Source organism: Phodopus roborovskii, unplaced genomic scaffold (assembly GCF_943737965.1).
Source record: "Phodopus roborovskii unplaced genomic scaffold, PHOROB, whole genome shotgun sequence".
Lineage (NCBI taxonomy): Eukaryota > Metazoa > Chordata > Mammalia > Rodentia > Cricetidae > Phodopus > Phodopus roborovskii.
The window spans coordinates 27,244,067-27,379,756 of record NW_026126434.1 but is presented as its reverse complement, the minus strand read 5'-3'; the positions used below and the strand labels follow the sequence as shown (position 1 = coordinate 27,379,756).

The 135,690-nt window shown below is 46.6% G+C and overlaps 5 protein-coding genes across 11 annotated transcripts; 2 read left to right on the top strand and 3 right to left on the bottom strand.

Annotated features, from left to right (window-relative positions):
- The first annotated feature begins 7,090 nt into the window (after positions 1-7,090).
- On the top strand, positions 7,091-9,441 carry Clpsl2 (colipase like 2). Its single transcript, XM_051187132.1, has 3 exons — positions 7,091-7,180; positions 7,927-8,049; positions 9,346-9,441. Exons 1-3 carry the CDS (start codon positions 7,091-7,093, stop codon positions 9,439-9,441), a joined length of 309 nt encoding a protein of 102 aa, XP_051043089.1.
- Positions 9,442-17,520: 8,079 nt separating this feature from the next.
- On the bottom strand, positions 17,521-23,600 carry LOC127224222 (colipase). 2 transcript variants are annotated; one of them, XM_051187131.1, is made up of 3 exons: positions 23,462-23,600; positions 18,151-18,273; positions 17,521-17,747 (listed from the first exon to the last, which is right to left on the bottom strand). In XM_051187131.1, exons 1-3 carry the CDS (start codon positions 23,483-23,485, stop codon positions 17,616-17,618), a joined length of 279 nt encoding a protein of 92 aa, XP_051043088.1. In that variant the 5' UTR covers positions 23,486-23,600; the 3' UTR covers positions 17,521-17,615. The 2 variants fall into 2 exon arrangements, with proteins under 2 accessions (XP_051043088.1, XP_051043087.1); XM_051187130.1 differs by lacking the exon at positions 23,462-23,600 and adding an exon at positions 19,390-19,538.
- A 4,084-nt stretch (positions 23,601-27,684) lies between these two features.
- Positions 27,685-34,448, top strand: Lhfpl5 (LHFPL tetraspan subfamily member 5). 2 transcript variants are annotated; one of them, XM_051187128.1, is made up of 3 exons: positions 27,685-28,215; positions 31,613-31,849; positions 34,405-34,448. In XM_051187128.1, exons 1-3 carry the CDS (start codon positions 27,804-27,806, stop codon positions 34,413-34,415), a joined length of 660 nt encoding a protein of 219 aa, XP_051043085.1. In that variant the 5' UTR covers positions 27,685-27,803; the 3' UTR covers positions 34,416-34,448. The 2 variants fall into 2 exon arrangements, with proteins under 2 accessions (XP_051043085.1, XP_051043084.1); XM_051187127.1 differs by lacking the exon at positions 34,405-34,448 and having other exon boundaries at positions 31,613-31,917.
- A 7,686-nt stretch (positions 34,449-42,134) lies between these two features.
- On the bottom strand, positions 42,135-78,065 carry Srpk1 (SRSF protein kinase 1). 3 transcript variants are annotated; one of them, XM_051187114.1, is made up of 17 exons: positions 77,908-78,065; positions 77,484-77,544; positions 75,323-75,468; positions 69,354-69,472; positions 67,907-68,015; positions 67,241-67,328; positions 66,383-66,470; positions 59,762-59,868; positions 59,022-59,187; positions 57,186-57,211; positions 56,556-56,769; positions 55,782-56,192; positions 55,058-55,158; positions 49,905-50,012; positions 48,746-48,815; positions 45,803-45,895; positions 42,135-44,385 (listed from the first exon to the last, which is right to left on the bottom strand). In XM_051187114.1, exons 6-17 carry the CDS (start codon positions 67,307-67,309, stop codon positions 44,201-44,203), a joined length of 1,638 nt encoding a protein of 545 aa, XP_051043071.1. In that variant the 5' UTR covers positions 67,310-67,328; positions 67,907-68,015; positions 69,354-69,472; positions 75,323-75,468; positions 77,484-77,544; positions 77,908-78,065; the 3' UTR covers positions 42,135-44,200. The 3 variants fall into 3 exon arrangements, with proteins under 3 accessions (XP_051043071.1, XP_051043070.1, XP_051043068.1); XM_051187113.1 differs by lacking the exon at positions 75,323-75,468 and having other exon boundaries at positions 77,908-78,045; XM_051187111.1 differs by lacking the exons at positions 75,323-75,468; positions 77,484-77,544; positions 77,908-78,065 and adding an exon at positions 77,192-77,430.
- Positions 78,066-90,008: 11,943 nt separating this feature from the next.
- On the bottom strand, positions 90,009-134,171 carry Slc26a8 (solute carrier family 26 member 8). Of its 3 annotated transcripts, XM_051187108.1 has the most exons (19): positions 133,978-134,171; positions 125,134-125,273; positions 123,373-123,489; positions 122,233-122,414; positions 119,988-120,152; positions 118,321-118,470; positions 116,160-116,242; positions 111,108-111,255; positions 110,064-110,177; positions 105,303-105,380; positions 102,285-102,380; positions 101,425-101,531; positions 101,275-101,344; positions 100,405-100,497; positions 100,176-100,307; positions 96,940-97,320; positions 93,811-93,865; positions 93,527-93,711; positions 90,009-90,917 (listed from the first exon to the last, which is right to left on the bottom strand). In XM_051187108.1, the coding sequence occupies exons 1-19, from the start codon at positions 134,157-134,159 to the stop codon at positions 90,390-90,392; spliced, it is 3,006 nt and encodes a 1,001-aa protein (XP_051043065.1). In that variant the 5' UTR covers positions 134,160-134,171; the 3' UTR covers positions 90,009-90,389. The 3 variants fall into 3 exon arrangements, with proteins under 3 accessions (XP_051043065.1, XP_051043066.1, XP_051043067.1); XM_051187109.1 differs by lacking the exons at positions 118,321-118,470; positions 119,988-120,152; XM_051187110.1 differs by lacking the exons at positions 105,303-105,380; positions 110,064-110,177; positions 111,108-111,255; positions 116,160-116,242.
- Between the last annotated feature and the right edge of the window lie 1,519 nt (positions 134,172-135,690).

Here is a 135,690-nt window from a genome sequence, read left to right as displayed (position 1 = left end):
GCTATCCTCTGACCTCATGTGTGCCAAGGCAGGAAAGTGCCACTCCATATACTGCAAAATGTAATAAATGTAACTTTTAAAGGAAAAGTATTGCATCTTAATTCTTCCAGAATAAGTTTCCTCCTAGAGGATTTCAGTTTTTAGCATCTTTGAGAAGAAACATTGACAGTCAAGGTAGATGGTGGCTGGCTGCATCATCCTCTGACTCACATGGGGTACAGTACACAGGCTGGGATGTCATTGGTCTTCTACATTTTGAGTGTCACAAAACACACAGAGTGAAGTGTCCACTCAGCTCTGATTGATGGCTAAAAGATTGAGGGCCAGAAGAACCCAGATTGACTTTAGTTTAATCCCTAGAACCAATGTTAAAAACCATACAGGATCAGTTGGGCATTGGTGGCACACATCTTTAGTCCCAGCACTGGGAAGGCAGAGGCAGGCAGATCTCTGTGAGTTCCAGGTCAGCCTGGTCTACAGAGTTAGTTCCAGGATAGCTTCCAAAGCTACAGAGGAACCCTGTCTCCAAAAACCAAAAACCAAAACAAAGCAGAAAACTCCTGCAGTAGTCCAGGAGTGACCAGGAAGCTCCATGACTGGACAAGGCCCTGCCAACGTGGACACAAAGCCAAAAAAGACCCTTGGAACAGATACATTAGCAGACAGAAAAGTGCAAATGAGAAGGAAGACCAGAGCAAGGGGCAAACGGGCTGGTGCTGACCATGAACTATAGATCTGATTGCAGAAAACCAGACAAAACCAGAAATCAGGCCTCTGCAGCAGAGAAACAGGAAGCCAAGTGTCAGGGGCCCCACCCCTCTCCTTGCACAGAGAAATATTTTATCAACTAATCTATATTTTTTTGTTTTTTGGTGTTTAGAGACAGTTTCTCCATGTAGCCCTGACTGGCCTGGAATTTTCTTTGTAGACCAGGCTGGTCTCGAACTCAGAGAGATCTGCCTGTTTCTGCTTCCTGAGTGCTGGGATCAAAGATGTGAGCCACCACCACCCAGCCTGTCAACTATTTTATAAATGTGAATTTTTTAGTTGCTCTAGAAACATTTGTAAAATGGAGGATGAGGAATATCACCACATCCTGTTTTTAAAGTGTAAATTATTTTTTAAGAAGTGAAACCATAGCTAGATAGTTGTGGCGCACGCTTTTAATCCCAGCACTCTGGAAGCAGAGGCAAGAGGATCTCTATGAGTTGGAGGCCAGCCTGGTCTACACACCGAGTTCCAGGAAAGCCAGGGCAACACAGAGAAACCCTGTCTTAAACAAAAACAAACAAACAAACAAAAACAAAAAACAAAACAAAATTAATTCATTTGGTGGTTACTTAGTACAACCAGGAGACAGCAGGACACTGAATCTGCGAGGCTGTGACCATCTCAGGTCAGGGCAACATTCCATAGAGGCAGCTAGATTTTATTTTAATTTATTTGCATTGGTATTTGCCTGCATTTATGTCTGTGTGAGGGTGTCAGATCTTAGAGTTGCAGACAGTTGTTAGGTGCCATGTGGATGCTGGCAATTGAACCTGGGTCCTCTGGAAGAGCAGCCAGTGCTCTTAACCACTGAGCCATCTCTCCAGGCTCAAGGTGGCCAGTTTCATATCCAACAATACAAAGCACACTAAACTGCAAATTGGAGTATCAGTTGTATATTTGTGCCTGCTATAGAGACAGCGTGAGTGCTGGGAACTGAACTCTCTTATATTTTTGGTTGTGAGTGTAGCCTTTAACAGCTGAGCCATCTCTCCAACCCATGTCTGGAATATTTTAAATTACATCAGCTCTCCTGTTTCTAGAACTGTTTCCTATAAAATCACTTAAAGCCACTCCTCAGTCCTTGTCCTGTCAGGACTGTGATGACTCTTGTCATAGTAGCCCATTTGACCTAAAAACTGTGATAATGTACTTTGGAGAATGGAAACTTGAGTATGTACTGTATGTGAGTCCGTGGAAGGGGAGATTCTGAGAGATTGACTGTTATGTGAGATCTTAAAGGAACTTTGCCTGGTCTGAGGCTGAAACATCACTGAGTAACTGTTCAAAAGGGACAGCACGTCGGGACTCCAGAGTTCTGGTACAAGTGTTAAGAATGGAAATGTCTATGTGCTTTTCCACGACCAATAAAATCTCACTTGTGGAAAAACAAACAAACAAACAAACAAAAAACTCAAAGCAACAACAACAAAAACAGGGCTGAAGAGACGGCTCAGTGGTTAAGAGCACTGGCTGCTCTTTCAGAGGACCTGAGTTCAATTCCCAGCACCCACATGGTGGTTCACAATCTGGCTCCAGCTCTGGAAGCTAACAGCCTCTTCTGACCTCTGAAGGGCACAAGGCACACACAGGGTACAGGGACATTCGTGCAGGCAAAGATACAGAGAAAACAAACAAAACCCAGACATGGTGGTGTGTTTGTAATCATAGAACTGGCCAGACACAGCGGGGGGCCTTGGGAACTCACTAGCCAGCCAGGCATGTATATAAATCCCAGGCAAGGAAGAATCACTGTCACAAAATACTTTCAACTTTTTAAAAAGTGGATGGCACCTGAAGGACACCACAGATATGGACACACAAATGGAACAGTAATGTCAAGATGAAAGAGAAAGCCACATGGCAGCCTGCAGGTGCTGGGGATGCTAACAGGACAATGAGGGGACCCCAAAGCAGCTGCACTGGCAAGTTTTCACCCAGCATAAAGGGTGGCTTCTTCAGAGCCACAGAGATGTCACCCCACTCACTTCTGTTCCCAAGGTACTCTAACCTCCCCCACCCCAGGCCACACAATATTAAGACAGAATTATATGCAAATGGCCAAGAGGTGCAGAAGGTGGCTGAGCTCTCAGATGAGGGTCCAGTGACGCTCCCTACTCCTCTGAGGGATGGTGATGCACTGTCATCAGTCTCATAAGCAGGTACACCTGATCTCATGAAGATGGCCCTCTCGTGCTCAGGGACCCCCCCCCCCCAGTAGCTGTGATCTTACACTGAATTGGCTTAGGAAGAGCAGGGGCGTGTGTAGAATTTTATGGAAGTGGGTCTTGTCTTCGCCTTCCCTGCAGCCAGCTTTGCCTCTGTCACTGGTTCTCGGGTGCTGCCCACTGAGGGGTGGGGGAGCATACCAACTTTGGGGACTCTGGGTGAATTCGGCCATCCACAGCTGTTTTGAGGCCTCAGCTCCATCTCAGTGGGAGGAGGTCACGTCTTCAGGAATTCTATGACCAAAACCAATCTGGGGAGGAAAGGGTCTGCCTGGCTGACAAGTTCAGGTTGCAGTCCATCATTTAGGGAATCAAGGCAGGGACTGAAGCAGAAACCATGGAATGTTGGTTGGTTGATTTTTTTCTAGCTCTTTGGCTCATGGTCAGCTAGCCTTTTTATACAGCCCAGTCTCACCTGCTTAGGACTGGCACCTCCTAGGCCAATCAGCAATCAGGAAAATGATCCACGGAAATGGCCACAGGCCAATCTGATGGAGGCAAGTCTTCATCTGAAGTGCCTTCTTCCCAGGTTGGCCAGCACACTCCCACTCCTCCACCTTCCTCAGTAAGACAGGGCCTCTCAATCAAACCCAGAGCACTCAGATGGGGCTAGTTTTACTAGCAAGTTTACCGAGGGATCTGCATCTGCCCCCAGAGGCTACATTTAAAGAGGAACACCACATCACATCCCCTTGGCATTTACCCATGGATTCTGGGGAACTGAACTCTGGTGTGCTTTAACCGCTGAGCCACAGTCCACATCTGCTCTAAAGACAGCCAGGTAGTAGTGCATGCATGCCTTTAATCCCAGCACTCGGGAGGCAGAGGCAGGTAGATCTCTGAATTAAAGGACAGCCTGGTCTACAGAGCGAGTTCCAGGACAACCAGGGCTATGCAGAGAAACCCTGTCTCAAAAAAAGCAAAGCAACAAAATAAGAGAATACCAGGAAAGTCATATAGTTGACTGATAGAGACAGAAAAATGTCGATGGCAAGGTGGGCAGACAAACTGGGGATTCTGTAGTGGTAGAGCAGTGGGTGTTCCACAAGGGGGCAGTGCGAACAAGCTGGTAGATCCTGACCAGCAGTTTTTTGTTGTTTGATTTTTCCAGACAGGGTTTCTTTGTGTAGCTCTTATAGACCAGGCTGGCCTCAAACTCACAGAGATCTGCCCCTGCCCCTGCCCCTGCCCCTGCCCCTGCCCCTGCCCCTGCCCCTGCCCCTGCCCCTGCCCCTGCCCCTGCCTCCTGAGTGCTGGGATTAATGGCGTGCACCATTAACGCCTGGCTTTGATCAAGAGTTTTTATTTAATTTTTTTTCATTTTAAAATATTTATTTATTTTTGCGGATGGGGGGGAGTCAGTTCTCTCCTTCTACAATGTGGGTTCTGAAGCTCTAACTTAAGTTAGTTACCCACTGTGCCACTTCTCTAACCCCTGTGACTAAGAGTTTTTAAAGACCAAAAAGACTTAAAATTTAAAAAATAGTCTCAGAGCTGGGTGTAATGACTCACCCCTGTAGTGGCAACATTCAAGAGGTTGAGGCAGGAGGGTTGCCACAAGTTTGAGGCTAACCTGGCCTACATAATGAGTTCCAGACTGGGCTACAAAGTAGAATCCTATCACAGAAGGAAAGCAAAGCAAAATCTCAGTGTCTCCTGTAGTGAGCCGGGCCTGGGGGCACTTGCCTGTGATGTTAGCACTGGGAAGGAGAGGCAAGATGATCAGGAGTTCAAGGGTAACTCATCAAGGCAGGGTCTCTCAATCATATGATAGTCACACGATACCCTGTCTCAAAAAGCTGGAAAGAGGGCTGTGGGGAAGGCTCAGTGGGCAAAGGTGCTTGCAGCCAAGGCTGACAACGTGAGTTCGATCACTGGAACCTAAATGGCAGAAGGGGAGAATGGCTCCAAACTGTCCTTTCTAACCCCCATGTTTGCACTGTGGCAACTGTGTCTTCCACCCCACTTTAAAAAAAAAAAAATCAGGCTTGACAGTAAGCAACTTTATCCACTAATCATTCTCACAACCTGCAGTTCGAATCCAGCCGGGGACATATGAGACTTTTAGAATAAAGGGTGACAACAAATGAGGTTTAATGGTGTGTCTTGAGTTCATTTCCCTTACCTTTTGGTAAGGGAGGAGCCTTCACTAGCAAAGGGCCTGGAGATCAGTATCAAGACTTGGTCAACAGGGTCAGTGAACCCATGTGTCTAGCCTGCATATGAACAGTGTAGGTGGGACACTAGCTCCCTGCATCCCCAAGGCTGTGTAAATGTCTCATCTGAGTCTGCTCTGGCCTCCTAAAGAATGCCAGCCATAGACCATCTTTCTAAGAACAGTCCCCTTTCACTAGGGGTCAGGTTATGTGGCAATATCCCTGGCTACTAGGTAGGACTGTCCACTTCTGCCCTCCAGGCTGACATACCAGGCTGAGCAGCTGCATCAGCTTGTATAGTTCCCTCCAGGCTGCTTCCTCTGAGCGCTGATGAGGGCCAGCAGGTCCTGGAGGAGACAGGAGAGCACTGTGTGTCCCAGTCCTGCCCTGTCACAGGGATGTGTATCAGAGTGGAGGAGATGTCTGGAAGTTGGCACCAGCTGTCCTTCAAGCCTGCCGGGCCTCTGTCGCAGGATGCCTGATATCCTCATAGATGGGCACAACCAGCCTTGCCCTGTACTCCATCCGGGTCACAGGCTAGAGTCTAATACTTGCCCTAATACTAGCCCCACAGGCAACAGTTTTTCCCAGAGAAGCTACCTCAGCCGGCTCTAGGTCCTACTCAGCCTCCCCTGCATACTCTGTTCTTGGCCCCACACCCACACCCACGCACACACAACACACATGGCCTTTCTCACCAGCTTTGTACATTCATCTTTCATACCTTTGCTCCATTTATCCCCCTCTGGAAGCTCCAGTTCTATCTGCCAAGCCCCAGGTCCCCATTAAAGCCAAGCAAAGTGTTCCCCTCCCACACATCCTGCAGGCACGCTTGGCTGCCCTAGGCATTCTGGGTAGGAGCTTGCTACTGCCTCCTTTCCTTCCAAGGGTTCTGGTTCTGTTCTTCTGTGAGCTTAGCAGCTCTACCTCCTCCTTCACACTCAATACTCGTGGGATGGGGTCCCTTGTAGTCCAGGCTAGCTTCAAACTGACTGGCTTTGAACTCCAGGCTCTGGAATGCTGGGATTACGGGTTTGTGCCACCCCTCTCTGTTTATGTGGTACTAGGGATCAAACCAGGCTTTGTGGATGCTAGGTGAGCCATCCCCATTCCCTGGGGTTTTGTTTTTTAGGAACATGTAGCCCAGGCTGACTCCAAACTTACTATGTAGCCAAGGATGACCTTGAACTTCTGATCTGCTGGCCTCCACCTCCCAAGCGCTGGGACCACAGCAGTGGACCAACCAATACATTCAGTTTCCAAGTTTATTTAAAAAAATAAAAAGCTGGGGCATGGTGGTTCATGCCTTTAGTCCCAGCCCTCAGGAGGAAGAGGCAGGCAGATCTCTTTGAGTTCAAAGCCAGCCTGGTCTACAGAGTGAGTTCCAGGACAGCCAGGGCTACACAAAGAAACCTGTCTCAAAAAAAGAATCATACACAAAATAAAACAAAAAGATGTATTTTATGTGTATGAATGTTTCCCCTGCACATATGTCTGTGCATCATGTGTGTACCTGGTGTCATCGGAGGTCAAAGAAGGTTGTATAAATCCAGAACTGGAGTTACAGATGGTTGTGAGTCATTGTGTAGGTGTTCAGAACCAAACCAGGTCCTTTGCAAGATCAGTCAGAGCTCTTAACCACTGAGCCACCTCCCCTCCCCCCATAATATTTTAAAATAAGCTTTTATTTACAGTTGGCAATCTACGTTTGGAAGTAGCTCATAGAAGGCCCCCAAAGTCCTGAAGCATAAGTGACCTAATGGTCCAAAGCCTTTCTGTCCATCTCCTCCAGAGCCCACCATAGCCTGGGAGGAAGTGATCTTTACCCCACACCCTTTGAACAGGACAGTCTGTGACCATCCAGCCCACGCTGGCTGGCTACCACCCCCACAGGGATTTATTCCCAGCACCATTCAGGAACCTCCAGCCACCCAGGCCATGGCCTTCATCCAGGCCTTAGCCACCATGCTGGTACTGCTCATCGGGGTCCTGCCCCACAGCCTCAATGAGAACTTGGATCATAAAAGGGTGAGTAGTGTCCCCGACTTCCTCTGTGATGAAAGGGTGACAGCTGCCCTTCAGTGGGAATCCAGGCCCTGGCTGGAGGGGTGGGGGCAGATGCACTCACAACCCTGGACTGGAGACCAGTACCCCTGGCCCAGGCCTGTCTGTCCTCACAGCACTGGGCTTGCCACCCCACCCCCACCATCCCAAACCCTCCTGACCTCCTGAGAGATTCTGGTCCTCTTCCCTCCTCCGAGGCCTAGGGATCCTTCTAGATGCAGAGTCTGTCTTCTCTTCCTCTTTCTCCTGTACATACTTTTAATTCTAAAAGTTTCCTTCCTCCCTCCCTTCCTTCCTTCCATCTCCCTCCCTCCCTCTTCCCCCACCCTCCCTTTGTGTACACTGTGTACCTGACATCAGAGGAGTCCATTTTATCTTCCCATCTCTACTCAGTCTGGGGATTGAACCCATCTTGCCCAGCAAGCACCTTTGCTGGCAGAGCCATCTCGCCACCGCCCTCCATTCCCACTAGCTATTCGAATTGTGGTCTGGGACTATTTCCTAGTGTCAACATTTGGGAGCCATGGAGGTGAGAGGGCAGAGGGAACCTGCTCAGTCAAGTCCTGCTTGGGGAAGGGGATGCATGGGCGGTGGTCTGAGGTGACAGTCTCATGGCTTTTGTTCCTAGACCCCTGGGTTCTTGGGCACTGCCAGGACCTCCTTCATCCCAACATAGACAGGAGCTGCTGACCAAGGGGCTGTCTCCACAGGCCAGCGGGGAAAAGTGTGTCCACCACAGCCAGTGCTTGAGTGACTGTTGCCTCATAGACCTGGAAAGGAGGGGGGCCTTCTGCACCCCCAAGTCTCGGATAGGCATGGAGTGCTTGCCCCAGGTGAGATGCCAGCGGGCAGGGAAGGGGAGGGGAGGTGGTAGAAAAAGGTCAAACACATGCCCTACTACCAACTACCACTCCTTCCAAAACAGCGCTGTTGTGGAACCCTCGAATCCCAGGCTGCCTCCCTCAGCTGTGAAACCACACAGCCTGCTTAGTGGCTGCACACAGCAGGTGTTGGTTGAATGAGAATCTTTTTCTTAACATTTCTGATGTAAGGGAGATGGGAGAAGACACCTACTCTGTCTTGGTGTCCCTCTCCCTGTCACCATGATGGTTACTAGGGAGGGCTGCAGGGCTGCCTGGGACCTCAGCTCTCTGGTGGGACCCACATTACACCCTGGTTTCCTCAACTCCTGCCTTGGATCTCTCTGACCATTAAGGGGGACCGATGTGTCTACCTCATGCAGTGGCTGGGGACATTCACAGGGCTCACTCAAGCAGGCTGTGGTCAACTGGAAGACACAAAGGCACAGAATGTCTTGTTCCTACACATTGGCCCTGGGCCCAAACTCTACTAGGGGGAATGGACCGAGCTTCAGTATCCTTGCCTGGTCCACTACCAGTGTCTAAAGGAACCAGCCAGGGCCCCATGTGGTCTGGAGAGTCTCTTTATTAGAGGCCACTTGGTACATCATATCTCACTCACCACAGTATGGAGATGGACAAGGTCCTATTTGGCTTTCGGTTGCTGTGATAAACACCACGACCAAAAACAATGCAGGGAAGGAAGGGTTTGTTACGGCTTATACTTCTAGGTCACACTCCATCATCACCAAAGGATGTCAGGCTGGAGCTGGAGAAATGCTATTCAGGCTCACCTGCCTAGGGATGGTGCTGCCTGCAGTGGCCTGGGCCCTCCCACATCAAGGCCAATCTGAGGGAGGCAATTCATTAATTGAGGTCACCTCTTTCCAGGTGACTGTTAGGGTATGTTAACAGGAAAACCCAGCCAGGGGGTGGGGGTAGGGCGCTGTAGAGCTCTTGTTTCTGGCAGGAGACAAATTTCCATTCCCAGCACTCACATAGTAGTTCACAAACATCTGTAACTCCAGCTCCAGGTGACCTAACAAGCACGCAGGCATGAACATACATTCAGGCATGTAAACACATGAAGTAAAATAAAATCTAAAAAGAGAAACCAGGACGGCTGCTGCTGTCCCCTCCGGACAGAGGAGACCAGGTAGCACAGGCTGTGCTCAGCCATGTGACAAGGAACCTCAGGCTGGTCATCTCACACCACTCCTTACCCCAGGAAATGTGATCCCCTCGTTTTATGTCCTTCTTTGCCCACAGACCAAGGGGACCCTGAACATCCTGTGTCCCTGCCGAATTGGCTTGAGCTGCCATTCTAAGGACCCCATGTGCCCCCGCCGATGCCAAATGATTTAGAGGAGGGAACATTGGCCATTGTTGCTGCACACTCCCCCAGGTGTCCGTCTCCCCAGGGGTCCCCACCACACCCACCCCACTCCCTAGCACCCTTGTCCCCATTAAAGTTACTGCCTGGCTCTGGTCTCTTGTCTGCCCTTTGTGGGGAAGCCAACCAGGGAGACCTGAGAAGCAAAGATCTGCTCCCCACTTTGTTTTTTACCTCAGTGGGGATGGAGTAATGGAGTTTCACAGGAGGGGGCAGGACTGAGACGAGGCTGGGTGCGTGGTGGGGAGGGACAGAGGGGGGAGATATTTTGTGGGGGGAACAGAAGGGTTAAGATCCCTTGGAGTGTGCCTGTTCCAATGTGTGGGGATGTGTAGACGCAAGACTGTGGGCCAACAAGATGGTTCAGCAGGGTGAGGGCACTTGCTGCCAAGTCTGATGACCCAAGTTCCGTCTCCAGGTCTCACATGACAGGAGAGAATGGAATCATACAAGTTGTCCTCTGCCATCCACACGTGCAGAACACAAAATAATTCTTTTTCTTTTTAAAAGCATTTATATATATATATGCATATATATATATGCACTATATATATATATATATATTATGTGCATTGGTGTTTTACCTGCACATATATCTGTATGAGGGAGTTGGTTACTCTGGGATTGGAGTTACAGACACTTGTGAGCTGCCATGTGGGTGCTGGGAATTAAACCTGGGTCCTCTGGAAGAGCAGTCAGTGTTCTTAACTACAGAGCCATATCTCCAGCCCAAATTAATGATCTCCAGCCCAAATTAATGTAAGAATGTGAGGCTAGAGAGATGGTTCAATAGTTAACAGTGCTGCTGCTCATCGAAAGGCCCAGAGTTCAGTTCCTAACACCCACATTAGGTGATTCCCAAGTGCCAGGAACTCCAACCCTGGTGAATCAGCTGCCCTCTTCTGGTCTCTGCAGGTACTGCACGCGTATGGTGCATATACATAGTAGGTGTGCACACACAGTTTTTGTTTTATTTTGTTTTTTATTTTTGAGACAGGGTTTCTTTGTGTAGCTTTGGAGCCTGTCTTGGAACTAGCTCTTGTAGACCAGGCTGGTCTCAAACTCACAGAAATCCACCTGCTTCTGCCTCCCAAGTGCTGGAATTAAAAGATATGTGCCACCACTTCCCAGTAACTTTTTTTTTTTTTTTTTTTTTTTTTTTGCAAGAATATGACCAGTGGAGTGTGCCTTGAGACACTGAGGCTCAGCTCAACATGCTGTGCAGGTCTCACCCTAAGGTGTCACCACAGACTTTTCTGCTTCAAGACAACCTGAAAAGTGAGTTCAAGGACAGCCTCCAAAGCTACAAGAAACCCTGTCTTGAAAAACAAAAAAAGCAAACACTAAAAAACAAACAAACAAAATTGAAAAACCCACCTGAACTGGCTTAAGTGATGTGGGGAATTTGTTTATGGTTACTATGAAATTCAGAGCCACAGCAGGTCCCAGTGCACGCCCCAGCCAGTCCTGGGTTCCAAGCCACGTTCCTTCCCGGTCGCCTAGCAATGACAGGAGTTCCAGGTGTCACCCAATAACATGGACTTTAAGGAGTAGCATGTTCCCAGGCTGTTGGCGTTGTAGGCAGATGTGAGCCACCTGATATGGGTGCTGGGAATTGAACTGAGGTTCTCTGCAAGAACTGTGTGAACTCTTAACTGATGAGTCATCTCTCCTTATGTTTATGAATGTTTTAGCTGCATGTGTGGCAGAGGGGAACACCTGATGTGGCCTCCACACATGCACACACATAATTCTTCCTGTCTATTGCTTTTTTTTTTTTTTTTTTTTTTTTTTTTTTTTTTTGGCTTTTTGAGACAGGGTTTCTCTGTATTGCTTTGGAGCCTGTCCTGGAACTAGCTCTGTAGACCAGGCTGGCCTCAAACTCACAGAGATCCACCTGCCTTTGCCTCCTGAGTACTGGGATTAAAGGTGTGTACCACCACCACCCAGCTTCCATTGCATTCATTATTCTTTGAGGCAAGTGGCCAGAACTAAAATGTTGGGAGCTAAGAGTCAGGTCTCCAGCTAATATCCCTGCCTCATTAGGACAATGAAGCTGGCATGATGGTCCACACTGTAATTTAGCACCACAGAGACAAAGGCAAAGTTAAGAGGCCAGCCAGGACTACATAGTGAGAGCCTAGCTCAAAACCAGGAAGCACAAAATACTAACGGTAATAATTAGCCAGGGCCAGCAAGATGGCTGGGTAAGGGCCTTTGTGATGCAAGCCAGGGGACCCTGGCTCAGTCCCTAGATCCTACAACATGAAAGGGGAAAACTAACCCCCAAGCTGTTCTCTGAAGGCACCTTGTGTGCTCTGGAGCCCACCCTGATAAATATATAAATATAATAAAAAATAATTACTAAGATGAAATATTGTCCCTTCTACTGGACTTGACCATGGGAAAAAAGTGGGGATCACCTAGAACATGCCACATCTTTAGCCAAATAGCCAATTTAAGTTAAATAAGCCAAAGTTTTATGCTTTTTTTTTTTTTTTTTTTTTTTTTTTGGGTACAGGTCTCACTATGTCATCTTAGCTATTAGCTATGTAGACCAAGCTGGTCTTGAACTCACAGAAATCCCCCTGCTTCTGCCTCCGAGTGCTGGGATTTAAGGTGTGTGCCACCACCACCCAGAGAGCCACAACTTTCTTAAGATGACATCATTATTCCTTTAGCTTTTCTTCAATTATCCCCCGTCTGAGACCACAGAGAGAATGTCATGGGTTCACCAAAGCCCACTTCCTTGGGCTGTTTCTGCTTGGCAGAAGGAAGGGAAGTGATGTATAATTTTGGACAAAGCAGGAAAGAAAACAGTAATTATGATACAAAAGAAGAAACCCAGACCCATGTTTGGCCAACAGCTTTCAAACCTACCCCTTCCCACTGGCCCCACATGTGGGAGGGAAAGAGACCACACAGGCTTCCCTAGATGCTGACTGGGAATTCATGAAGCCACACGTATTGCAGGTGGTTCTGGGGAGGCTCACCCTCACTACTGGGTGTCCTGTAACTGTCTCCTGTCTCCCACCGAATACTCCATTCTGAAACCTATTAATATTTCACAGCTTCTGAACAGCGCTATTAAGTAACGGGGTGGGGCTGTCTTCACCCTCTTTGGGTATCTAGAAAGTAATCCATTCTCCAGTTCTCTCACCTTGCTGTGCCCCTGGGAACTATGAGAGACCTGGATTTTTCAAGTCACTACCCAAATGGCCTTGCATTCAGCAGACACTGTGGGAGCAAAAACAAAACAAAACAAAAACAACCCTTCCTTTTCTGTCATCTCAACACTCCCTGCTGAACTTCTGATCCTCCTGCCTCAGCCTTCCCAGAGCTGGGGATCACAGCCAGTGGGGCTGAGCCGGTTTACATCAGATCCTCCTGAGGCCAGGGGCTTTCTCTGGCAGTGCAATGAGTGCTTGCTGGTCAGGACACGAGGAGCTTTCTACACTAGGACGGGATGGGAAGGAACTCAACAGCATCTATTAAAGCCGGATAAGATCCTGAGATAAACCAAACTTCCGTTCCATCAAGCTCCCCCTGGGAACTTTGACTTTACAGTGGTGCTTACTTTCACACAGCAGGAGTGAGGGGCTACTGACAACGTGGGTGACCCCAAGATAGCTGCTTTGGAAGTCTGCCCCCAGCACCTACATTAGCGTCCCCGTGGTTGAGAAGATGGGGCCCTTCCCCTAATCTACTCCAGCTGTTCTCTGAGACCCCCTCCCCCCAGGCCACCAGCAATTAGTGCAGATTTCATACTTTGGCTAGGAGGGCTGGCTGGGTAATCAGGTGATAGTCACACAGCCTGCCCCATACCTCCTTCCTTTCAATCCAGCGGCGGCTGCTGGCCTGGGAGGATAATCTCGTACAACACCATCGCTTGCTTCTTCTGGCCTGTCTCTTTGGTTAGCCCAGGAGTCAGTGTCTGCTGCTCATTATTTCTCCTCCCGAACTTTGGTCACATGGTCATGACGTGGTAGAGGCCAAGCCTTTAGTTGCACCCTCGAAGAGCCCACCACTTGTGGACCATCGCACAGCACAATAGTGTAATTTTGACTATATCTCCCCAGCTGGAGGGTGCGACCCTCTCCTGGCTGCCCCTGCCCTGAGGCCGTACTGTCTGGGAGGGCAGGCAGCCTCTGGGGCTGACAGGAGAAAGCTGGGAGTGTCACAACAGAGAGTCGGATCCAGGATCCAGGGCGACTAGGAGAAACAAGGGCTCTGTTTGGGTTCGGGCCATGGCTGTCACAGCGTCTGGGGGACACAGCCCCTGACTTGAGCTCACAGCGCTCAACACTTTATTGAGCACACACTAGATATGAATTACTTTTCTCGGTGTTCCAGGACAGGACTGGGGATGAGACCGTGGACCTCAGCGCAAGAATGCCGTGTAAATATAATCCACAGCTCAAGTTGGTCAAGGCCACCCGTGGACCCAGGGAGCAGGGTTCCAGGTCAGGGAGGTGTTGGCTGCAAAGTGAAGGCAGAGGCACAAGAGGAAACCACAGAGGAGAGGGAGCCGGGGCCACGGAAGTCAGAGGATGCGAGTGAAGGGACCCCTGCCCGCTTGGACTGGGATCTGAGGGGAGACAGATTCAAAAGCGAACAAAAGACAGGTGATAATATCAGAGAGGTGTGTTCCAAAGAGCTCAGAGGGGCGTCCTCCATGGCTGGTATCCTCCCTAGCTGAAGTCCTCTATATCTGGGCTCCTCCATGGCTGAGGCCCTGCTTAGCTGGGGTTCAGAAGGCTTCTGCCTGAGGCAGCAGGTGGACCAGAGCAAGGCGCTCTGAGTACAGGGCTCCAGGCCCATGGCAGTTCTGAGGTAGGTGAGGCAGGAAGGAAGTGGGAAGGCAAGAAGAGGTGTAGCCCATGAAACCCTCACTCCACAGTCCTTGCAGCCCTTACATCTGCCAGAGGGCCAGAGAGATGGCTCAGCAGCTAAAGGTGCTTGTCACACAAGACTGATGACCTGGGTTCGATCCCCAGATCCTACAGAGGAAGGTGAGAACTGATTCCATGAAGTCTGTCTTCCGGCCACACACAAAAAATAGTAAAATACATTTATTTAAAATATCCTTTAGTAGGCATAAGAATTCATAACACCTGATATTCACGTGGGGTCAGTGTTATATGTACCATAGTGTGCAGACCAGGAATCACAGGTTTGGCTCACACCATGCCCCAAGTGGCCACCACCACCGGGCTCACTCGCAGTTCCCCAGTGAACTCCAAAGTTGACACCCCACTACTGTTCATCCCTGACAAATATGGGATTCCATATGGCGAAACTTCTCAGTGCATGTTTTCAAACCCCACCTTTAAAGCCAGGTGTGCTGTGCACTCACGTAGCTCCAGGACTCAGGAGGCAGAGGCAGGAGGATTGATGTAAGTTCAAGGTCCGCTTGGGCTACCTAGTGAGACCTTGTCTCAATGATAATGATGGTGGTGGTGGTGGTGATGTTGGTGATGAAGAGGAGGAGGAGAGACCCCCATCTTCTTCGCTCAGCATTGAGTCTGTGACAGGCTCTCCTTACAGAGACAGCTGTTGTCTGTCACCCTCTCTGCCACATTCCTCCAAGGGTGTCATCTAGAGCCACATAGGTCATTCACATTTGCAGTAGCTGAAATTGAACACATGAGGAAATGCACCTGACTGGTTTCAGTAGTCTCTCTGGAGTTACCTGTGGCTTGTGTCCTGTAGTAAGTTTCTATCACAGATCAGGCCGTTCCTGGGACCAGAATGTTATATTGGACAGAGTGACAGGGGCATTGTCTCATAAAGTCTCCTTAAAATTTTTTATCTGTTTGTTTTATTTTTGAGACAGGGTCTCACTGTGTAGCCCTGTCTGTCCTGGAACTCACTCTGTAGACCAGGCTGTCCTGGAGCTCACAGAGATCTGCCTGACTCTGCCTCCTGAGTGCTGGGGTCAAAGGTGTGCCATACCCTTATTTATGGGGTGGAAGAGGGCATATATATGTGTGGAGGCCAGAGGGCAACCTGCAGAAGTTCTCTCCTTCCATAGGTGGGTCCTGGGGACCACACTCGGGTCATTGGGCTTCGAGGCAAGCCCCTGCTGAGCCATTTTGCCAGCCCAGACATCTTTGTGTGGATTTCAGAGCAGGTGACTGCTGGGTTCCAGGCTTAGTGGGAGAAAGGATGGCTAAAAGAATAGCCACAGCGACCAGTCACTTCACTACACTATGGAGCCCCACTCCCTGCCCACTTCTCAAAACCAAAGGCTCTCTGCTCACATCCTAAACAGCCCAAAACACCGTGGGTGCTGTGGTCGGACTAGACACAGGCAAAAGCATGACTGACTGGCTCTTTGGAGGTTAAGTGTAGCGCCTGCCTCTGCACTTGACCTGCCTCCACAGAAAGGCACTGAGAGCTCTTCATGTTGGGGTTTTGCCTTCCTTTCTTGATAGTGGAACCCCAGCGTTAACTGAGCAGCCCCAAGCCCAGCTCTGAGACAGGGATCACAAATTGTCAGTCAGGTCTTTCAGCCTCCCTTGACCTAGACTTGGTCAGATCCAACAAACAGTGGTTCTCAACCTTCCTAATGCTGAGACCCTTTAACACAGTTCCTCATTTTGTGGTGACCTCCAACCATAAAACTATTTTCATTGCTACTTCATAATTGTAATTTTGCTACTGTTATGAATCACAGTGTAAATATCTGATATGCAGGAAATCTGTTATGGACCCTGTGAAAGTGCTATTTGACCCCCAAAGGTTCCACAACCCACAGGCTGAGAGTTGCTGGCCTAGAGGCTCTTAGCAGAGACAAGGGGAAGGCAGGGAGGAGGGCTGCTCTCCCCAGCCCCCTACTCCCCTGCCTCAGAATATGGTGAAAGGGTATAATGCTAGGAGTGGCTGCTAACCCACCAGACACATGCCAGCCCTTCCTGTCTCCCAACTTGTGGGGTGGTGAGGTGTAGATGCCCCATTTTGTGAAGCCATGACGACTTGGGACTTTGCAACTGAATGTGGTCTGAAGGCAGAAATCATGGGTTCTAGAGGCTTTGCTGACCCTAGAACTACAGACTGTGGGACTTTGGAGTGTCTGAGTTTTGATACCCCAACTTGTGAGTGAATCTCCCTACCTCCAGCATCCCAACCAGGGTCAGTAGCGTTTCCTTGGGCCTTACTGTGTGCTAATTAACTGGTGGGGTTTTAAAATTACATTTATTTATTGGTGTGTGTGTGCCCATGTGAGTTGTGTGTATGTGTGCATGTGACTGTGTGTGTATGTGTGCATGTGACTGTGGGTGTATGTGCACGTGTGTGTGCGCGCGAGTGCGTGGCCTCATGTAGAACATCACATGAGTGGAAGTAGGACAGCCTGCGTGTGTGTGTGTGTGTGTGTGTGTGTGTGTGTGTGTGTGTGTGATGTGAGTGTGTGCATGTGTGTGCATGCGGTCCTGCAGACTTTTTCCTTCTACCATGTGCATCCCCAGGAACAATCTCAAGCTGGCTTGGTGACAAGTGTCTTTACTCACTGGGCCATCTCACTGGTTCTAACTAATTAATACTTGATGGCTCCTGAGAGAATGCGGTTCTATATTAAGGGAAAATTTAATTCCTTATGCTTCCCACTCATTTTTCTTAGTGTGAATGTTGAGAAAGGACAGGGTGGGCTTGCTTCATGTCGGGCACACTGCTTCAGCTCTCTGTATTCACTATCTTTCAAGTAGAGAATGTAAGTTCTCCCTGGGGGTCACTGAGGGGAGTTCCAGAAAGGGGTGTGACCCATTAGCACATGAGAGGTGTCAGCTAGTTGTCACAACCGAAAGAAGGGCCCTGAAAGGAGGGAGAGCCAGACCCCCCCCATGACTCCCCGCTGGAGGTGTCTCTGGCTCAGGAGAGGAGGGAAGCCTGAGTGGGCCTGCTTCTTAGCACTGGGTCCAGCCCTGCCTGTGCACCAGGCTATCCCTGACCCCAGCCTCCACCACATCCTTCTGCCCTGTGGGCCCCTGGCCCTGGTAGACAAAGGTTTCATGAGACTTCTGCTGGCACATCAAGGACAGGCAGAGGCTGGCAAGGTTGCAGGTGCACTTTAATAGCCTACAGCTGGCTCAGATAGCGCAGATGGAGGAGGGGAGAGGTGGCCCCCGGCCCAGCTTATCGCATAGGTTCACTGCTTGGAGCGCCCGACATCAAGGCAGATGCCATAGTTGGTGTTGGTGATGGCGCCAAGGATGGTCTTGTCCCCCTCACAGGTCAGGCCCCGCTCACAGGGACACCTGTAGTAAATTCCATAGATGGTCTGCAGACATAGGGAAGAACAAGAGAGTCACCAATAGTGGGGACATCTTGGTTGTCTTTTGTTTCCTACCTGGCTGTGAACTGGCTGCCCTGTACTTCACAGTATGCTCCTGGAAGCCTCACCAAGGGGCCGGGGTTAGGTCTCCACCAATACTATCTTGATAGCTCAGAGGAGTCTCTACTTACCCACCTGTGGAATGGGAAAACACACACACACACACACACACACACACACACACACACACACACACCACCATCACCAACCCAGGGGCCAGTTGTGATAGTCAAGGGGAATGATGGGATGGGCTAAACCTTTGACCATGTAGACCTCCCTCCTCACTCCTTCAGCATCCCATGTCCAGGTGGACCCCCCCCCCCCATTCCACAAGCTTCCAGGCACACACCTTCGGGGAGCACTCGCTGTTCTCCATGGCCTTGTGTGTGCAACGGGCGATGCCCAGGATGGTGTCATGTTGGCAGCATTTGCTCTTACACTGCATACTGTTCATGCAGATCTCGCCGTCATCCTGCAGGGACAACCTGTCAGCCCGAACCCTTCACCCATGCCCCTTCTCTAGAGCTCACCACAGCTACCACAGGCACCTCCCTCAGTGAGGCCTGTGTGAAGGGTCTCACCCCTGGGTCTGAGGGCCACTGAGGGAGGAGGTGGCAGAGCTGTCCTGGGCTAGGAGTTCAGGCATATAGGTCGTATTATTACTGGCTGCTCCCTGGTGACCCTGGCCAGCAACTGGTACCCTCCAAAGCAGAGTCTCCTACATTTACTTCCTTTCTTCCTATGAGACAGGCTCTCACAGCCCAGACAGTCCTGGAATTATAGAGCCCAGGCTGGCCTCAACCTGTGCCCCTCTGCCTCAGCCTCCCCAGTGGTGGGATTACAGGGTTCACCATGCCTGGCTTCCCCCACTACTTTGTGGGGCCATGAATATGGAAGTCATCTCTACACTGCACACTTATTGGGTATGGCGGTGCACACCTTTAATCCCAGCCCTGACTGGAAAGGCAGAGGTAGGTGGCTCTCTGTGAGTTCAAGGCTAGCCTGGCCTACAAAGTGAGTTTCAGGAAAACCCACGGCTCCCTAGTGAGATCCTGTCTCAAACAAATAAAAGACACTACTCTTGTCCAACAGACATCCACATAGATTCCTGGGCTAGCTCACCTCCCAGCCTTCCCCTGGGGCTGCTGGCCATGCAGTGCTTGCTCCACTGAAGTGAGGTGGAAAGGCATCATGGGCTCCAGCTTCCCTTGCCTTTGAGCTATGAAACCTTGGGTGAGTGGTCCACTTGGCTCTCTGCCTTCCCTGGAGGGCTAACTGCACTGACATTCCTCAGGCATTTAGAAGGGTGTCTGGCACATGGAAAGGTGTCATTGGAGGGTAGAGACCAGGATCATTGTAATGACCTTTCTTAAAAAGCTGCCAACTTTTAAGCCATAGGACCTTCCCAGACAGGGTTACTGACTTAGGGCTCTGGCTTTGTAGAGAGCAACCTCCCAGCCAGGTGGAGTTCAGAGATGTCTCGTCACCTCTCCTGGAATGGCCTGGGAAAAGGCTAATACCAGCAGTCAGGAGCCAATGCTTACAAAATCTACAGGGCAAGACTGACAGCTCCACAGAGACACCTTACCAGGTTAACAAAAAGTCCCCGGGGTCCAGGAGCTGCATAGGCCACTGCAGCAAGGGCCACAAGCAGAAGGACAAGGGCCTTCTCCATGGTGTCTGGTACAGCTGGTGTGGGTGGCAGCTGGCAGTTCAGATGGCAGAAGGCAAGAGCCATCTGAGGTGGTGGGCCTTTAAAGGGGCCCTATCTACATGTGACCTGCCTTCTGCACACTGCAGGACTGGCCACCAACAGAGGCACAGACGTGGCCTGTGTGCTGGGGGAGGGTCCTGATAAGATGTCTGGCAGAACTCATAAAGGCCATCTGTGTATGTGTGTGTGTCCATTTACACACAGGAATGTAAGTCACGTTATCACATTATAGTTAAGACAGCAGACTTTGGGCTGAGTAGCACTCATAAGGCCCTGTATTTGATACCCAGCAGCACAAATAAAGAAAAAAAAAAAAAGTAAGGGGAGGACCCTGGACAAGTAACTGCGTAAGTTACCAGCTGGGTGAGTTAGGTACACTAACCATCCTGGTCCCTGGCTCAGTCTTCCAGTCTGTCAGCCAGGGGTAATTGCAAGAGCCGGGAGGGTGGACTGAACCTTCATTGTGGGTTGCTCTATCTTAATATGAAATTACTGAAGTGTATTTATATTATATATGGCCGAATGCATGGTGCTCTGCACCACATTATTATCTAGGAGCTCTGGAGATCTGAGCTGGTGACTTGAGCTCCTCAGCAAGGCAAGGCTAGGGTGAGGCACAAGAGGAACTTAAAGTATTTGTGTCACCTGCTGCGGGTCCGACCAAACTCAGGTGTGAGGTTTAGGTAACGAGTCTGAGACCCTAACCTTTAAGCTTTCCTTCTTTCCATGCTCATGGGGGATTCCAGAGTCACTGGCTAAGGTGTGCATATTCTCTGACGGGCAACCCCCACCCGTCCCAGGAAGCTGCCTCATGAGGCAGTTACAACTCTGCAGGACTGTCTCCAGTGACTCAGTACCTGCAAGGGCAGTGTGGGAGCTGCCCCCCTGACTGGACATGATGGGGTTCACCCATCCTCCATCCCAGCTCCCAGAAGGATCTTGAGTCCAGAGGAGCCGGAGGCATATAGCAAGATCCTATATTTAGAACAAAAACAAAACCCTGAAACTAATCAGCACCCTGAGTGAAGGTTTTCAGTCACCCTGCTCCCTACCCAAGGTCACGTACAAGTGGGAGTACTTCCTACTCCTGGCTGGGAATGAGGAGGGTTGAGCCTGGCGGTGCGGGCTGGGAAGCGTCCAGCTGCCTGAGTGTGCTCAGGTGTGCAAACAAAGACACTTCCCTGAAGGTCTGCTTGGTGCCACCAGCACCCCAACCCCAAGAGGTGAGAAACTGCCGCTGGGGGCCCCAGGGTGGGGTGCTTCTGGCCAAAGCTTTGATCTTGACCAACTTGGCTTCAAATATCAGCACTCGAATGCCATGACCTCAGGCAAGGACACAAGGAGTCTTCTAGAATGTTAAAATCATTCTTAAAAAAAAAAAAAAGTCAGTCCTGTGTGCTACTGTTTTCCCTTACTGCCAGCACTCAGGAGGCAGAGGCAGGCATGGACCTGTGAATTGGAGCAACCTAGTCTACACAGTGAGTTCCAGGACAGTTAGGGTTGTATAGAGAAACCCTGTCTCAAAAACCAACAAACTGCCGGGTAGTGGTGGTACACGCCTTTAATCCCAGTACTCAGGAGGCAGAGGCAGGTGGATCTATGTGAGTTCAAGGCCAGCCTGGTCTACAGAGCTAGTTCCAGAACAGTCTCCAAAGATACACAGAGAAACCCTGTCTCAAAAAAACCAAAAACAAACAAATAAACAAACAAAAACCCCAATATATATACATATAAAAAGTATGTATGGATATACATATGTTTTATTACATTTAAATTTTTATTTATATATGTATGTATGTGGGCACAAATGCCAAGGATCACACATGGAGGTCAGAGAACAATTTTTGGGAGTTGGTTCTCTCCTTCCACTGTGCGGATCCCAGGGAGCATGCTCAGATCATCAGGCTTGGTAGCACAGAGCCATCTCACAAAGCATAATTGTTCTGAAAGATTTATTTGTGTGTGTGTGTGCCTGTGTGTGGTATGTGTATGTGTGGTGTGTGTATGTGGTGTGTGTGTGTGTATGATGTGTGTGGTGTGGGTGTGTGAGTGTGGGGTGTGTGTGGTGTGTGGTTGTGTTGTGTGTGGTGTGTGTGTGGTGTGTGTGGTGTGGTGTGTGTATGTGTGGGGTGTGTAGGGTGTGTGCGTGTGGTTGTGTGTTGTGTGTGTGGTGTGTGTGTGTGCTGTGTGGTGTGTGTGTATGGTGTGTGAGGTGTGTGGTGTGTGTGTATGTGTGTGTGTGTGGGGTGTGTGTGTGAGTGCTGTGTGGTGTATGTGGTGTGTATGGGTGTGTGTGTGTGGTGTATATGGTGTGTGTGTGGTGTGTGAGGTGTGTGGTGTGATGTGTGTGTGTGGTTGTGTTGTGTGTGTTGTGTGCGTGTGTGGTGTATGGTGTGTGTGGTGTGTTATGTGTGTATGGTGTGTGTGGTGTGTGTGTGTGTGTATGGTGTGTGTGGTGTGTGTGTGTGTGGTGTGGTGTGTGTGTGGGGGGGTGTGTGGTGAGTGTGTGTGGTGTATGGTGTGTGTGTGTGCGTGCTGTGTGATGTATGTGGTGTGTGTGTGGTGGTGTGTGTGTGTGTGTGGTGTGCTTTCATGAATCTATGTGCACTGTATGCTTTCACAAGTTCACAAAGGCCAGAAGAGAGCTGGAATCCATTGGAACTAGAGTTATAGTTGGTTTTGAGCCACCTTGTAGGGTTGTTTTTATTATTTATTTTATGTGCATTGGTGTTTTGCCATCAGTGTTGGGCTCCCTGGAACTGGAGTTACAGATAGTTATGAGCTTCCATGTGGGTATTGGGAATCGAACCCTGGTCCTCTGGAAGAGCAGTCAATGTTCTTAACAGCTGAACCATCTCTCTAGCCCTGCCCTATGGTTTTTTACTCGGAGTCCATCTTAACTCTTTTAATTTTGTCTTGACAGGGTCTCACTGGGTAGCCCTGGGCTGGCCTGGAATTTGATATGTGACCAGATTGGCTTCAAATTCAGAGATCCGCCTACCTCTGCCTCCTGAGCACTGGGATTAAAGGAATGTGCCACCATGCCCAGGTTCCACCCTAAAACTTACTCTGAATTATTGATAACATCTGGAAAAATATACTTGGCTCTGTGTTTAGGGTGGTGTCTTATAGCTGGATGTGGTGATACATGCTTTTAATCCTAGCCCTTGGGAGGCAGAGGCAAGAGAATCTCTGAGTTTGAGGCCAGCCTGGTCTACAGGAAAAATTTTAGGATATCCAGGGCTACACAGAAGAAAACTGTCTGGGGGGGGGGGGAATTGAGTCTTATAACATAGTGACATACATCAAAAACAAAATCAAGATTCTTCCTGATTCTATCTTACACCTGGGATGGTGGGCTGAGGTAGAGTCCTATCTGAGGGGCCTGAGGCGCAGTGACCTTTGAACCCTCCATGGGTGTCCACCCCTTTGCCCCTCACCCACAGCACCAGCCTCTGGAAGCTATGCTTTAGAGCCACCAAGGCCACCTAGATGAGAGTGGACATCTGACCTATAGCCACCTTCGAGCTCAGCTGCCCCATGTGTGGTGGCTAACCCTGCTTAACCATCTGACACACCTAGGAAGAACTGTCTCCATCACACTGGCCTCTGGCCATTTCTGTGGGCGTTTTCTTAATTGTTAATTGATATAGAAGAGCCTAGCCTACTGTGAATGGTACCATCCTAGGCAAGTAGGCATGGGCTATATGAGAAAGACAGCTGAGGGGCTGGAGAGAGATGGCTCAGCGGTTAGGAGCACTAGTGGTTGGTGCAGACAGACCCAGGTTCAAACCCTCCCTAAGTCCTGTTACAGAGGCTCTGAGGACCTCTTATGACCTCCAAGGCACACATGTGGTACACATACATAAATGCAGGCAAAACATTCATACATATGAAGTAAATAAGTCTAAAAAAATTAAAGAAAGAAAAATATCTGAACTCAAGCCTGGGAGCAACCAGCAAGCAGCATTTCTCCGTGGTTTTTGTTTCAAGCTCTTGCCTGGAGTTCCTACCTTGGTTTCCCTTGATGACGGAAAATGAAATGATTCTTGGTTCACCACGTCACCTTTGGTTATGGTGCTTACTGAAGCAAGAGGAAGAAAACTAAGACAACATAGAAGTAGAAAAATCCAGGAAGACAATGAACAAATGGCAAGAGCCATGCATTGGGAAGGAGGGTTGGTTCAGTCTTCAAGAGGCTCCAGCAGCTGCGTCCTGGTCCCCATAATGATACGAAGATATCAGCTACACATGCACACACACACTCAGGCACACAAGCATACACACACTCAGGCACACATGCTCACACACACTCAGGCACACATGCGCACACACACTCGCAGGCACACATGCACACACACACACACACTCAGGCACACACACACTTTTTTCTAAAAGAGACACTCTTAAGGAACCAGTATGCAAGCTGGTTGTGGTGGTGTATGTCTGGCAGCACTCTGGAGGCCAACGTAAGAGGTCTGTGAGTTCTTGGCCAGCCTGGTCTACTCAGCAAGACTGTTTAAAAACAGTTTAAAAAACTGTTTAAAAAAGCTGGGTGTGAACCTCATACCTGAAATATCAGTGCTCTGGAGGCTGAGACAGGAGAATTGCTGTAAATTCAAGGCCCATCTGAGTTAGTATGAAATCCTGCCTCAATAAAAGAGTGGGGCCGAGGAGAAGACTCAGTGGGTAAAGCGCTTGCTGCACCCATGTGAGGATTGAAGTTTCAACCCATAGGACAACACAAAAGCCAGTTGCCTGTCATCTGTGTGCCAGCTGCAATCGGCAAGCTCCAAATTCAGCAAGAGACTGCACAATACATAAAGCAGAGAGTGACCATACTGAGGTCAGCTTTAGGCCTCTACATGCACACACATCTTCCCCCACACTTACACATGCATCTACACACACACACACACACACACACACACACGAATCTTCAGACACACATACACATTCACCTCCACACACACATGGATCTTCACACAGACACATGCTTACACATGCACCCACACACATTCCAATACACATACACAGACATGCCAGAAATAATCAGATACAGATCAGGGTCTCTCATATGTGAGGGCTAAGCTGCTATCTAATGTGTTCTGTGCGCCTGGTAGCTGACATTTATACAGTTCCTAACCCATTCAACCTTTAACAGGTATTTGTTTGATATATATTCTTTTGATTAAAGACGTGTTTTTTTTTTTTTTTAAAAATGAGATGAGGAAGTGGCTTTGAAGCTGTTGGTCTCTTTAGCTTTTCTCTCAGCCTGCAGGGTCCATCCCTTTTTGAAGTCTCCTGTCAAGGTGTATCAGAAGTGGGGTGCAGCTTCTGTGGCCTTACCGCAGCAGCAGCGGGGGGTGGGGGTGGGGGAGGGGGAGGCGGTGACGATGACGATGATGATGATATTATGTGTATAGATATTTTACCTGTACACCATGTGGGTGGGTGCCCTTGGAGACCAGAAAAGGGTGTGTCAGGTCCCAGGGGACTGGAATTAACAGACAGTGTAAGCCACCATGTAGGTGCTGGGAATCGAACCTGGGCCCTCTGGAAGAGCATCCAGTACTCTTAACTAAATCAGGTCTTTACAATCTGCTGTGCTGTTGCCACCTGCCGTCTGGTCCTTCATCACTTTGGCTGGTCAGTTAACAGACCAATGATCCCATCCAGCCCGGATTTACAATCCTTCCCTTGCCAGAGCCCCCTGCACAGACAACTTCCTACGCAGGACCCACAGTCAGGGTCCTGGGTGCATGTCTGGAAGCTAGCTCCGGGTGTTTCCAGTCCAGGCTGTCAGTGAGATTATGTCTGCTGCCTACTGCTTGGTCACGATCATCTGATTATTCTGTATATCAGAGGCTAAATTGCTAGTGATCGAAGTTGAAGACACGCAAGAGAATAACAACTGTTCACTTTATACGCGTCACAGCAAAGAAAACTCAGGCCGGCGCAGAGCGCCCCCTGGTGGCTTTGTGCTCCCATGCGTTCATAGCTCTGCCCATCAGGGGTCCGCATCTGGCTCAGACCCAGAGCCCCGTGTGGTGGTCTTGCTCCTGCTTGCTCGGGTCTACTGAAGGCTTGCGTTCATTCTCCTTAACTTCTACTCTGGACACCGCGGAGATGAGGCCGATCTAGAATTTCCCGAGTTCTAAGCACGACTCACCCTATGTCCCATTGCAAGACGCTGGAACTCAGGTCTCTGCTTCCATCACGTGGGTCCCCGAGATGGAAATCAGTTCCGGGCTTGGTGGCAGGCTCCCGTACCGCTGAGCAGTCTTTCTGGCCCAAGGGTGTTTTTGTATTGTTTTGGGTTTTTTTTTTTGTTGTTGTTGTTGTTTGGTTGGTTGGTTGGTTGGTTTGTTTTATTGAAACAGGGTTTCTCTGTGTAGCCCTGGCTGCTCTGGAACTCACTCTGTAGACCAGGGTGCCTGGCTTCGAACTCAAAGATTCACTTGCCTCTGCCTCCTAAGTGTTGGGACTAAAGGCGTGTGCCACCACCGCCCAGCTGCCTGCTGGTTTTTGAATCCCGGCTGGCCTCAGGCTCACAGAGATCCTCTCTTCTCAGTCTCTCAGGAACTGGGATGGCAGGTGTGCACTCAGCTCCCAGATGGCCTCTCCCCTTAATTTTAATGAGGCCTCCTAGGTGGCCTTGAACACAACATGGGATAATCCTCCTGTCTTAAACACACATGAGTGAGGTGTGAGTGGCCATGCCCCACTCCAAGTCCGTTTTCCTTGTCGTTGTTTGAATGTTTTTCAAGACAGGGTTTCTCTGTGTAACAGTCCTGGCTGTCCTAGCTCTGTAGATCAGGCTGGCCTCAAACTCATAGTGGTCCATCTGCCTCTGCCTCCAGACTATCAACACCCCTTGGAGACAGTCCATTATGCCATTAAAGCCCAGCTTTAAAGTCCAGTTTTAAAGTATGTATATGATTTATGAGTGCATGATGTATGCCTATGTGTGTGTGCATATGCTAGAGACTACATGTGGAGGTCAGAGGTCAGACTCAGTTATCAGTGCTTACCGGCCCCTTTGATTGGGACAGGCCTCTTGCATGCTACTTCATAAGCCAGTCTCACTGGCTTGTAAGCTCTTGAAGATTCTCATCTCCACCTCCCATCTCAGTTTACATGGGTTCTGGAGGTTTGAACTCAGATCCTTAAGCTTGCATGGCAGACATTTACCTTAGGAGCCATCTCTTCAGCCCAAAGCCCATATCCACTTTACTTAGCTCCTGAGTTATGTCAGGGTTATAAAGGTTTTATTCTTTTATCTATACTTTCCTGGCTCTTTACATTAGCCATGTAATTATCTACTAAAACAGGGTATGAATGGTTTCTTTCTTCCTTTTTTTTTTTTTTTTTTGAGAAAGGATCTTATATAACCTCTCCTTGACCTCCTGATCCTCCTCCCTCCACCTCCTGAGTGCTGGGATTACAGATGTGAGACATCACAGCAGGGAGAAAAAAATATTTTTAGAAAGAAATCTTCAGCAAAAACAGAAACTCGAAGAGAAAGACAGTGTGTTGGACACCGAGCTCTGTTGCGGTTTGCTAATGCATTTTGCTATTCTTTATAGTTGCCAGAGTTATTGGCATTAGCTGAGGCTCACGGTCCTTGATGGTATTGCCATATCTAGCTTCCACCCGGCTCTTAGCAATCATTGGCTGGAAGACCGCGCCGAAACCACAATGGAAATTTGCAGCTATTTGGTGGGGGTAGTGAGAGGAGAGGTCCCCAGGAGAGTGGCTAGGGAGCCAGGGACGTAAAGCCTGGAAGCAGTTTTGCAGCAGGAATCAACGAAAGGACTGTGACAACCGCGGCCCCACCCTCTGGGAGGAAGAGAGGGTTGGGTCCCCCGCTCGCTTCCCCCCTGGCCTCCTCGTGGTCGCCGGCTCCGCCCTCTCAGGCCCCACCCCGAGTCCTGGCGCTGGCCGTGGTGCTGAAATACGCGCTTGGCAGAGCCGGCCGGGCGGGGCCTGCAAGGGGGAGCAGAAGGGACGGGCAGGGCGGCTGCGCAGGCCCAGACTCTGACCGACCTAGAGGAGGCAGCAGACCTGAGACCCTCCGGGTCTGGATGGTCACCGGCTCCAGGGAAGCCAAGGTTGACCTTGGTCTGCAGCGCGCCTGGCTACCCCGGGGGGCGTGCTCGCGCTGAGCTGACCTCAGGCTGCTCCTCACAACAGGCTGAGGAGTGACCCACGACCCCGCCCTGCTCCCAAGAGCTTGAAATCTTCAACCATCCAGTAACCCCCATCCCAGCCCTGCGGTCTTTGTCATGGTGAAGTTGCTGCCAGCCCAGGAGGCCGCCAAGATCTACCACACAAACTATGTGCGCAACTCACGCGCCGTGGGAGTGATGTGGGGCACGCTCACCATCTGCTTCTCTGTGCTGGTCATGGCCCTCTTCATCCAGCCCTACTGGATAGGCGACAGTGTAAGCACGCCACAGGCTGGCTACTTTGGCCTGTTCTCCTACTGTGTGGGCAACGTGTTGTCGTCTGAACTCATCTGCAAGGGTGGCCCTTTGGACTTCTCCTCTATCCCCTCCAGAGCCTTCAAGACAGCCATGTTCTTTGTGGCCTTGGCCATGTTCCTCATCATTGGCTCCATCATTTGCTTCAGCCTGTTTTTTGTCTGTAACACTGCCACGGTCTACAAGATCTGTGCCTGGATGCAGCTGGCTGCAGGTAAGCAGGGTTGGTGGGTGGGACAGCCCCAGGGCACAGCTGTGGCTTCCCGTTCCTGTAGAGGCTCTGGGCCATCTTCTACTCAGTGTTCCACAGAAGATCCTGAGTAGAGCTGGGCATGCTCACACCTATGATTCCAGCACCTGGGAGACAGAGACAGAGGATTGCTGTGAGTGACAGCCCAGCCTGGGCTACACTGGGAAGGAAATCCATGAATCTTAGAAAGGATGAGGCAGGGACTACCTGGTGATCAACCTCCAAGACTCATATAATGTGAAGCACAGACTCCTTTGAGTTGTCCAGTGACCTCCATATGCATGTTGTAGCATGCGCCCATGAGTGTGTATGTCACATACACACACAACTAAAAGTAAAAAAACAAAACAAAACAAAAGGTCAACTTACACTATAGAGCTACTGAACCAGAGAGAAGAGTCTTGGTGAGGTGCACACAGCTATTGGTAGATGCGGTCAGGTGTACCAACACCCAAATCACCACACCACAGGCGTGTGCCTCCCGAAGCTGGGAGGAAGGCTGTTGCCCTGTGGCCTAGGATACAACCCCACAGCCATGGCGATGGCACACTTCCCAGCTCTCTACCCTCACTCCTGCCTCTTCCTATCCCCAACTGCTCCCATGGAAGACTCCAGGATTTTGGAGTGTCCATGTTATACTGCCTGTGACCTCTCTCTTAGCCACTTCCTTCCAAGCTCCCCTCTCTTATTGTGGAGTGACAGTCTTTGTCCCTGGATGTGAACTCTGTATTGAGTCACTGTTTTGTGAGGTGGTGGTGTACTGTACAGGCACCCTGGGCCCTTTAACACCATGTCAGGTAGGCAGTTGCTTGTGGGGTCCCAGGGCAAGGGAGGCATCTCCTGCTAACTTCCCTGCTTCAGGCTCAGGTGACCCTCTTGGTCCTTGGGCCAGCTGATATTGGTTCCCACTGAAACCCAGGAAGTGCTGACCTATGCCCTTCAGCAGCCTTTGGTCCCTAACCACTCACAGATGCCCATCGACAGTGGTGGGCACTGGAGACCAGGGTCAAAGCATCTGTACATCTTTGGTTTAAGTAGTGTTACCTGGCTGTCAGACGAGAGGCTGTCATAACCAGGGGTCTGAATCTCAGGCAGGCAGAGTCAGAGGGGACTCCAGCTATAGACGAGGAACCAGATTGACAGTGGGGTTAGAGTTGGCCAAGGCTATATAGCAGGCCAGCAGGCAAATCAGACCCTGGGAGAATTAAGGGTGCCCCCAAATTAGACATATTCTAAGACCATTTTTTGTTGTTTCGAGACAGGGTTTCTCTGTGTAGCCCTGGCTGTCCTGTAACTCACTCTGTAGACTGGGCTGGCCTTGAACACACAGAAATCCACCTGCCTCTGCCTCCCAAGTGCTGGAATTAAGGGCGTGGGTCACCACTGTCCATCTCCTAAGGCCATATGGCTTCTGAGAGCCATATTTTATAAGCATGATTCACAAAACCCTTCATTTGCTGGTGAAGCCTCATAATCAACCTAGTAGAGAGTGTTCCTGCATTTAAAAGTCCTGGTTCAGACTTGGTGAGCACTTAGCCAGCGCAGTAGACTTAATTCCTAGTCTGACCACTCACCTGGCCTGAGTTCCTCCTCAGCCCCAAGCCATCTCTGAGTCTTGCTGGGTGGTAGGGACAATAGTTCATAGTGGTCCTATCAGGAAGAGGCCATAGTGGGTGAATGTGCTTGCCAGCTGGACATCCCCTTCAGGGCTACAGACTGCTGGTGACACACCATCCTTTCTCAGTGCTGTCTGTCCCCATTCCAGCATCTTCCAACAGGTGTGTTTGCTGAGCAGGCAGTAGGAGGGAGTTCTGGGTGAAGGAGCCCCAGGCTATTTGAGTCGGATACTATCTGGGTCATCCTGACAGCAGAAGTGGCTCAGTGCCATGTCATGAAGCATTTATGTGGTGTTGTGTTCCACTCTGTTGGAGAGGAGAGGGATGAAGCCAGCAACTGGGGGGGGGTGCATCTGTTACCTCAAAAATTTCCACAAAGCCAGAGGGCAGGTGAGGGTAAGGAGAGAACAAAACTGATGTCCCTGCAAAGGGGGGGGGAACTGAAGTTTAAAATACTGATGGAGCTTGGGTGCAGGCTGAGCATGGGCTCAGTTGTTTTCCCTGATTCTTGGTAACCATCTTAGTGAATTTGGGTTGTTACAACAAATTCTAGATGTGAGGAGGGCATTTATTACTCACAGCTCTGGAGGCTGAATGACTAAGCTCAGGTTGGCAAGGTGTGGCTCCCTGGAGGTCATCTTCCAGCCACTGACTGTCGACTTCTTACTCTGCCCAGAAAGGAAGGAAAAGGCAGGAAGTCTCTCTGGGGTCCCTTTTATAAGCATGATAACCCCATATATGAGGGCTTTGTCTCATGAGCTAAGTACTTTCCAAAGCCCTGCGTTCCAATAGCCATTGCTCTGAGGGTGAGAATTTCAACATACAGGTTTGGGGCATTCAAAATAGTTAGCCCAGTGCACATGATCTGTAGTGTTTGGTGACTGTACCCCATCCCTAGGGGACCCAGTGAGGATGATACAGTGCAAGAAAAGCATTTTATAAGTACTTGGCAGGGATGCTGAAAAACTCAAACTGTGGTGACCTAAAGCACAACTCTCTTGAGCTGTGTGCCCTCTGGCACCCTTATGGCCTTAGCTTTCACTGCTCTGGGCTGTCATCGCTGCAGGAGGAAGGAGCGTGGGACTCTTTCTTTTTTGTTTGTTGTTTATCGAGACAGGGTCTCTCTGTGACTTTGGAGCCTGTCCTGGAACTAGCTTTTGTAGACCAGGCTGATCTGGAACTCATGGAGATCCGCCTGCCTCTGCCTCCCGAGTGCTGGGATTAAAGGCATGCACCACCACCACCTGGCAGCGTGGGAGGTTCTTGAAGAAAGTAAGAAGCCAGGATGGAGCTGGCCCCTGTGTTCATTTGGTTAAAGGACCTGAGTTGTAAGGTGTACATGAGAATGAAAGGCTCTGCTGACCAGAGCCACTGCCTGCCTCATCATTACACTCACTTCGGGGATGGAGGATGGATGGGTATCTCGCAGAAGAAATGCTTCTTGGGATCAGATCCTGGAGGGCTCTGGAGCCAGAGTAGGTAGTGCCTCTCTAAGTCCAGGGTGAGACTGGGAGAGGGACAGAGGGCCACTTGGTGTGGGGCAGAGCCATCTGGCTGAGGAGCCCGGCCCTGCACCTATCCTGACTGTTGGTTTTTAGCTTTGTGAGCCTTAGTCTCTACACTTGTATTCTGCATGGATGGAAGAAGCTGCCTCCCACCCAGCCTCCCAAGGCTAACCCCAAGACCAGGGAGGTGTGAAGGGACACGCCCAGCCTGATGCCACCCGTGTCCTTTTGTCTCCTTAGCCACAGGCCTAATGATTGGATGCCTGGTCTACCCTGATGGTTGGGACTCCAGTGAGGTGCGGCGAATGTGTGGTGAGCAGACGGGCAAGTACACACTGGGCCACTGCACCATCCGCTGGGCCTTCATGCTGGCCATCCTTAGTATTGGAGATGCTCTTATCCTCTCCTTCTTGGCTTTTGTGTTGGGCTATCGACAGGATAAACTCCTCCCTGATGACTACAAGGCTGATGGCAAAGGTACCTGTTGTCTCCCTCTTGGCACTGTGGGTGGAGAGGTGGGTGGGATGGTGGCTCTCAGGGGTTGAGTGTGTCTAGGTGACAAAACCAAACACTGTGCCTGTCCTCCCTGAGAAAGGCTGGGTTAAGTCATGGGGGGCTGGCAGGTGGAGAGGATGGTAGAGTAGGAGGTATGCACTACTAGGGAAGGTTGGTCTTGGGTGCAGTGTGAGTGGTCTTGAAAACATGACGGTTTTCAAGCTCCTGAAGTGGGGGGGGGGCTCCCAGGCTGCCTCTCCTGTCTGTCCAACTCAATTTGCCACCAGCCAGCCACTTCTGACTGTGGGCGTGGTGGGGACGTGGATTCCTAGGAAACCTGCTTCATGCTGGCCTCCTGTTGTCTGGGATTTTAAGCCCATCTCTATTGGGCCCTTCCTTCCAACTGTCCTGAGGAGCCTTTCCAGTGTCAGTGTTAATCTAGTCAAAGAACAAGACCTGTCTCACAGCTCCAAGGATCCCCAAGTGCTGTTCCTATCAGGTGCCCGCCATTACTCCTGCCATATCTCAGGGATCTCCCAGCCTCCTGAGGGCAGTACCATCCTATCAGCCCTTGGACCTGGACTAGGGGCAGTAGGCAGCTTCTTTGCCCCCGTTTGGCCCAGGACCGAGGATGCTTCTGCATAGAAGCTGTGAGCCCAGAAGGTAGGCCTTCTGTAGCTGAGTCTGGAGCATACCCATCTCTGTGACTAGTAATGGGAACTGTACATCGCCAGAGCTGGATCAGATCTCTCTCCTTCATAGAGACACCTGTAGCTGCTGGGTCCCCCCAGGACCCATTTCGGGAAATAAACTGGAGCTGGTCTTTACAGAGCACCTTCTGCATGCAAGGCTAGGGCGATGTTTGCTTGCAGGGGCCAGTGTTATCACTACACATAGGGCATGTGAGGCAGTGTAGGGGTTCCTGTTCCCACAGCATCTTCTCCAGAGTGCAGGCTTTTCCAGGAAGGTGAAGTGACCATTGGGGGCATTGTTGGTAGCTGTCAGCCTCCAGGCAAAGCTATCCTTAAATTTGTCTTCACATGTGCGAAGTGTTCTTAATTGAAGATTTATTCAAAGAGAAGCAGTCCCTCACACAAACCCTGTCTGAGGAAGGCCTTGCTCAGATGGCCTTTACTAACTAAAACGGCCGTCGCCGCCTTCTCCCTCCTCTCAGTTCTTTGCACCTGTCTTCAGTCATTCCAGATTTTTCTCTCCCCACATTGCACCCTCTTGCTGAAATTTAGCTGAGTCACTGTACAGCTCAGACATTAGGGTGAATAGCTGATTTTTGATGCACTTTGACCTTGAAGAACCCTCGTTGAAACAGTGACTGTTCTTCCGGGGGGGGGGGGAGCTGAAGAGGCATCTCGTGATCCAGGTCATGGCATGGCTGCACATTCCCATCGATATCACCAGGGCTTGCTTGGTTTCTGTTGCATCTGAGAACACCTTCAGTCGGAGCACAGAGCAGAATCAGGAGGGGGCACAAACACGAGAGCAACAGTGAGGTGTAAGCAGCCATGGAGCTGCTGGCTTCCTGGGTCCAGACACGGTGCTGTGGATTCAACAGCCCTGGCTGTCCTGGAACTCACTCTGTAGACCAGGCTGGCCTTGAACTCAAAGATCCACCTGCCTCTGCCTCCCCAGTGCTGGGATTAAAGGCATGCTCCACCACGCCCCATGGCTCTTTATATGTATTTTATGTGAATGAGTGTTTTGCTTAATTTATATCTGTGCATCATATGCAATACATCAAGAGAGAGTGTTAGATCATCTGGGACGAGTTACAGACAGCTGTGAGCTGCCATGTAGGCGCTGGGAATAGAACCTGGGTCCCCAAGAGCAGCAAATGCTCTGAACCACTGAGTCATCTTTTTAGGCACTAAACTTCAAATTCTGCATCCAAGCCCAAAAGCCACCAAGTCCTATGCTTTAAATAAGCTAATGTCATATTAATTATATTAATTAAAGTGGGCTTGTGCTGAGGCTTGGACAGCAAGTAGAAGACAGGAGTATCAGTGTGGAAATATCCCACCAGCCCCTGCCCACTCCAGTGCTTACTCTCTCTCCCCTCTTGGCCTCACAAGTGCCATTTCCAGTGATGCTTCAGGTCCCTTGGCTATAGCAGCCAGTGAAGTGTCAACATACCCACAGCATGGTGAGGAGTCAATTTCCTAATTTAGAATTAGCAGTTGGAAATGCAGCCCTCTTCTTGAAAGACAGCAAGAGGCTTTTTAGAAAGAGGAATCTGAGTGGGTGTTGGTAACGCACACCTTTGATCCCAGCACTTGGGAGGCAGAGACAGGCGGATCTCTGAGTTAAAGGCCAGTTTGGTCTACAGAGTGAGTTCCAGGACAGGTTCCAAAGCAATATAGAGAAACCCTGTCTTGAAAACAAAACAAGAACAAAAAAAAACAAAAAAAAAAAAAAAAAAAAAAAAAAAAACCAGACAGGGAAAAGATTCTGAGGAGCTGGGAGCAGGCAGGACTCACCTGCAGACAGGCAGCCTCCTCTAGAACTCTGTTCTCTCTCTCCAGAGGAAGTCTGAAGCAGCTGAGGGCTGGTGATGGACATTCTGCAGGTGAGTCTGCAGGGGTTGAATCAGGCTGGGCAGAGGTGGAGCCTTCAGGGGAGGGAGCTGTTTGGGACCCATGACGCTCAGGATGAGAGCAAACCTAGGTCTTGAGATTTAAAATAGCCACTCTCACAAATCAGTGGGGCCTGGCAAACAGAACAGAGCATTTTTGGAAGCCGTGATCACAATTTGGGCTCTGATTCTCAGAAAGAATTTTAAGTGATTCACAAGAAACATGCTAGAAAACCTAATACAGAAGAAAATAAGCCACAGAGGGGGAAATTGTTCAATAAAACTAATATAGTAGAAATAATAGAATTATTTGGTATACCAATATTAAATTTGTCTCTCTGTTCCTGCATAGCTGAAGAAAAAAGAAACAATGATCAACCAGCTTCAGTGTGATTCCAAAAGAAGCAATGGTGTGTTGATTTCTTTTTGTTTTGCACACAGGATTCTCTGTGTGGCACTGGCTGGCTGAGTACTCACTATGTATACCAGTCTGACCTCAAACTTATAGATATCCACCTACTTTTACCTCCCTGAGTGCTAGGGTTAAAGGTGTGGCCACACCCAGTCTGTGTTGATATCTTTACTGCCTTTTAACTTCTAAATGACTTAAAAATTAAGAAAAAACAGAAGTCACCTCATCTTCCCAAGTGTCATCTCTAATAGATGGCATTTACTGCTGGTCAGGTGGTCTGTGTGCAAACAAATTATATTCATTTAAACTATTCTTATTTGGGGAAGTAGCTTCTAATCCTTGGCTCTGATGGTGATGGTTGTAGTGCAAATGGTGATGGTGATGGTAGTGAGGATGGTGATGGTGATGGTGGTGAGGATGGTGATGGTGATGAGGATGGTGGTGAGGGTGGTGAGGGTGGTGACGGTGGTGAGGATGGTGAGGGTGATGGTGGTGAGGGTGGTGAGGGTGATGAGGATGGTGGTGATGGTGGTGAGGGTGGTGATGGTGAGGGTGATGAGGGTGGTGGTGATGAGGATGGTGGTGAGGACGGTGAGGGTGATGGTGGTGATGGTGGTGAGGATGCTGAGGGTGGTGATGGTGGTGGTGGTGATGAGGGTGGTGATGGTGGTGATGGTGGTGAGGGTGGTGATGGTGGTGAGGGTGGTGAGGGTGGTGATGGTGATGGTGGTGATGGTGGTGATGGTGGTGATGGTGGTGAGGGTGGTGAGGGTGGTGATGGTGATGGTGGTGATGAGGATGGTGGTGAGGGTGGTGATGGTGGTGAGGGTGGTGATGAGGGTGGTGGTGAGGGTGGTGATGGTGGTGATGAGGGTGGTGGTGAGGGTGGTGATGGTGATGGTGGTGAGGGTGGTGATGAGGGTGGTGATGAGGGTGATGGTGAGGGTGGTGATGGTGATGGTGGTGAGGGTGGTGATGAGGGTGGTGGTGAGGGTGGTGATGGTGATGGTGGTGAGGGTGGTGATGAGGGTGGTGATGAGGGTGGTGGTGATGGTGGTGATGGTGGTGATGGTGGTGATGAGGGTGATGGTGAGGGTGGTGGTGAGGGTGGTGATGGTGATGGTGGTGATGAGGGTGGTGATGGTGGTGATGGTGGTGAGGGTGGTGATGAGGGTGGTGAGGGTGGTGATGGTGGTGAGGGTGGTGATGAGGGTGGTGAGGGTGGTGATGAGGGTGGTGGTGATGGTGGTGATGGTGATGGTGGTGATGAGGGTGGTGGTGAGGGTGGTGATGGTGGTGGTGAAGATGGTATTGATGATGGTGATTTAGAGCAGTCTCACACCTGTGTTTCTGTCACTGAAGCTGCTGAAAGGCAGCAGGAAGGAACTATAAACAGCATTTCTAAACAGGAATCACATGTGAAAAGCACAGTTGAGTGTCTACAAGTATCCTTTTCATGGTTCTCCAGTACCCACCATGAACCCCACACCAGAGGCTGGTGTGCCATTGTCTAGGCTGACTCTGCTGCCTGTAGGCACTCAGGACCATCGCCGTAACTTTCTGCTATTCTGAATGGAATCCACCCACACACTCATGCTCACCGTGGTGCTGGTGAACCCATCTTTTGCTACACTAGAATCAGGTGCTCACTCTGTAGACCAGGCTGGCCTAGAACTCAGAGATCCTCCTGACTCTGCCTCCCGAGTGCTGATATCAAAGTCGTGCACCACTGCCTCCGAGCTTATTAATTGGCTTTTAAAATGTCATTTTATAACCTAGCAGTCTTTTGTCTTCTCCTTTTTCAGGCCATTATTTCCCAGACTAGGAAAATCAGGACTTGGATCCTTCAGAGACGAGGACTTCCCTCCAGCGTCTGATGCACAGAGTCTCAGCACAGGGTAGACCCTTCAGTCTCCCGCAGCCCACAGACACCAGATACAGAAATGCAGTAATCCACATGAGGACATTCAGGGGCTGAGCGGCATGAGGGTGCTTACCCACAGAGACCACGTTTCCTTCCTAGCTAGCCACTTTACTCTTTGGTGGCCTTTCTGGTGGACACCAGGCTTGTGATCCATGTCTAGGGACCCAGCTTTATGACTCTGTTGGCAGTGAAGCTGGAGTCAACAGTGTTCCTTTGTTTCTCTCTTGTTTTCCTATTGCTGCTCAGAGATGGGTGAGGGATAGAGACCAAACATAGGATCAAGAAATTCCCAAGTTCAATTTGAGTCCTTATAGAAACCAAAAAAAAAAAAAAAAAACCACATTTCCCACAGTGCCCACAGTGTCCCAGCCAGAACTGGCTTCTAGCTTCAGGAATTTACATGGAAATAAATTTTACAAGTACATTTCTGCAAGAAACTTGGGATTTGACATACCTTATGGGTGATTTTTTTTTTTTTGGCCAGGGAATAGACTTGGCTGTGGTGCCCAAGTTGCCCTGTCAATTAGCTCAAGCTGACAGGCTCAAGTGGAAGGAGTTAGGAGGAAAAAGGTGTAACTGAAGTCCAGCATGCGCGAGGCCTTGGACCTGATCTCCAACACTGACAAAGAAGACAGGTAGAGCCTTGACAAAGGCAGGGTGGTGTACACCTATAATCCTAGCATTTGGTAGAGGCAGAAGAACCATTAGGGATCCAAGGTCATCCCTTGACTACAAAACAAGTATGAGGCCAGCTTAAACTACTTGAGACCCTGTCTCAAAGTCTAACAAAATTCCCTTAAACAACGAAAATCAGATGTGGTGGAGTCTGCAATTGCTCAGGCTGAAGATCTCAAGGAGGAAGGGGGCAGGGTTACATACATCTACTGGACCAAAAATAAAAACCAATCACTTTGCATAAAATGTAAACTTGAAATCTTCAGTGTTCTCTACACCCCTTACTAGTTACCCACCTATGTGACACAGATGGCTCCAGAATCTGGGTATTTAGCACAACTCTGACCTGATTTGCATCCCAGCAGAGCTGCCAGCAGGATGAGCTGTTGACTTGGGTTCTCAGTTCCTCACTGGGACCATCCTCCTCCTTAGGCCATTCAGGTAGCCTGCTTCCTCAGAAGGGTCCAAAGCCAAGCAAGACAGTGCTGGGGAGACAAAGACAAAAGCCATTCCTCTTCCTAACCCAGTCCCCAGGCACTGACCACCCCATCTCATCTACCCTACTGGACAAGCAAAACCACAAGATGTTGAAAGGTGGGAATTATTGGGCTTTTTGCATTGTTTGCGAATGTGAATGGATGCACCAGAGGGCCATGGTTTGGTGTTTGTTTATATAGGGTGTTTGTTTATATAGCTCTAACTGGCCCTGAACTCGGAGTGATTCACCTGCCTCTGCCTCCAGGTTGGGATTTAAAGTGTGCTACTATACCTGGCTTTCTCGCTGAACCAGTCTACTGATTCAGCCAGAATAGTTGCCTCTTGACTTTACACCTCTGTCCTGAGATTACAGTTGCCTGTTACTACACCCAGACTTTTGTATGCGCAGAATCCAAACTCACTTTAGAGTCATCTTCGCAGGCCTGGGCTCCTTGAAAAGTTGCTTTTTGCACCAGTGTGGTGGTACACACCTTTGGTCCCTGCATTAGGGAGACAGAGGCAGGTGGATCTCCGGGTTCAAGGCCAGTCAGGTCTACAAAGTTCCAGGATGGCCAGAACTAGAAATACAAATAAAGAAAAAAACAAAACAAGTAACTTTTTGCAGCTACTCAATTTTCTACTGAAATGGGTGTTTACTACAATATCCAGCTGAAGTGCAGGATGTATTCCAGAACCCCGGGACAGTCTTGTCTCTGAGATATGCAACACTTTACGAACCTGCTTGTCATCCGGGCCTTAGAGCTGTGCTGATCTCTACACCCTTCCAGCTTTAGAATCTGTGCTACTGCAATGAGCAGTACAGTTTGTGTTGTAGAAAAGGATGGGGCTCCACTCATGAAAACTCATTCTTGCAAACCTCAGAGCACTCAGGGCAGGGTCTGCTTTGCCCATTTCCAACCCAGCCACCCTCCAGCCCCAGCAAAAGCTTGTCTCAGCAGCACAGAGAGCGGCTGCACTTCCCCACCACAGTCAGTGAGCAATGCTCACTGCACTAAAAAGGTCAAATCAGGCCCAATTAGACCAAAGGGCAAACTGAGGACCAGGAGACCAATGGGGTTCTGTTCCATATTAGAAGCCCTTTGCCCTTTATAAGGAGTGGTCATGTCTGTCTAAACAGAACTTGTAGAGAAGCAAACAATTCCTTACTTAGAATCTCAAAACTTGTTGCAAAATGGGCACGGGGCATACACCTAATTCCATCACTTGGGAGGCAGAAACGGCCTGGTCTATATAATTGAGTATGGTGATATCTTTGTTGCACAAATAAAGCCTATCTGGGGGTCAGAGAATGGAGCCAGCCACTAGCTACAGACAGGAAGTGATGTAGCGGGGCAGTAACAGGATATAAGCAGGAACAAACAGGAAATTGCTCTCCCCTCTGCTGAGACTTTTAGGAGGTAAGGTGTGCTGTGGCTTGCTCCTTCTCTCTGATCTCTCAGTGTTTCCCTCTATTTCTGACTCCAGCTTTTTATTATCTAGACCAACTAAGAACTCCTTTTACAACTGAGTTTCAGGGCAGCCAGCAAGACCCTACCTCGAAAAATTAACCCCCCCCAAAACAACCAAACTTCTCCATTTAATTATCTCAACATTTCCCTAGATTGTATACTATATGTAAATACCCACCTCCAACTTTGGAAAATCTCAGTGGCTACAAAGTAAACTTCCTTTCCAACAGGGCTCAGGCTTCCATCTCTTTGTCAATGCTCTGAAGACATTACCAGCGCAGTCACCAAGATTCTCTGGTGTTATAGGCCTTATTTCCAAGCTCATCTGAGTTCACTTACTAACGTCAGCATTTTCCTCATCAAGCTGAAGACTGGCAAGGGCTCAGGAGTTAAAAACACCACACAAAGTTGGTGGGTGGTGGTGGTGCACACCTTTACTCCCAGCACTTGGGAGGCAGAGGCAGGCAGGATCTCTTGAGTTCAAGGCCAGCCTGCACTACAGAGTGAGTTCTAGGACAGTCAGGGCTATACAGAAAAACCCTGTTTTGATAAATAATAGAACAAACCAAACCAACAAAAATCCCAACACAAGGAAACAAACAAAACCCCTAAACAACAGAAAACAAAAACTCTAAGCAGTAGACAAATCTGATGGGCTGGGTTGGGCTCCATCAGCCAATGGGAGTCTCTGTAAAAACCTCTTCTGAGGGGGCAAGGTGCTCTATACTTAAGAGGCTTAGTGGGAGAGCCATGGCTGGCTGGCCTGGTAATTTATTATTTTGTTGCATTTCACAGGTCACTTTCTAGACAGAACACATCAGCCTTCTGGGCTAGCATCAAATTTGTAGTAATCTCCTGCCTCAGCTTCCTGAGTACTGGGTCAATAGATGTGCATTGCTATGCCCACCTACAGCATAACAAAACAACCCAAAACACTATGTAATTCATGGGTACCTGAAAAAGGACTTTTTATGACTAACACTAAAAATGCCATAAATATAAGGGGAAAGGCAAATTAAAACCTAGGCAACTATATAGAGCAAACACAACATTTCATTAACTTTAATATATAATACAAGTCCTAACCACGATATTAAAAAGAAAGCACTCCAGGGTAGACATGATGGCTTGCCTTGAAAGTCTGACATCGGAGCTCAATCGTGGAAGTCATGCACAAGAACCAACTCCCAAAGCTGTCTTCCTACCTCACACATGCACCAGCACACACACTCATTCACCAAATCAATCTTTAAAAAACTAGGAAAGCCCTCCAAAAAAGAAACCAGAGTAGGACTTGGCATTGGTGGTTCACGCCTTTAGTCCAGCACTTGGGGACAGAAGCAGGTAGATCTCTGAGTTCAAAACCAGCCTGGTCTACAAAGCAAGTTCTAAAACAGCTAGGGCTGTTACACAGAGAAACCCTGTCTCAGAACACACAAAACACTAAAACAAAAAAGAAACCTGAGTAAGGCCAGGAGTGGTGGCACTTGCTTTTAATCCTAGCCCTTGGGAGGCTAGACTGGTCTACACAGTGCGTTTCAGGACAGCTAGAGATACATACTGAAATCCTGTCCCTAATTCCCGTTCTGCACCCCTCCCCCCAAAGTTTAAAGAAATAATAAAACATGTAAGAAGGGCTGGAGGGGTGGGTAGCTCAGGGTTTAAGAGCACTGACTGCTTTTCTAGAGGACTTGGGTTCAATTCCCAGCACACACATGGTGGCTCAAAACTGTCTGATTCCAGTTCTAGGTGACCTGATATCCATGGCAAAAAACACCAATGGTTAAGAACACTGGCTGCTCTTCTAGAGGATCTGAGTTCAAGTCCCAGCAGCCACATGGTAGCTCACAACTATCTGTAGTTAAATCTGGTGCCCTCTTCTGGCCTGCAGATGTACATGCAACTGCATGTACACTGCAATACATAATAAATAATAAATAAAACCCCCACGTAAATGGCCAATAAAACCTTGTAAGTTTTCAGTTTTACCAGTACTCCAAGTAACCATGGCAGGGCATGTCCATTTCTGGGTTTGTGGCCCTCACAACATGACTGGGTAGCTCACAGGCAGAATACTGGCCTAGGACACTGACTTCAGCACAGCAGATACTAAGTAACAACCCACAAAAGGTTCAACTGGTTCCATTACCAGAGGCATTCAAGAGCTTCCTCTGGCTGCTGAAGTGTCTCTAGGAACTCACCACAGGGAATGAATTAGGCAGGTCCTAGACCCTACACAAAAGGGCTCCATCCTGCCAGTGGCTCCATAAATGGTTGCATTGTGTGTGTCATTTGGAAAGTTCAAGAGGGGCAGTAAAAGTCCTTCACACGAGTATGGGAAAAGGCTACTGTGGGAAAGAACCTGTGCGTACCGCGTGCTTTCCTCTGCCGCTTTCTTGCTGGATAGGGTCTCACTGAACCTGCAGCTCAGCTCCAGGGTCCCTGTTTCCATCCCCTCAAAACTATTATGGTTTTGATTTTCAAACTTCACACCTGGCTTTTTCTTTTCTTTCTTTCTTTCTTTTTTTTTTTTTGGTGTGGTGCTTACTACTAAGCCACCTCCCCAGCTCTTGAATAGTAAATAACCTTCTTACAATTTTCCAAAGCACATTTCAATTCCACAATTAAGAGGAGCAAAATTTCAAACAGAGTGCCTATGTTACTGTTTTTATTGCATATTTAGTTAACTGGGCAACAAATGAGAACTTCTGGAGACAAGCAGGTTATTAAATACTCTGTTTATTGTTCTGCATTTGTGAGGACACAAACAATGCACTCAGTAGAAAGAATATAAAACATACCAGGATTTTTACTTTTAACCAAGAGCCAACAGCAGTCCTCCAGTGAGACCTGGCCTATGGCATCCACTGTGCTCAGCCAAGCTCAAAGAGGCAATGGATGGAGACAGCTCCTGCTGCTGTCTCTTCCAGCTCTCCCAGGTCCTCTGGCTCCTTAAGCAATATGGGGGAAAGCCCTTATTTGGTGGGACTTACTTCCAAAATAAAGTTTCAGGTTCTCCCCTCATGATTAAAACAGGCCTGCTGTTGGCTTGTTTCTTGGTTATGTCACTAGGATTCCTGTAATCCTGCAACTGTGACTTAGTGAGAAGCAGTTTCAGGTGGGTCTGCTATTGCTTTAATGTCAATACAGTTGACACCCAGAGTGGAGTAGAACTGATGTACGGTTTCCCTGCCGTTATGTGATGTCATCTGCTCTCTTTATTCCTGATAGGTGCATAGATAACCTGACATAAAACTCTTTCTACAGGAACACGTCTGGTTCCAGGAATAACCAATCAAGAGCCAATAACGGTTGGCCAGTTCCTCAGGTGAAGTTGATGAGTTCCATGAGCCTGCTCGATTATGCATGAGTGAATCACAAGGTGACTCTCCAGGCACACACACAGGAAGGAGGCGGTGGCTGGTTTCGTTCAGCTTGCTTACAAGAGCCTTGGCTTGCAGGTTCATGGCTTTCTGCAAGTTAGAAAACTGAGCTGCTTCCAGAGAGTGTGGTAATTAAGACCCACTGGTCCTTGCTAAATTAGCAAGCACATAATCCCACCTATCTTCTGATGTTCACTTCACCCGAGGAACATGTAATGTTTAGGTAATCAAGTTTATGAGAGGCTGAGCCGAAAACAAAATTCACAGAGCCTCAAGTACATTTCAATCATCTCAAAATTGTAGTTAGAAACTGATATTACATAAGTAAATAGCAGCATAGGATGGCTAATATCAAAACCAACCCAGGGGGAAAAGGAAAGTGCCATCCCTCCCCTCAGCTCTTCACCCAGGTTTCATTAAAGACCCCGTGCCTCTGAGAGACAGCAAAGCCACATGGAGAAACTGAATTAGGTCAGAGTTCCAGGCACGGCAGGAAAAAGCTGCAAATGGTGCCAGGAGCTGTCTGGGAAGGACTTGGAATGCAGGAATGCTGCCCCAATGGGACAGCTCTGAAACCCACATTTCCTGTCTGGATCACCTAAGTATTCTAGTTATAAGATAATAAACTCAAGCTGAGAAAGCCAAATGCCAGGAGGCATTTCAAAGCGGGAAGTGAGGACCAAAGCAACTGCTCTTAGGGCAACAGAAGACACACAGAGAGGGCTATTTGCATTAACACCTGAGGCTCTTGGGAAATATTCACTGGTTCTGTTTTGTCTACATTAAAAATCAGAATCAAAATTCCAGGAACTTAGTTAATCAGAGTATGAGAGAAATCATACAGAGTATGACAGTGCTTTCAACAGTGATAGTGGTACCCAAATCTGTTGCTCATGGAAAAATGTAGCATAAAAGTCGCAGGGAAAAAAAAAGTGAACATAGAGAACACAGAAAGAATCCAGGCAGATGACGTGGCCTGGACACAGCACTTTTAATGTCTCTGCTGCTGCTCACAGATTCACAACCCTCCCTCCTCAACCCTGTGCTGGCAGCGGATATGAATTAGAAACACGACTCTTAGAGTCGGTGAATAAAAGGGACTCACAGATCTTCACAGCCCTTTTGAAAAAGGGTGCTGACAACCTAATGAAAAGGGCAGGGCAGAGGGCGGCTGTTCGTACTTTTAGTCTTTGGCAGAGCCCAACTAAGGCCAAATTCACCTAGGATGTCCAGTGGCTGTGGGGATTTCCACAGGGTCAAGGAAACCCAAATGAACAAGTTGGATTGAAAAAAAATTTAGAAGCCCTCAAAGAAAAGAGCTTCACCCTGAAAAGGGAAGAGGGAAAGTCTCAGAGGGGAGGGCTGGAGGGTCAGCCTGATGAACTCCGCTGCAGTGCAGGAGGGGCTTAGGAATTGAGCCAAGGGTGCCGGAGGCACTCAGCAGCAGTGGCTCTCTTCTCAGGGATGAGCTCCAACATGGGCAGCAGGAAATCTGTGAAGCCGGCAGCCTCCTCCTGAGGCCACTCATACTTCTCCACCAAAACCTCCAGAAGGCCCCAAGGCTTCAGCTTGGTGATGTGTTTCAGGTCACCTGCGGGGAGACAGTACAAGAGTCACACAGTCCAAAGCCTCATGGTGTGCTCTATCACCGCCTTATAAACAACTGGCGTGGTCTAGCAAATGCTGCTTTTAAATGAGGCAGTGGTTTTGCAAACAAACAGCCAACAGCATGACAAATACACACAAAATGGTACCTTATTGGTACCACTCAGAATGCTCAGTTGAACTGCTCCTTGAACTGGCCTTTTGCTTCAATAAATGGTGCTTGGATCACACCAACCCTTGAGAGCCAGGCAGACCTTCTACCACTGAGCTGCACCCACAGGCCTCAGCCCCTGATGTAAGAGAGGAATCACTACAGCTTCCCTGGGTAAATGTCACTAAGAACCCCACCTACAAAATGAGATTGGGGGCACTTTTCAAAGGCCATGCATGCTATGACTGACTTTGCACACAAGAGTCCCCTTAAGAGCACCTTTCCAGCTCAAATGAGCTTTAACCTTTCTAAGGACATCTCCTGCTCAGGTTCCTCCGCACTTGTTAGCAGCCGAGGAAAAGAACACAGAAAACAGACCAGATCTCTAGATCCTTCCAGTTTCATTTTCCACTTCAGTTCGTCTTTGACATATAAAGAAACAGACTCAAACGTTCATGCCTATAATCCCAGTACTGAGGAGGTTGGGCAGGAAGACTGCCTGAGACTGAGGTGAGGACCTCTCTAGGCTAGAGAACTAGACACTGTCTACAAACTGAAGACATTATTAAGCTACCTTTTCAAACTAATGTGGTACCCCCTATTTGTTTTACTTGAGATGGGTCCCTGCGATGAAGCCTAGGCTGACCTGGAAAAAAACTCTTGCCTTGGAGACTGGGCTGGGGATAGAGGTGTGCACAGCACGTCCAGACTCCTAACAGCACAAACGTGAAATGGAAATGTTTGTTAGTCTGTATGGAGAATGTGCTCAGACATTCACTGGGATGCAAAGGTGAGAGAGGGATACTGTCCTTGCCCTAAGAGGCTTTCAACTACTAGACATACATACTTGCTCTTAAGCACAGGGGCATCTCTTCCAGCCAGTATCATGGTTTCTCCTTTAATTTTTTGAGACAAAGTTTCTCTATGTAACATCCCTGGCTGTCCTGGAACTCCTCTGGCCTTGAAATCACTGAAAGGTGTGCATCACCACCACCCTACGTCATAGTGTGTTTTTAGGTAGGGGTGGAGGCGCACCCCTCTTAACCAACCTAGAATACACAGGGAGACAGCACTCAAAACCAGTGCGGCTGTGCTGAACCCATACCATATTGAGCGCTTGCTAAGCCACACTGGGTATCCATGGTGTACTCACTTTTCTGCATATCTACGGATAAGAACCCAGATATACAGACATACCTTCTCATTTCAGACACTGTTACCCTTCAATGACAGGAACAAACATCTGTTTTACCTTTTTTGGTGAAAAATTCCTTGGAATATTTTCCTGCCACAATGAGCTTGCGAGGCACCTTCCCCAGAAGTTCTATGATCAAGGCGATGTGATCTGTATGTGCAGATATTTCAGGGGAAAAAATAGAACAGAGATGACAATTATGGCTCTAGACAACATACACAACACCATTAGGGCACTGTACATGTGCTTCCTCTCTGCCAGGGCCTCATCTAGCTAATGCCGGGTCCATTCCAATGATAAGACACCTCAGCATCTCTCCAGGCAGCCCTGAGTGAGAACCACAGTCAGTCTTGGTAGAGAAGCTTTGCTTCCTCAAGTAGTGTTCCCAAGCTTGTCTACCTGAGACTGAGAAGTCCTATCATTATTTACAACTGTGGCCAAAGAGCTTTGGAATCTTGCCTATCAGCTACGGCATGTGCCAGGTGGGCCAAGATAGAAGACCAACAGGAGCAGTAAACAAGGCTTTCCATCAGCTTTTCCAAGGGTTAGCAGGTTAAAGTGACAATGAACAATACCCAGGTGTCCAGGGGAGACTGAGAAGACCACAAATGACCTTGGGCCCTACTTGCCTAACTGCAAGCTTTCTTAGTTTAAAGGCTTATCTACATCCATAAACCTGAGTCCAGTGGGTTCTTTCAAGCAGAATAAACAGCATGTCAGCATTCCCAGACCACCACAATAGCTAAATAATGACACACATATTAGCCACAGCTCTGAAAAGCCAAACGGCAGCACAATGGCAGGGGTGGAGGGCTGACCTGTCTGTGAGTACCAACTGGGGATGGAATCCCAAGAGCAGATGTTTCTCCCTTCTTGGGATTTTTCTGATACATTTTAATTTTCAGTGTGGTGGTAAAAGGCCCTACTCCATGTAGCTCTAGCCATTATGTGTATTCTGTAGCACACGCTTCATAGAGTCTGGTCAAGACAAAGTACATAGAAGAGATGTATGTAACAGGGCATTCTACAGCTCCGAAAAGACAGTGGTTCTTGGGGCTGGAGACATGGCTGTTCTTCCCAGGTTCAATTCCCAACACTCACATGGCAGCTCACAACTGTGTATTTCTAGGGTACTTGATACCGTCATAGAGAGATACATACAGGCAAAATATCAATACACACAAATAAAATAAATTTTTAAAAAGTTCAGTGGTTAAAAAAAAAAAAAAAAAAAAAAAAAAAAAAAAAGATGTTGTGGTGACTCCAACAACTAAGTCATCATCACCACTTTACCTACCTGTTTTTTTTTTTTTTTTTTTTAGACAGGGTTTCTCTGTGTAATCCTGGAACTCAAGAGTCTGTCTCTGATTCCTGAGTGCTGGGATTAAAGGTGTGTACCACTACCACCCAGGCTTAAAATCATTTTCACTGCTACTTCATAACTGTACTTTTGCTACTACTATGAATCATAATGTGAATATCTGGTATGACCCTGTGAAAAGATCATGAGATCCCCAAAGGGGTCAAAACCCACAGGTTGGAACTGTTCTTCTAAGAAAACAAAAGGAGTGTGATGACATGCACATTAAAACACACTCTAACTGTACTGAGCAAAACAAACAGGCTCTTGACTTCTCAGCACACGTCACCTGCCATTTTCTAAGCAGTACTTAGGAATCTTAGCAAGCTGTACTCACACTTAGCAAGATGCCACACCATGCAACAGAGGACACCCCTGCTTTCACAGAACACAAAGCCTGGCTCCCCAGAGCCAAAAGCAAAGCATGGCAGCAGAAGGCACATTCTTCCCACAGGTGTTATGCTACAAACCCAACATAAAGAGGCCAGGCATTTCCCTAATCAGCTTTTTTATTCACCTAGGAATCTGGATAGCAGTCTGGCAAAATGAGATGCACCTGTCTTTCCCATGCCCTTAGATGGAGCAACTGACAGTATGAGCTTTCTACAGGGTCAGAAAATTTAAATGCACTATATTTTAATTCTGTACAACTTAAAAATTAATATAGCTTTAATTTCTAGAAAAGGGAAATGCTAAATGTTATATATGGAGAATATAGTCTCTTCCTCCAAGTGTCACAGTGCTGCAGATTAGATTAAAAAATTACTGATTTCCAAATCAATAGAGACATAAATGAAAGGGTCAAATATGAGCTGTGGGAAAAGTTGTTCCTTTAAAGGAAGCCAAGAAATTGTTGAAACCAGCCAACCCACCCACCCACCCAAAAATGGCAAGTAAGTTATAAGCTAACCAGCTGTGGCAGGCAGGGCTTTGTAGCATTCCATGCTTTAAAAACAACAACAACAACAACAACAAAAAGATGCCCTCTAGTCGGGTGTGGTGGTGCACACCTTTGATTCCCAGAGCTCAGGAGGTAGAGGCAGTCAGACCACAGTGAATTCAAGGACAGCATGGTCTATAGAGTGGATTCCAGGACAGCCAGGACAGCCAGGCTTATACAGAGAAACCCTGTCTTAAAAAAAAAAAAAAAAAAAATCTGTGATCTCATACAGTCCAAACTTGCTATATAAATGAGGATGACCTTGAAGGTTAGGGTCTCCTGTCACCTCTCCAGTACTGGGATTACAGTATGCACCCCCTCTCCCAGTTTAAACAGTGCTGGGGTAGGGTTCAGGCCTCATGAGTACTAGATAGGCACTTCAGCAACTGAGCTGTCAGACTTTACTATCTTTTCTTGTGTCTTCTGTACCTGAGTCTAATATAGGTCTTGTTTATTTTAAACTTTTTGAGAAAGGGTCTCAAAGTATAGCCTAGGCTGGCCATGACGCCATGATCCTTCTACAAGTTTCCTTAGTACTGGGATCTCCTCATATCCCACTTAGGCTTTACATCAGCGTCATTTCTCCTGGTCTTACAAACCCCTAGCACAGTAACAAAGGCCTCTGGTGCCAACAAAGGATACTAGTTACCAGTGGAAAGCATAACTGCTACACACATAACAGCTGGCACAGGGGACTTACCTTCATCACGTGTGTAATCCTCTCCTGAGTGAGGCTCAAACAAATAGTCCCCTGTGGCTAGTTCAAAGGCCTAAGCAAGAGAAAGCACATGACAGCATCAAAACAAACAAACAGAACGCCTTTGCAAAGCCTATTGTTATTTGATTCCAACACTAGACGACTGTTTAAAAAATGTCTAAAATTATTCCTGAAGGACAGTCCCTGCAAAGGGCACAAGTGGGTGCTAGGGAGTCCGGGGTACAAATCACTCCAGAGAATAGCTCCCTCCTGTGTTCAAATCTGAAATTGTCTAGAAGTAGAATCTATACCCCAGATTACACTGAACACCGAGATTTTTCCTAATTCAATGTTTAACAAAAAGTTTTGTTTTGTTTTGTTTGAGATAATCTTGACTGTGTAGCCCAGGATGGTCCTGCATTCTTGGCAATCCTCCTGCTCACAAGACATAGCTTTACTTACTGCTGAGAATGGATCATACTTTGATCCTGAGGACTAATAAAATCACAATTAAGGTGTGCACAATTAAGGTGGGTCTTCCTTAGTGCTGATAGTCCAACAAGAGAGTGGCCTCCCAGACGCTTTTCTGAGTCTGGCCTTCACCTGGCACCCTTGATAACAGAATGCTAAATTATCGGTCCCTGTGGGGTTGTGGGGAACTCCAAAATAATCCTGTGTCCTGACAGAGTTGACTTGGAAAAGCCAGGCCTTGAGAGTGTTGTGTAAAGTGAGGACACTCATGCAGTTACAATGTCTGGGCAGTCAGGGTCTTTCTGAGCAAGGAAAGCTTCAGCTCAAGCTCAGATTACAAGCACACAGAACAATGCTGTCTGCTGGCTGGGTGTTGACAAGACAGTCTATTAAAGAGAGCTCGGGTCCAGAAATAACAACCCAGCATAAAGCAGTGATTCATGGGTCTGTAGGTGTAGGTGACTGGACCTCATAGCATGAGAAACAAAGATGTCAGAGGATCTGCTGAATGGCAGAGAAACCAAGCCTTTTTGGGGTGTCCCTAATCTGCAAACAAGCTAAGAGCTCAAGGACACTAGTCATCTCCCAATACAAAAGAACTCATGTCCCAACACAATAAATGCTCTCAATTCAGACACACATGTCCCCAGTGAGCAGCTATGTCACTCTGCACAGGGCAGGCAGAGCTTACCATGCATGCAGTACTCCAGATGTCAGCAGGCGTGTTGTAGCCAGATCCTATCAGAACTTCCAAGGACCGGTACTGCCTTGTCTGGATGTCTTCAGTGAAATGCTTGTGCTGAGTAAGGTAATGAGTGCAGAACTTTAAAAGTCATATATTTCACAAAAAAACCCAACTCATGGTTGCTTAATAATGGAGAATAAAGCAAATTCTCTGAAAAATTTCCAGTCATTTTTATTCTGGCAGCCCTAAAACAAATCTGCCTTACTGCTACTTCAAATATCACCCAGCCAATGGCTTTATCAAGAAATCAAAAATTAGAACCAGTGTGGTGGCACACACTTTCAGTCCTGGCCCTTGGGAGGCAAAGGCAGGCAGATCTGAGTTCAAAGCTAGCTTGGTCTACATAGTGGGTTCTAAGGACAGCCAGGGTTACAACAATGAAACCCTGTTTCAAAAACCAAATCAACAACAACAACAACAACAACAACCCCCCCCCACACAAACCAAGCAAGCAGGCAAACAAACATATAAAAGTACACAGAAAAAAGGTCAGCAAGAGGGCTGAACAGGTAAGGGAGCCTGCCAAAAACTCTAAGCTGGGCCTCTCAAATCCGGGGATGAGGGGATGGGACATGGGATGGGGACTGCCACAGGGAAAGACTGTTCCCTGCAAATTTTCTCTGACTTCATGTATCATGGCACATAGGTACACACATGCAGGCTCCCATACCGTAAAGGTTAAAAAGAAGCATAATATGAAAACAAAGACTTAAGGTGAGTCTTGTGTAGGAAACAAAACTGAAATTATTTTAGAATGTGTAAAACAGAGTGCAGGCCTGCTAAGACTGGGCAGGAGTCAGGCAGAAAAGGCAGCATGGCACAGGCTCTTGGCTGGGGCATCTGTGTCTGCTACTCACACAGACAAGGGGAGCTAGCCTTCAGGGACATAACACACAGGGCCAGCAGGAGGCTCAGTGGGTGAAATGCCTCTCACAGTCTGACAATCTCACACAGTGAGAGACCAACTCCAACAAGCCAGCCTCTGGCCCCCACATGCACACTTCACTGTCAAGTTATTGCCCCAATCCCTGTAGTTTCTCTTGCTGCTGTTTTCTAGTTTTATTTCATTGTGATTCATAAATCATTCCAGGTTATCTATGTTGTGAAGACGACTTGCTTTGTGTCCTAGTGAATCTATGTTACAGATTAGTTCCATGGGCTATTAAGTAAAAACATACATTCACCAGCACTTGGATGGACTAATCTGCAGATGTCTGTTAAGTCGATTACTTTTTGCCAGGAAGACTTGTCAACTGATGAGAGTGACATAATGATTACCTACTACTGTGCTGCTAAACTGATGGACTGACTGTAGGGACCTTCCTCACTTCTGGTCAGATCCAAAGTCTATTTTGCAAGTGTCATTTGCCTGGAACATCTTTTCTTATCTTACACATTAAGATTACACCTGTCTTTAACGTTGAGCAATCCTGAGGAACAAAGTCCCTGTTGTTTGATCCATTCTGTTCATCTCTTTTAAGAAACTCTTGTTAGCCTGCTACGGTGGTGCGCACCTTTAATCCTAGCAGCACTCAGGAGGCAGACGCAGGCAGATTTCTATGAATTCAAAGCTACATCATGACTTCCTTGCCTGCCAAAGGCTAAATGCACAGTGAGAGCCTGTCTCAAGAAAGGATTCAGATTTTATTTAGGAAAAGGAAAGAGATCCAGTGATTAAGAGCATTTGCTACTCTTGCAAACAACCTCAGTTTGGTTCCTAGCACCCATATGGCAACTCATAGCCCAACCATCTGTAACTATAGTTCTAGGGTATTAGATGCCCTTTTCTAGCCTCTTCAGGCACCGGATACACACACCACACAGACATATATGTAGATACACAAGCACACACATACATGTGTACCTCTGAGCATATGTACAAGTATTCATGGAGGTTGGATCCTCTGGAGATGGGAGCTACAGCTAGTTGTGGTTTGTCTGATGCGGGTGCTAGGAATGGAACTCAGGGCCTATGTAAGCAACGATTGCTTTTCAGGGTTGAACCATTTCTATGTGACCTCATCTGAGACTGGGGCACTGAGACGATTCAGAGGAATTATTAAAAGGTGCACTTTGTCATTCTGCTGGGACAGGTACAACAGCCTGGGCACAGGCAGCAGCCTTTCTAAAGCTGCAACTCCTCATTCCACACACTCCTGGCTTCAAAAGTTTCTCTTGGGCAACCTGCTGTCACCGTCAATGCTCTGCCACCCCAACCCTGATGCTTTCGGGACACTTTGTTCTTTGGCTTTTACTACAATACAGAGTGGCAAGACCTTTCCTGCTACTATTGACAACCTTCTCTGCCTCTGGATGGAAATTCTTCTTCCATGGTTAGACAGTCTTCACTATGTCCCAAACTTCTCCATGGTACTGCCAACTCCCTACTAATTACCCTAGCTTGAAGGCCCCATGTTTCCAGGTACTCTGTGGTCTTGGTTTACTCTGTGGTGAGGCTTTCCAAAGAGTTGCCAGTGGTTTGTTTGGCTTTTTTTCCCCTCTTTGTTTTTCAAGACTGTTTGTGTATCCCTGGCTGTCATAAAACTCAGAGATCTGCATGCCTCTGCCTCCCAAGGCTGGGATGTGCCACCACAACCCAGCTGCTAGAATTTCATTTTGTTCCTTTGTCAGTACTCTTGCCTTCTTACTTTCCTACTGAATCTGTCTTACCTATCTGACATTATTAGAAAATAAATGGTTTATGTGTGAAAATGGGTGCAGAAGTCAGAGAACTTCTTATGAGTTGGTTTCTAGGTATTAGTCTCAGGTTGCCAAGGCTTGGCAACAATCAGCTTTTTATCTGCTGGACCATCCGTATTGATGATTACCGTGGAATTCACTAGCAGTTTGTGTGTGCCTTGTCTGAACATACTAAGAGCCACTCTGTGACGGTGTGGGATTTCATCTAGTTCATGACGGATGGTTAAGCTGAAAGGTGGTTACTATGAACAGAACTTGGGTCCTTCCTGTGCAAGAACAGCAAGTGCTTTCTTTCTTTTTGTTTTTTAAGACAGGGTTTCTCTGTGTAATAGATAGCCCTGGCTGTCCTGGAACTAGCTCTGTAGACCAGGCTACCCTCGAACTCACAAGTCCACCTGCCTCTGCCACCTGAGTGCTGGGTTTCAAGTCGTGCGCCACCAACACCCGGCTGCTTTAGCCCCAATTTGGTTTTTGTGCTGGGACTTTTGCATCTGGGGTCAGGTTGTTGGTGGGATTTGTTTATCTACAAATCCCTTTCATTCTTGCACAGGGAGTGCCTGCAATGATCAGGCAGTCCTTGGCTACAGTAGGGATCAGGTGTCATTTTCTCCTGCTAGACTGGTTTGATCCCTAGTGCTCTCCTGAAATTAGAGTAATGACTGTGAAACAATCACTGCCAAAGGGCAGTGGGCAGGAAGCACAAAACCTATCTACTCCATGAGTTACAGAGTGAAAACCTAACCAAGCAGATGTCATTTTAAAGCCAAAGCTGCATTATCTCTAAACCACAAGTGTGTAACTGATACACAAAAGAGCAAGCAAACAAACAAAAATCCCCAAACATAATAAAATAAAACCCAAGCTGAACAGCAAATGTTAGCAAACTGAAGATGACTAAGATGTGAGAACTGAGCAAGATGCAGTCAGGTGTTCAAGCTGAGGCACATTAGTATGTTTGCTGAATGGAAGGGTAAAGGGTTTATGGACATTTCAGCAGATTTGTAAAAGGAGGCACACAGAGGAGAGGGAGATGGCTAAAGTAGATCTGAGTGTGATTCTCACAAAAAAAAAAAAAAAAAAAAAAAAAAGAGAGAGAGAGAGAGAGAGACACGGAGGATCTCGGGAATATCACAGGCAGGCCAATCTCACTGAAGAATGGCTAGGTAAGAGACCCTGAGTTAAAGGAGGGCTGTCCAGGAAAGAAAAATGGAGGGTCAGATGTTACAGTGCACACCTTTAACTGATTTGGAATATTCTTTATGTTGTGAATGTGTTGCTCTTATTGGTTGATAAAGCTGATTTGGCCAATGCCCATGAACAAAGATGCAGAGGAAAGGCGGAGTTGGAGAGATGCCCTGTAATCGCCAAAGGAACAACATGCTGGATTATTACAGGTAAGCCACAGCCTCATGGCAATACATAGATTAATAGAAATGGGTTAATTTATAAAGAGACTTAGCCAGTAATAATGTCTAAAGCCAGTGGCCAAACAATTATATTTAATATTCACTTGAGTGATTATTTCATAAGCGGCTTTGGAGACCCTGTGGGCTGGAAAGAAACTAGTCCAACGGGACCATAGCAGCTGTGAGGCTGAGGCAGGAGGATGATCTCAAGTTGGAGAGAAGACGCATATAGCCTGGTTTACCTCGAGACCTTATCTTAAAACTCTAATAGCTGGGTGTGGTGGCACACGCCTTTAATCGCAGCACTCCAGAGGCTGAGGCAGGTCTGTGTGTTTGAGGCCAGCCTGGTCCACAGAGCAAGTTCCAGAACAGCCAAAGCTATATACACAGAGAAACCAACAAACAAAAACTTGTTTAACTACATAAAAATACATAATTACATATATTTTGAAGGTAAGTAATATAGCAATGTTCCATCAAAAGCTTTTGAAATTCGGGCCAGCAGCTCATACTGACACCCTCATCAAGAGCTCTGGGATGCAGTGACTAGGGCACTCATACCACTACACAGCCAACTAAATCCCATACTAATTATTGGTGACTATGTTAAATGAAATTAAAAGGTTACAACTTTGAAAGTAAATGCTCACTTTGAGAATGGAGCTCTGTGTGTGTGTGTGTGTGTGTGTGTGTGTGTGTGTGTGTGTGCACACATGTATGTTGAACACAGGCTCCAAGGCTGTCAAAGTGACTAAGAGTCAAACAAGCAGACATGCCTAAAGCTGACTGTGGTGGGGCTTGTCATTGATTTATTTCACATTATACCCTCTTCCCCATACATTCATAATTATATTCAATGTTTCCAAAATAAAAGAAAAAAAAAGAAATAATCAGTAAAATACAGTATATAACTGCAGATGTCTTAGCATAAATAAGTCAGACTTTCCCTTGCCTGGTCATCTGAAACACAGCAATGAAGTGAATGTAACTTACCACCCAGCAGGCGTTCCCAAGATCGGCAATCTTCACTTTGAGTTTTTCTGCATTTTTTGGCTCAAGGGGATTAATAAGAAAATTTCCAGCAGTGAATTTTCCTACAGACAACAGCCATTATTAGTTAAGAGTTTAATGAACACAAGATATCCTAAGGGAAACAAAGGCCTCCAAGTTAAGATTTAGATGGCCCCCAGCAACTTCTCATAAAGTTTTCTAAGACTCAAGTTTCTTTCTTTGCATTTCTGGCTTTTAGAGACAGGGTTTCTCTGTGTAGCCCTGGCTGTCCTGGAACTCACTTTGTAGACCAAGCTGTCCTGGAACTCACAGAGATTCACCCGCCTCTGCTTCCCAAGCGCTGGGATTAAAGATGTGTGCTGCCACAGATGGCTAAAACTCAAGCTCCTAGAGCATAAATAAAGCCCCTATAGATAGATGACTGGAATGCTCAGTACCAATTTAAAGTTAGCCACAGATATACACACTGGAAGTAACTTGGGACAACTGCTACCTGGAGATGTAGCTCAGGGGTAGATTTTGCTCAGACTATACAAAGTCGGCCCAACCCCACTCCTACCAATGTAACAAATACCCACCCCTGTCTGCCCATGGAAAAACAAAAACAAAACAAAAAACCAGATGCCTGCTGTAAAACTGCAGTTTGCCTAAGAATCCAAGAGCACACTGTGTATGGCAGGCAGGCAGGGCAGGGTCTGTATGATACCTTTGTTGTCCAGTGGTCCATTATGCTCCTGCTCATCCCCAGAAGGTATCTCTGCACGAATGCTCTCTTGAAGTTGGCTGATGTCCTGTTCACTGAGTGACTGTTCTACAGAGGAAGACTGGCACACCATGGTCTCTGACACCTCAGAGGTCACAGGTGTGCAAGAGTCTGTTTCTTGAGATGCACTGCTGTCTCCATTTGGGGAGTTTAGGAAACTAGGTTCCTGGTTCAAAATGTGCACATCACAGTCATTAGCATTATGCAGATCCTCTTTAAGCCTCAATGTTTCATTATTACTGTTTTCAGTGTAATTAACGATTCCAATTACTCCATTGCAATTAATTTCTGTGGCACCACCCTCTACAGCATGTTCCGTGAGGGTCTGATCCTGACCACTGGAACTTGAGTCTTCTAAGGAACAAACAGAAAAGGATACGTGTATATATGTGCTGGTGAACAACAGACACTTCTCACAAGTTCAAAACATTTCTAGCTCTTACTGAGTGACATAAAAACAAGACTACAGCCCTCTGACACCTACTGATGGGAGGACAAAGATCTCATCCTTACCCAGCAGCTACAAAGTCTCCCCCTCCAGAGGAGAGCGCAACAAGTTACACTTTACTATCACCTGCCTAGCATCATGGTAAGATCTGAATTCTTACAGGACACCCCCAGAGATGAGCTGCATACATGAAACCACACATTACATAACAGTGATAAACAGATGCTCAGGTATGCCATGAAGCCATTGTTGCAACGCTCTATTTATACCAAGTTTCTCTTGGGTCATTTTATTAGGTGGGTTCTCTGTCAAGGGTCTTTCGACAGGACTCTCTGATTCTTCTTGCTCGTTAGGTCTTTTTTGCCCAGGGCCCGACTGTTTCTCCATTTCCTCAATTTCCTGCATTCGCTTCTCTAGTAACTCTGCCTGGCGCTTCTGCTTCTTCTTCAATTTCTTCTTCTTATTCTTTGACATTTTGTCAGCCTGGGCGGAGATTACAAACAGATAAAGCCTTCAGGTGGCTAATCCATTACCCCTGGTTGGAGACAACTGATAACTTTAATTATTTCCTAATTAAATTCCACTCTTTCACTAGTATTCCATTATTGTAAATCTGCAGAATTGTTATGAAACTTAACAAAATGACACTAACAAGTCTTCATCTTCTGTGCAGCCTGGGGGCTAGGTCACTTTGGACACCTCTGTTCATTCACAGAAGCCTCACCAGTATACAAACTTGATGGTGGTATGATGAGATTTATTGGAGAAAATCATGGAAGCGCAGGAAATGGTCCTTTTCTTTGGTTTCCACTCTAAATAAATAAACTACTACCATCCATATCACGCCCATGCCCAGCACCCAGAAGTTAAATAGAGAAGCTCTGTATGCTTATACTTACTGGTTTAGGCTGCGGAGCAGTACTGACTGTAAAGAAAAGAGAAAAAAAACAGGTAAGAATCCTGGCACAAGCAGGCACAACTGCAGACTAGGAAACACTGGCGGATGGAGGTTATCCCCTCACACAGCCTACTTTCTCTATCGACACTGCAGGAAGCTATGCTATTTTTAAGAAAAACAATATATAGAAAGTGGCCAAACTTATTCCTCTGTAACAAATAGCTCTGACTGTCCTGAAACACTGTAGAACAAGCTGGCTTCAAACTCAGATATCTGCCTGCCTCTGCCTCTGATAGCACTAAAGGTATGCACCACAACTACCTGGCTTAAAGAAGTGTTTTAGAGACAGGGCTTCACTAGGTAGACCAGGCTGAGGGCTGACACAAAGCGGGCCACAAACCCATAAGTTCGATTGCCTCTCTGTGTGCTGAAATTAAAAGCATGAGCCATCTTGCCCAGTTTAGCAACATTTTTAAAGATAGTAACATCTCTCTCCACCAGTACCTAAGTACTCAGACCCAAGTTCCTATTTAGCCACAACTGAAACTGCTCAGACCAGCAAGCGCTTAGTGCTTTCCTCGCATAAGCAACCTTCATGTTTTCCTTTTGTACTTGTCAGTTTTATTAAAAGACAAAAAAGTATAGTCATTGTGTTACCACACAAGGGCAGGGCAGGGGGCACTTTGTGCTATAATGCAAATGTGTGGGGGGTCAAAGGACAACTCTATGGAGTCAGCTCTCAAATTTCACCTTTATACAAACTCCAGTCAATAGACTTGCATGGCAAATGCCTTTACCTGATCAGTCATCTTCCTGGCTCACTTGTGAGTTTTAAAGGTTAGTCTAGGTGACATCAAGAGCTAAGTAACCACCACAGGGAATGTTTCATCTTCCATCCAAAAGTATTTATAAATGTGGTTTAAAGGCAGAACAGAAAATTCATCCACTTCTCACCTTATAAAACTGAACCCTACTCATCAACTTCCATCTCATCTCTTCTTGCTTGAAACAAAGTTTTTGACACCTGGTGTTTCAACATGTCAAGAAGCATCTTCAAATACAATGAAACTACTAAAATTCAAACCTGCACCTTATAGGGAAAAATCACCACAATCACCACCCACTGAGCACAGCACTGTGGGGCTCTACCAACTGCTTCAATGGGAAATTTTAAACCCACAATTCTTGTGTGAGGGAAAATGAAACCAAGTGACTCTGTCAAGGTATCCTCATCAATGAAGACAAACTGGCAGTTCTCCCTGGCAATGTTGGTAACTGAGCATGTGTGACCACCAAGAGGTAAATACATAAAAACAGCCAGCCACCTAAGAAGCAACCAGGGCCACACATACTGCTACAATCTAGGCAAGGAGGAGCCTGAGGCAGAAGGATCAGGAGTTCAAATTTTTCCTTAGCTACTGTATAACAAGACTCCTAAAATTAGGGCCAGGAACATGGTTTGGCAGGTAAAGACACTTGCTACTAAGCCTAAGAACCTGGATCTGATCCCCAGGACCCATATGGTGGAGAGAATTGACTCCTGCAAATTGATCTAATGTTCACATGCACAAAAGTTAACCCTACAAAGTAAAGAAATTCAATAAAAATGTAAAGTCCACCAAATAAAAACACTTTAAAACAACAGAGTAAGTCAGCTATTTTACTACAAAGCATATTTTTTATCTAAAAACAACCACCCCTCACTCTCTTCCCATTTGGAAGAAATACTTATGTCTTGAACATACCTTATCAGCAAGTGAGCAGCATTCCACTGTGTTGGTACCAAATAAAAACAGAAATCCCTCCTGCAGTTTGTGAGCTGCACTCCCCCACGTACCTGCAGACCCAGAAGGAGGCGGGGCTCCAGATCGCTGCCATTCTGTAGCTTCTGCAGCCAGTCTCCGAATGTACTGGTCATTCACTGACAACAAGATGTTTTCTGGCTTGATATCAGTGTGGATGATCCGGCACTTGGTGTGTAAATAATCCAGACCCTGTAGTACCTGAATGGGAATAAAACAGAACCACATAAATAAAAGCACAAGTTTCCATAGGGGGTGGGGAGGGGGAAATCACACTTAAAAAAGTGAGATGGAGAAATGGCTTGGCAGCTCTTCCAGAGAATTCAGGTTCAATTCCAAGCACCCACATGGCAGCTCACAGCCACTCCAGTTCCTGGATATATGCAGTGCACTCTTCGGGCCTCTGCCTATACCAGGCATACATGAGATACACAGACGTATGGGCAAAACACCCAGAAACAAAAAAAAGTACAATGCCAGATGCCCAGGTGTTATGTCTACCATTAGCGATCCAAATGATATGTGTGTTGCACTCACGTGGCAGGTACTTTCCAAGTGAGTCAGTTCCCCAGCCTTGATTGTAAACTAACAGTTTTGTTAGACACAGGAAACACTTGACATTTTTATATAAATACTATATGCCAGGTGTGGTAGTATATACTTTAATCTCAGCACCCAGAGGACACTTCTCAAAGAGAGATATTGGGGGAGGGGGGTGTTTGGGGGTGGTGGAAGAGAGGTATCCCACACAGCAATGACCGACATACATACATACTTGCTGAATAATTTTTTTGACACAAGGCAGAGGAAGCCCCTGATAGTTGGACTTGATGATCCACTTGAGTAGATGATGGCCCAGAACTTCAAACACCATGCAGATATCTAGAAGTTCATTAAGGAAGAAAAGACAAGGAGGCACAAGAGAGCAAGTAAGACACGGACTCCAGTAAAATGGAACCCACAGCATAAACTGTGAGGCTGGCCGGCTGGCTGAAATAGTTAGTGCTCATTAATGTACTCAGGGTGAAGGCAAGGACAGGTGTGATGTCAAACAATCAAGCACCAGGCACAGGGGCGGACTGAGGCTTCTTCTAGAATGACTGGGATAACACTCCCACCCTCACAGGCTCAAAGTAAAAGAACACACTCTTTAGCAACAGAGACAAAGTACAAAACTTCACTGAAATGTGGACACGCCAACACGCTTTTCTGTCTGTATTGGTGTGGAACATACCTAGTGTTTTGTGAGAGACAAGTGCCCAGCATTGGGCCACCTCTCCCCCACCAACATAAAAACAGGACCAACTCAATGTTTAGCCCAATATCCACTGTACCTCTCTTCACGCCTGCATGGTGCACACAGCATGTTGCAGGAGTCCTGTGGGAGTGCAGAGGCTTGACAGCCAAGCTGATGCCTCTCACACCCAGACTCTTCACTGACTGGAAAGCCAAGCCTGGACTCCTCACAGGTTGTGCAGGAAAGGAGGGGCAACAAGAAGCATCTTGCTAATGCTCATAGGACTGTATGTGCCATGACCCGGGATGGGTGGAAGCAGCACCATTCTGAGAAGTGTTCTAAGTTAATAGCTATCGCACTTGAAAATGAAGACGAATGCAAACACAAGAGTTCGAGGAGGGGCAGAACTAAGTTTTTTAGAGAAACAGTCATAACAGAAACACCACAACATCTCTGCCTCCAATCACAGTAGCAACAGACAGAAACTGACTAACCTTAGGAAATAACCAGATAGACATAAATTAAGGGATGAAACAAGCAGCCTTTACTTTTAAATAACCTCAGCCAATAGGGAACTACTTGCCCAATTCAAACATAAAACTTTTGACAGTGGGCAAATGGGCAACAAGGGCAGTAGTCCCTGAAGAGGAAGTCTTGATAATCTCCTGACAGACTATGGACTGCAAACCAGTGTAGTTCCAGGCAGCAACAACTCACAATAAGGCACCAAAGGCAAAGCTGGTACACTGTGGTGGAGGTTCTGAAGCTTCCCTTTCCCGGCCCCAAGTGAGGGAATGGGGAGGCAAAGCACCAGGGGGCTGAGAGCAGGGCGGCAACCAGTTTCTGCACCAGGTCTGGAGCACTATCCCACACAAGATCAGAGAAATTCAGTCACAAGGTCTAGAATAGAATATTCACAAAGAGCTTAGTGGTGGTGGTGCACTCCTTTAATACCAGTACCTGGGAGGCAGAGGCAGTTCAAGGCCAGCCTGGTCTGCAAAGCAAGTTCCAGGACAGGCTCCAAAGCTACACAGAGAAACCCTGTCTGAAAAAACCAAAAAAATATTCAGGAAGGTGCTTGGTGGTGGTAGTGGCACACACCTTTAATTCCAGCACTTGGGAAGCAGAGGCAGGTGGATCTCTGTGAGTTTAAGGCCAGCCTGGTCTACAGATCAAGTTACAAGATTGCCAGGGCTACAAACAAAAACCCTGCTTCTGGAGAGATGGAGAGATAGAGAGATAGATAGATAGATAGATAATGAGAATATTCAGAAAGGCCCTCACAAAATATAAAGAGAAACAGTCACTCCTGGACCAACTAACACAATTGTACCCTAGAGTAAATTCCAAAATTTGCAGGAATGTCAACAATGTATGTAGCACATACCAGGAAATAAAGGTGCCGAAAAACACCTACAACTACAATATCAATTACCAGTGCTAACCCCTAACCCGAAACTGACTCAGAGCCACATAGAAATTAGAATCAGCAGACAAGGATACGGAAAGTTAAAAATTCAAAAGTGAAGGGAGCAGTGGAGCTGGCAATGCTGGCACAAGCATGCAGTGTCCTGTGGTGCATCCTCAGCACCATTTATACCAGACACTGCTACACACCGATCCTACCACTCAGGCACAGGCAGGAAGATCGGAAATTTTAGTGTCATCTTTTTGAGCTGAAGGCCAGCCTGGTGTATATGTGAGAATACATGAGACACTGCTCAAGAAAGAAAAACAGAGAAAAAAATGTTAAATAAAAACAGTAGAAATGTGGACTTTAAGAAAAATAATCTCATTAATAAAGGATGTTAACAGGTTGGTCCCCAGGGAGTGAACATAAAGGCATCAGCTGCTAAGATTAGAATATTCACGGTCTAAGTGGTAGGAAGCCAAGGCTTGATTCTTTAAAAGAATGATAACCACTCAATGCAGGGCTGCACCTGATTTATTACAGTGACAAAATGTCAACCTAGTTTAATGTGAAGGGGATGGGCAGCCTGTGAGGCCTAAAGGACAGAATAAGACTAAAGGAGGGCCAGGGTCAAGCAAGTCAAGCGTGACTATATTTTCACAGTAAGGAGCAGTGGATATGTGCCTGCGTCACAGGGCATTACTGACGGGTCATTAGAGCCTTTCCCAAGAAATAGACAAATTACTAGGGACCTAAGAAACAGAAGGCAAAGAATGGAGAAGGGGCTGTCAGATGAGAGCCAATGTACTCCAGTAAATTAGATGTGATATGAGGAATGGAGGACAAAAGCCTAGGGAAGACCGCTGCACCTCAGATGGTACCTGCCTGCATGGGAGAGCCCAGCCCATTAGTGCTAATGAATTTCAAGCAGTAAGACTTCAACTCTCAGGTCTCTGTAAGGGCAGAGGAAGCACAGCAAAACTGTCATTCTCCAGAGAAATGGGCAGACAAAAAAGACATAGAAGCCCTACTTGCATGGAGATATGCACAATTCCTATATGGCTGACTGTGGTCTACTGAATGAGATTGTCCCCAGCTGGGCTGACCAGGAAAGATTATGAGTCTAGTCACTGGGGATGAGGGGGAGCAACTTTGTTCAAAAGCCCAAACTAGGCCCAGAGTGTGTCTCTGCCTGCTGACTGAGGACCCCGCTGTAAAGTTCTCAGCTACCTCCCCAGCACTGTGCTGCCTGGTGCCACCATGCCCTCACCACGATCACAAATGAAGCCTCTAGAACTGTAAGCAAGCACCTCATCATCGAATGCTTTCCTCTGTAAGAGCTGCCTTGGACACGTGTCTCTTCAGAGCATTAGAACTAAGACATTGACACCTTGGCAAACGGTAACAGAAACAGTCACCTGATGTAGGAGGTATTGCTAGAGGCCTGGAAAGGTTTGCAACACGAAATACACCCCATCAGGGAGCTGAAATTTCATCACACAGAATACTGATAGGTGCCGGCCAATTAACAAATGAGGGCTAGTGTTTGGAAGACAGTTACTAAGGTGTCTCTATCTAAAGAATGGTTGTGTACGTCATTGGCCATATAGGAAAATTGTAATACATAATTTATTCAATGAGTCCTGTTTCCATTTGTAGGCTTTGTTTATTTTCACTTCAACTTAAAGTGGGCTGAGATGGACTATGACTGGTGTGAGACTGAGAGGTCTTGGTGGTTGCTTCTCACAACAGCTTTTGTGACTGGGCAGACAGTAGTGACATTCAATTTACAATATGTTGACAACCCTGGAATACTCTAAGACATGGGGCTCACCCAAGGCAGTCAATGTTGGGCTTTCTGAGGGGACTGGTCCTAACTATGCATATCAAATTATGTAAGTAATGTGTGAGATGAGATGCCATGCTATAGTTTCACATAGTCATGGGAGGTGATAGGGTGTTGGCAGCAGATGGTTATTTTTTAGCAGTCTTATTGTTACTGGAATCATTTGGAAAATGACAAGGGAAGAAAGTAAAAGAGAGTGTGACCAAGTAAAAAGGGAAAGGAGAATGTAGTGATGCATGTCTTCCACAGACAGAAGCTGACTCTGAGTCTGTATAGTGAGTTTTGGGTCAGTCAGGGTGACAAAGTGAGACATAAAGCTTGAATATTTCCTTTTGATTTTGTGTTATAATTGAAGCACATGTCTAAATGCTAGAAATAGTTACAAGTAAACCCCCGCCCCTTTTTTGAGACAGAATTGCCCTGGCAATCACTTTGTAGACCAGGATGGTCTAAACTCTCAGAGATCACCTGCTTAAGCACCCACCCCAGTGCTGAGATTATAGGTACTTGCCACTATGCCTGGCCAAAAAAATCTGGACAATTTAAATTTTTACCAATTGTTAGTTTTATTGGTGGTAAGCATTGGTAATAGCGCAAGCATTGGGGGGGGGGGGGGGGGGGGGAATCCCTAAAAAGTTCAAAGTCTTAATTGTGTGAAGGGTATTTGAATTATGAATTAAAAATAGTACTTTGGCTGGGGAATGGTAGCATACATCTTTAATCCCACCACCCGGAAGGCAGAAAAAGGCTGACTTCTGTGAGTTGAGGCCAGCCTGGTCTACAAAGTGAGTTCCAGGACATCCAGGGCTATATACAGAAATCCTGACTTGACCCACACCCTTGGAAAAAAAATTTTTGGGCCTTCCAAAGGGCTCACTGGCTTGGATTAGGGCTGGAGAGACACTTGCCACCAAGCCTGATGGGGAATTCAATCCCCAGTTCCCTATGGTGGAAAGAATGTAACTGCTCCTCTTCTGACCTCCACAGTATATCATGACATTTACATGTATGCAAATGCAATAAATATATTTAAAGTTACTAGGTTGAGTTCTGTGGGTAGAATGATGGCAGTAACAGCTACCCACTAATTTTAAATAGACATTATACATGGGGGTGCATGCTGCTATGATATTCTTGAGATGAAATAGGCCTGAGGGGTCTGGAGAGATGGCTCAATAATTAAAGAGCACTGGCTGTTTTTCCAGGACTTAGATTGGTTCCTAGCTCCCACAAAGTGGTTAATAACCCTCTGTGATGCTAGTCACATGGGGTCTAGCACCCTCTTCTGGTCTCCACAGCACATATACATACAAGCAGGCAAAACACATACACATTAAAGAGGGACACAGCACAGAGGGCCCACAGATATAGAGAACTATTCTATTTCACTAGTGAGTGCTGAGCAATCAGTTTCAGATTTTCTTCTCAGTACATTACTTCCACAGTGAGCATGGCTGGCTGTGGCCCATCACATGTAGCTACTAGCCCCTAAAGATTATTTTAGAATTTCTTCCAAATCTAACCTTAAACTTGTTGGGTCCCTTCTTATGATAGGATTCGATCACTCCATTTAAATTCTTAATCTTACTTTATGCGTATGTTGTTTTCCGTGTGTGTGTGTGTGTGTGTGTGTGTGTGTGTGTGTGTGTGTGTGTCTGTGTGTTTGTATATATGTATGTATGTATGATAACCACATGGTTGTAGTGCCTAAGAGACCAGAAGAGGGTATCAGATCCCCTGGAGCTGGAGTTATAGGTGTTTTGTGAGCCACCATGTGGGTGCTGGGAATTGAATCTGGATTTTCGTGGAATTCTTAACACCTGGCCCTTCTCTAGCCCTCATTTAAGTTCTAAGCATCAACAGACATACCCAGTTCACAATCCCTTTACTAAGGCCTCACGAAATATATGTGTGTGTGTGTGTGTGTGTGTGTGTGTGTGTGTGTGTGTGTGTACGTACGTATGTATTGCTGGGAGTTGGTGGCTTTGCCTTTAATCCCAGCACTTGGGAGGCAGATCTGTGTGAGTTCAAGGCCAGTCTGGTCTACAGAGCGAGTTCCAGGACAACCTCCAAAGCAATACAGAGAAACCCTGCCCCAAAAAACAAAAATTTCTTATATACCACTATTTTACATGGGGGAAAAAATACACAATGGGTGTGAACTCTGAGGATTTCCATTTGAGACTAGCTTAGATTACAGTGAGATCAAAGTCAGGGCTACATGGTAAGTCCTTGCCTTTATTAAAAAAAAAAAAAAAAAAAGTACTTCCCTTAAAATTTTCTGTGCTCATCCCTAAAAATTACCACCACAAAGCTACACACTATTTTTAGATCTTCCTGAAAAGGGAAATGTAATAGTCTCAAGAGGACATAAAAATAGGCATAACTCATGCCTGTGTCTTGAAGCCCACAATAAAGAAAATGAGTTTATTACTGTTTACCTCGAACAAGGACACAGATGACAAGCACTCAAACCTGCATCTTCTTTGGCAATGAATTATTTCCTGATTAATTAAGAATAAGATGAATCAGTGAGTTTAAGTGCTTGCCGATCTTTTACCTTGAACTCCATCCCCAGAACCCATGCTGGAAGATAAGTGACTTCTGAGAGTTATTTTCTGACACACACATCATCAATAAAACTGAGGGCTGGAGAGAGGGCTCTGTGATTCAGAGTACTGGCTGCTCTTCCAGAGGACCTGGGTTCCATGTCCAGCACCCACATGCATCTCCCAACTATCTGTAATTCCAGTTCCAGGTGCTCTGACAACCTCTTCTGACCTCTGCAGGCACTGTACACATGTGGTGCACACATACACGCAGGCAACACATTCATACACATAGTTGAAAAAATAAAATTGAAAAGGAAAAAAAATAAAAGAATTGATTTCTTAAAGGATACGTGTTCCATTAACACCTGATATTTTAAAGTCATCTAGTAACTGAACAACCATTTCTCCATTTGGATCATTCGGGTCTGAATTACGAACCTGTATTGGGAAGAACCTGTGTTAGCACAAGTGGGGCAATACAGTGGTCAGTAAACAGGGATGTCAGGTGTCACCCAGCTCACCACAAAAAGGACAAGAAAGGCTTATTCTGTTAAGATAAACTTTGGATTTCTAGGTATAAATCCAATCACAGCTACTGTATCTGTTGTAGGCCAAGGGTTTTCAACTTATGGGTCACAGCCCCTTTGTTAAACCTCTATCTCCAAAAATATTTACATTATGATTTGTATGAGCAGCAAAATTACAATCATGAAGTAGCAACAAAAATAATTTTGTAGCTGGGGGTTAGCACAACATTTACAACCGTACTAAAGGATCACAGCATTAGGAAGGTTGAGAACCACTGCTCTATGCTGTGTCTCTCTAGATAGTCTTACTATGCAGCCTTGGCCAGATTCTAACTGGAGACGAGCATGTTTCTACCTCCCAAGTTCAGGATGTAAAGGTGTGCACCACCACACCAGGCAGGCTAACTTTTTATAACATAAAGTGGGTACTACAAACGCATACAACTTTTCTTTGGGCAATCATGGCAGTGCTGTGTGTCACATAAAACACGTATGTACACCTGTATGGTGAAGCTAACCACTGAATTTATCAATGCCTACAACTCACAGGGAACAAATACCTTCATCGTCCTCTGTGGCTCCAAGGAGCCCCCGCGTCCGCAGTAGCCCTAGTCTACCCTAGTCTACCTGATGCTGAGACCTGGCACAGAGAACATGGCCACACGGGGGCCCCACACTTACTGATTTCAGCAGCCGGATTTCATCGAGTGCCGTTTCTGTGTAATGTTCAGCACTTTTAACTACTTTCATTGCCACAAACTTCTTTCCCCTAAAAAAACAGACAATCCATACTAAATTATGTGACCTTTACCTTTACAGTGAAAATCTAATTAATGGTGGCTGAGAAAATGAAGATTATCATGCATCTAAGAATGGCACAAAATAGCCAGACTGAGCTAAAGGAAGTCGTACCAGGTAATCTTAGACACTGAACATCTTCTCTGAGTTAATGTCTATCTTCTGATTATGGGAATAGCTAAAAACTATACCACAGTTAAGAAAAATGTTACTATAAAACAACTTTTCATTGATTAGTCTAATTACCTGGAAATTTAACTTTATACCAGTAAGTAGACAATGATTTTCTATATATAGCAAACACCTGTGCAGACTTGAACCTGGCAGTGCCACCTGCTTTACTGACACTAATTAATTCAGTCTATCTCCCGCTTCTGGTTCAACACTGGTCAGCTGACAACGCTTCTATAGGGACTTGTGTCATCATGAAACATTATATATAATAAAAGGAAATTAAAAAGGGAAGCAACCTGGAGACAGACCTCTCGTACAAGTCAAACAAAAACATCAAGGTTTATCTAGTTTCTTCCCAGAGCCACATAAACTTACTGAATATCCCATGATAACCACACTGTTGAAAAGTGTCCCCAGCCCAACTTTCGAATCACATGGTATCTCCCGTTAAACAGATCTCCGATTTTCACAAGATGATAACCTCCTGGAAGAGATTGGGGATAGGGGGTAGTCAGAGGAACCAAGACAAGAGTGATCTCACCCCGTGTCCTGCAGCAGTCACGCACCATTTACTAACACCTTCGGTCAATTCAACACGAGACCCTTCCCTCAAAGCCACCAGCATTACCCAGCTTGCTGTGAGGTCACAGCCCACAATACTGCTGGCCCCTCAAAAACCCAACAGATCTACTACAAAACAGACAAATTAATACTGGCCATCTCACAAAAATGTTTAAAGGAAGAATAATAATACTATTATTTAACTGCAAAAACAGACAATAATAAGATCTATTCTTCTAGACAGAGGCCAACATGGGAGTTTCAGACCAGCCACACAATGAGACCCAGCCCCATCCTCCCTACCAAAAACAAAAGAAAAAGAAAAAAAGGAAACAACAGAAAGGCTGCCTCAGGTGCGCAGACAATGCTTGTTGGGAAAAAGAGGTCCACTTTCTCCCAGCCAGCACAGCCAGGTCCTCTGCATTGTCTATTCTAGAGGCAGGGAGCCTCACCAGAAACACAGGGACAGCTGGATCTGATTGCCCAGTTACAGTCAGCCACCATTACCATGAGAAAAAGAATTACATGGTATCTTAAAACAAAACAAAACAAAACAAAACCAAACCCTCTATACCAGCTTAATGCAATGCAGTAGTGTCCACCTATAATCCCGGCACACACAGAACAGTCTGGGTCAAAGCCAGCTCTATTAGTGTACCACACCGCTGACATTTTCTAAGGTAAACTTGGACTTCCACTTTCAAAGACGAAAAAAGACTTTTCTTTTCCTAAATTTATTTTTATTTATTTTTGGAGACAGGGCCTATCTACATAGCTCTGGCTATCCTGGAACTCACTCTGTAAACCTGGCAGGCCTAGAGTTCACAGAGAGCTGCCTGCCTCTGCCTCACAGCTGCTGGGATTAAAGGAGCACACCACTCTGACTGGCCTGGGAAAAGATTTTTTTTTTTAAAGGGGCTGAGTGCCCCTGGTTTGTAACTCCAGGTCCTAGCATGACCCAACACTGCCAACAAGTTTAAAACTTAACATAACCGGGGCTGGAGAAATGGATCAGCAGTTAAGAGCACTGGCTGCTTTTCTTTCAGAGGACCTGAATTCAATTCCCAGCACCCACATGGCAGTTCATAACCATCTGCAACTCCAGTTCCAGGGGATCTGGCACCTTCACACAAACAAGCAAACTAAGAGCAAACACCATTTTCTGCATCTTGAAAAGAAGCAAGCAGGCAGCATCAGATCTGTGCTGGTGACAACCAAGCACCAGACTTGAGGAGCATACCCTAACATCTTACACACATACCTTTACAGTAGTCATTGGGGTCTTCCTGCTCATCATCGTCAGACCCCAGAATCTCCTCCTCCTGCTCTGGGATGTCGCTCTCGGAGTGGGGTGCAGAGCCTCGGTGCTGTGTTTCAGGCCTGAGAAATGACATCAAAAATTCACTCCACTGGACAGCAGAAAGAACCTTAAGAGGCATCACTACCAACCCCCCACCCTGTATCATCAGAGGCAGTCTCAGAAAATGGAAGGTCAGCATGCCCAGAATAACTAAGGAAGAGCTGGGGAAGGTATCAAAGTATTAAACACATCACTGAGAAAACCACTAAGTTTTCTTCACTTTGTAGCTTTATAAATATATTTTCCTGCAAATATTTTAACACACTTCAGAAAGAAGTTTCCTCCTTTTCCTCCATGTCTACAGTCTCTCAGCCCCATCATGGTGTTTCCCTTAGGTACAGCACTACTTACCCTGGCATTCTATTAGCTTGTTTCTGAATTACACTACCGAAGAGAAAGATGTTTCATTTTTCAGTATTTTATATTGAGAATTCTTTCCTAAAGTTATATATAGTAGAAAGGGGGTGAAACTTTCCCTCTTTGCATAAATAATGTGAAGCACAGAAAAATATAGTCAATCTGTTGTGATGCCCCTCACTTTACATAATATTTTGTGATATTTCCCTCTGTGGCCATGGAGTGTTACACAAACTGTTTTAAAAAGGTTCAGAATGCTTAGATTATCTGATGGGCTAGAAAGGAGACCACATGTTCCTGCACTCAGGTTCTGACACCCCTAGCTGCTTGCCACAGAAGGCTTCAATTCAAGCTAGACAGCCAGGTAACCGCTATCTTTCTGTTGGGAGTGTGATTATGCTGCCGCTGAGGCTGGCTTCAAACTTGTGAGACAAAACCATCTTCCTGCCTTAGCCTCCTTCCTGAGTGCCTGTAACAACTGTCTTAAGCCACTACACTTACCATTACTTTTAATAGCTGTAGGAAAAAAAAGTTAACTTTCAAGTTTGCTTTCCAATAATCTGTTTTGATTACACTGTTTTTCATCCCCCTCAAAAGACACTATCAAAAAAAAAAAAAAAAAAAAAAAAAAAAAAAAAAGCTGAATTCAAAACCAGTGACACACTACTGAGACACAAACAACTTGGGGCAGCAAAAGTGTATGTTGGGCTAGGACAGTTAGCCAGAGCTGAAAGGCTAAAGAAACAGGATGAAATTTAAGGTGTGAACCATGCTCAAGTTCTGAGTGCAAACGAGGATGCTGTGAGGGATGTGGGGGCAGCCTGCTTAGCACTGTCCATCTTGGCAGAGTAATGGCACCATTGTGGCCCTCAAAGGATAAGGCCATTCTCAGGCTGGTGTTTAAGTACTTAGAGTGCTATGTCATGACCTCTATCTACAACTTTCAAATCATTCAACAGAAAACTTACCACACAGTCAGCTTTACTCATAAAGACACATAACAGGAAACCACCAAGCCATCATGAAAAGGTGAATCAGGGCTATTAAAAGCTACCAACATATACCCACAACAGACCTCTGTCACTGTACTGAGAAGGCAAATACAAACACATCAGATGTGGGTATAGAACCTGTCATCAGTCACTGCTGAGGGTTAAGAAACTTCTGGAAGCTTTTGTACTTTGGTCACAGAAATGCATGTGCTGGCAAAACTCGCATTTTACAGTCCAAATACATACATGTATGTGGAGATGATAAAGCAAAATAGACAATTAGTGAATATGAGAAATTATGGATACCTCTAATCAGAGAAATATAAGCTAAAGTACTAAAATGCCATTTTCACATATCAGAATGTAAAAATAAGCAACGTTCTTTTACTGTGTGTATGCCAACAAATAAGTATGACGGGACATTCATGGCAGGTATGTGGAGGTCAGAGGGCAACTTTCAGGAGCTGGTTCCTTCCTTCAACCACATGAACTCTGGGACTAACTATAACATGAAAAATAAACTTTAAGCTGAAAATTAGAAAAGCAAAGTAGCCCACCACTAGCTCTTACCACTATCTGAGGCTGACCCTGCTGCCTCTTCTCAGTGTGGATGGACATCTTGAAGCTAAGTGTTTTCCTATCCTCAAAATGGCTGGAAAATGAATGCCAGCTCTGAGACCCTGTTCCTGTCTTAAATACCTCCCTAACGATGGGATTAAAAGTGTGTGATCCCAGGTGCTGAGCTGTTTCTCTTTAAGACTGGATCAATGTACCTCTTAATCCAGAGTCCTAGGATTAAAGTATATACCACCACCTCCTAGCTTCTGACTGCTCAATTAAAGGTGTGGGCGTGGCTTCTATGGCTTTTAGCTGATTTTGCTTTCTTAATCTTCAAGCAAGTGTTAATAAATCATAAATACTATATCACTATAGGCTGACCTCAGGCCAGCAGGCATGATAGCAAGTACCTTTACTTGTTGATCCAATCCCTAGCCCCAAAATTACTTTCGTCTGTAAAGGGCTCCTAGACAACTGTCAATACTAAGATTTAGCTGAATTAATACTGCATTAAAACTCGTTTTAATTACACTGTGGTTATATAGGTAAGCATCCACTCTTAGGGAATAAATGGAGAGTAAGTATAAGCTGTTCGAAACATAAAAAATATCTCATAAATTAAGGTCTGTGTTCTTAAACATCCACACTTTCATGTCCTACAGATCAGGAATGTACCTAATGGTGTCAACTGCTCTGCCATTCTTTGCTAAAACAGCCTCACTAGGTATTCCGGCTGGTCTGCCTGCCTCTGCATTCCAGTGTATAAGGCCCATCATTCTTTGACTCAAGCCCATCATGCCTCTGCCAACCAGCTTCTCGACCATAACAACAGGTGACTGTGAAAGGGAGCTGAGCCATCACAATGGCTCTACAAAAAGCAGTATTTTTACAAAGACTCTGGCAACAAGTTTTGCTAAAATGTAGCAGCTACAAAGCAGACACAGGAGCACTGTAGAGGAGGTCAGCTGTCAAGGCCAAGGTCTTTGGGATCAGAAGACTTGGTCCTTGTCCTAGCTTATCACAACTCCATGACCTTGGGTAAAGTCCTACTTTATGACTATCTCTGTTGGGCTGAGGATGGGACTCAGTAGCATGCTTGCTTAGCATTTACAAAGTCCTGGCTTCCATCCCCAACACCACATAAAACCAGGCATGCTAGCTACATGTAACTTTCAGAGCCAGTCTGTGATACATGAGGCCAGTTTAAAATACAAAGAACACAAAATTCTGTCACAGCAGTCTCACCTGTAAAAAATGGAGGCTGAATAATCCTCTCTCTATGGGAAAATGAGAATCCTATGCTCAAGTGTCCAAAACAATGTGCACAGGAAACAGCTTGAAAGGGACTAAGTGTACCCAGGTGTGTCAGGCACTTTCTGGACACTGGAAATGCATCAGAAAGCAGAGGAGACTGGGCCTTCTGTGTGCACATCTCCCATGAAAGAAACAAAGAAGCCCTCATGTACCTAACAGCAGAGCCCCTCAAGACCCTACTCTCTAAGAAACCCACATTCTTATAGTATAGTAACTAAGAAGGGCTACAGAAGAAAACTGAGTGGGTGAAGGAAAAGTATGCTCACACTGTTTTTATAGCATTGTGACATTTAAGTAAGGAAGTGGCGGATTTTAACCTGAATAATTCAAAATGGAGGTTCTATAAGTAAAACTGGCATTCAGACAGGGGAGCTGATTTGAAGATACTGTACTATGCTCTGGAGTTCAGAAATTATTTCACTAAAGTTTCAAAAGGCAGGCTACAAGCTTAGAAACTGGAGTTGGAAAGACTGCTCAATGATTAGAGCGATCTGGGCTTGGTTTCCTGTACCCACATGGTGGCTCCAGTCTAAGACTCTATCCTGGGAGCTGCAGAAATAGCTCAGTGTCTTCCAGAGGACCAGGGTTCAAATCCCAGCACCCACATAGCAGTTTAAAACTGTAATTTATTCCAGGGGATCTAACACCTTCATATCAACACACATAGAATCCACACCTACCCCAATCATTTATCTGATCTGTAAGTTCAGCCAGAAATTAAAGGGAACTAACAGTGACATAATTAATGCTACAAAAACTACTCATAGTGTTAATGTGGAGAGGGGAGGGGTATATGCCTAATGAATCCATTGTTGTTGGTAGTGGTGCATGCCTTTAATCTCTATGGAGGCAGAGGGAGAACTAGAGAGAGAGCTTGGTGGTTAAACTGGCTGCTCTTCCAGAGGTCCTGAGATCAATGCCCAGCACCCACATGATGGCTCACAACCATAATGAGATCTGGTGCCCTATTCTGGAGTGCAGGCACACATGCAGACAGAACAATGTATACATAATAAATAAACACATCTTAAAACAGAAGGGAGCATGCACACTGTATGGAACTAAGAACTAAGTTCCAGGGGTCATGTATACTGGCTCTACTTCCCCATTTTCCCTTATAAATCTTCAACATAACAATTTACATTTATGAAAATAGATAAAACCATATCTCCTTCCTTTCCAGCTTAGAGTACTAGAATGAGCATAAATAAGCATTTATTTCCCCAGCTCAATCACACAACCAGGTCCGCACAACACTATAAGGTTATTTAATTGCAAGCACAGTGAAAACTACTGTCACAACCAACCTCCCAAGCTAAGTAATGAAATAGGTGTCATATCCACTCTTGCTCCTGGACTCCAAACCATTTCAAAGCAACGAACAACCGGAGCCTAAAAGCTTATGGCAAACCGAGAAAGGCTTGCAAGCCTTGCTGCTCACAGGGAGACGGCACATCATGCTCCTCAGAGGTAACACCCAGGTTACCTCACAAGCTCCTCCCCTCAGGCTCTACCTTATTTGTCCAACACACCAAGAAACTGCCATCTAGACATGTGGCTACAAAGCACGCCACATAGACCAAGTCCCAGCCCTAGCTTTACAGATCTCTAAAGAGACAATCTGCCAAACCACCTATAGAGCAAACTCATCACCACCCAACTAGTTAATGCCAGTAAACAGAAAATGTCTAGCCAGACGTGTGGCACATGACTTTAGTACCAGCACAGAAATATCTCTGTGAGTTCAAGGACAGACTGATCTACATTGAGTTCCAGGACAGTCAGGGCTATGGGGGATAGGAGGGGGGAGGCAGTCTAAAAACACAGGGTGGAACCAGGCAATGGTAGGCCTTTGTCTTTAATCTCAGCACTCAGGAGGCAGAGAAAGACCAGCCTGGTCTACAGAGCTAGTTCCAGGACAGCAAAGGCTACACAGAGAAACCCTGTCTCAAAAAACAAACAATAAGCACAGCGTGGAGAAGGAATTGTTCAAATAAGACAAGTTCACCTTCCCATAAGCTCCCAGCACACAGACCCACTGGGCCGGCAGGGACTGTGCTCTGGTGGCAGCACTGCCTGGAAGCTCCAGGACCACGGCACACTGCTTGCTCCAAGTGCCTGGGTTCTAGTTTTACAGGACTCCACAGCATCCACAGACCATTCTTGCAGTACCACATCATGTTATAGGAGTGCACTTGAGAAGGTGCTAAGGCTGAGCATGTGGACACTTACTTCTTGTACTGTTACCAGTCCTGACCACCTTTCACTATGGCTGAGCTGTTACAAAGGTATGTAAGACTAACTATGTTCAAGGCCAGCCCGCAATCAGAACTCAAAATCATATCTACCTTATTAAGAAGACCAAACTATAGCAGGCCTTCCCAACAGCTTCCTAGCAGCTTACAGCTGCAAAACAGCCAAGGTGTCAGGAATGCAGATAAGAACAGGATCCAGTTTCCTGGGCCAGGTGGGGCTTCTGACAAGGACTCTAACCAAGAAGTTAATCAGACAGAGATTCCTACTACCTTGAAAAGAGGCTGGAGAAATGGGAGTGTGGGGGGTGTATATTCAATAAAATAGGTCTTTATTCTGTAATAGCACAAAAGAGCAACACAGAAATGATTAAGAATATAGACAACTCGAAGTTACCTGCAGTGTGAGCGTAAGAGTAGCTTAAAACAAAGTAGGTATGCCTGTTTTTGAGAACAAGCACAAGGAGGGCAGGTGAGATGGCTCAGTGGGTATAGGAGCTTGTCATCAAGCCTGACTGATGACCCAAGTTCAGCCCCTGGAGCCTACATGGGGAAGAAGGGAACAACTTTTAAAAGCTGGCCTCTGACCTACACACTCACACCACGGCACTTGCACTCACACAAACACACCATATATTCAATACAATTCAAAGTATTGAATATCTGCTAAGTTATGTGACCAACCATACACATTCACCTGCCAAAAGACAACTTGATCCATCCTAATATCAAAGTAAAATTCCATATCTTACACAGGAAGCCAAACAGATGATTAGCCAGCTGGGCATGATGGTGAAAGATCAGTAATCTATCATTCTGGAGGATGAGGCAGGAGGATCACTCCAAGTTCAAGACCAGCTTAGGCTACAAGGTGAGACTCTTGACTCAAAACCCTTTAAAACTGATTGTGGTGGTGCACGCCTTTAATCCCAGTACTAGAGAGGCACAGGCAAGCAGATCTCTGAGTTAGAGGCCATCTTGGTCTAGAGTGAGTTCCAGGACAGCTAGGACCACTTGGAGAAAACCAAAACAATAAAATGAGAGAATTCTTCTAAATGAAAAAAAAGCATTTCTTCCTTCCATCAGAAAACATGTTATAATACACATTCATATGGCTCCCCCAACACCTTTAATCCCAGCACTTGTGAGGCAGAGGCAGGAGGATCTCTTGATTCAAGGACAGCTAGGAAACCCCGTCTTGAAAACAAAACGTAGTTCTGGACAGTCCCTAAACAGATAATCAACACAAGAACCTGAGCATTCACTCTCACACCTGCCTGTACCTTGGTCAAGTACTTACAAAACAACAACAAAAATATTTCCTAAGACACAATGGAGCAAGAGGTGATAGGAACTTACTACTCTGGTCCTACTCAAAAGTCACTGCATGTCCTTCCCAAACATTAGGGAGCCTCCAAAATCAACACACCCAACCCACTGGGTTCTGGAACTGTCATTCAGCAAGGTGACCTCTAGTTCCTGTTAGATCAGCCCAGACCCAACTGGATGGTGCACAGCACAGAATATCGGGTAAGTGTTGAACCACAAAAAAGAATGCGCCTGAAATCAAGGGCTAGGCAGAAAACTTAAGACGACCTCAAAGAGCTTTTGCAACTAAATGTTAGTTTGCTCACTTGCCTGGCTTGGTGTTGCAAACCTTTTACTCTTAAAGAGACAGGCAGGTAGGTTTCTGTTGAGTTCGAAGCCAGCTTGGTCTACATGGCAAGTTCCAGGTGAATCAAGACTACACAATGAGACTCTGTATTCAAAAATAAACAAACAAATAAATAAAAAGCCCTCCCCTCCACCCGGCAGGTTTCTGTCAAGCAATGTCCTCTTTTTTGTAACACCACCTCCAACACCACTAAACCACTATCACAAATCAGATCAGGCAAATGTGGCACCCGGTCCACCAAACCAAAATCACCCAAACTGTAGCTATAATTAGTCTCTGGACATCACATTGCTGCACTAACTCCATTCGGATGAGGACCTGATAACTCGCAGGCCGGCAGTGCACACTGTGGTCAGCCCGCACGCCGAGAGGACAGCGATGCACCTCGCAGACTTAGGAAGTAGACTAACCAGGCAGGGAAAGGCTCCCTCCCGGCCGCCCGTGTGGTTGGCAGGGCCAAGAGTAAACAAGGGCAATTCATTCAACAATTTCCTGATGGTCTTGAGTGCAGACTGACATAGGAGGTCAGTTAAGACGCCGCGGAGCAAGGGAAGGAAGAGCGGAGTTCACAGGCAGGCACGTAATGATTACCAGCTCCGGCCGCTGGCCCACACTTGGGCCTCCTCAGTGGAGTCGGGGAGCGGTGCCGAGTAGGCTCCGGTCCTTTCCAGCAGGTCCGGGGCGCTGCTAAGACCCGGGTCTAGCGCCCCGGCTCCCTTCCACATGATTCTCGGAGGGCGATTCACGCAGCAGCCCAGAAGCCATGTGTGGCGGGGTGGGGTTGGGGGGGGGAGCCGCCCGAACCCCGTGCGCATCCGAGGCGCGCAACCCGGGGGGAGGTCCCCGAGACGCAAGGGGCGGGATGTTGGGGTACAAGACTCACTTCCTTTGGGCTTTGTCCTTCTTGGCCTTGGTCCTTTTCTTTCGGGCCTGGAGCGCGAGCACTGCGGGAGAGAAGGATGGATGAAGGGCCGATGGAAGAGGGAGGTGGGGAATGGCGCGAGAACGCGGGGCGAAAGGGCCTGCTGCTGCCGGCCGAGCGCGGGGCCGGCTGCTCCGAGCGCACGGCGGCTGCCAGGCTCAGCGCGCCCGCAGGGGCTCGGGCCGGCCATGAGGCCTCGCCGCCCCGGCCTGGGGGATGCGGAGCGAGGGGCGGGGACGGCGGGGGCCCGAGGACGCCGTGGCCGAGGGGCAAGAGGCGGGGGCGAAGCCGCTTCTAGGGGTCGCGACAGCAGCTGGGAGAGGCACCCGGCACCCACTCGGAGGCCGCCGTCGTTCCTCGTGGCGGAGGCCGCTCCGCCGCTCACCTTTCCGCTCCATGGCGAGACCGGTAACCGCCAGGCGCCTGCGCACTCGAGTGACGGCGACTCGGGCTCCCGCCGCGGCCCAAATCCCAGCTCTTCCTCCTGGCGCGCGCAGACCCCGCCTCCGGGTCCGCCCAGCCACGGCCCGTACGGCGCCGCGCGCGTGCGTAGTGAGCACAGAGCCTACCACCTGCTCCCAGGGAGGAGCAAGGGAGGAAACCTGAGCGGAAACCTGGTTGGTATGCGTCTGCTTTTAGTGGCCGGGCTGGCTGGAAAGAGCGTGGTGTTGGGAAATTCTTGCCTCCTGATTCGGAAAGTCGGAGCCCCGTAGTCAGCTGGCAATTAGCTCAGTCTCCCGGCCTGCAGAACGAATTAACCAAAGGTGTCCCAGTTCCTTACTGAGCTATTTTGTAAGGGCCAATTAAGGCACTAGAGACAATGCAAAAATACGTGGATTCACACAGAACAAAGTCCGGAGGGAGGGAACATGTACCCCTATCATCGTTTGAAAATAAAACCTGGTCCTGCAGCCCATGTCTTTAATCCCAGTCCTCCAGGAGTTGGTGGATCTCTATGAATTCCAGGCCCAGCCAGATCTAGATAGCAAGTTCTAGACCAGCCAGGGTTATATAATGAGACCCTGTCTCAAAATAAATTAATAAAAACTGGGCCAGCAAGATGGCTCATCAGGTAAAGGTGCCTACTTCCAAGCTTGAGGACCGGAGTTCAAACCCGGAACTCACAGGGTGGAAGGAGAGGGCCAATTCCCACCCCTCCGGCCTGCACACAAGAGCCATGGAACATGCTGCAATCCTCTTCCCCCATAAAGAAATAAAAAAAAAATTTTAGAAATAAAAGCAAAAACTCCAAAAGTCAATTTCCCCTAAAAGCTTGAAGTTCAAATGAACGCTTTAAAGGAAGGGGATGCATCATCATACCACTTCATCTTTTCAATACGTTATAACATCTACAGGGTGTTTTCATACTTTTCTAAGTGTGTGCTCTTATTTGATGTTGATGTCAACCCCAGGCCAAGGTAGTTATTATCTCTATTACACAAACATTATAGAGGACGAATGCTCAGAATCTTGGGTGTCTCAAGCCAGTGACTGAGTCATCATACCCTTATTTGTTGTAAAGTAGAATCAGCAGGTATTTCTGAGGTGTGTGGGAGAGTGGATCATGATGCTCTCTGGACCCCCATATTTCTTCTAAAACATAGGCCGTGAGTGTTTCTATAAATACTTACTTGCAGACCCTGAAATTTGAATTTTATATACTTTCCCTGTGCTACAAAACAGTCTCCTTTTGATCTTTTTCTTTTCGTTCTTTTTCTTTAGCAAGGTTTTTTCAGGCCTTAGCTTGCCAACTTCTGTTGTAAAGTTAAGTCATGCATATTTTAAAGATAGGAATATGATCTGAAAACTATGGTACAAGGTGATTTTGTCCTTGTGCAAACAGAGGATACTTGCCCAGAATATGGCTACAAAGTCACTAGGTAAAGCAGATGTTAGTGCTCTGGACAGTAATTAGGATAGTGAAGCAAGGGGATTGCTGCAAGTTCCATGCCACCCACCCTGAGCTATATAGTGAGTTCCACCCCAATGTGGGCTACAAAGTGACACCATGTCTCAGCACCCATATGCAGTGGCTCACAATTACCTGTGACTCCAGCACCAGGGGATTTGACACCTGGCTTCTTCAGACAACCTCACTCAGGTTTGTGAATCCACGAATGCATATACATAAAAATAAATCTTTAAAAAACACCTGGCAGGCCATGTTGGCACATGCCTTCAATCCCAGCATTTGGAGGGCAAAAGCAAGTGGATCTCTGTGAGTTCCAGGCCAGCTTGGTCAATAGTTTCAGGACAACCAGGTCTACACAGAGAGATCCTGTCTCAGAAAACAAAACAAAAAACAACAACAACAAAAAAAACCAACAACAAGAAGCCACAAGGAAGCATAACCTTTGGGATTATTGTCATCCATGAACTTTGTTGTCGACTTAACCCTCTCTATGTGGCATAGGGCCATCCTCTGGCTGGACAGGGTAGGGGCTCAAAGACATTGCTCTAAAAGAAGTGGGACTTGGGCTGGGGAAAGAGCTCAGTAGGCAAAGCACTTGCCTGGTATCTGGATCTCCAGAACCCATATAACTGCTGGGTAGGTGTGGTAGCCTGCTGGAGACAAAGGATCTTGGAGCAAGCTGGCGAGCTAGATAAGCTGGCAGGCTCTGGCTTCAGTGGAAGACCCTGTCTCACTCAGTAAAGTGTAGAATGATCTAGGAAGATACCCAACGTAAAACCTCAGGCATGTGCACATGCACCACACACAATTGTGTTTCCATGAGTAGGAAGGCATACACATGTACACATACCACACTCATATCTACATGCAAATAGAAGGAAGTGGGGAGGATGAGTAGCAAAGGAGGGAAAAACAGACAAGGAATCAATTGGTTGGGAAAGGAGGATAGGAGCACAGATCAAGCCTGGGGGCCCAGGCACAACCTCCTGAGCACAGCAGGTAATTAGTCCACACAAGGGAGGAGGCAACATTTGATGTAGGTGTTGGGAAATGTGTAGTATTTTCATAGGTGGGGAAGAAGGTGTCAAGCATTCCTGAATGAGAAAAATCAATTGAGCAAAGAGGCCCAGGCTGGAAACTTGTGGGTGGAGAATGACTGTAGGTATGAAATAGGCAGGCCCAGAAAGGTGGCTTGCCAAATTGGAAATTCAGGTTGCTAATGTCTGTTGCACAGAACCTAAATAGTGCATTTTGGGGTTTATGTAAAAGAGGCCAGCACCTGTTGGCCAAACAAATTGCTTTAAACTTGAGACTCAAAGAATAGTAGGGCAGGAAAGTATCTGAGGTCCTGGAGTCTGAGGACTGCGATAGCCAGGGAAGCTGTGTCAAAGACTCTGATGCCTCAGACCCACAGTAATGGGGCTCACAGGGATGCACAACACACACACTCCCACCCACAACATACCACACAGACACACACCACACTCACATACACATCACAGACATATATACACAAACATACACACACCACACACACACACCACACACACACACACACACTTCTAGTGTTTACTGCAGGTACCACTTGCTGTGACTCAGCCTTGCTCTGGCCCAAGCACAAGTATTTACTAAGGATTGACCAGTATCTGTAACAACAAAAAGCCACAAGATAGTATCACCCTGAACCACAGCTTCCTCTTCTCTGTTTTTAGTCTGAGACTGCTCCCCTTCAGAGACCTCCCATGAGACTAGTTGACCAGTCCTTGTTTCTTACAAAATAAATATTCCTGGTATCCAGTTGCATTGTAGTGGGCACAGCTCACCTGGTCCCAGCTTTACTTATGTCTGTCATTTCTTCATTCCCTGGAGTGGTTTAGTAAAATGATGACCAGGGAGCTGGAGAGCTGGCTCAGAGGTTAAGGGAAGGCACTTGCTGCTCTTGCAGAGGTACAGATTGGTTCCTAGCACCCTGTATGGAGCAGGAGCTCTGGCACCTCTGGTCTCCTCAGGGACACTCTCTCCAAGTGTTACTGCAGATTATCAGCAAACCCTTGCAGCTTGCAGTCTGGCTCAGTCACTCCTGCTGTTCATCACATCTAAGAGCTTGATAACCATCTGTCCAACAAGTCAGGTGGGAATCTCTTCTAGTGCCCATGTCAAATTTACTGGACTGATTTCCCAAAGTTCGTCATCTCACCTTGGGGAGGGGTGTTTTTTCTCATGTATTTTCCTCTAGTTCCTCAGTGTAATTCAGTTCTCCACAATACTTCTGAGATCTCTATGAATATCATCTAAGTTTGTACCTTCACCTTCCATCTATCTGTCTGTCTGTCTCTCTCTCTCCTGCTTGCTCTCTCTCTCTCTTGTATTGCCAGGCAGGGTCTCTTTGTATAGCCCTGGCTGTCCTGGAACTCACTCTGTTGACCAGGCTGGCCTCGAACTCACAGAGATTACCCATCTTTGCCCCCAGAGTACTGGGTTAAAGGTGTGTGTCATCCCTTCCTGTGCTCCCCAACACCAGTTCAGAAAGGTTGTTTGGACTTTACCCTTCTGGAAATTAGCCTATAGTAGTAACTACTGGAGCTGGGACTGTGTCTCATGGGTTAAAGTGTTTCCCTAGCAAGCAGGACACCTGTGTTCAGTCCCCATTGTCACATAAAACTGAGGTGGCATATGCCTTTGAGCCCAGCCCTGGGGAGGTAGGAGCAAGGAGATCAGACATTCAAGATTACCCTTGGCCACATAGCCAAGGCTAGCCTGTGCTACTTGAGACTCTGTCTCAAAAGAGTAATGGCTGGTTTTTGGCATGCATATGCCTCCTCCCCCAGCTGTTTTTCTGCAAGTCTTTTTTAAAGTAGATTTATTCAGACAGCAAAAGCTATCATATTTTTGGCTGCTCATGGGCGGTGTTAAAATTTAATTTCTAAAAAACATCCCATTCCTCTCGAAGTAACATACTTGTAAGGCTGTTCTTGTAATTTCCCCAACTCCTCTGAGGCAGTGTCTAAATCTGATCACCTAACCCTGAATACACGTGTTTTCAAGCTTAACATTCTCTGTCCTTGTCACTGTTATTGGTCCTTTGAGATGGTGTCCTGCCTCTGCTTCTTGAGATTATAAGTGTGTGCTACCACACCACACTCAGCTACATTCTCTTTCTTTGTTTTGATACAGGGTCTTACTAAGTAGCTTTGGTTGGCCTTGAACTCACAGAGATCAGCCTGCCTCTGCCTACTGAGTGCTGAAATTAAAAATGAAAGCCACCATGCTCAACTTATATATTTTCTTAATCTTTTGTGTGTTTGTTTGTTTTGTTTGAGACAAGGCTTCTCTGTATAGTCCTGGCTGTCCTGGAACTCACTAATTCTTTTATCATAAGGGTGACAAGTTCCCTATGGCATTCCTTTATGCTGCTGGATAACATAAACCACAAAGAAACCAAAGCTGTATCAGTTGCTTTCTGGATAGAGAAGTTCTACCATGTGTGTAGATGTATAGCCCTAATAGAACCTTTTCTTGCTCCTGTGATGGTTTTTGTAAACAAGGATAACGGAAGATAAATTAATGGAGGGATAGAGGTGTGGATAGAGTTAAGGGGAGCCTACAGGAGACGCTGAGGTAGCGAGGGCCAAACAGCAACCTCAGTTTTCACTCCACCCAGACCTAGACAGAAGAAGAAGCCATTTCCAGAACCCAGAGTATATGTTAGTTTGCTGGAGTCGCTAGAACAAGTCACTGTTGTGGTATCAACAGAAATTCCGGAGGCTAGAAACTTGGGATGCAGGTGCTGCCATGGCTAGTTCCTCATGAGGGCTGGGAAGGAGAATCACTCAGCCCCTTCCCTGGAAGGTGACCATTTCCTCCTTGTTTCTCCATCCTGTAGTAGTAAGAACGGGCTTCTGATAACTAAACAGCCCTGGCACGAGTGAACATATTCTAAAGACACACTCTTGTGGAAATGTAGCCAGGTACTTTCCTGGTGAATAAAATTTGGCCTTGGTTTTAATCCCCACAAACCTGATGTGGTAGCATTTGCCTGTGATCCCACAACTTAGAGATAGGAGAAGCAGGAAGATCAGAAGTTAAGGTCATTATCAGCTACATAGCACATTTGAGGTCAACTTGGGCTACCTGAAAGCCTGTGGGTGGGTGTGGGTGTGGAGAGAGAAAGACAGGCTCTGTGCCCCTCCCTTAGACTATCATATAGTACTGAAACAATGGTCCTCATGGAACTGGAATTTCCGCCAGCAATCTTATTCTGAGAGAAAGAAAAGGCTGAAGCAGCCTGGCAGCAGCTAGAGGAAGGAGGACTTGTCTCTCAGGAAGAAATTCTCTGACAACTGACAGACAGACAGACCTTACAGGAGACTGGAGCCCAGACATCACTGGGTCAGTGATGGGCAGGGCCTCACTTGGACCAGGACTGCTTAACTGTGGACACCTATAAACCTAAACCTCACATCAGGACCCCAAACTTTCTCATCTCTCTGAGGCCATGATGAGGAAATTTTTCTCTGCTTTTCACGGTTTTAACTCTTCGGTTGGCTGTTGAGACAGGGTGGCTGGGACTGGCTTGTTGGGGCTACCAGTGCCCAGGCTCTGCTCTGACAACTCCGGTGGTAATAACAGCTGTGCCCTTTGATACAAACCTCATGAAATTAAGCCCCCAACGTCTTTCTCCTCTCATGCTCTCAGACAGTGGCTGCCACTGCCAACCCCACCTGAGGTTAGAAAGGGGTGTACCCCAGTTATGAAGTCCTCCCAGGGCCAGCAGGGTGGAGGAGAGTAGCCAAGTAGAGACTAGCAAGTCCAGCCTGTCTAGGAGGTGGCTACACCCAGAGCAGCTCATGGATTCTCCGAGGCAGGTGAGTCTAGAGAATGCCAAACTCAGAAATTGTCCGGATCTTATCCCCTTCCCGCTTCATTCTATCAAAGTCTGAGCTTTGTAAGGACAGTGAGCTTTGGTGAGGGGTAGGTAGGAAGGTGAAGATAGAGTGGGTGGGGTGGGAATAGAGGAATGGGGAGAAACATCAGAAAGAAGGGGGAAAGAAGCTGTAAGCTGTGGTGCTCGCAAAGCCTCCAATGCCTCGGAGAGGCAGCAGGGGCGTTGCCCAGGGAGCTGAGCTGACCACACCCAGCTCTTAAGGGTTTGTTTAGGTTGGGAATGATGCCTACCTTCTAGGGAAGTGCCAACATGTCAAGGATTTGCTTCTGCAACAGCCTCACTCCTGAACCATAGAAGACGGCTGCAGATGGAAAGCTATGGCACACCTGTTTGACAAATGGTCACTAGTAGGCAAGCAGAATGTAGCTCTGATGGCCTGTTCTCTCAGTTCTGTGAGGTTCTAGACTGTTGTCTTTTTGGGGTGTCATAAGCACAGCATGAACAATGGGTTGACTCTACTCAAGTCCCAGGTCACAAATCTGCCCCCTCAGAGTGGGCCTCCACAGACAACAACTCTGTGCTATACTTTATTAGTTGGATCCAAACTACATTCAAGACAACTATCATAAATGGGGTTTTCAGGTTCCAAGCATTTGTTTTAAAGAAGTAGATTCACTGTTTTAAAAAATGCAAATTAAATTTTAAAATTGCATTAGTTCATTCATCTGTGTGTGCCCCTTGAGCTCACACGTGCCATGTGTGAGAGGAGAGGTCAGAGGACAATTTATCTGTAGGAGTCAGTTCTCTCCACCATATGGGCTCTAGGAGTTACACTGAGGTCATTAGGCATGGCAGGAAACACCGATCACCACAGAGCCATCTCACCAGCCTTTTGTTGTTGTTTTGTTTCTTTATTTGTTTGGTTATTTGATACAGGGTTTCTGTGTAGCTTTGAAGCCTGTCCTGAAACTCGCTCTGTAGACCTGGCTAGCCTCAAACTCGAGATCCGCCTGCCCTCTGCCTCCTGAGTGCTTGGAGTAAAGGTGTGTGCCACCACCGCCAGGCTTTTGTTTTTCTAGATAGGGTTTCTCTGTGTAGCCTTAGCTGTCTTGGAACTCACTCTGTAGACCAGGCTGGCCCTCAAACTCAAAATATCTGCCTGCCTCTGCCTCCTGAGTGCTGGTATTAAAGGCGTGCACCACCACTGCCCAGCAATTTCAACAGTCTTAAAATGCCAATTTAAAAGGAGAAATAGTAGGAAGAAAGAGAGAAGGGGTCTAGGGGAGTGACATGTTTACAACACATCCCTATATGACACAGAGTCTGTGATGTGAGTTATCCAACAGGGGGCACACTGGGTCCTAGCTAAAGACCTGGGAACACTGGAGCATCTATTTTGTACATCCTCACTTCAGGTACAGGTTTTGGGGGCTGGAGAGATGGCTCAGTGGTTAAGAGCACTCACTGCTCTTCTGAAGGTCACAACTGCTGGTGTACAGATGTGCATGCAGACTTGACTAGTTAGACTGACAATCCAGTCTCTGCCTGTTCTCTGAGGAGTGCAGCACCAGCCAGACTCTTCCTCTTCCCCGGAAATGGGGCCCCACAGTCAATGGTCTTTAGTTTCTTCTGTAGGCTCAGGGTTACACTCTAGTCAGCTTAGGACATACATGTCCAACATGGATGGTGTATCCAGGCTCTGACTTCTACCTGTTATGCAGTGTGGGCAGAGCTTTCTGTCCTGCCCAGTTCTGCAGCTGTTTAGTCCCAAATAAACACACAGAGGCTTATATTAATATAAATTGTTTGGCTGATAGATGGCTTCTTATTGGCTACCTATCTCTTAATTATTAACCCATTGCTATTAATCTATGTATCTCTATGTGATCTTGGCTTACCAGTGAAGCCTAGGTCTCTTTCTTCCTTGGCAGCTACATGGTGTCTCACTTGCGACTCACTCTCCTTGTTCCTCTTCCCAGAATTCTCCTAGTCTGGTAGCCCCGCTTGCCAGTCCATTGGCCAAAACAGCTTTATTCAAATCCAATAAGAGAAACATATTCACAGCACACAGAAGGACTTCCCCTATCATGTAATATTGGATTTCTTCTTCTTCTTTTCAAATCCTCTCTGCCTTGTGTCAAATATTAGCCATTTCTCCAGCCAGGGAGATGACTTATTTTACCAAAGCACTTCCTAATTCTCCTGTGTGTGTGTGTGTGTGTGAGAGAGAGAGAGAGAGAGAGAGAGAGAGAGAGAGAGAGAGAGAGAGAGAGAGAGAGTACACAAGCATATGTGCACACAAGGTCACCCTCAGGTATCATTTCTCTTGTTTGTCCATGTCATTCTTGACATGTTCAGACAGAGACTCTTACTACTCTGGAACTCTCATCTGTGCTTCCCCAGTTTTGGGATCACAGATGTGAGCTGCCATACTCAGTTTTTGTTTTTTTTTTTTTTTTTGTTTTTTGTTTTTTTTTTGGTTTTTTTCTCCAATGTGGGTTCTGGAAATGAAACACAGGTCATTGAACTTATGACTGAGCCATCTCTACAGCTCATTTGTTACAAAACATAAAGATAATTTTGTGCATTTGTACCTGTATGTTATATATTCATGTATGTGTGCGAGTGTGTGTAGATTTTTATGTGTGTGCAGGCATGTGCAAAGGCAGGAAGACAACTTTGACTGTCATTCTGCAAGTTCCAACCATCTGTTTTTTCTGAGAGAGATGCTCTACTGGCCTGGAGCTCACTAAGTAGGCTAGGCTGGCTGGCCAGTGAGCCCCAGAAATGTACATGTTTCCTCTGGGTTGGGGTTACAAGCTTGTGCCACCACTCCCAGAAAACCTTACTGCCTAGCCATCTCCCTGGTGCATTCATGACAATGTGTAGTTGTTGCCTGTTCTCATCAGCTTTTTCTTCAGTTCCAGGGACAGTACCTAGCACGTAGTAGGACAATATGTTGAGAAAATGTGACAAAAGAATGAGTCTTGTGACTAGGGTTCTGCTATGGTCTGGAAGTTGTTTCAGGGAGAGAGAAACATGGGTTCATGTGTCGTTGGAAGCTTGGTCGCCAAGCAAACCCTTTAAGGCAGTGACTCTCAAGCTTTCTAATGCTGCAACCCTTTACTCCAGCTGTGTAGTACTTTACTCATGGTTCAGTGACCCAGCCATAAAATTCTTTCCTTGCTACTTTTTAATTGTACTTTTGCTACTGTTACAAATTATAGTCAAAGTATCTGATATGTGATCCCTGTGAAAGGGTCATTCGACCCCCAAAAGGGTAGAGAGAGGCATGGGTTGAGAACCTCTCTTTAAGAGGTGGGGCTTAGTGGAAGATCCTGAAGTTCTCATCCTTCCAGAGGGTTAGGACCCCGAGCTTTCTCAAGAGTGAGTTGTAAGAGCCAAGTCAACCACCATCTTGTTCTTTGGCTTCCTTTTGGAACTGTGGTCATTTCCTCCCACACAAGCTCCCCTTAACGTGGCACTGTACATAGGTAGACCCTCACCAGACAGCAAGCTTAGAACTCCAACCCTCCAGAATCATGAGCTAAATAAACCTCTCTAGAAAACCTGCTACAGATGTTTCAATATCAGCAACATGAAACCAACGTACAGCCCACCTCTTTGTAAGGATTATTTTTAGGCAGGCTCTCTGTAAGGGGCAGAGTTCTCTAGAACAAATAGAACACGCATGCATGCACACACACATGCATGCATGCACACGAAGGACTTATTAGATAGGCTTACTTGGCAGGGGCCAGGTCGGCCAACAGTGTCTGTGTACCTGCTGGTTGATGTTTAGTTCCTGAAGATAGATGCCTCAATGGTCAGAATCTGGCACTGAAGGTCTTCAGAATTCCAAAAGTCTGTCCATGTTGGAAGGCCAAGGAAGCTGGAGTCTGAAGCCGCAAAGGATGGTGGCACAGCACATAGGTTTGCTTGCATCTCTTGCTCTTGCATGTAGGATGTCCATTGGCAGCTTCTGTCCCCTGAGATTAGGTCCTTCCCCTTAGTTAATCCTCTTTGGAAAGGTCCCAGAGGCATGTTTCCTAGGTGATTCCAGAATCTGTCAAGTTGACAATCAACATTGTGTTACCAAGGTGGCCTACAACCAGCTAAGTGGTTCAGGTTGTTTTCCAACTGAGCATCCTCCTGCTTCAGCCTCCCAAGAATTAGGATCACCACCGTGTGTCTCCAAAACCAGATCCTGCCTCTTTTTATATCACCTTAATGTTGTACATGACCGTCCTATAATAGGCTGGATGTCTGAGTCTGAGTTGGTTTCAGATACCCACCAAGGGCCAGAATGAGAGAACACGTGTTCTCTCTGTGATTAGGTGTGTCTGTGTGTACATGTCCATGTGAGTACATGTGCAGAGATCAGAGGAAGGCACTGGGTGTCTGCCCTCTATTGAGGCAGAGTCTCTCTCTGCATCTGGAGCTGGAGATGTTTGGCTAGGCCGGTGGCCTGTCATGGAGCACCAGCAATCTCCCTGCCTCTGTCACCCACACCCTGTAGTGCTGAGGTTACAGGTATGACATGCCCAGTTTTTTTCCCTCAGGTGCTGGAGAACTGAACCCAGGCTTCCATGCTTGAATAAGTGCTCTTCCCTGAGCTGCTTCCATTGCCCCAAGGAAACTGAGAGCCAGGCAGGAGAAGCAGGAGGAGTCATGTTTATTGACTGGAAGTAAAATGTAAGGATTGGTGTATCTGTGGTAAGGGGGTCTTTAATTCTCTTCTAGGCTTACCTTATTACTAGATAATTTCTAATAAAGAAACAAGGAAACTTTAAGCAGATTTGAATAAAACTAGAATGACTATTCCTAGTCCTGGAGGTGGGGTTTGTATCTGTCAGTTTTAAATTTTTATCTACTTTCTTCTTTTCTCTTTCTTTTTTTCCTTCCTTCCTCCCTTCCTTCATTTTCTTGTTTTTGTTTTGTTTTTTTTCAAAGCAGAGTTTCTCTGTGTAACAGCCCTGGCTGTCCTGGAACTCGATCTGTAGACTAGGCTGGCCTAGAACTCACAGAGACCTGCCAGCCTCTGCCTTAAGAGTGCTGGGATTAAAGGTGTGCCCAGCTCGGCTTATTTTTTCTTAATGTGTATGTGTATCTGTTTGTATGTATGCACACCACGTGTGTGTAATGCCCTTGGAGGCCAGAAGGGGGCATCAGATTCACTGGAATGGGAGTTGCATGCACTTATGAGCCCCCATTGTGGGTTCTGGGAACTGAACCCAAGTCCTCTTCTGGAGCAGTCAAAACTCTAAACTGTTGAGCCATTGCTCCCACCCATCACAAGTTTTAAGTTAAGTCTGGCCCTCAAGGAATACTGGCTCCAGGTTGGCTTGGGAAGCCTGAAAGAAAGAGCAGCTGTAGGTGAGTCTAATCTGAAGGCTAGAGAGAGCCTGTTAACATCACCATTCACTTCTGTTAGTGCCACTGGATGGCTGTGACACCAGCGGTAGGGAAGAGTGACAGCAAAAGCCCTGTCTGCTTAGCAGGTCCCAGTGCTCCAGGCCTGAAGCCCAACTTACCTTTGACCTGGCCCCATCTGGATGGTGGAGACACCCTGCATGTCAACTCCAAATGCTACCTGGGGTTTCTTTTGCTGGTTCCCTTCTGGAGTCCCTCCCACCTGACATCTCCTCAGCATTGTGGGATACAGAGACAAGCAGGAGAGGTCTGAATGTTAAGTAGAGTCACATATTTTATTCGAGCCTCATTTCTTTGGAGAAAAGGGAGCAGAGAGGTGAGGAGGTTAGAGACATTCTGGCACAGTTCCCAGAGACAGAGAGCATGCGCAGGAAGCTGTCACTAGGCATCTGCTGAAGGTGAAATCTGGGACACCTGGAGACAGGCCTCAGAGACCACTGTCCACCTTGAGTCATGCAGCCTGGGAGTTAAGATGGGCATGTAATCCCAGCACCCAGTAAGAAGGAAGTCAGCAGGCAGAGGGCCACAGAGCCAGGATGAATGGCTTGTACCCAATCTAGATCACACGCCTGAGTGATGCCTTTTGGGCAGGGAGGATTTGCCAAGATAATCTGCCTGCTATCTATTTCCAGTTCACCTACCAAGTGTCCTCATTGTACTGGGGTGAGTTTGGATGAGCATGTGGCTGTTTCCTCTCCGAGGAACGCGTCTGAGGTGGAATCCGAGACTGGGAGCTTGAAGCCCCAAAGCGATAGGCGGTGAAGTAGTTCCGCCAGGGGCTGTGAGACCTTGTCCTGGTCCTAGGTTGGGGCCTCCTCTCCCTCTCTGACGCCAGCTCCGGCTCTTCCTCTGTCTCTGGCTCTGTCTGGACATCTGTCTCAAGCTCTGTGTCTAGCTCCAGATCGGATTTGGCTTGGATCTCAGACTCCAGCTCAGATTCAGGGTCCATCTCTGACTCCCGGTCCAAGTCCAGGTTCAGGTCCAGGTCCAGGTTGAGACCCAGCCCACTGTTCTTTTCAGAATTCAGCATGGGATCCAGGTCCAGGTCAAACTCCAAGTCATCCTTAATGGGCTTGTGGATCTTGATGTAGTTAGGACTTGCACGTTGGGGGTTGTCTATGATGTTGCTACCAGTTTTATGTCTCAAATTGCTCAGGTTGCCATTCTGAAACAGCACACATTTGGAGGGGTTAAGACTCTTTGTTTTGTTTTGTTTTTGTTTTTTGAGACAGGGTTTCTCTATCTATGGCTTTGGAGGCTGTCCTGGAACTAGCTCTTGGAGACCAGGTTGGTCTCGAACTCACAGAGATCTGCCTGCCTCTGCCTCCCAAGTGCTGGAACTAAAGGTGTGTGACACCACCACCCGGCTGGAGGGGTTAAGACTTAACCAGTGAATTTCACTTCCAAGTATTCAAGGGATTTCAGAACATATCCAGGACTAAAGGTCCTAGAATCATGGCTTTGTTGCCCAAATCTGCTTCAGATCTAAGTGTTTCTTAGTCCTTCATTATTCTTTGGGTTCAGTCAACCCCTGGCATCTGCTCTCTGGGCTTTTCTAGCTAGACTGGATTTCACAACACATCTTTTTTTTTTTTTTTTTTAAATCTCAGTTGCAAACCCTAACACAATCCAGACATCTAAAGGCCTCTAAGACTGTTTATCTTTCACCTTCAAGCTGTGGTGCCCTTCCTTAACTCTAGCCATAATGGCAAGGGAAATTGCCCGACTTCACCTGCCTCATCCATCTCCATCTTGTCCACATATATGATGCAGATCACAGATGGCCAGCCAGGATCCCAGCTTCCTCTGTGATCCAACTGCCCCCTCCAGCGCACTCCTGGTTTATTTACAAACCCATCCCTCGCCAGAGTCTAAGCTCCTTGTTGTAGAACAGGGCCTGGTTCTAGATGTCCTCAGTATCAGATACTTGCTGGAACATTCTACAATGCTCAACCCTTTCCTCCTTCAGAAACAGCTCTCCTTCTTCCTTTGTGGCCTGCTATTTCAGGGTGTCTTTTGCTGTTTCCTCAGCCCTAACCTGATGGCACTCTCACTGTCTACTCTGTCCTAGTCTACTAGTGACACTTCCCCCAGAGTGCTCAGACTTGGGTAATAATTTACACCTAACTCCCCTATGATGGCTAAAGGAACTCATTATGGTATCAGGCATCACTTGAGGGTAGTTGACCTTTGCCCTAGAAAGCCTGTGAGATCCTAGTGGCCTGCAGGTGAAATGAGAATAAGACAATGAAGTCAGGCAGTGTTGGCCCCAGAGGCAGGTGGATCTCTGTGAGTTCCAGGCCAGCCCAGTCTACAGAGTGAGTTCCAGGACAGCCAGAGCTATACAGAGAAACCTAGTCCAAAAAACAAACAAACAAAACAAAACCCACTGTGAGGCATTTAACCACTTGCTTCCTGCTTTTATAAATTCACTTACTGCTGTGTGCCTGAGATGTTTGGTCTTTTTATTACTATACAATGGGAAAGAGAAACAACTGAAGGGCATAAAACAATTTTCTTGCCTAGTTGTGGATTCCATGGATAACTGTAATGTATACCTTTGCTATCCACCTGTATAAACCCTGCCTTTAGTAAACCCTTCAGCACAGGATGCTGTTTGGTTCTAAGGGTACTGTCCTTCTGCTAGCAGTAAGAATAAATTCATTTAATCTAAATCTGAATTGAATCTGAGTCTATGGCCTGTCCCAGTGCCTTTACTCACTAAGCCATCTTGTCAGTCCTCGGGAGAATTCTTGCTCCAGGTGGGGGTGCACCTGAGGAGCTCTGAGGTCTGTCAGGTGGGGGGTGCACCTGAGGAGCTCTGAGGTCTATGAAGGGAGGGAATGGGCTGCAGAGCAGCTCCAGGTGGGCATGCACCTGGATGAAGAGCAGACCAGAAGTGCTATGTTCTAGTCTTGTTGACAAGGAAAGAGCTGTTCTGGGAATACGAAGCTCACAACCTGTGAGACATCTCAGCAGAGCCAAGGAGAGTGGGAAGGGGATGGAGAGGAGCTGCCTGTGTTCTGCAAGTCTGTATATGATTCACTTCTCCAAATATTTTTAAAGTGCTTCCTATCGTTGTAGTACTTTTCTTGTCATAAAAATGCAAACCATTGAAACCCAGTAGGTCAAAAAACAAAGAGTTGACTGAAAAATAATTCCTAACCATGAGATAGAGATACCACTATGTGCCTATCTGTGTCTTTATTTCCTACAGACTCTGATCTGGGAAGCCTGAAGTCCACTTGGGTCTCTATTTAGGGTTAAGGAATGGCTCAAGGGCTGGAGAGATGGCTCAGCCATTAATATAAGGAATGGTTTGAGTTATGGGTGTATGCTTCCTCCTCTTTTGAGTCTGGCCATGATAAAGCACCCTTATTACTCACAATGTAAGCAATCATCAACGTCCTGGAGGGCAGCCATGGCCTCTACTCATCAGACTTAGGGCTCCCCCCAGAAGTGGTGGTATGGGAGATCATAAGGTCTATGCAGGGGAGGATTTCAAATATCTAGCAATTGGTGGGACACTAGCCATAGGTGATGTGCAAGGATGCTCAAGGCTTCTGCTGGGCTGGAGCTGGGGCTGGGGTCCAGGATGGGACATGCAGGAGCTGTGGTAGTGGAGGTCCTTGAAAGCCCAGGTCTCTACCAGGTATGACTGATCTCAGGTGCTGGCACAAGGGATGCCCTGCCTTTCTTGAGACATCTTCACCTCTGACCAGGCACCCCCTCTCCACACTTTTCCCCTGGCCCTGAAGTTCTACGTCATCCAACCTTGTCTGACTCTGAGTAGGTTTCCTGTATCACTGTCTCAGTTGCATCCATGCTTAACTCCGAGGGCTCGGGCATCTTTCTTGATAAGGCAAACAGCACTGCATCGTGGAGGCTGAGGAAGAGCTGGGCCTTCGTGATACCTTCATCAAAGAAATCATTCTTCTCAAATGACTTGACCACAGAGGCTGCAAATCAAACCCAGACATGCAGGGGTCAGCGCCTGGGAGCGGAGCCCCTGGGGTACAGGACACACACTCCCTCTTCACAGGGTGCAGGGTACTCACTGTGACAGCCTGAGATGAGCACCAAGATGTTGGCATTGTAGAAAGCATTACACATCTGCAGGGAGAGAGCGAGGTAGCAAGCGGGAATCAGAGAGCCCCATGCACACCAGAAGTGACCCACCCACTACCTGGGGTTTAACTCCTCATCAGCCATTCACTTGCTGGAGAATGTGTAACTCTTCTTTACAAGCCCATGAGCATTTTGGGAGTGGACTTCTGAGTGCCATGGCTGGGAACACAGGAACCAATCAGTGCATCTCATGGTGGGTGGGGAGTAATGGGAGGGTTTGCTCAGCTCCCAAGCAGGAAGACTATGCCTGTATGCCTGTGGTAATGTTTACACGAGGAAGCCTCAGGACAGATGGGGCAATGATGCAATGATGCTCCTGGGAATATTCTAGGTAGTGGCTACAAAGAGTTACCCTAATTTTTTTTTTTGGAGACAGGGTTTCTCTGTGGCTTTGGAGGCTGTCCTGGAACTAGCTCTTGTAGACCAAGCTCATACTCACAGAGATCTGCCTGCCTCTGCCTCCAGAGTGCTGGGACTAAAGGCATGTGCCACCACCACCCAACCAACCCTCCTTTTTAAGAAGACATATTTTTATTCATGTATGTGTGTGAGTCTGTATGTCTGTACTGTATGCCTGGTACTCATAAAGGCCAAAGAGGGCATTACATCTCCTGGAACCGGAGTTACAAATAGTTGTGAGCTGGGATGTGGGTGCTGGGAACTGAACCTGCAACCTTTGTAAGAGCTGTCAGTGCTTTCAACTGCGGAGGCACCTCTCCAGCCTCATGTTCTTTACTTTAGGGTAAGTGAGACATAAGGAAGTCCTCCAGCAAGAGATGCACAGAGCTGTTACAGAAGAATGAGGAAGCCTAGACTCTAGGCTGTAGATGTGGACCATGTATCTCACAGCTATAAGGCAAAGGGTCCCAGCTTGCCTGGATCAGAAAGTCTTCTGTGAAGGTCAGAAGTGGGTGCCAGGATGGGGGGCAGCAAGAGAGGGGTGAAGGGGGATGTCCTTCTGTATGCTGTCAATATATGTTTCTCTTATTGGTTGATGAATAAAGCTGTTTTGGCCAATGGACAGGCAGGATGTAGCCAGGTGGAGAATCCAAATAGGGGTAGAGAAAGGAAGTAGAAGGAGTGGGGGAGAGGCAATGCAGTTATTGGGAAGTTAGGATGCCTGGGCATTCTTCGGTAAGCCAAGACCACGTTTAGATGCATAGATTAATAGGAATGGGTTAAAAATTAAGAGAGACCTAGTCAATAAGAAGCCTAAGCCGTTGGCCAGACAGTCCAAACAGTTTATAATTAATAAAAGCCTCTGTGTGCTTATTTGGGACTAACCCGCTGCAGGACCAGATGGGGCAGAAGAATTCATCTACAGAGGGGAGGTGAGAAGAGCCAGGAAAAGCCAGATGCTTGAGGCTCTGAATCACCAAGACTTGAATTTTGAAAACAGGGCTGTTATGGGGGCTGCTAGGAGAACGGATGTCAACAGTGTGCCAGCCCGCAGTCAGGCAGCCTCTGATAGTGTGGGTTGATCCACTCTAAAGAAGCCAGTACAGCACGAGACTAGAGGCAGGCTGCCTGGCCTGGCTCAAAGGCCTATGGTGGGAAAGTTTGGAAAGGAGACCATCAAATGCATTTGGACCTAAACAGGAGGTTGGGGCTGGGCATGGCAGAGCACACACTTAACCCCAGCACATGGAAGACAGAAGTGGGCAGATCTCTGTTTGGCTAGGTCAGCCTGGTAGGTCTACATAGCAAGTTCCAGAGTTTCAGACCAGCCAGTGCTACATAGTATGAGACATAAAAACATTTAAAGAGAGAGAGAGAGACAGACAGACAGACAGACAGACTCTGAGAGTTCAAGGCCAGCCTGGTCTACAACGCAAATTCCAGGACAGCCAGGGATACACAGGGAAACCCTGTCTCAAAAAACAAACAAAACTAGATAAAGAATAAAGAAGATCTCTGGCCTAAACTCACTATGTGACTGATGATGACCTTAGGCCCCCAAATTTCTTGCCTCTGCGCTGAGATTACCTGGGCACCAACCCTAACCAGCCTCTCTGGTGCCCATATGGAACCCAGAGCTTCCTGTGCACTGAACGAGGGCTCTGCCAGCCGAGCCTCTTAGGGAGTGTGAAGGTTCCATGAGACAGGATCCTAGTCAGAAGAGGGCATGCCCATCACAGGAGTGCCACTCACAGTGGGGCAGATCCACGAGATCTGGGAGGGAGCATCCAGCATGTTTAAACTGGGGCCCTTGCAAACAGGAGTGTGATGGGAGGTGTCATTCTGTAAATATGTTTCTCTTATTGGTTAATGAATAAAGCACTGTTGGCAAATATGAAGGCAAGACAGGCGGGACTAGGAAACAAGGAAGATTCTGGTAGAGGAAGTAGAGGAGAGTCAAGATGTAGGGACTTGAGAAGGGTCCAGACCCTCTCTCCAGTAAGATAAGACCACGTGGAAACACTTGGATTAATAGAAATGGGTTAATATTTAAGATAGAGCTAGCCAATAAGAAACGCTAGTAACAGGCCAACAGCTTTATATCTAATACAGCGTCTCTGTGTGTTATTTGGGGCTGATGCGGCTGTGAGACCAGGCTGGCGGGAAAACTGCTCGTAACAGGAGTGGAACAGAGACAAAAGTCTGAAAGGAAAGAGCAGTAACCAGGCAGCCATGTGATCTGCTCTGTGAGGAAGACAGAAGCTTGTCAGAGAGTGGGAGGAGGGGGACCCTGCTGGTACCCCATAGGCAGGGCCAGGAGCAGCTGAAAGGCTGGGGGGGGGTGGCAGTCCTCTGTAGTAGTTCCATAGTAGGCGGGACATAGATACTGTCTTAGTGATATTAAGAAATGCCACCCCTGCCCCCCACCCTCACCCCTTTTCTAGAGAAATGATAAATGATTCATGCCTAGAGAACTAACTGCTCGAGTTAAAAAAAATCGGACCTGGTTCATTTCCTTTTTATTTTGATTGACTTTAAACCCCCTCAGTGTCACCATCTCTAGTCACTGAGCAATATGCCATGACTCACAGAATTACACTAGGCTGGGGGTATGTGTGGCAGGGGATCCGAGGCCGCGGCCAGGCCTCTGTGGTACTTACCTGCCTTAATACAACCGAAGCCTGACTATCCACATAGTGCACCATGGAAAAGTCCAGAATGATGGTGTGGATGCTGGGCTGGACACTCGTGTCTGAGTAAGGCATGATGACAGATCTGGATCTACTCTGTGCTAAGCTTTCTGAGGCTTCAGGCGGAGGGAGTGAACTGTTTCTTGAGGGGTTGTTGGACAGCCAGGTTTTCTCTGTGTCCTCGTAGCTCTGCCCTAGATTTTTCTGCGATGTGGAAGACACCGTGTAGGGGACCTGATCCTCGGACATGCTTTCACTCATGTCCCCATTGCTCAGGTAGGAGCATCGGATCAGGTTAATGGATGATTGGTCGTGCTCCTGCTTGTTTTCATATCGCTCTGTGTAGACAATCTGGGATGACAGAGAGGAGAAGGACCCGGGTGAGCCTGAATGACATCAGTCCTTGTAAACACAGTGTCTCCCCAGGCTCCCCCAGGTAAACACAGTGTGTCTCCCCAGGCCCCCCCTCATGTAAACACAGTGTGTCTCCCCAGCCTCCCCCAGGTAAACAGTGTCTCCCCAGGCCCCCCATACAAACACAGCATGTCTCCCCAGCCCCCCCATGCAAACACAGTTTGTCTGCCCAGGCCCCCTCCCATGCAAACACAGTGTTTCTTCCCAGGATCCCCCCATGCAAACACAGTGTATCTCCCCAGGCTCCCCCCTCACTCTCCTTGGAAGCTCTACCTCATTATGCACTTTTAAAACTTGATCATCTACCTCGTTATGCATTTTTTTTTAAACTTGGTTGTTCCACTATCACTTCAAGCTTACAACCAAAGCCATGTCATAGCTTGTCTCCTCACTGGCCCACAGACTCTTCCTCCCAATTATTTGTATCCACTAGTGACAGTCTATGACTTGAAGTTACCTTCAGTTCATTCATTTCCATTATTCTTGGGTCCCAGTGAGTCTCCAGTGTTTATTACAACTTCCTGTAAAGTGCTGAAAGTGCTTTCTTCCTTCCTTCCTTCCTTCTTCTTTTTACATGTGTGTATGTATGTATGCATGCATGCATGTGCCTATGTGTATTGTACAACATATGCACGAGGCCGAATATATCACATGCATACAGAAGTCCAACAGAGGGTGCCAGATCCCTAGAAGTGCAATTACAGGCAGTTGTGAGCCACCCTATGTGGGCACTGGACACTGAACCTGGGTCCTCAGGAAGAGCAGGCAGTGCTGCCACCCACTGAGCCATTTCTTCTCTGTCAGGCTTTCCTGGGCAACTGCTTGCATGCATGCAAGTCTTTGCCTAGCCTTCTTAGGAATAAAGTGGTTCATTTCTTGGTACCTGTTTTAATCTCCAACTGCCTCCAGTCTCCTGAGAGACCGGGGCAGCTAGTATACACATGCATGGACAGCACCAAGAGCTGCAAATGCCATGTGGTGCAAGGCCCTAGTATGGCCTCTGCATATGGGCTGTGATGATTGATCTTGTCATTGTGACTGGATTCACAGTCGCCGTCCTGTGCCTTCCTCCTCACCCTCCACAGTGTTGTTCCTGCCTGACAACATCAGCCTCAGGGTCCCGTCAAATCCTCAGGCACAGAGGACCTTCTATCTTCCAAGCTAACACACACGTCAGTGTCTCTTGCAGCAGCACAAATCCACTTGTCATGTGGTACTTCTGGACTTCTGAGTTCAAGCCACTCTCTGTTTACCAAAGTCATCTGAGTTGTTAGGGGCTAAACACTATTCAGAGGACGAACAACTCATAGAGTGCTATGCTTCACTATTCCTACCTAGTATACATTTCAAGCCGGGCTGAAGAGCTGGCTCAACACTGAAGAGCACCTGCTGCTCTCGAAGAGGAGCAGGGTTTGGTTCCCAGCATCCATTTCAGGTGGCTCACAATCACCTATAACTCTAGCTCCAGGACATCTGATGCTTTTCCGATCTGTGTAAGCACCTGCATATACACACACACACCATACATACATACATAATGTATATATACAATATATGCATATACACACACCCATACATACATACACAAGCATGTATATACACACCCATACACATCCATATGCATATACCACACACCAATATCCACATACCATATACACATATACATATATATACACATACATATACACATATATATATACACCATAAACACATATACATGCACACATACACACATACATTCACAAACATACATATGGTACACACACAAGCATGTGCACACACATATACACATACATAAATCAAAAGTAAAAAAAAATTCAAATTGTACCATTAGTTATCATCTAGAAAGGAAAAGAATATTAAATTATATGCTTAGATTATTCAACTATCAGAAATGTGAAAGGTGTTTACTTTATGATTGAAAAATACATTATATTTATGTCACATTAATGGAGAGTTGACTCCCTAATTTAATTTTACAAGCTTAGCCATGGACTGCTTAAACCTTACAGACATTCAGGGTGGTTCGATAGCACACATTTGTAATTCCAGGATTTGGGATATCAAGGGATGATTACTGTGAGCTTGAGGCCAGCCTAGACTACACAGTGACACCCTATGTCAACAACAACAAGCTGGGTGTGGTGCCATCCCAGCATTTGGGAGACAAAGACAGTAAGATCAAGAGCTCAAGATCAGAAAGGTATGGGGTGCATGCCTTTAATGCCACCACTTGGGAGGAGAAAGCAGTAGATCTCAGTGAGTTCAAGGCCAGCTTGGTTTACATAGCGAGTTCCAAGCCAGCCAGGGCTACATAGTGAGACCCTGAATACACACACACACACACACACACACACACACACACACACACACACACACACAATTAAAAGATAGCCAGGCGGTAGTGGCGCACACCTTTAATCCCAGTACTTGGGAGGCAGAGGCAGGGGGATCTCTGAGTTCAAGGTCAGCCTGGTCTACAGAGTGAATTCTAAGACAACAGAGCTACACAGAGAAACACTGCTTTGAAAAACAAAGAAAGAGAAAGGAAGCACGCGCGCGCGCGCGCACACACACACACACACACACAAAATATGTTGTTTGTGTCAAAGCCACTCTGCATTCTTGTCACTACAATTCCTCTATCCCCACCATCTCTCTCAACTTCACATGGCGTTCTCTCTCTCAATATTCCAGAGTCTATTTGGTGTTCTCTGCATGTGCGTTCACATGTGTGGAATGGGCTATTTGCCTCTAAAGGAGGAGGAGCAGGAAGGGCGGGCGTGACTCACCCTGGTCTCTGGCTCCAGCTCTTCACAGTCGCAGAAACACCTGCAAATCTTGTTTTCCGATATGGTGGTGTAACTCTCATTAAACAGGGTGAACATTTCCTCTTCTTTAAGAGGCATTCTCACCATATTGACCTGGGGGGCACGAGAGGGGTCACACCAGGGATAGGTGGTGGAGAGGGGGAGGAGGCCCCAGGGTGTGAGGGATGCCTGGCGGGCAGCAGGGCTTCACCTCTTTTAACAACTTGTGCTTTAGGTTGTACACATTGACAAACGTGATGGAGTTGCAGCACTGCAAGATTTTCACTCCAGGGATGAGCACCACCTGCAGGACAGGGCGAGGTGTTTGGCAGGGAGTAAGGACCACATGGCTTCATGGCTCCTCAGGAACCTCTGGCCTCAGTGGGCTGAGGGCTGGAAAAATCCCCCTCCCAATTCACTCCTGGCATGCGCGCTCTCTCTCTCTGCCAGCTCAGGAACTACAGTTGGATCTCTGCTTGCCACTGCCTCTGGAGTGCTGAGGTCAAAGGCAAGCAGACACCTCCATACCTGTGGCCCCTGCTTATGATGCACTCTTGCATTTCTCACCTATCTAACCTTCTTCTCCCGGAAGTTCATGGTTAAAGGGCCCTCTGCTGGCTGCAGGGTGTAAGGACACTACCTGTCCCCTGAAGCCTCATGCCTCCCATCGCCTGTGAGTGGGTGCAGTGCCTTGTGAAGGGCTGGGGCTGAGATGGCTATTCTCTCTACAATCCCCTTCTGTCTCTCTCTCTCTCTCTCTCTCTCTCTCTCTCTCTCTCTCTCTGTGTGTGTGTGTGTGTGTGTGTGTGTGTGTGTGTGTGTGTGTGCGCGTGTCCGTCCGTCTGTCTGTCTCTGTGTGTGCACTGAGGTGTAGAGGCCAGAGGATACAGTCAATGTCTTCCTCAACTGGGGTCCACTGTTTACTGAAGCAGAGCTCAGTGATTCTTTTAGTCTAGATACCCAGCTTGTGCCAGGAGTGTCCTCTTCTGCCTCCCCAGCACTGAGAACCCATCGAGCTCTGAGAAGATGAACTCCTCACACAGGCGTGGCACCGGCTTTAATCACTCAGCCAGCTCCTTACCTCCCGGTAGTCGTTGATGTTTCTGTAAATGTTGGTGTTGGGGATTTGACCCAGGACAAGGATCTTCGATCTGGAAGGAAATGCACTTGCCTTAGATCCCTGAGCCCTTTCCTTGCCGTGACTGTCCTCCCCTTACCAGAGGCTGAGTACCTGTGCGAACGGACAGTGATGACGAAGAAAGCAAAGACTAGTGAAATGAGTAGTCCAACGTCTAGTCCCAGAAAAATCGCGGAGGAGAATGTCACCATCCAAACAACCTTGTAGGAAAAGGGATGCAGGGAGTGGGGGAGGAGACATGAGAACGAGCAGCATGAAGGCGCCAGGCCTATCACAGAAGACTTGGCCCTAGAGGCCGTCTACTGGAGCTCTGATAGATTTCTGATCATTGCTCCCTTTACTTCTTTCCTGAACTCAGTGTCCCTGCATACAAAATGGAGGCAATGTTATCTACCTTGAGGATAGTAGGATGGGTTCACATGAGAAATCCCATTTGGAAAGCCAATCAGAACTCATGAAATGATAGTTATTTTGCATATGTATGTGGATGCTCATGTTGGTGTTGTAGTCATGTGTGTGCGTAGGTGAGTGTATATGTATGTACCTGCATGTGGAGATTAGAGGAACTATACACTTGGTGTTTTTCAGACTTCAGTCTAGAGGTCTCCACAGGCTAGGCTGGTGGCCAGCGAACCCCAGGAACCCCCACTGCCTCTGCCTTTCCAATGCTGGGATTCTAAGTGTGTGCCACAACACCCAGCCTTCTTATGTGGGTCCTAGGGTCTTTAGTGGCAAGAACTTACAGATGGAGACTGGCTGGTTCTGTTCCTTCTGTAGGCTCCAACTCCATCCACCCTCCCCCACTCCCTTCACCCTTCTCCACCCTCTCTTCCCCCTCCCCCACCCATACAGGCACACACACTCACACACACACACTCACACACACACACACACACACACACACACACACACACACACACACACACACACACACACACGGCATCTGTACTCACACAGTCATACTGATCCTGCCTCCACAGACTAGGTAAGTTGTAAATGGTTTCCAGGTAGGGTATCACATTGCTCAAGATGATCCCTGCCAGCACGGCCTGTGGGGGGGAAGATAAACCACCTTAACTGCCTTATTCTCCCTCCAGGGACAACATTCCCAAGTCTTCACAAAGGAACCCCAAAACCAGCCTTGCCTCTAGAAATGCTAGATGGATTTTTTTTTTTTTTTTTTTTTAATGAACAGCATGTCCAAGCTCTGACTCATGGTTCAAATAAAAAACTTTTTTCATTTTTCTCCCCTTGCATCTACAGTGTATCAAGTTCGACAGGCAAGGCTATGGCAAGGTCAGACCTGACTGATCATCCAGGACAGGGCCCAAGTTTGTGCTTGCTTTCTGAGTAGGCTCAATGAGGACAGCATAGTGTATCAGTAGGAGAAGGCATAGCATGGGCAGAGTCAGGTATGGCTTTTCCCCCCAACCCCTTTATTTATTTATTTATTTTACTTATTTATTGTTTTTTTTTTTTTTTTTTTCCCAGACGGTTTTTTTTTTTTTTTTCCTGTGTGACAACCCTAGCCTTCCTGGAACTCACTCTGTAGATCAGACTGTCTTTGAACTCACAGAGATCCACCTGCCTCTGCCTCCTGAGTGCTGGGATTACAGGTGTGTGCCACCACTTCCAGGCACTTTTTTATTTACCTAGTTTTAAAGATTATTTATTCTTGTACTTTATGTATATGAGTGCTCTGTCTTCATGTACACCAGGAGAAGGAATCTGATCCCATTACAGATGGTTGTGAGCCACCATGTGGTTGCTGGGAATTGAACTCAGGACCTCTAGAAGGGCAGCCAGTGCTCTTAACTGCTAAGCCATCTCTGCAGAGAGCCTGTAGCCAAGCTTTTAACAACATTAGAAAGGGGAGGCATATGGTGGTGAACTCCTTTTAATGCCAGCACTCAGGAGGAAGAGGCAGGCAGATCTCCGTGAATTAGAGGCCAGCCTAGTCTATAAAGGGAGTTGGTTCTAGGACAGACAGAGCAACAGCTCTCAAAAGAAAAACAAAAAACAAAACAAACAAACAAAAAAAGTAAACCAAAATCCAAAAAACAATGCCAGAAATTGTGGGGCAGCATCTTAACTTCACAGGGGTTTGTAGAATCCTTTCTTTCCTTCCTTCCTTTCTTTCTTTCTTTCTTTCTTCTTTCTTTCTTTTTTTTTTTTTTTTTTTATTGAGACAGGGTTTCTCTGTGTAGCCATGGTTGCCCTGGAACTCACTCTGTAGAACATGCTGGCCCCAAACTCACAGACATCTGTCTGCCTCTGCCTCCTGAGTGCTGGAACTAAAAGTGTGTGCCACCACCACCTGGCTGAATTCTTTTTCTTTTAACCTAAGGCAAGGAAGGTCTCCAGGAAATAAATCTCATCATAAAGTCAATATAGCCAAGTTGTGTCCTTTCTGACTACCAAGGGGAAACAGTCACTTCATTAGAAATTAATTATATTCCTACATGATTTCATTTAAAAGTACCTTTTTTGTTTCTTTGAGACAAGGTTTCCCTATGTACTCGGGCTACTCTGGAACTCACTACATAGACCAGGCAGGCCAACAGTCCTCCTGCCTCTGTATCCTGGGTGCAAGAATTATAAGTGTATGTCACCATGCCTGGTCTGTGTAATTTCCATCACTGAAGAAATAGCTATGGCTTACCTTCTGGTATGTTCTGTGTATTTGGGCATGAAACTATATTATTACTTCAAGTCACTTGGTTACGGCTGTAATAAGCACACATAGTATGGCTAAGGGTCAGGTCATGTCTCAAACACAGGGAAGAAGAGAGACATTGAAGGGGAGACAGCCAGCTGAACACAGAGCCAGGAGTCAGTCTGCAGGCCTATTTTCCAGCGCTGTGGATGACCAAGAGGCTGCATGACAGCAGACACAGAAGGCAGGCAGGCCAAACCTCCTGAAAAGAGCTAAGTGTCTGAGTCGCACTGGCCGTGGGGCTCATGCCTCTGAATCTGGTTCTCTTGTTCCTCACTGAGTCCCCACACATCAGCTGAATGTATAGACATCAGTCATGATCGCGTTTGACCACTCGTTATGAGTTTGACACGGTCTTGTTTCACCTACTGACATGGATCCCACATTATCATGTTTAATGTCCAGCCTTATGATGGGGACACTACATGAGTGTGGCTGTCTGAGTTGGTCCATGAGTTTAAGGGTACCTGTGTGTCTGTCCACATGCTTAGAGAACAGAGAAGCCCAAATGTCCCGATCTGTCACTCTTCACTGTACTCAGTATCCTCCTTGAACAACATTTCTCACTGGACCGGAAGATCATCATCATCATAATTTTTTTTTTAAAGCTAGGCTGGCTAGTCATCAAGTCCCAGCAATCCTCCTGCCTCTGCCTGCCTCCTTTTAGCAATGAGCTGACAGGTGCATGAGGTCACACCTGGCTTTTCCATGGGGGCTGACATGCTTACCCACTGAGCCACCTCCCTGGCATAGCAAGAAACAGGACTGGAGCCTAGGGACCAGGAAAATGCAACTCTCTGCATGAATGCTCTACCAAGATTCCACCTTTCTTTCAAGATGTATTTGTTTTTATGTGAATACGTGTTTGTCTGCATGTATGTTTGTGCACCACATGCATGAAGCACCTGAGGAGGCCGAAAGAGCACAATGAATCCCTGGGAACTGGAGGGTTTTGTTTTGTTTTGTTTCTTTTGAGACAGGGTTTCTCTGCGTAGCTTTCGAGCCTGTCTTGGAACTTGCTCTGTAGACCAGGCTGGACTTGAACTCATAGAGATCCGCCTGCCTCTGCCTCCCGAGTGATGGTTTAAAGGTGTGTGCCACCAACAACTAGCTTGGGGACTGGAGTTACAGGGAGCTATGAGCCGCCGTGTGGGTGCTGGGATCCAACCCCCTGGCCTCCTTAGCCATGGAGCCACCTCTCCAGCCCCCAAATCCCACTGTTCCTGACTTACTTGACTCACTCAGTCCCACTTACATTGGGCATGCTGTGGAAGAAGCTTCCCATCTTCACCATCAGGAGCACCATCACACCTGCGCCTACCAGAGATGCAAACTGAGGAGATAGAGCTGGTTGGAGAGAAACCATCAGGAGCAGTGCTGATCCCTGCCTGCAACTGAGGCCTTCCATTTGCTGGGAAGCTTGCCATGTGTTTTTCTTAAGAGGAGCTGGGGGTTCAGTATGCATGCCTTTTAGCATTTTAGTGAAAAGTTTGGCACATAGTCGGTACTTTTTAAGTACCTTTCAGGATTTGAGTGAAGCATTTGGCATCTAGTAGGTACTTTGTAAATGCCTTTTAGGATCTTAGTGGCACATTCAACACACAGTAGGTACTTTGTAAGTGCCTTTCAGAATCTGAATGGAGCATGCAACACATAGTAGGTACTTTATAAGTGTCGGTACCTACTTTGCTGACTGCAAAGTTCCAGTCTCCCCTGGAACCCTTGTCACCACTTGGGACTATGGATCTCCTAAGATATATGGCTTGTATTCCTTCAAAACTTCAGCCTCTCCTCATACAACTTAGAAACTCCACCCCCCCAAACAGACACCTCACTGACAGCCCCAAGTCCCACCCATTCTACTTCTATGTAAATAAATGCCCCATCTGAACCTGTGTTGTTGGGAGCTTTCACAACTTCCCATCTTCAATGGTGTTTCATCTTTTCTTTGTTTTTTACTTGAGACAGGATCTCATGATGTACCCCTGGCTGTCTTGGAACTCACTTTGTAGACCAGTTTGGTCTTGAACTCACAGAGATCCTCTTGTCTATGCTTCCTGAGTGCTTGGATTAAAGGTCTGAGGCCCATGCCTGGTGTGTTTCATCTTTTAAGGTTATTCTAATTTCATGTGGGTGAGAATCTGCCTGCTCTCATATCTTTGCACCATGTGTGTACCTGGGACTTGAGGAGCTCACAAGGAGATGATGGATATCCCAGAACTGGATGCTTGTGAGCCACCTGATGTGGGTACTGGAAATCAACCTGGGCCGTCTATAAGAGCAGACATGCTCTTGACCATTGAGCCATCTTTCCAGATCCCCAGTAGGGCTGGTAAGGAGTGCTGGGATTATAGGCCTATGATACCAATGATTTTTAAGACAAAGTGTGAGCAAATATTAAAGTGAGCCTTTTTGGGAACCAGCAGTCTGCTGACCCCGCCCCCGATGATGGGCGGGATGCTCATGGCCATGTCTTCTCTAAGTCATGACTTACCTGGCTGCTCAAGTTTTATCTGCCAGGGAACTCAGTTACACAAGCATGCGCAAGTTTCCCTTTTAAAGCAAGTGTGCCAAATGTGCCTCTCTCTCTTGCTCTTGCTCTCTCTCCTCTCTCTCCCTTGCTCTCTTTCCCCCTTCTCTCTTTCTCTCTCTCTCTCCCCTGCTTTCGGTTGGCCACCAGCTACCCCTCTTTCTCTCCCCACCTATCAATAAACCCCACGTGGGCGCTGAGTCGTGTTTGTGTTTCATAGGCAATAATTATAGCAAAAGAACAACATTGGTGCCGTCAGCCTGAGGCATTCGGGGACCCTGATTACGAACCAGCAATCCACATCCATCCACCTGTTCGCTGGAAATAACCATCCCACACCAGCTACAATTTGGTAAGGTGCCCTTTTTCATTGTAACTCGTTTTCTTGGGGTCTGGGATATTTTCCACGGGGTAAGTTGAGATTTCAGCATCAAGCCTTTCTGCCTTTGGACTGCTGAGTCCTTATCAGGCACTTTGCCCTTGGCCACTTTCTTAGGCTGATGAGTTCCAAAAATGATTGGCCAGTTTTTACTTCACCCATGGGAAATAAACCAGCCTAGATATTCCCTACAAAATAAGTCAAATTGGCCAAAATTACTGCCAGCGAACAGGTAGATGGAAGTTTTTTCTACCTCTCTGCTAAACAATCTCTTTCCCTAAACTTGTTTCTGTTCTCTTCCCACCACGCTAAAACTCTCCTGCCTGCCGCAGCCGCAGCCTGTCTCAGGGCAGGAACCTCTCTCCACCTAAAAGTGTCCCGTTCCTCTAGGCATCTTATACTCGAAGTTCAAATGTCTCACTCTCTTGTTTGTCCTCTCTGCTGCCCTTCTCCTTTGTTTCTTCTCTGTGCAGATGCCAGTGGCACACAGTGGGCTGGGCTGAGGCACCATCTGCTCAAGATACTCTGAGAGTTTTTCATTTTTCCCCACGAATGAGGTTTTTGGATTTTGTGCTGACTGGTGCATTCGTGTCTCGGACCCATGAGGGGCCTCTCGGGTTTTATACCCTAGCACTGCCCTTAGACTGGTACATACATTTCTCAGACCTACAGTAGTCTTTTTGGATGTTGTATCCCTTGGACTCCGGTGTCCTCTTAGTTTCACAAATCCTTCTGCCTCACTCGTGGAGAGAAAAAAGCCAACAAAATTATATCTCAAAACTTTGTGATTTCTGCCAGCTGTTGGGAATGTGTTTATGGCAGCCGCCATCTTGACCATGTGGCCTATCCTCACCCCACATGGTTCTTCCCTCTGCTACACCAGCCACCTAGGCAGAGGGAATCTAGCCAGCTTCTGCCATCAACCGACCTGTAATTCATTAACCTTTTGCCTTTTATTCTTTGTCTCTAGTTTCTTTTTCACTGACTATGTTACACATAGCTTCACACTCTAGTCCTTCTCATTTTTACACAGTCCTGTTTAATATATCTGTACATGTGATTTAAATTTAACTTTATATGTAAATGTAAGCTAACTCTATACAACTTAAAGTCAACTGTACCAAGTCTCAAATATTTCTAAATTGTTATGTGTTTTTAAATGACGGTAAACATTTAAGGTTATAAATGTCTATTTCAAGCTAACAAAATATTTATACCACCCAGTCCTTCCTGTAAGCTGTTTATAAAGGTTAAGCCTCTATTATCAAAGGGAGTTTTTCTCTACCTCTTTGTCCTTTACAGGTATAAGTCTAACCTACTAAGTTAAAACCAGTTACAGTCAGCTGGAGGGCTCTGAGTATAACATCCCTCCACAGCCTCTCAGCTTGGATCCAGTTTTCCAGACAGATTAATTAATTACAGGGATAAAGCCTTACCTATGTGCTTAAGGCAAATAACTAAAGACAAATTTTGTATACCAAGGTACACTAAACAGTCCTCAAATGCTCAGAGATCTAGAGAATATGGCATTTAAAATGTTTCATTAAAAAGCTTTTATAACAGAGAGACAGGCCAGCTGCTGGCACCACCCATTTCCTCCAAGAAGACTGATGGACACTGAAGAAGCTCCATCCACAAAAGTGGCAACACTAGCCACTGAGCAATCCTGCCTTTCATCTCAACTGCTGCAAAGGGCTCTAAGGACTGTGGACAAGAGGGCAGTGGAATCGACTTTCTCCCCGTTGCTTGGGCCAACGGTAGGTTACGTCTTCGAAAAGCTCCTAATCCACAGGGCTCATGCCATCAGCAGAAGGCAGACGTCCTTAAAGCCTCTAACCTCAACAACTGGAGGACCTGGGGGTGGCTGTCCATGCTGCCAGCTAGTGAGTCCCTGTTACTCTCTAATCATTCAGGTAAAATTTTATCCTTCTCAAGAACTCTGATGCTTTTGACGACTGGTAGCTTTGTCAGCTTAAAGCAGCAGCCAAGGCTCCAACTATTACAAAACAGATTTCACAAACGGGTATTTTAAGGTTGCTACTGTTTATAGTCTTAACATTAATCATAAAGTTTTAATGAGCTGCTAATCAATTCTGACAATACTAAACACCATACTATGCCACTATACGATCATATCTCTAACTATAAGCTCACAATTAAGGTGCTTTTCATTGTGCTAAAAATCTGTATGTGTTAATTCTTTGAGCCAAATCATTTCTAACATGAGTATGCTGCTAATGTGTCTTAATATTTATGTTTTCACACACTCAAAGGTTTCTTGTAAATTCAAGGGAGCTGAATTGGACCCATCCAAACAGGTCAGATTCACTCCAAATAAATATTCAACCTTTCCCTGGTCCCAGGAATCCCTTCCCTCACCTCAGGAACCCCTCCCTCATCTTACAATTCTCCCCTCAAGTACCAGGATCTAGAAAAAAACTTTGTTTTCTAAACTTAACCTTGTTCTCTGTTCTGCTAACATCTTGCCAGGTCTCAAAAAGATGCCAGAGTTCCATACTGTCAGGCCTGTGATGAAACAACCAGCTACCAGGATGTGGCAGCACCCCAGCTTTCTCATTCCCCCAAAGAGCCCCAAGTCAGCAGGAAGTAGTCTTGAAAACTTAATGTCCTTATTCCCTAACCTGCCATGCCCAACACCCACCTTTTTAAAAACAGTTGGGAACCAGCAGTCTGCTGACCCCGCCCCCTGATGATGGGTGGGATGCTCATGGCCATGTCTGCTCAAGCTTTACCTGGCTGCCAGGGGACTCAGTTTCCCTTTTAAAGCACCTCTCTCTTGTTCTTGCTCTCTCTTTCTTCTCTCTCCTGCTTTTGGTTGGCTACCAGCTTTCTCTCCCCTCTATCAATAAACTCCACGTGGGCGCTGAGTCTCGTGTTTGTGTTTCATAGGCAATAATTATAGCAAAACAACAACAAGCATAGGATCCAAACTCTTCCCACAGAGTTTCTCCACTGACTAGAACATTACAATGAAATCAACCCAGATGAAGCCCTTCTACAAACAGACATACAGACAACCATGCGGACAGAAGAGCATCTCTTTCCTTATGGGGATACACTAGGGATGAGATTCCTTTTCAACACACCTGCTGTCTTCCTCCAGATTTGTCTTGGATAATAGTCCTGGCCATGGCACCCGTAAACACAGAAGATCTGAAGAAGGAGCTGACCACGTTGCAAAGGCCAATGGCTATCAAATCCTGTGAACAAACAGCAGAGCCTTTGAGCCCACTTTTGTTAAGGAATCTGACTTTAAGCTAGAGGTACACTGCTTGGTGAGGCTGAGGTCAGGGTTCTTAGCACTTCCAACAACACTAGGATGTAGCCTCAGGAAGCACACAGGGAGGACTGATCCGACTTTTTACATTACACTGTGTCTCTGCCCTAGCCTCTGACCATAGGGAAGCACTTTCTGACTTCTGCCTTTCTTCTTTCTCATGACCCCTGGGACTCGAACATGCAGAGAAAGATCAGTGCTGGCCTCTCCCCCTCTACACTAACCTACGTGTCTGGCTGGGACACCGCTTGCTTCTGTGTCCCTCTTGACATTTCAGGAAAGTACCACTTTCAGAGTAGTTGGAGACTTTTCCTAAAAAATAAAAGCAGAAGCCAAAGGCAGGGCGTTGTCATCATTTGCAAGCAGCCTGGTTCTGTGCGTGCTGTCTGGTGGCACTGGTGCCCCAGCATGCATCTGGTTTCTGCAGCCATAAGGCAGGAAGACAGGCAGTCTGCTAGCTCAGCGTCATAGGTTATCTGTCACTCGCTATCATCACTGTCTCGAGACAGGGTCTCGTGTAGCCCAGGCTGGCTCCGCTTGCTTTGAAGCTAAGGCTGACCTTTAACTCATGATCCTGCCTCTGCCTCCTGAGTGCTGGGAAAGCAAACACATGCCACCCCACCTGGTTAATTCCTTTGCCTTCCTGCACGATAGCCATACCAGGGAATAATGCTTATATGAATTCAAGTGGGTTCAAAGTCACACACCCTCTGCTGCTCAGGCACTTTATGTGATTACAGTCCAACTTATTGAAAGTGATTCTGGTTAAAGGGGAACATACCCCTTGTATTGGTGGAAGGGTTGCACCAGAGAACAGTCATATCGGAGAACAGAGGTGCATGGTCTCCCTCACCTGGTTGGAATTGATTCTGTAGTTATGCAAGCTGGCAATCTTCTTGCCCAGAGATATGAGCAGAAAGGAGCTCACTAAAGATAAAGACATGGCTTGTAAAATAATTCTGGTAAGGGTGCCGAACTCTGGAGTCTCGGGGAACACGAAGCTGGAACAGAAGAGTGGAATTACGGCTGGGTGGCAAGGAGTCCCTTACTGCACCTCTCCCACTCTCCTCATGCTAGGCAGGCCTTGGGCTCCCGACGCCACCTGGTTTTCCTTCTTTTTTTAAAATTTTATTTCATTTGCATTAGTGTTTTGCCTGCATGTATGTCTGTGTGGTGGTGTCAGATCTTGGCGTTACAGGCAGTTGTGAGCTGCTGTGTGGGTGCTGAGAATTGGACCTGGGTTCTAAGGAAGAACAGCTAGTGCTCTTAACCACTGAGCCATCTCTCCAGCCCCTGTTTTTCCTTCTTAACAATGAAGGACAAACAGCAGCAGAGACAACATCTTGCCCAAGCAGCCAATGAACTGAGCCAAGTTACAAAACAGCATCCTCTGTGTTTCTCTGGCCCTAGTTCCCACCTTATCATGAAGGCAAGCACCAGATGTGATTGGGGGGAAATATCTCTGCTGTTGTCTGAGAGCGTTGGACCCTGCATCAGGATGCTTTAGAGCTAAAAGAATCCATGAGTCCCTTCTATCTACACTCTTCTGGACGGGGTCCTACTAACTGCCTTTCTTTCATTCAGGTATATACAAATTCCACCCACACCTGCTCTCCTGCAGTTTCTCACTTTTTTTGCTTTGTTTTTACTTTCTGAGTCAGAATCTCAGGTATCCCAGGCTGATCTGGAGTTCCTGGTCCACCGTCTGTACCTCCCCAGGGCTGGGGTTACAGTTGTACTTTAAAGAATGAATCTTCCAGTATGTCAACAAGATGGTAAAAGAGCAGTACAAATGACTACTGTATGCCAATATTTGATAATTCAGAATAAATGAGTGAGTACTTTGAATGACTCAGATCCATGAAGTGTTCTCCGGTAGAGACAGACAACCCAAAGCAGAGACAAGGATCACACAGTGTGACCGTTGGTGGCTACTGTCAACTTGAAGGATCCAGTCACCTGGGAGGTGCACCTTTGGGTATGTCTGGAGGATTCCCTCCACTGCTGTAATTAAGGTGGGAAGACTTGCTCACTGTGGGTGGAGCCAGGACTGTGAGTGGCCGGCTTTAAGCTCTGCCACCCAGACCTCCTCCAGCATGAGAGGCTGTACACTTGCAGTATATACTACACTGAACCCTTCTCCCTTAAGTTGCTTTTGTCGGAGAGTATTTTATCAGAAGAAAGTGACAGAGATGCAATAAGAGTTTTGTTTAAGGACATACAAGCTGGGCATGAGCTTTTGCTTGTAAAAACCCAGAACCCGGGAAGAGGAGTCCGGATGATCAGAAGTTCAACACCAGACTTCAAGCTTTAGGCTGCCTAAGATCCTATCTCAAAAAACAAACTTTAAAAATAGCACATTTAGGAAGTGGAGAGATGGCTTAGAGGCAGAGAGCAATGGCTGCTCTTCCAGAGGTCCTGAGTCCAGTTCCCAGCACCCACAAGGTGGCTCACAGCCATCTGCAATGAGATCTGATGACCTCTTCTGGTGTGTAGGCATACATGCAGGAAGAACACTGTATATATAATAAATAAATAAATCTTCAAAAAAAATAGCACACTTAAAACTGAATTATAAGTCAGTAGCTTCCCACAGTGAAACCCCAGAACTAAAAGTCTGGGGAAGGGGCCCTGGAGTGCTCTCTTGCTGGCAGAACAGGGACAGAGAGCATCAAGAGTCATCCTTGGGACCAGGAACCTGCTGGCGTTCATCTGTCTCTGTTGTAAGTTATTTCATCCTGAATATACATCTATTCAGCCTATCTGTTTTTCCTGATCCTTAATAAACCACAAGATATATATATGTGTATATATATATGTGTGTGGGGGGTGTATATACATATACATACATACATATATATGCTAACACATTCCTTTAAACCTAATTTAGGAACATGGATATGTTCCATCTTTCATTTCTCTATTTTTGTGGTAGACTGGTTTTTTTGTTTGTTTGTTTGTTTTTGTTTTTTTTAGTGTTTATGTTTGTTTTTGTTTTTGGTTAGCTTTGCTTTTTCATGACAGGGTTTGTATTGCTTTGGAGCCTGTCCTGGAACTAGCTTTGTAGACTAGGATGGACTCGAACTCACAGAGATCTGCCTGCCTCTGCTTCCTGAGTGCTGGGATTAAAGGTGTCTGCCACCAATGCCTGGCAATAAACATTTTTATAGAACAAATAATAGTTTAATAGCTTATCTAATTAAAATTAAATGTTAGTTCGTGCTTAAATTCCACTCCTCCCTTTTTGTTCATTTATGAAGTTGTGTAAGAAAGGGATGATTCTGAAGAATAAATAGGACATACAGACTACAACACAAATTCAACAATACAAGACACTATTTTTCCCTCCTACTGTTGTCTGTGTCACTCAATTCTTTTTTTTTTTTTTTCCGAGACAGCGTTTCTCTATGTACCCTTAGCTGCTCTGGGACTCATTCTGTAGACTAGGCTGGCTTTGAATTCATAAAGATCAGTGCTGGGTTTAAAGACGTGCACCACCACTGCCCTGTGCCCAGTTCCTATCACCAAGTCAGGACTAAAATGAACACAGAAGCTGGGTATGATAGCACATCTATAGTCCCAGTGCTTGGGTTGTGCATGCTGGAGGATCAGGAATTCAACACTGGCCTGGACTACCTGTATCACAAAAGCCAAAACCACTACCCAAAGCAACAAGACAGAAAACAACAGCAGGAAATATGAGCATAGCAGGAATTAAGTTAGAGTGTCCAATTTTACCAGCTCCTGGGCAGCCATGGGTTAAAAAACAAGGAGGGGTGGCTCAAATAAAGAATATGCAAAGCAATGTTTAAATTGGATTTCTTGAAATGCTTTCTTCTGTACATGTGAATCTTCCAGTGAAAGATAAGCTGAAGTGGGCTGTGTGCTTTGGAAGCCATCAAGAATATAAACCAGGGGGCTGCAGAGGTGGCTCAGTGAGTAACGCCAAGCTGACATCCTGAATATGATTCCTGGAACTAACACAGTATAAGGAGAGAGCCAGTTCCCACAAGTTGTCCTCTGACCTCCACATGCTTGCTGTGGCATGCACACCCTCCCCCCCCCCCACGTAAAGGAAAAACAACAAAAGAAATATTTAAAAAGAATCAAGTTGCTGGGCATGGTAGTATGCACACCTCTGATCCCAGCACTCTGGAAGTTAGAGGCAGGCCAGCCTGGTCTACAGACTGAGTTCCAAGACAGCCAGGGCTGTTACACAGAGAAACCCTGTCTCAAACAAATAAACAAACAAAAAAGAATGCAAATACATTGAGGATTGGTATAGTCATATAATCAAATAATTATCATCATAGACTTTAGAATTATACAGAAATGAGTTCAAAGGTAGTTGTGCCACTGTCTGGCTGTGTGTCATCTAAATGTGACAAGCCTCAGTCTACCCTTTTGTACTACTATGGGAGACAGATGAAGTAAATATGCAAATGTCCATTCCATCACTGCTCTTGTCACCTGACTTTCCCTTGTACTCCTTGCGCATGGTGTATAGGTGGTGTCTGCTCGTGTCTCTGTTACTGGAAAGGATTTCAAATGCAGTTGGCCATCACTGCATTTCACAGAGAACATTTAGGGTATGGGCCTGATTGCATAAGACAGCCTGCCTGTTGTTACCCTGGAGTTCAGCCAGTGACCCCAATGCTTTGGGATTCCCCTTTGTGCAATGTGGAGACATGAGCAGTGTTCTTCAAAAGTCTGCCTGTGGGTCAAGACACTGCAGTCTAGTCCTTTCTTGTCAATTCAAAAAGGTAACTGTCCAATGTCAGCAAGAGTCTGCCCTATAGTCAGTCCTTCCAGAGATGAAAGCAAATGTGGAGAAGTGGTTAGTCCCTCACAGCTGCTGGCTTATTCAAAGAGAACCAACGGAGAAGAAAGCATGGCTCAATGGCAGAGTGCTTGCTTGGCTTGTGAGAGGTCCTAGCTTCAGTCCCAGCACAAGAAGAGAGACAGGGTCAGGAAGGGGAGAGCTGCTGCAGCCTACGCTCAGATGTGTGACAGTGAAGCACACTTCTCCCCCGAACGTGGGATCTACCAGAGATGCTAGAAGGGGGAGGGGTGTCTCATGCAGCCCAGGCTAGCCTTGTGATTGATGTGTAGCTTAGGCTAGCCTTTAACTCCTGATCCTCCTACCTCCACCCCCCAAATGCTGGGATTATATGTGGGCAACACATGCTTGGCTTTCTTGTTAGGTTCTTGAAAGTTAATCAGACAAGGGTGGGGCTCTGGGAGACCCATAATGGCTACAGAAAAAAGAATCAAGTCTCTGGCATTCTGGGCATCCAGCAGGTGTCTTAGTAAGCTGGCAGGCTCTCTTATGAGAAAAGTGATGGGCTGAGGAAAGAGGAAACAGGGGATGTGCTGGCCGGCTTGTTCGCAGCGTCCGTTCTGTTCTACACTTGATCTTGGCTGAAAGGCTGAGAACTGTACCTGTGTTCTAGACAGACTTAGCTGTGGCCAAGGACCACTAGGAAAGCCTGTGGGCCAGGCTGTGGGGAGAGAGGCCTAGAGAGAGAGCTGGCTGAGAAGGGAAGAACAGCTGGCCACCAAGGCATGCCTGCCATCCCAGCACTCGAGGTTGAAGCATGAGGACTGTGAGTTCAAGGCCAATCTGGGCTATAGTAAGACCCAGCCACAAAATAAATAAATAAATAGATAGATAAATAGATAAATAGATAAATAAATAAATAAATAAAGGAAAATCAGTCTTGAAAGATAGAATGACACCAGGAGGCAGAGGTACTTGGATCTCTGTGAGTTTGAGGCCAGCCTGGTCTATAGAGTGACTGACTTCCAGGGCAGCCAGGGCTGTTACACAGAGAAACCCTGTTTTGAAAAACCAAAACAAACAAACAAATAAACAACAAGAAGAAAGGAAAGTGAAATGACTGACCTATAAGGAATCATGTTAATCAACATCTTGCTGTTTTCTGTAGCCATGCTTATCTTGTTTGTAAGTACGGAGAAGCCAAGAATCTGTTGGTATTTAAAAGGAGAAGCATATGATTAAATTCTGTGCATTGTTCCCAGGGCAAGGTGCAGAGGCCCCAGCATGACAGAGAATGAAATGTGGGCCGTCCTGACGGGAACATCAACAGAAGCCTTCTGCTTTGATTCTCCAGGCTCCTTTTGGCACAGGAACCAAAACAGCGGCAGCCCTGGTCTCTGATACACAGGGTGGGGACAGAAGGATGCTGGGGGCCTCTCTCTCTACCAGCTTCCAGCACAGGCATCACCAATGCAAGTGTCCCAAGAGCCCACAGGTCCCGTGTCTGGCTAATCAGAACTCCAGGTTCAGTAAGAGTCTCTAAAGAACAAGGAGGAGGGCTGGAGAGATGCCCAGGGCTGAAGAGCAAGTGCTTCTTCTTCTTCCAGAGAACACAAGTTCAGTTCCTGGCACACAAATCACTGGCTCAGAACCGTCTGTGCCTGCTGCTCCAGGGGACCCAAAACTTCTTCTGGACCCTGAGGGCACTTATGTTCACATGTACATGCCCCCAATATATGCACAGACAGAGAACTTTTAGAAATCTTTTAAAAATTAAAAGAAAAGCCAAGGTAGAGAGCAACAGAGGAAGAAACCTGATTTCAACCTCTGGCCTCTACATGTGTTCACATGGGCAAGTGCTCTCAAACACACATGTGCATACATACACACCACACATATAACACATTTTAAAAACATAAGCATTTGGGTAAAGACTATTGGTACAGCCTGGGGCCTACAGTTAACAATAGTATACTGTACACTTAAAAACTGGGGAAGCGATAGATCTTAAATGTTATCACAATGAAAACATGGTCCCTGGCCATGGGCTTTGTGTCTGTAGCTGGCCATGGGCTCTCTCTCTCTCTCTGTCACCCCAAAAGTTGAGCGTAGGCTGAGAGTTGGAGGCCAGCCGGAGCTGACTAGTAAGACCCTGTTTCAAATAAACAAAAACAAAGGAGCAAAGGAGAGACTTTATGTGGTGGCAGAGGTGCTGAGCAGCCTGACTAAACGTAACTATAACATGCCAAAACCTTTCTTGGGCTCAGGTATGCCTGAGCAAAACCCAAATTTTAAAAAATGAAAACACATGCCTCATTTAGAAGGTCACAGCACTTGCTGGGTGCTAGTCTGATGATCGGAGTCTGATCATTGGAAGTCACCGTGGAAGGAGAAGGCAGGCTGACCCCACCAAACTGTTCTCTGACCTTCACACACACACACACACACACTGTAGAACTTAACGTGCTTGTGTGCTCGGCATACACATAAGAATAATAAATTAAAAAAATAAAATAAAAATAGAGTATTTTGTAGTCAGGTGTGATAGCACATGGCTGGAGTCCCAGCACTTGAGAAGCTAAGGCAGGGGGACTGTTAATGAATTTGAGGCCAGTCTGGGCTACACATCGATGCTCTATTTCAAAATACCAGTGAGAAGGGGTGAGGGAAGGAGTAAGGGAGGGAGGGAAGGGAGGAGAGAGACAGAGAGCAGAGAGACAGAACTTTACAAAAATAGCATACATTAAAAACTGTTTTCAGGGGACTGAAGAGAGGGCTCAGTGGTTAAGAGCACTGGCTGCTCTTGCAGAAGGCCTGGGTTCAATGCCCATTACCTACATGGCAGCTTACAACCATCTATAACTGCAGATCCAGGGGATCTGATCCCCTTTTCTGACTCCTCAGGCACTAGCATGTGTGCGGTGCCTTGCAAACATACAGTAAAACACTCATGCACATAAAGATAAATAACTCTTAAACAAAACAAAAACCCTGTATCAAGTTTGACCTGACTCAATATGTTTCCTTACAATTCTTTTTAAAAGTGACTTACATTGTTCTTATCTGTGCGTTTGTGTGTATGGTGTATGTATAGAATAATGTTCATGGACCCAGGAGAGGATATCCAGTTCCTGGAGCTGCAATGGGGTCCTACACCTCTGGAGGCAGGTCCTGGGGCCTAACTCAGATCCTCCAGGGGCAGCAAACACTTTTTTCTTTGTGTTTTTTGTTTGTTTTTGTTTTGTTTTTTTTGAGTGTGTATCTGCAGCCACTCATGGACACCTACCAGAAACAGCTCCATGGGGAACTCAATGGGGTACCGGTTGAAGGAAATGCGGATGCACTTGTTGATTCTTAGAGCCACCACAGCAGTGAGGAACAGCAGGATGCTGGTGGAGTTGGCTTTGGGGAGAGCTATGCAGTAGTTGATTATGTTCTGAAAGAAGAAGACATTGCGGAGGCTTCCTTAGGGACGTCGTGGTGGCCAACATCTAAAAGCAGGCATTCTCCTCAGATTCAGGGGCAGAGAAGAGCTGCTGGGCTCCGCTGGAACACTGAGGGCAGGGGTGAGGGCTGTGTGGTTTGGGTAGCTTTTCTCCATATAGGGATTGAATTTAGGGCCTCACTTGTGTTGGGAAAGTGCTCCTCCCCTGAACTACATTTCAGAGAGCCCTCTATTTTATTCCTTCGACACAAGGTCTCATTAGATTGCCCATGCTGGCCCTGAACTCATCTTGTAGCACAAACAGGCTTTGAATTTGAGATCTTCCTGCCACAACCTCCCAAATGAGTGAGATTACAAGCCTGAGCCACCAGATTTACTTGGCTTGATATGTTTTGTTTTTATTTTGGTTTTTAAAGCAAAGAGTAGACATTCAAGAAAGGTAATAAAGTTGAATAAGGAGAGAATACTTTATATGTCTCATTGTAAGGGAGAGGACTCAGGAATCTATCTTGGGGGGTTCGAGATTCCTGGCTGGCCCGGAACTTGCTATATAAAAAAGTGTGGCCCCAAAATTACAGAGATCTGCCTGCCTCTGCCTCCTGAGTATAAGAGTTCTTTCTATTTGTTAACCTATCCACTATTATTTTTCAGGCTATGTCTGTTCTTTAGCTGAACTTCTGTTTCAGTTTTGCATCCAGGAGCTACTCAAACCCTCTGTGTATTTAGGATACAAGTGATAGGGAGAGCTATGAAATAGTAACTTCATAACAAAATTTATTTATTTACTTATTTTATTTTTACATTTAGTTCCTTATGAATGTGTACGTGTATATGTATATACACAAATTTTGGTAGTCCATTCTCTCCTTCCAGTAGGCAGGTTACAGAGATGCAGCTCAGGTTTACATACTTGCTGGCAGTCAACTTTACCAGCTGAGTCATGACACTGACCACAGGGCCAATGTTTTTTTTTTTCTTCTTCTTCTTCTTTCTTTTTTTGGACAGGGTTTCTCTATGGATCCCTGGCTGTCCTAGAACTCACTTTGTAGACCAGGCTAGCTCTAAACTCAGAGATCCACCTGCCTCTGCCTCCCGAGTGTTAGAGTTAAAGGTTTGAGCCACTACTACCCTGCTCCACGGACAAATTTTAATGCAAACCATCTAGCTTAAAAGGCTGAGCTGAGCCAGGCAGTGGTGGTGCATGCCTTTAATCCCAACACTCAGGAGGCAGAGGCAGGTGGATCTCTGTGAGTTCGGGGCCAGCCTGATCTACAAAGCTACACAGAGAAACCCTGTCTTGAAAAACAAACAAAAAAAAGTTGTTGTATGTGAGTACATGTTCCAGCCCTCCTATAGATGAGCAAGACCCTGAATCTACAAGAGGTGGAGTTACTTCTGGGTCCCTCTTATCCTTCTGACACAGCAGAAGTTTGTCTACTTGGGCCTACTTTCCTTTCTAAGCCAGAAGAGGGGTGCATGAACTCTGGGAGAGGTTTGGGGTTACTCACATAGAAGAAGGAGATGGGACCAGCGTGGAAACTGACCATAATCCCAAAGATGCATGTCATCTGGGCCAATATGATATGTAGTGCCACAGCAGCTAGGTAAGCACTGACTGCAGCCTCCGGAAGGTATGTGGCCACAAAGCCCATCCCCAACATACCCATTGACAGCTGTGGGGGTTGGAAGAAAAAAAAAACAAAAACACAGAGACTCAGGTCATCCTGCCAGCTAGTTTTATATCACCTTGAAATAGGCTAGAGTCCTCTGAGAGGAAGGAGCCTCAGTTGAGAAAATGACACAATTGAGAAGATGATGGGGGATGTCCTTCTGTATATATGTTTCTCTCATTGCCCAGTAGCCAGGCAGGAAGCGTTGCCGGGGCTACCAGACTAGCAGAATTCTGGGGAAAAGAACATGGAGAAAAGCTGCCAGGGAGATCCCATGTAGCCACCAGAGGAGCAACAGGTTTGGGCATTCTCCAGTAAGATGAGGCCATGTAGAGATACACAGAGTAGTAGTTATGGGTTAATAATTAAGAGAGAGCTAGCCAATGAGAAGCCTGAGCCGTTGGGCAAACAGTTTATGTTTAATCTAAGCCTCAGTGTGTTCACTTGGGACTGAAGGGCAGCGGGGCTTGGCGGAACAGAAACTTCCGTTCATAGTAAGAGCTAGTTGTAAGCAAGCCTGTTGGATATTTTCTTATTATTTAGTGATTGATGTGGAAGACACAGCCCATGGTGGGAGGTGCCATCCCTGGTCTGGTGGCCCTGGGTTCTATAAGAAAGTAGGCTGAGCAAGCCATGAGGAGACTCCTCCATGGCCTCTGTGTCAGCTCCTGCCTCCAGGTTCCTGCCCTGCTTGAGTTCCTGCCTTCACTTTACTTCAATACTGAACTGTTCTATGGAACTGTGACTGAAATAAAACCCTTTCTTCCCCAAGGTGCATCTATCATGGTGTTTCATCACAGCAACAGTAGCCCTAACTTATAGTCATCAAGTCAGCAATACCATCAATCTGACCCCTCAGGAGCCCCATGGGTCTGCTCAGAAAAGACCAGGGGTGCCTTGGAGAACTCGCCAGGCTCTCTTTCCCCAGTGAATGAGGATCCTTGGGTGTTGACTCAGAGGCTCCCAGCAAGCACCAGCCCACACCCTTCTTTGTCTTCTGAAACATTGGAAGCTGTTAGGTTCTTTCCCTGGACTATCTGCCCTCTAGATGGACTGACAGGCTCGAGGCACATCTTTTCCAAAGGTTTTGGGTCTGAGCCCCTCTTGCCTCTGTGAGGAATGTGCTCTTTCAAAAAGGAAACTACAGCAAAGAAGGACTAAGAAGGAGACTGTGGTGCACATCTGAGGTTCAGTACTCAGGAGGTGGAGGCAGGAGGGTCAGTAGTTCAAGGTCATCTTTGACTATATAGTGAGTTCAAGACTAGCCTGGGTTATGTGAGACCCTGTCCCAAAACAAGCAAACAAACCCGAGTGCCACATCAAACTTCCTGGCCTTGTGATTCCTGTGTATTGAGAATGATTCACCAGGGGAGGCTGTGGTGGTGCATGCCTTTTTTTTTTTTTTTTTTTTTTTTTTTAAGAGATTTACTTATTATATGTACAGTGTTCAGCCTGCATGTATGCCTGCTGTTGCCAGAAGAGGGCAATTTGTGTGTACCTTGTGTCTGTTGTGTCCAGAAGAGGACTTCGGATTCTCTGGAGCTGGAGATATACATGGTTGCGAGCTGCCACGTGGGCGCTAGCAATCAAACCTGAACCTTCTGCAAGAGCAGCAAGTGCTCTCACCACTGAGCCACCTTTTCGCCTCATGCAGAAGCCTGCCATTTTCATTGAAATTTCCTAGGGGAAACCAGATGTTTTTGGGGGTGCTCAGAGAGAAATCACTGTGACTGCAGACACATCAGTTACAGAGGGGCCTCTTATAACAGCTGAGTCAGTCACTGTGCTACTGTGACCAAATGCCCAGCGCAGCTTGGTAGCAGGAGCATGCAAATGGCGTTCCCTGCCCACTCACATCCCACAGAACAGGAAGCAAAGAGCGGGCAGGAAGTGGGACTGGCTGGCAAAACCTCCAGGCCTGCCCAGGAGCCCAATTCCTCCATGGGGCTCTGTCTTCTAAAGGTTTCAGAGCCTTCCAAAATAGTGCCACCTGCTGGGGACCAAGTGTCCCCTTGAGGGAGTCTACGAGGGAGCTTTTCACATTCAGGCCCGCTCTTTAATAACTCAGAGACTCAGAGCCTACCTGAATAATTCCAGTCAGGAATGTCGTGGTTGCCACTATGCTTAAGGACCCATTATAGTTCACATAGAAGGTCGGCTGAGAAAAGTCGTCCTTGACAAACGTTCCCATGATCAGGTGGCCATTGTTGAACGGCCTCTCCTTCAGAACATTGATCATCAGAGCGCTCACAAGGAAGAAGGGGCCTGAGGGAGAAGTTTGAGAGATAGACAACAAGTCTAGAAAAACTGAATTATTATTATTATTTTTAAAAGAACTATGGTTGGTTCCATTCTCTTTTTATTTTATTTATTTATTTACTATGTACAGTGCTCTGTCTGCTTGCATGCCCAGATCTCATTACAGATGGTTGTGAGCCACCGTGTAGTTGCTGGGCATTGAACTCAGTACCTCTGGAAGAGCAGCCAGCGCTCTTTACCTCTGAGCCATCTCTTCAACCCCTGGGTTATTATCGTTGTTGTTTAACACATTATTGAGAAGGAAAAGAAGACGAGAATGGGGGCTCCACAGGTTTAGAGCTGGTGGTCCAGGAGTTTTATCTCTTTGCACCGTGGGCATAGAGACTGTGATTCAAGCACAGACTGACTGGAAGTTACCGTCAGGCTTAGCCACCAGGCCTGCACCCAAAGACTCAGTTAAAAGAGGATGGAGGGCTGGAGAAATGGCTCAGCGGTAAGAGCACTGGCTGCTCCCTTCCAGGGGTCCCATTCCCAGCAACCATCCGTAATGACATCTGGCATGCAGGCATACACACAGGCAGAGCACTGTATATGTAATAAGTAAATAAATCTTTAAAAATAAAATAAAATAAAAGATCATGGAACCAGGCATGGTGGCACACACCTTTAACCCCAGCACTCACGAGGCAGAGACCTCTGTGAAGTTGAGTTCAACCTGGTCTACATGGCAAGTTTTAGATTAGCCAGAGGTACACAGTGAGACCCTGTCCAAAGCTGGGGGAGGAGAGGGAAGGTTGTCGTCAGCTCTGGAGAAGACATAGGAAAGAATGCTAAATGGTCACTTCCAGGAGGGTGCAGTGGGATCCTCTCCAAAGAGCATTTTTTGACTTCTATGAAGGTCTGCTTGGATTCACTGAATAACTGCCATATCATCTAGCTCCTGTGGCCCCAGCATTGGACTCACCGATGGACATTTGATGACATGATCCAAATATTACATAAATGACTGAAGAGCAGAAAGCAGCATAAGTGACGTTGAGGGGAGGAATCAGTTGCCTTGTCAGCAAACTAAGTGTCAGGCCTGAAAAGCAAAATAACTTAGTTGAGCTAATACAGTAGTTTGACTTTAGACATTACCATAAGCTGGGTGGTGGTGGTGCATGCCTTTAATCCCAGCACTGGGGAGGCAGAGGCAGAGGCAGGTCAATCTCTGTGAGTTTGAGGCCAGCCTGGCCTACAGAGTTTCAGGACAGTCAGGGCTGTTATTCAAAGAAACTGTCTCCAAAAAAAAAAAAAAAAACAAAAAACAAAAAACAAAAAAAAACCAACAAACAAGAAAAGAGTTATCTTATATAGAAATGGCTATGAATGCTTAGACCCTCTATACAGTGTCTCCAAGAGGCCTGGGCTGGGGGCTGGACAGATGGATAAGCAGTGTAGAGCACTTGCTTCTCAGGGCCTGGGTTTGGCTTCCAGCACCAAGGTTTGGCAGCAGACAGCCCCATGTAACTCCAATTCCAAGGGACTGGGTGCCTCTGGCCTCTGAGGGCACCTGTACTAACATGTACACATACATAGACATACATAAATAAAAGTAATAAGAAGGAAAAAGGGCAACCCTGGGAATCCTCCAGGGCCAAAGACAGAGATGGAGAACAAGGGAGAAATCACACAAAACTCAACTTGCCTTCATTTTGCCAGGCGCAGTCTGTCTTCTATACGCTAACCACCCCAATGTCTTGTCTTAGTATTCCTATACAAGGCTTTAGAAATACTTATTTATGGCTGAGTGTGGTGGCACAGGCACATGGATTTCTGTGAGTTCAAGTTAAATCTGGTTTATATAATGAGCTCCTAGTCTCTAGGTAGAGCGACCTTATCTAAAACAACAACAAAATTCTTATTTATTATGGAGTGTGTGTGTGTGTGTGTGTGTGTGTGTGTGTGTGTGTATGTATGTACAACTTCATAGAATTGGCTCTTTCCTTATATCTTTCCATAGGTTCTGAGGCCTGAACTCAGATCATCAGGCTTTCATCCCCAGGCAGCAAGCTCTCTCCAAGCTGAGCTATATCCCTAGTCCTTTGTCTGTTGTGGAATATTAATTATCTGGGCAAAGGTTGCTACATTTGTTTATGCTGTGGAATGTTGCCTTAACTATGTGAAGATGTGTTATATTTGTTTCTGCTGCCTTTGTTAATGACATAAAGATGTGTTACATTTGTTTGTGCTGCATGTGTTTAATTATAGAAAGATGTGTTACATGTTTCACCTTGCCTATCTAAGGCACTTGATTAATCTAATAAAAAGCTAAACATCTGCCAGGCTGTGGTAGCTCACCCTTTTAATCCCAGCACTTGGGAGGCAGAGGCAGGTGGATCTCTGTGAGTTCAGAGCTCTGTGAGTTCGAGGCGAGCCTGATCTACAAAGCTACACAGAGAAACCCTGTCTCGGAGAAGAAGGAAGGAAGGAAGGAAGGAAGGAAGGAAGGAAGGAAGGAAGGAAGGAAGGAACTAAACATCCAATAGCTTGGCAGGAGAAGGATAGGCAGGACTGGCAGACATACAGAATACGTAGGAGAAGAAAGCTAGGCTTGAGAAGGGAATAAAGGAAGAAATGGCGATGGTAAGAATGCCATCCCTGCATTTTCCAGAGCTGCTTGTTCCTGAAAGTGGTTAAGGCCCAGTGGGTCAACTTTGGTAAGAAGGCTTTGGATTGCCCTTACCTTGGGGAACTTGAACAAGACCAACACTTAAACCAGCAAGTAAGTCTCCAAGAAGCCAGTCCTTGAATCGATACAGACACATCCACTCTAGGAAGGGAAAGATCGTAAGCATGCATCGTAGAAACTTGTGCCATGAGCAGCTGGGAGAAAGAAGAACAGAGATTCAATTAGGCTCTCCAGGGAGAATCCCCTGACCAAGCAGGGGGGCCTTATAGTGCATTCCCTTATAGTGCAATTTCTCATCAGCATGGCCAATGTTTTAACATATTGGACTAAAGTATTCTTTGCTGTGGGACTAATTGTCCTGTGTATTTCATAATGTCTCGCATCCCTGGCTTTTATCCACTAGATGTCAGCAGTGTCCTCCCCAGGCTTAGAGAACCAAAGATATTGAGAAATATCCCCTGAAGACAAAACTACAGCAAGAACTGGCAGGGTGTGTCTGGCAAGGACTGAGACTCACATCCAGGGAACAGTCAGTTCTGTGTTTTTATTGTTTGGTGAGAGTCATCAAACTTACCTACTTCCTTTTTTTTTTTTTTTTTTTTTTTTTTTTTTGGTTTTTTGTTTTGTTTTGTTTGTTTGTTTGTTTTACAAGACAGTGTTTCTCTGTCCTGGCTGTCCTGGAACTCACAGAGATCTGTCTGCCTCTGCTTCCTGAGTGCTGGAATTAAAGACTTCTAGTAGAGAATGAACTAGTATCACTGTCTCTTCATAATAACAGTGTTTTGGGGCTGGGAGAATGGCTCCTACATCATTGCCCACAACTATTCTTACCTCCAGTCTCAGGGAATTCAATCCCTCTTCTGGCCTCTACTAGCAGTGCACACACACGGTGCACACACATACATGCAGGCAAAACACTCATACACATTAAAAAGACTAAACAAAGGATAGTGGTGGCATATGCCTGTAATCCCAGCACTTGAGAGGCAGAGGTAGGCAAGATCTCATTGAGTTCAAGGCCAGTCTGATCTACAAAGTGAGTTCCAGGACAGTCAGGGCTACACAGAGAGACCCTGATGGAGGATGTCCTTCTGAATGCTGTGAATATATGTTTCTCTTATTGGTTGATGTTTCTGTCAATGAACAGGCAGGATTTAGCCAGGTGCGAAATCTAATTTGGGAGGGGCGACTGGTGGTAGAGTACTTGCCTAGCATTCATGGAGCCCTGGGCTAAGTCTCCAGCACCACACAGACCAGATTTGGTACATGTGCTGCAGGCCTGTAAATCTCAGTACACGGGAGGTGGGGGCAGGAGAATAAGGTCAAGAGAATATTTGGATACACGGTGACTTTGAAGCTAACCTGGATGACATAACCTGTCTTTAAAAAAGAAAGGAAGAAAGGGAAGGAAGGAATGGAGGAAGAAAGAGAGGGAGGGAGGGAGAAAAACATTGCCAGGTATGTTGGTACACTTTAATTCTAGCACTCAGCAGACAGGCTGGCAGAGTTCAAAGCCAGACTAGTCTACAAGGGGAGTTCCATGCTGCCAAGGCCTGTCTCAAAACACCAGCCAACCAACAAACAAAACACACAGCACTGCCACCACCACCAAAATAGAAATAAATTCATGGTCTGAAATGTTAGTGTGAAAAGCTGTGCACAGTGGCACATACATGCAGTCCCAGCTACTGCAGAGGCTGAGGCAGGGGGATGACTCAAGCCTATGAACCAGCCTGAACAGCATAATGACACCTTCAGGTCCTCTAGAGCTGTGGTTCTCACCCTTCCTAATTCTGGGACCCTTTAATACAGTTCCTCACGCTGTGATGACCCCACAACCATGAAATAATTTTCATTGCTACTTCATAATTGTGTACTTGCTACTGTTATAATTGTAATGTAAATATCTGTGTTTTCCGGTGGTCTTAGGTGACCCTGTGAAAATGCTGTTTGACACCCCACCCCCAGGGGTCAGGACCCACAGGTTGAAAGGGCCACAATCTACTGAGGGGTAAAAAACAGTTTGGCTTTAAATTGCCTTTTGCCGTTTATGCTTTGGCACGGACTGGCGGCAGGTTGGATGGTTTTCCTCATGTACACATTGGGCTAGACGACAGATTTGACTATAACAACAAATATAACTTTAGCATGTGTACCACTAAAGCATGTGCTCAGAAAAGAGGCAATTCCATGTATTTAAACATTTTTAGATTTATTTATTTTATGTGTGTGAGTGCTTTGCCTGTATGTATGTATTGCACCATGTGCATACAGTGCCCAAGGACATCAGAAGAGGGCATTGGGTCCCCTGGAACTGGAGTTATGGACAGTTATGAACGACCATGTGAGTGATGGGATTGGAATTTGGGTACTCTCCAAGAGCAACAAGTGCTCTTAATTGCTGAGCATCTGTCCAGCCCTGGTCCCATGTATTTGTCTTGCATGACATAAGCATCTCTAAGATACATGAGTAGGAATGACTTTCCCAAAGTCATGAGCAGAGTTGGGTCAGGAAGTCATGTATCCTGATGCCTAGCTCAGTGTTCTAGCCTTTCTGTAGTTTATAAACTCTGAGGCCCCTGCTGACAGATGCTCCATTATGCAAGGCCACTGGTTTGGGAGGAACTTTGAGTTGCTATTTTCATGTAGGTTGCTGGGTTTGAGGTAGGTGTACCATCATCATCAGAGAAAATGGTCTGCATGTACCTGCTCTAAACCCAGAACACGGGACCCGGGCAACCTGTCCCTTCACCTGGTGCAGTGTCCCCTCCCGGACATGTGCATCTGGCTAAAGACCACTAACCCTGCAGAGTCATCGGGTCTCTGGCATCAGGGAAAATTGAAGTGGACATGGAATGAAGAGGGTCTGAGCTACACAGAGCCAAGGAGGGAGACAGATGGATGGAAAGCTGGAGCTGATGGGGGAAAGCCTGATGTATGTAATGGTGGCATCTTAAGTGAGAAAGGTGGGCCAGGGACTTGGGGAGGATGAAGACCTGAGTGTGAATTTTGAGGACGAGCGTGAAAGCCAGACACATAGTGTAAGAGTTTGTAATCCCGGGGAGCCGGGGTGGGAAGTGGGGGAGTGGGAAAAGGACCCTCAGAAGCAAAGCAGCCAGCAAGTCTGGCTTGTGCAGTGGAAAATGAAGACATATGGTATCTCTAAGGAGGGGGAAGGTAAGGACCAATACCCAGGGTTGTTATCGGACTACACATACACACAAACATGCATACACGCACACACGTATGCACGCATACACACCAAGGAATGTGTGTGGCCTGCTGACACACATCTGTATTACTAGCACTTGGGAGGCAGAGAATCAGAAGATCAGTAGCTCAGGGTCATCCTTAGCTACACAGTAAATTTGAGAGCAACCTGAGCTACATGAGACCCTGTCTCAAACAAACAAGAGAGTGAGGAATATAATAGTTGGTAGGAAAACACAGAGGGCATTTTGACATAAAAGGGGACATGGGTAGTTGTGAAGAAGAGGAAAGAAGAAAGATGTTTTTCTGCAGAAACGAAGAGATAGGGTTAATAGGGGTTATTTTATTTACTAAAAATGTTTCTCAAGACCAGGAAACCAAAACCACTTATCTAGTGTTTACTATTTCCGAGACATTTTTAAAAATCCTTTAACCCCTTTAATAGATCCGAAGCAGGTGCCATCATCACTTCCATGGCACAGGAGAGCTAGATAAGTTACCTACAGCCACACAGCTGGGCAGGAAGCACGAGACAAGAGCCATGCCCTCAGTGTCCCACTGTGTGCAGTACCCTGCTGGCCGAGATTGCTTGTTAAAATCCAGAAGAGGCTGAAACTGTGTTCTAGAAGTGGAAATATGAAGAGAAGAGAAAGAAAAAAAATGTAAGCAATAAAAGAAAAGATTTTAAAAATAGAAACTGGCATATGAGGTTGATCCAGCTGTGACTTCTGTCACTCCATTGATCGCCAACATTGATTTGGCGGATCTGGCTGGCTAAGCGGGTGTCCCCTTCTTCCCTCACCGCTCCATGTGCATCCCTAGAGGAGGACTGGTCTTCGTCAAGGATATATTAGTAGCTGAGATGTGCTGCTAGAACCTCCAAATAGAAACTGAGGCTCAGTGCATGTATAAAAGCCACATGAAGGGCTGGAAAGATAGCGCAGAGGTTAAGAGCATGGAACAGTCTTGCAGAGGACCAGAGTTCAGTTCCCAGCACCTTTGTCAGGAAGCTCACAACTGCCTATGCTCCAGCTCCAGACAACCTAACATCCTCTTCTGGCCCTCATGGGCAGCTGCACATACGTGGCAAATATGCATACAAATACATACACATAAATAAAATAGACACACACACACAAGCATGCAGTATTTTACAGACAGGGTCTCATGATGTACCCCTGGCTGGCTTGGAACTCTCTGGAGAACAATTGGGAGTCTTTGCCCGCTGAGGGCTAGGCTTGAAGGCATGTACTACCATACCCAGACCTTTAAAAAAATGCCCACAGGAAGCAGAATTGTCTTTTAAGTGTCTAGATAGAATGTTGGAGCAGGTAGATGCCAGATAGGTTGAAATAGCCTTGATAATAATTGTTTACAAGGTTAATTAAAGTCATGAGAAGACTATCACTTTGCACCTGCCCAGGGCCTTGCACCTGCCCAGGGCCTTGCACCTGCCCAGGGTCTTGCCCCTGCTCTGGGGGGAAATGTCTCTTTTGACACACATTCCCTTTTGTTGCTCGAGGCGGAAGAAGTCAGGGTAGTGACACAGAAACAGGGAGGGGACATCCAACTGCACCTTGCACAAGGCAGGATATGAATAAAGGGAGTGAAACTTCTGAAGTGGAGGTGTAGGGGACTTTGCTATCAGCAACTGCAGGCCTGATTGTGAAAGACAAGCAGGGGCTGAGGGGCAGATAAGGCCAGATGTGGGGGAGGACAGCTGGAGTAATGAGAGCTGATGTAGGGCTCTTCAGCCCTGTGGTCTTATGCAGAATTTGAGGTGAATGTGATTGTGGGGGCTAGAGAGTCATTATTTTCACTAATTTCTGGCTGAAATTTCATATTTCCTTTAATTATGGTTTTTTGTTTGTTTTGAGGCATCTTGCTCATGACAATCCTGCCTCAGCCTCCCTGGGTTTATGGGCATGTGCCACCATGAATGGCTCCTTCAATTATGAATATTGATTACAAACTGAAGTAGAAGCTCAAGAACTGAATGCTATAACCACAATATTACTATTGCTATAGATCTCCTGAAATGATATTTACATTCCTTATTTCCTTAAAACTATGGTTTTTAGTATGGTAGTTACTAGATCCATAGATAGATACATAAACGTGATTTTGTTTGTTTTGAGACGGGGTTTCTCTATGTAGGCTGGGCCACCCTAAAACTCACTCTGTAGACCAGGCTGGCCTCGAACTCACAGATCTGCCTGCCCCTGCCTCCTGAGTGCTGGGATTAAAGGAGTGCGCCACCACCCCCCAGCTCAATAGATTTTAATGCGACTGTTTCTCCTTATAATTTTATGTTGTTTTATACTACTAAATTCCTGGGCACAGAGATGATTTAAGCAGTTGAGAGTTCAAGACCAGCCTGGGCAACCTAGCAAGACACTGGCTGCTCTTTCTGAGGTCCAGGGTTTGGTCCCCAGCTCCACATGGCAGCTCACAACTGTCTGTCCATAACTGTAGTTCCAGGGGATCTGATACTTCCCCCTCCACAGGTACCTGCACTCACATGTACAAACCCACATACAGAAGCACACACCTACACATAGTTCAAAATAATAAAAAATGTTTTGTTTGTTTGTTTTCTAAGACAGGGTTTCTCTGTGTAACCCTGGCTGTCTAGGAACCCACTCTATAGATCAGGTTGGCCTAGAACTCACAGAGATCTGCCTGCCTCTGCCTCCCCAAAATAAATATTCTTAAAAGGCTCTAATGGAGGGAAATGACAATTTACAGAGTTAAAAAAATGTACAAATCATTATATAAGAACTGAATATCCAGAATATTTAAAGAAATCCTCTAACTCATCCAGGTGGTGGTGGCACACACCCTTAATCCCAGCACTTGGGAGGCTGAGTTTGAGGCCAGCTTGGTCTACAGGGCAAGTTCTGCAACAGCCAAAGCTACCAAAAACACCCTGTCTCAAAACAAAACAACAATAACAACAACAAATCACCCAACTCAATGATAAAAAAAGGTAAAAGAAGTGATGATACAAAAGTGGCCAATACACACAGGAAAAAAGTTGCTCATATCTTCATGAGAAAAACATGGACCAAAACAAAACAAAACAAAAACACAGAGACACCACCTCATACCTGCTAAAATGGGGCTAATTCAAAAGACAGAAGGGAAATTTTGGAGAGTGCAGAAAACTAGAATCCTTATACACTTCTAGGGGGAATGTAAACCAGTGCCAGCATTATAGAGATCAATGTGTGCCAGCTCCTCAAAAGTCAATGAGTGAGATAGAGTATGCCTATAATCCTGCATTCCGGAGGCTGAGGCAGGAGGATAGTGAGTTTGAGCCTAGCCAGGACTAACAGTGAGACCCTATCTCAAAAAAACAAAACAAGAAGCATAAGGCTGGCTTTCAGACCCTCAGTAACATGGAAGAAGAAAGAACCAGGAGGGCAGTGCAGCCTGAAACCAGAAGCTAGGACAGTAGAGACCAAAGGGGTCCCTGCAGCTCACTGCTCAGCCAGCCTAGCTTAATCCAAGAGCTCTCAGTTCAGTGAGAGACCCTGCCTCAAACCTTAAGGTAGAAAGTGATAGAGAGAGATGCTTGACATCAGCCTCTGGCCTCTGTGTGTTTGTGCACACACATGTGTCGCACAGCTGCACATAGAACTGACATATGACCTGAGACTTCTACCCCTAGGCAGGGTCCTGAGAGAATTACAAAAAGGGGTTGGAACAGATCTGTGCCTACATTCACAGCAACATTATTTTCAGAGACTGGAATAACCCAAGTGTCCATCAACAAACCGATGGATAGACAAAGTGTATATGAAACAAAATGAATTATTACTCTGCCATAGAAAAAAGGAAGTGTGCTGGCACTTGTTATAATACAGATGAAACTTGAAAACATGATATTAAATGAAACATGCCAGACACAGAAAGACAAATGCTGTGTGGTTCTGCTTGAATCACAAAGGGCAGGTTAATCTCGAAGGGGCCAGAAATAGAGATGGGGTGAGAGGCAGGGAGTCATTGCTTAATGAGTAGAGTTTCTGTTTGAGGTGATGAAAAAGTTATGCAAACTAACTGTGGTGGTAGTTGCATAATAACAATTATGCCACAAAATCCCACCCTTAAAAATGGTCAAAACAAAGCCAGGTGGTGGTGGTACACACCTTTAATCCCATTACTTGGGAGGCAGTAGTGGCAGGTGGGTCTCAGTGTATTTGAGGACAGCCTAGTGGTCTACAGAACAAGTTCTAGGACAGCCAGGACTATTACACTGAGAAACCCTGACTTGAAAAACAAAACAAAAACAAAAGTAAAACAAAACAAAAAAGGTCAAAACAACCAGCTTGATAGCATATATCTTTTACTATAATTGAAATCCACTCTAGCACATGCCAATCCCTAGTACTAGAGACAGAATGCAAAAGAGCTGGTAGTCGTGGTGCACATCCACAGACCTAGCACTGGGGAGGTGAAGGCAGGAGGAGGGTCAGGACTTCAGGCTAGGCTGGACTACATAGGGAGTGTGAGGCCACACTAGGCTATATGAGACGCTGTCTTGAAGAAAAAGAAAAAAATTAATGAAAATAAATTACTCTGAAAAGATGTCCTTTCACTCTGTTAGTTTGCTAAGAGGTTCATGGCACAGAAACAGGCTGAGAATCCCTTGCTAGTCAGGGTGGGAATTAGAGGTGGTGTGTCCTCTCTGTTGATGGCCAAGATGTGGCCATTAGAAGGATTTCTTTGTTACTATTGCTTAGTCCATCAGAGCTGTCTAACTTTTTGTGGGACTACTAATGGTAGTTGGTGTTTTATTACATTTATTTGGTGTGGGAATAGGAAACAGCTTTGTAGAGGCATTCTCTCTTTCCACCAAGCAGGTCCCAGGAATAGAACTTAGGTCCTCAGGCTTTGCAGCAAGCACCTTTACCTACTGACCTATTTTGCCTGCCTTGATTAAACAATGTATTTATTAAATATCATCCTGAGACACTTTGGGAGGTCTTTATGCCTACAGTGACTGGATTGTGGCTAGTCCTGCAAAGGTTAAGGGCTGAGAGCTTGGTTCCGATGGAGGCCATGTTTGGAAACGACACCTAGTGACTGAGACCTTGGCTGCAGGAGCCCTCATACCTCGATCCATCTCTTCTGGGGGCAGAATTAGCACCACAAGAACAGGCTTTATAAAATGAGCTGCCCTATGTCTTGGCCACTTGGCAGTTATCTTTTCCATTCCTCAGCTACACTGTGACACAGCAGGGTGTCCTCACCAGGATACCAGCACCCATACCATTTGGACCCATTGGCCAAACACACCTTTTATTAGGAAGTTATTCAGCCTTTTGTCTTTTGTTACAGTGGAATACCAGAAAACAGGCTAAAAGACAATGCCAGAGAAGTTGATAATCAGAGACTCTGCAAGACACACACAAATACAGACACAGACACACACACACACAGACACAGACATACAGAGGCACAGACACATGCACATAGACTCACAGAGAGACACAGACAGACAGAAAGACAGGCAGGCCATCGTTTAGGCCAGCAAGCACACAGCCAACAACAACAACAACAACAAAAATCACAGTAAACAGCCTGGTTCTGAGAACAGGAATCCAGAGAAGGAACACAGAGAGAGTCAGGTCAGCTTTTGCTCCTGCCTGGCTTGCTGGCTACTGAGAGGCTGAGGACACGCACCGGCACTGGACATGGTGTTTGAAGGTGGTGATGTTGATGTCCACATTTCCGGAAGAGGTGGCCTTCCTCCTGTGCTCCTGCTGGAAATTCTCCTCATTGTACACGTTTCGCTTGACATCGTATGCAAAGGGGATTTGCCTGTATCTGCTGCCCAAACTCTGGATACTCCTCTCTGTTTGCATCCTTCCTGGATGAGCTGGAAAGATATCTGGTTAAAAAACAACAACAACAACAAAACCAGGCATTAGGGTTTACGAGACAGCTCAGTGGTGAAAGGTGTTTGCTGGCAAGCCTGATGACCTGTGTTCAATCCCAGGACCCACATGATAAGAGTAACTGATTCCTGCAAGTTGTCCTCTGATTTCATGTGCAATCTGTGGCAACACATGCCATTCCCACCACCAAATAAATAAATGTAATAAAAAATATTTAGGGCTGGGTATAGTAGCATATGTTTATTAATCCCAGCACCTGGTAAGCAGAGACAGAAGGATTTCTGAGTTTGAGTACAGCCTGGTCTATGTAGCAAGTTCTACACCAGCCTGGACTGCATAGAGAGACCCTGTCTCAAAAGATAAGTACATTTTTAGAAATGTACATCATTAGCACTTTTCTTGATTACTTATTTAGTATGTATACAGTATTCTGTCTGCATGTATCCCTTGCAGGCCAGAAGAGGGCGCCAGACTTCATTACAAATGGTTGTGAGCCATATTGTGGTTGTTGAGAATTGAACTCAGGTCCTCTGGAAGAGCAGCCAGTACTTTTAACCTCTGAGCCATCTCTCCAGCTTCAGTCTTCCTTCTTAATATAGAAACTTTCTATGTTGCTAAGCCTGGTTTTGGACGAGTCTCCAGCAAGCTCCCTGATTCAGCCCCAGAGCACTGGAGCTATAGCTTGTGTAATCATCAGCTCCAGACTATTGGGCCCATAGCATGTGTAACTGCGTCTGCCTTTCAGCACATTTTGAAGGAAATGTATTTCACACATAATGATTTTACATTGCACAGCAGTTTTATAAGACCCTTCCCCAAGGTTGTACAATCTCACACTCAAAATCATTCTACCACCAATTCAAATGACATGTCATTTTCATGCTCAAAATGGACAAGATGTCAGGTGTGGTGGCCTGGTCTGTAATCCCAGCACTGTAGACCGTAGGAGCATTGTAGGAGCAGAAGGACCACAAGGTTGACATCTCAGGTTTTGTGTTTGTTTGCTCTGCCCAGGTCTTGGTATGTAGCCTCAGTTGAGAACAAGCTCAGAAGTCTAGGCAACTTCAGTGTTTACTGCTTATTTACTGTGTGTGTGTGTGTGTGTGTGTGTGTGTGTGTGTGTGTGTGTGTGTGTAGGCTATGTTTGTTTAAGGTTCTCACTATGTAGCTCTGCGCTGGAAAGATGCTGGTGTTTTCCCCACAACTATCAGACTTGCCTTTTCTGACAGGTGTAGGACCACGTAATCTAGAGTGACACTGATGATCCCAGCCTGGGGAATGGAAAAGAGTAAAAGAACTCCCTGAGTAGCTGAGTTGAGACCCAGCTCAGACGGGGGAAGAGGAATAGCTGTTTCAAGGACAGGACTGGACACAATGAGAGATAATATAAGGGAAATATTTAGAAAGATCTGAGTCATGCCAGCTTTTGACTGGGGGTTTGGGGTGGGGTCTAAATGTGTTCCTAGAGGGCCAGTGAAAGGACTCTGCAGATATAGGC

Bases quoted from the DNA above. Each gene is read 5' to 3' on its own strand.
- Srpk1 (XM_051187111.1), bottom strand. From the start codon at position 77,415: ATGCGCACGGGGTTCGGGCGGCTCCCCCCCCCAACCCCACCCCGCCAC. The intron at 67,329-67,906 runs GTAAGTTTATGT...CTGTTTTTTTAG, and splicing joins TGGTTATCATGGGATATTCA to GGGAAAGAAGTTTGTGGCAA. The intron at 45,896-48,745 runs GTAAGTCCCCTG...CTGCACATACAG, and splicing joins GGATTACACACGTGATGAAG to ATCACATCGCCTTGATCATA.
- Clpsl2 (XM_051187132.1), top strand. From the start codon at position 7,091: ATGGCCTTCATCCAGGCCTTAGCCACCATGCTGGTACTGCTCATCGGG. The intron at 7,181-7,926 runs GTGAGTAGTGTC...CTGTCTCCACAG, and splicing joins AGAACTTGGATCATAAAAGG to GCCAGCGGGGAAAAGTGTGT. The intron at 8,050-9,345 runs GTGAGATGCCAG...CTTTGCCCACAG, and splicing joins GCATGGAGTGCTTGCCCCAG to ACCAAGGGGACCCTGAACAT.
- Lhfpl5 (XM_051187127.1), top strand. From the start codon at position 27,804: ATGGTGAAGTTGCTGCCAGCCCAGGAGGCCGCCAAGATCTACCACACA. The intron at 28,216-31,612 runs GTAAGCAGGGTT...TTGTCTCCTTAG, and splicing joins CTGGATGCAGCTGGCTGCAG to CCACAGGCCTAATGATTGGA.
- Slc26a8 (XM_051187108.1), bottom strand. From the start codon at position 134,159: ATGCAAACAGAGAGGAGTATCCAGAGTTTGGGCAGCAGATACAGGCAA. The intron at 120,153-122,232 runs GTAGGCTCTGAG...CAACCCCCACAG, and splicing joins TCCTGACTGGAATTATTCAG to CTGTCAATGGGTATGTTGGG. The intron at 101,532-102,284 runs GTGAGTACAGAT...TTTTCCTACAAG, and splicing joins GGCAGGATCAGTATGACTGT to GTTGTTTGGATGGTGACATT.
- LOC127224222 (XM_051187130.1), bottom strand. From the start codon at position 19,476: ATGGAGAAGGCCCTTGTCCTTCTGCTTGTGGCCCTTGCTGCAGTGGCC. The intron at 18,274-19,389 runs GTAAGGTGTCTC...TTGTCCCTGCAG, and splicing joins GGGGACTTTTTGTTAACCTG to GATGACGGCGAGATCTGCAT. The intron at 17,748-18,150 runs GTGTGTGCCTGG...CTATGTCTGCAG, and splicing joins ACAGCGAGTGCTCCCCGAAG to ACCATCTATGGAATTTACTA.